The 144,179-nt window shown below is 43.8% G+C and overlaps 2 protein-coding genes across 4 annotated transcripts; one reads left to right on the plus strand and one right to left on the minus strand.

Moving 5' to 3' along the window:
- Window positions 1–9,324: 9,324 nt before the first annotated feature.
- LOC147897391 (bacterial hemolysin-like protein) lies at window positions 9,325–70,521 on the minus strand. 3 transcript variants are annotated; one of them, XR_015541671.1, is made up of 11 exons: window positions 68,928–69,939; window positions 68,762–68,856; window positions 68,541–68,637; window positions 68,286–68,377; window positions 68,074–68,176; window positions 65,378–65,534; window positions 56,378–56,506; window positions 56,162–56,248; window positions 30,440–30,484; window positions 10,455–10,683; window positions 9,325–10,262 (listed from the first exon to the last, which is right to left on the minus strand). XR_015541671.1 is itself a non-coding variant. In XM_087380321.1 (10 exons), the coding sequence occupies exons 2-10, from the start codon at window positions 68,835–68,837 to the stop codon at window positions 10,516–10,518; spliced, it is 954 nt and encodes a 317-aa protein (XP_087236447.1). In that variant the 5' UTR covers window positions 68,838–68,856; window positions 68,928–69,939; the 3' UTR covers window positions 9,325–10,515. The 3 variants fall into 3 exon arrangements, 2 of the variants coding, with proteins under 2 accessions (XP_087236447.1, XP_087236448.1); XM_087380321.1 differs by having other exon boundaries at window positions 9,325–10,683; XM_087380322.1 differs by lacking the exons at window positions 68,762–68,856; window positions 68,928–69,939 and adding an exon at window positions 70,033–70,521 and having other exon boundaries at window positions 9,325–10,683.
- A 19,526-nt stretch (window positions 70,522–90,047) lies between these two features.
- Window positions 90,048–91,109, plus strand: LOC147897392 (ribulose bisphosphate carboxylase small subunit, chloroplastic-like). Its single transcript, XM_087380376.1, has 3 exons — window positions 90,048–90,247; window positions 90,344–90,475; window positions 90,745–91,109. Exons 1-3 carry the CDS (start codon window positions 90,089–90,091, stop codon window positions 90,967–90,969), a joined length of 516 nt encoding a protein of 171 aa, XP_087236502.1. The 5' UTR covers window positions 90,048–90,088; the 3' UTR covers window positions 90,970–91,109.
- Window positions 91,110–144,179: the final 53,070 nt, after the last annotated feature.

The following is a 144,179-nucleotide window of genomic DNA, read 5'->3' on the forward strand; positions in this document are numbered from 1 at the left end:
CGCAAAGCGTCTCTGCTGGAGGCACAGCTTGTGTGGTCTCAAATCCACCCAAAAGCCAGATCTGAGTTGTAAAGTTATGAAACCTCCAATGGGCGGTTGATTCTTCCTCCTCGTTCGGGGAACTTTCTCCTGATCCTCGGCGAGGTACGCGCACTGGCGCGCGAGAACTACAGAGACAGCTGTCACATGGTTGCTTGAAAAGCTGATCGAGGAGAAATTTCGTTCAGCAAACTATTCTGCTGCCAACCGGTAACTCACGGTCGACAACTTGTCTCTTGACAGACGATCCGGTATGCGGAATTTCCCGTGGACTCAGCAAAGCGAATCAAAAGCATGAAAGGCGGCGTAAAGGTCGACTTCAGTGATTGGTTTAGGGGCACGGGGGACGCCATGGATGCTTGAATAATTGATGAGATTGGCCGTGTCTACCGGAATGCAGACAATCCAGTAGCAAAGGAGGCCAACATGCCCTCCAAGATAGCTTTCCAATAACAACAAAACAAATAACAACATGCAAGATGGCTTTCCAAAACACGGAGGCAACATGCCCTCCAAAGATGGCATTACGAACATGACAAAAAGTAAGAAGCATCAACGTACATACTTAACAAATTGCTCATAGATACATTGGTCTGGTCCTTGTCCTCACCTCATAGTCAATCTTGGAGTCTCTTCAAAAACTCAGCACAATCCGTCGTGTGTCTTTGATGATTTGTAAATTTGCATTCACAAATTACTGGCATAAACAATAGTACCTTAGCGTGTTCCTCACCTACTTTCATGTACAATCATGGGCAGTGGTGGTCTCAATCCCAAACAAAATGGATCCGAACTAACAATAGTCACCATTTCTTAAGCTCGTGTCATCCTCTAAGTTCACCTAATGTCTCTCTTTCCACAAAGCCCTTATCATAACTTTTTTGTGTTTATGTTTCCAAGTTGCTTTTGTTTTATACCATGGTCCATCACTCCCAATGTTCTCCTACTCTAAGGTGCATCATCTACATTTATGGCGCATCTATGTCCTTCTCTCACCCCTCCCAATTTACTCACTTAAGTTTTCTCTTTTATTAATGTCCCATCCCAACTCCCCCAAACCTCTCCCACGGTAAGGTGGCTAGTCTTTTAAACTATACAGCACACACCATAGCACAAAAAAGGCTTCTATGTATAAAAAGTAAAATTCAAATAGACATAGGAAAAAAGTATGGGAAAAGGATGTTCATTGCATGATGGATAAGCATGTATGTTTGGTGCATGTTCAATGTAGCATGCCACTACTTCATAATTGAGGGATGGCGAGTCACCTTTTCTGACATCCCACTCTTTCTCAAAATCATAAATGATAGCAAAAATCGAGTCCATATGCAATGCATTGTGGCATACATCACCATAACCTAGTAGAGATGGAAAGATCTCATGTTGAGGGCATATTTGCATATCCACATGATTAGAGTGGAGTTAGAGTGTGGAATTCAATCCATGTGATCATGTTTATGGCTTCACATTACATAAATAAGTCTATGCTGATGTAGATGGAGAAGCCTCATGCTAAGAGCATACTTGCACATTTGCATGATCAAGATGTGGAGGTTAATCTATATAAGCATTTAATAAATATATTCATAAAACCTCAGATCTGAAGTGGCGTTGTAACTGGTATGTACCCTTTGGAAAGTAAACAGTGTAGTAGTTTCTCTTTCTTTATCACACGAATATCATATGGAGTCATGACTCAAATATTATCACAATGTGGAATGGCTCCATGTTGAAGACTATCTGGTGCTCTATGCTAGAGGCTTACCCATCTACCTTTAAGAGTGTCTACCCCATGAGAACACTACATGATGCTTCATTGTGGAATAATACCAAACAAGGATGTGGATCTATGAGCATTCATACTCTTAATAAGTTGTGTTGAACGCTGAGGTGCCTCTATGGAGCTTATACTTTGAGCAAGCCATTGCTTTTTCTGGTTATGAGGTTCTAAATGGCCAAAAATTTCAATTCCTGAGAAATTTTGAGAAATTTAAATGGCCATACATTTTGATCCATCATGGACCTATGAGGTATTGTGTGAAAAGAAAAAAAAACACAACAAGCCATGTAGTGCTCACCTGACTCTTGAGATTTGATTTTTGGCATTCATTAAGCATTGTTATTAGATCCACTTGTTCCATTATAGCCTTTTCAAACCAGTACACAAAATGAACAAGATAAAATATTTTATTTCATTTCTTAAAGCAATGTGTAGTCTAGCTATAGACTAGCACATCCTTAGAGGAGATTGAAATCTACCAATTTCCCAAGTGATCCGCCGCTGCCTAAAACACTCAATTGGCTCCTAATGCAGTCATTTCCCTTAGATCTATCATCAATGTTCACATTTATACATTTGACATACTACCTCATTACTTTTATCGATGGGTATTTCATCACACCAATGATTCACTTGTAGTCTAAGAGTTGTCTTTCTTTTGGATTTAGAACAACTACACAAATCTTGTACTCACATGACACCAAAAAAGTCACATTTATTTACTATTTTTTCCATTAATTCTTGTACATACATTAGTCTTGTAAAGCCTCTTGTCTATTCAACAACATCTTGTTGCCAATATCTTATTTAAGAGGTTTCATTTTTGGCATCCAACTATTCTAACATGTCTTGGATCATACTTTTTCTAAGAACTTCTCTAACACCCACACAAGTTGGATTATGGCATACAAAATAGCTTGTTTTGAGACGGAATATTGCTTATTGAGCATTTTTATCCTAAGCCCCATAGGGGTAGGCTATGTTGAAGTCATGTTAAGTCTATTGTTTTCTTTTCTACCTTGTCCTAGTTCTTACATGATTACGAAATTACATTAGGATTACTTTGTGTGTCTATCATCCTATCCTTGAGTCGACTTTGGACATACCATCTTTCTTTAGATAGCTTGGAAATTAATAAAAGAAAAGATACAAATGGCCATACCTCTCTCTCTCTCTCTCTCTCTCTCTCTCTCTCTCCAAAATGTCACTGTGACTCATAAAAAATACACAACCTCTAAAATCGATATTTCAAGCTCCATAGGGTAGAATCTAAACAAACTTGAAGCAAAATGGAGAGGAATATGAGGTCTAGTGAGTTTAACAAATTATGCACATGTTTCAAGGATATGTCTTATAACTTGATAAAATAAAGGGCTTATGCCTTGACAAAGCAAGTGCTTACACTCTCTTTACAAAGGATAAAGAACAAGTCTAATACCATGTTAGAGGATAGAGGGAAGAGAGAGTGGAATGTGAAGCCTTAGCTCATTGCAGTCAATTGTTTCTTCCATGATTATGTTCCACAATTTTTATAATTTCTTTTGGCGTCAAACAATTGATATGACCATCTTTGTGAGGGAAATAAGTATGGAAAGATGAATTGTTTTGGGAAAAGTCTATATGAGATAGTTGTAGGCTTTTTGGCAGGCTACAGTTTTGATACCTTGCATTTTTCATGATTCAATCATTTGGGTGAAGAGATAGTGACCCGAAGATTTAAAAAAAGCATGCTAGCCTACTTTTTGTGCTCCAATTTATGTGCAAGATTTTTAAATGCAGATTTGAGGCCCAAAATGGTGGATTTTGCAAGAAAGTGATGATGACTGAAGTGATAAGAAATTGAAAGATAGTTCAAATTCTTAATATTGATTATTTCCACATTCTGCACCATTTGGGAGATACAAGCCTCTGAAGAGGGCTGATTTTCTAGTGATCTATTTTTGGTAGGAGGGGGGCTGATTTTGGGAAAAGCAAGTTTGTGGCTCAAAGAAGATAGATTTTCCTGAAGGCCAAGATCATCAAGAACACACTGATTTTTGCCATAGCTCTTGTTATGTAGATTTCAAGGCAGATTTTGAAGGAGAACCAGATTCTTGAGGACTAGGGATAGAGTTCGAGATCTAGGTTGAGATTGAGATTAAGATACCTACTTCCAACTGAGATTTAGATTGAGAGTAAAATTATGATTGAGATTGAGATACTGGAGGTAGAGCACGGGGGTGTTGGGGCAGCACATCTTTCTTCCTACGAGAAGAGTTTCTTTGTAAGGATTTCTCTTGAATAAAGATATTCTTCTTCTCCAATTCTAGATTGCTATTTGTGAAATCCCTACTTCTATGACTTGGCACCTCACGTGGTATCAAAGCGTGGTTTTGTTGTCTAAAAGACACACCATTCTCGAGACACATTTTGAAATCTTACAAAGGGTAAACATTCAATTTTGGATTTGTGTCAGAGATATAATTCCAAATCAATTTTTCCTTGTGTGGGAGACAGAGATTTTGAAATTCCATTTTTTGGAATTTCAATTCAATTTTCCTTGTGTGAGAGAGATTTTGAAATTCTATTTTTTGGAATTCCAAGAAGGTAGAATTGGGAAGATGGAAGATCAAGATGTTCTAAGCATGAAGTGCATGATGGATTTTCTTGATTGGAAATTATGGGCTATGAAGGCATTCCAAGAAGAGAATGTGGATGTAAATCAGAAGCATATTGATGTTGGATCTCGACTAAATAAAGTGGCGCATAGAAATCATGTGGTCATAGGGCAATTGGATCCTAATAGAGTTAATCGAGGAGATTCGAATGAATTATGGGAAGATAATCAAAGAAGAATCTGTAAGAATATGAGTATGTGGATCAAGTTCAGGTTCCTGATTTGAACTAGACTGCAGACATCGATTCGAAGCCCTTCTCAGGCTCAAAGCCCGATATGAGAGAGATATGTGGCAAGAAATACAAAGATGGAAGAATCGGGCATTTATGATAGTACCCTCACAACAGAGGTCAAAGGAGGAATGTCTAGAACATAGAAGATCCCACCGATGTAGCATTAAAATAGGTTTTCAATACAACATAACATTCAAATTTTGACGGGATCAACAAGACAGGTGAAGACATTGAAGCTTGGATAGAAGAACTGGAGGATTATTTTGTGCTATGGTAATTTGATAAAGGTGGAAAGGCTAAAGTAATACTACAACTTAATGGCCCAGATTGTAGCAAGCATAATGGAAGTGGAAAGTCTAAAGTGGCAATCCTACAGCTTAAAGGCCTTGCCAAGTTATGGTGGAAAAAGATTGCAATAAGCATAATCGAGTTGATCACATGGATCCTATTCAAAAAGATTGCAGTAGAAAGGTATTTTCCATCCAAATTCAAAATGAATAAGAAAGGTATTTTCCACCTGAATTCAAAACGAATAAGAAAATGTATTTTCTTGTACCAAAACAATGAGGGCTATTTGTTGAGCAATATCAAGATAAATTCTTGGAACTTCATCGACTGTGAGCTGTGTACGGATCCACCCAACAAAGGTCTATATGCTTGGAATGCTTAGCAATCTCTACCAAACAACAACATATCATATTTGTACAAAAGTGATTTTTATAACAAAGATTCATTAAAGATCGGATCATCAAAACTCTAGGCCTTGTTATCCTCACCAAAATCTACTTTTGAAGAATTGTAGGACCTCATTATTAATGACACATTCTTGTAAATAAACGTAACCTTCCTAAAAGTTTTTGAGATACTTTGGAAAAGAAATCTTATACAAAATTAAGGATAGCAAGGAGTCGGATAAATTTGCATTGACCTGCTTGAAAATCAACCTTCTTTCTAGTTGCTTTTTAAAAAATCTCACCCAATTGCTCCTTCCAAACTTGAGGTGTGCTATATCTTAATTCCTCTCAATACATTGATGTACAAAAAAGTCAGAGGAAGTTCCTCAAAGATTTCAAGTTCTCACTTGAATTATTTGAAATGGAGAGGGGAATACAGTTGAGAGAACAAATGGAAAATTTTTGAAGGAAATACATTCAAACTCAAAAAAGATGAGAGGGGGTCACATCATGCACATAAATTTTAAATCTTTTGAAAGAAAAAAACTAAAAAACGAGAGCTCATAAGGGAGATGGTGGAAAATGGAGACATCATGGCATGCAACCCCATCTAAGCTTAAGAGGGACAAAGAGGAAAAGCTTCACACTCAATAAGGTTTGGGAGAGGAGGGAGTCATAAGATGAAAGGGAGAAATGTGGGATATGGAATTGAGGTGGTAGTTGGATGAGATGATCTAGTTTCAAGAAAATTGATCCCATATCTACCCTAGTTTAGCAAAGACGACAAAGGGGTAGAAGATGGTCAAGATTCCCCTTGCCCCACTCCCCCTAAAAAAATATTTTATTTTGGATGAATGATTGAGCGACTTTATGGTCAAAGAGAAGTTTAAGGTCCAAAACTCTATTCAGTAATGTTTAACTCAAATCTTTCTAATTTTTGACATCCATTACTTAAGTTTACCATGGCTGGCAACACTCTCTAATACGAAATTGTTGTTCTTTATGAGCTCAAGTTTACATTCCCTAGTTTTCGTATTATATTACTAAATCACAAACTAACTTATATATCTAATTTAACTAATTTAAATGTACGATGTTATTTAATGTACCCCAACATCTTTTTATAAATACTACCCCCATAACAGATCTTTCATTGTGGATGGCCAAGAGTATGTAAATACTTTTACAAGCTCTTAGTGATTTGAACAAGCACTTTTCTTAGCCTATTGAAGCTAATTTTTTCTTGCACAATTAAGAACCCATTGGATTGACTTTCATTTTTCTCAAATTTTCTTAAAGAATGTCAATCTCACAAAGTTGTGTTTTGCATCTCAAGGTGAAGGAATTTTATAGCACTCTCCCATGTGAGCATTTGACTTTTTAACTTTTTATTCTAGTCCATGATTCTTCTTTCGTAGATTGGTATATCATATTTCCTTCTAATGTGAGCTTGTCTAGATGATACCCAATGTTGATACCAAGCCTCTAGCATTCTAATCGTTGCATCTTTTTTTCATGATCCAAAGAGTGTTTATGTGTATGGACTCTATAAGCGTGTAACATTTGACAATATTCTAGTAAGCCGATCTTTCCTTCACACATAAATTTCATAAAGCTAGTCATCCCATGAAACAATGAAGTGCAAGAGGAGAATGGATATATGAAATATGTCTTCCCACTTAGCCATAAATCCATATTTCTTTCCCCTCCATTTCAAAGACTTATTAAATCACTTTCACTTCCGAAGGAGCATTTGTCCCTATCTAGACGATTCTCTACATTAATTTAGAAGTGAATGTCCACCCTTCTCTTACTCCTCACACCCCCTCTAGTTGGAGACATGTTTTCACCTAACATACAAATAGCATTAACTTTAGCAAACATTGCTCGAAGGGCCAAGCTAGTGATATGATCAATTCATAGATTGCCAAGAAGAAAGCCTTTGCATAAAGATCGTTGTAGAGGCTAAAAATCACTATTATAGTCCTCCAATTCTCACCAAAACCCATCTTGATAAGTGCAAAGCTATGTACTAAGAACCTACCAAAAAAAGAAGAGGAGACAAAGAGTTGCTCATATGTTAAAGAAAAAGGCACATTTCTTGTAGCAAGGATTAAACTCCAATAAATCTAGGGACTCGTAGAAACATCACCATATGCAGGTGAAAGTCAATCTTATAGCAAAGAAATTGTATGAAGAGAACCAATGCCATGAGTTGTGCTAGATGTTGAAAAGGGCTCAAAAGATAGAATCTAGCCTTTTAGAATATGGTGGAGCTAGCATGTGTGAATGTCGAGGGGTGGTAATATTGGAAGGAAAGGGGATGGAGGGGAGACTGATGTGGAAGCTAGGATCAAAAGCTCTATCGTGGAGGGTAGACTCCAAATGCACTAGCATGGGTCAAGATTCGGCTGTACTTATGTGTCATTGGAGTCTATGACCTAAAATCCGTGAAGTTCAAGGGTCTAACATGGCAATTAAGTCTGAGTCTGCCAAAATGCTAGTATGTAGGTTCTGAAATTTGGAGTCAAAGATGTCTCTGAATAACAAAAGGTAAGACATCATTAGTGTATGCTGAAATTGCACACAAAAATAAGGATGATGCAAAGAGTGATGGATCATTGCCGAGAATATTTGGAACAAAACTTGAAAGGCAATGGAATGCTTCGTAATAGAGAGCAATGAAATCAATGACAAAAAGTTTCTTAGAACGTATGGCCAAGCCTTAAGAGAAACCTAGGAGCTTGGAACTTCGAGCAAGACAAGACTTCAGATTGAAAGTCAAAACCAAGATTCAATAGAGGTTGCACCTCTGAAGGTTGAAGAATATGTCTACTGTAGGCATGTTGAAGAGTTGTTGAACTATTGAACAAATGTGTCCAAGGGTGGCACATTGCCAACTACAAAAAGGAAGTGCCCTCCTCCCTTCTCCCTATCCGCAGCAAAGACCGAGGCAAAGGGGATCTTGCCCATCTACCCCTTTTTGTCATCTTTGCTAAATTAGGGTCGTTATGGCATCATTTCTCTTGAAACCAAATCATCTAGTCCAACTACCCCCTCAATTCCATCTCCCATATTTGCCACTTTGATCTCCCAAATCTTCAAGTCGCATACCACTCTCTCCCCTTCCAAACCCTATTTAGTGGGAAACTTTCCTCTTCGTCCCTCTTAAGCTTTAGATCCGTTTGCATGCCATGATAGCTCCATTCCATCTCTATTATGAGATCTTTTCAAGTCCCTCAAAAAATGTAAAAAATTTTAGTGTGATGTGATCCACTCTCATTGTTTTGAAGTTTAGCACATTTTCCTACTCTTTCCATTTATTCTGTCATCTAAGTTCCTCTCTCATTCAAATCATTCCAAGGAGAAAACTTAAAATCTTTGAGGGTCTTCCTCTAACTTACAACATTCAATGTCTAAAGGAAATCATACAACACACTCTAAGTTTGGAAGGAGCAAATGGGGAGGTTCTTTGAAAAAGATGGAAAGAACAATGAGTTTCAAGCAACAAACTTAGTGGTGTATGTAAATTTTATCCTCCTTGCATCCATCTTTCAACCCTGATAGAGAGTTGAACATTTCCACTCTTGCTATCCTTAATTTTGCATGACCCTTCTTCAAAAGACCTCAAAAATATTTTGGAGGATTCCGTCAATTCGAGTTATACTGATGAGCCATAGCCACTTGTAATGGTGAAGGCATAGTAGGAGCAAAGACTACAAGGGGCATGGGAAGCCACATCTAAGAGCACTGATGAGCACATGGGATAGGAAAGCCAAGTGAGTGAAAAGCAAAAAGGTAAGGCAAGAGACGAAAAAGCAAAACTTTGATTACTGCAAGGAACCTGCAAGAGTGACTATAGAATATTTGAGAGAGATGGTGGCTAGGAGAAAAAATTCACTTGCCAAGAGATTGAGCCACACAATATAGCACATGGTTTGAGATCAATGGGAACCAACTGAGTTATCGAAGAGATGCCGACACAGTCTGAGCTTATCTCAGATTCAACTTACAATAAACCCGAATAATTGGAGATACAGGCAACATATCAATCAGGCCTTTAAAACTAGCGGTCCAGACCAAATGGGCCAACCGTATTTGTATGAGACTTCCTAACAAGATCCATAGGAACGTTATCCAATGTATGCAGCCAGCTATCTCTGGAGACAGAAATATGATTTCTTGTAGCAACGTACCTGCTGTTACATCGATCATGTTTTAGAGGATCACAATACTCCAGAAACGTGTCTTCCAAAGTTATTTCTGAAGAAAGGCAGAAGCAGAGAAATAGGCAGGACTCTTTGCAGGTCCTCAAGTGCAACGAGTTAGAAGAAAACTAAAATTGCAGAGTGATGGTGGGCCATCTCCATGCAGAACAGTCCTTGATAATGTCCAATCTGCCTTCTTTACAATATTTGCACACACGTAGAAATGTCATTCCAAGCACGTTCCCATCCCCACTAATGTCAACATTCTGTTTCAGGGGCCACTTACAGATATGATCCCATTGTATGACCTGGACATGGATTTCTCTGTGAGCAATTCAATGAATTGGAAGTCTGTTATGATCCACGCTTCTGTGTGGCCTCTGCTGCATAATCTAAAACCCGAGTAAAAGTGGCAAGTTACTCTCTATCATCTCCAATGTTGGAAGCCTCAGTGAAGCATAAGATTGTTGAGCTACCACCACAAGTGTCTCATGAGTAGACTTTGAGATCCCTAAGAAGAAAGGGAATCGTTCCAGCAGGCAAAAATCACAAATGCCATTCTTGCATCTATACTTTGTTCCCGTTTGCAATTTTCAAAGCAATGATTGTCTTGTGTATACTGTCGAATTCACATTTGACTGCACAGCCCAACTGAGAAACTCTGCTTTTGATCTGCTGGATAGCTTATCAATAAACCTCTGTGGAAAATAATGGCATTTATGATGCATATCTAACCTAATTTATCTGCTAGCCATGGAAATAAGCAAATACTGAACAATCAGAAACTTTCGAACTAGCCAGTAATCCAGTCAACCACACGTCGATCCATGATCATTACTGCCCAAATAAATTTGAAGTCCATACCTTAAAAAAGAAATTGCTTTAAGATACTTCTGAGTCATATAACACAGGACCAACATATTGCTCAATCAGCCAACATTACTTGTCCTTCCCTATGTGAGCAATCAGAATAGTTTCTTTTGAAATATGCCAAAAATTCAATGTTTCCATCAGCACCTTTCAGTGGAGACTCTATCCATCCTTCACAGGTAAACCCATGGCCCTCAATCCCTGCAATTACTCTCTGCAGAACCTGTTTCGGCACAGCATTCAGCTTTCAGACCCACAATGTGATATAATACATTTCAGTATACAAATATAAAGGACAGCTTTAAAATATGGAATTTTCCATCTGCCAACAGAATCCACGTTACACCAGAGCCCTATGACACTGTTAGGTTTCTATCATTACCACCTAAATTTTAGTGACTTCTTCATGCTTTTCCAGCCATTGGAAATTCCATCAAGTGGATGGGAGAGAACCTCCATGACTTTATAGTTGATCTTCCACAGACATAAGGAGATGTGCTTCTATCCTTGTGGTTGACTGTCTTACCGGGATGTCTCACTTCATTTCAACTAGAGAGCCTGTGTGTGCCTCACAAGTAAAGATTTGTTTCTAAATAACGTGTTTCTAAATATCAGACAGGGATTCGAGATTGGCTCCTTAATTTTGGACTGCGGAATTTAATGCACTCAAGACGAAATTGGGAATTAGTGGGGATCATCCTGAAATATATGTTTAGATAGAGAGGGTCAACCAAACTTTGAAAGATATGCTGAGAGCATGTGTTTCCTTAAGGCAAGTTCTTGGAACATGGGGTTGCCATTACTAGAACTTGCCTATAACAATAGAAAGCATTCATCCACAGAGATGAGTCATTTCAAATTAAACTGCAGGTTTAGACCAGCTAATCCAACTATAGTGGGAGTCCCACAAAAGATAACTAGTGCCGCCGATATATAATCCAAACGCAGAGGATGTTGAAACTGGATAAGTCAAACATCCGCCCAGCTATAGATAGAGGTAAGATATATGCTGATGAGAAAATATCTTTTAGAGAATTTAAAGGACAAAAAATTTTCTCAAGATTCCTTCACACGCTAAATCCTTAGCTACAAGACAATGCGTGAGGTTATCACCCCGATATTGTGGGCCATGGTTAATTCTAAAGAGAATAGGAAAGGTTACCTATTGGTTGCAATTAGCACAAGGTTGCAAGGTGCATCCAAAGTCTCATGTGTCTTTGTTAAACGATTTTTGCAACTAACTGATTCATTGATTATAGAATTGTTATGTTACAGAAACTAGAGGAAAATGCAGCACGCAAGTAGAATTGTTATGTTACAGAAACTACAGAAGAATGCAAAACACAAACCAACCAGAATCCTAGACAGGTAGAAATGATTGTTTGAAACATGAAGATACCTACGGTGTTGATTGCTTAGCATAGTCTTCCTCTATCTTGAGGCTACCTGGAAATCTATTTACCAGATACGGAGAGCATTCCAAGATTTCATCATCGAGAACATTGATGCTTAAAGAGGAAAGGAATGTTGCGTTCCAGTTAGAATGCAGTATGACCTCAAATGAGTTGATGACAAAAAGTCCTTAGAGAGACTAGTGGTAATATATGTAAGTGTAAATAGTTTCTTGCTATGGTATTTGATGATCGGGGTCCAAGACGACTAGAAGGTTCCGAGGCCCCATGCACATTAGATGGGTTAATTCATTAGCCATGTTCCTAGGGGAAAGTGCCTAGGGGCAAAGATGAGTTAAGTGAATTGGAAAAGACCCAAAGGGGTTTCATTCATTAATGCATGGGAAGCGGTTTGGAACGTTAGTGACTGGCTAAATATGGTAAGGAGCTTTCTAGGTGATTGACGAACCAAGTTGGGCATTTTGAAATGCTTTAGGAGGTGATTGAGGCTTATGAAGCCATAGTTCATATGGCCAAGCCTTGCATGCCATAATTCTGCATTTTGCATTTCTACAATCATTGTTGCCACATGTACATTAGACAAATTGTTGTCAAGTTTGTCCAGCTGGTACAACCCTAATTCAAAGTGTTGTAGTGACTATTTGATAGTCTTTTTCTCCATCCTTGACAATGCACTGACTATTTGATAGTCTTTTTCTCCGTCCTTGACAATGCACTTACCATCTTCAAAATGGACAGCCAAGCCTCTTTTCCCAAAAGAGAACACAAAAGTAAATTCTTCTTTATCCCTGGCACATACAAGACATCTGGAAGGCATAGATCAGTCCCATCAACTGATAACAGCAAATTCCTCCCACTCTCCTTTCACAAGATATGAAGAATTGTTGGTAGAAGACACACTTTTGCCAACAAGAAAATGCTGCAAATCTGAAACTAAACTCCCCTTGGAAGCATTGTGCCTAGAAGCACCACTATCAAAGTACCATACAACATCTGAAGCATCACCCACACTAGCAACCTCATGGTTGGCACCACAGCTGACATCATAAATGCAAACCAAAAAGGCCCATCTTCTGTAACAAGGTTTGCTGAAGCACTACCTTGTTTGCATCTGATGCATTTGAGTCTGAAACTGTCATTCCAGCTTCCCTCTCTTTCCTTTCTTTCTCCAATCTTTTCCAAAGACTCCAGTAATCAACAGCGACCCGTCGACCCACCCAGCATGTCGTCTCCACCCTCTAAGATAGCCTTCCCACGCCCTGCTAGGGGGGCTGCCTCAGCCCTACTAGCAACGAAAATGCAATGCCTTGTGACATATGGACTGCTAGATCTTGCTTTTTCTCAGCAATGCAATGCTATCCTAGCAGCCCTATTGAAGCATTTCTCGCATAGTAGTCAAATGGCCAAGCTCTTTGATTGGCCATAGACATTGACCTTCTTTATGGGTGGCTGAAATGACCAGAAAAATCTTGCAAACCTCTTGTCAGACCCTCATTATTATTACCCAGGCATCGCAAAGACCTTCATGGGGACATGGTTTTTGAACTGCTAGCTTAGCATATGCCAGTGCTAGAGTCTTAGCCTTGGCAAAAGCACTGCCAAGACATGGCGAGGCTCTCTATGTAGCACACGTCCCAGTGAAACACATAGAGAAGACTCCTCTGGGATAACTAGTCTATGTCTTAATGAGGGATCGGAGAATGCTTAGAGGCAGGATGACCTGAGCCAAGAGCCTAGTTGATGCACGTGTGGATGCTGCATTGCAGACAAATAGAACACCTTCCACCCCAACATCTGAAAGGTGGAGAAGACTACTAGAGTTTTTGCATTTAGCCAACAAGGCTTGATCATCACCATGCACATTAACATGCATATTTTTGCTTGTCTGTTCTTCCTGCAACAACAGCCCCACAAGTTCCTCAAGTTAACTGGTACTTTACTACCCTCATAAACAAATTCAGATAATTTTATGGAAAATCAGATGTGTCTTTGGCAAAGAATTCAGAGTTGTAGATATAAGCTGACTATCAGGTATGACTCATCAATATTCAGCATCTTAGTCAAATGATCTTACTTTGGTCACCCTTCAGCATCTTAGTAGTATCATCAGACCCTAGCCCCATTCCTTGCATGATCCATATTCTCTATTAACACGATAAAACCCTAAAATCCTAGGGTGAGCCTAGGTGAGTTTAAACTCACTAACTACTAACTCAACCACTAACTGTGGTTAGGGGGTTAGAAGGAAAAAGAGCCCTAACCCTCCTAATTAACTATAACATTGGCCATTGCCTTATATATTATAATATTTCCAACACATTCTTCCCATTGCCTCGCAATTTGAGCCATTGTTTGTGACAACTTGCACCACATTGTGGCATGCTTCATGTGGTAAATAAACTCCCTAGTTATCTTGGTATCTGCAACTGAAGCATCTATTGCCCAAAGGAAAGTACAGCAAGATACAAGAGTAGTGTTGACATGTCTCCTCTTGATGTCATCCCAATCGTCAAATAGAATACTACAGCCATACTTCTCCCAATATGGATGGCAACTCGCTGTTTATGATATCCACCTCCTCACATAAGTCTGTAGTGTGCAAGGCCTCGGATGAAAGGCTTCTTATTCATCCCAAACGTGTGCAACCCTAATCATACGCCCCCATTGAGGAGTTTTGCAAGATGAGAATATAAATTGCATCTAATAAATGTCTGGCAAATCTCTCTATGGGCTGCCTTCTTCAAGGCTGCTTGCCATGCTCTTAAGCCCAAGAGGTCGACGTCAAATTGCATGCACAATTCCACCCTCCTCCACATCATGCACAAAGATGGAGGTGCTCTTTCAACTTCTCTTGGGAGAAACGTGAGTGGCATATGTGAAAACATCATCTAGGACAGCTTACTTCTGCACAACAGAAGAGATGCATTCGTGGATACCTCAACCCCAAGCCTCCATGAGAACCCAAATGTGCTTTGATACATAGAGCAGTGCCATCAAACTCCAAAATGCAATAATTGAATGTATTCTCTTCACACCAAAAGTGCCCTATGGTGACATGAGTCGAAGCCTCATCTGAGATACGCGGCATCTTCCCATTGCTCAATTTTGAAACCTGTTACTTATTACATGTACCAGACATGTACAAAGTAAGCCAAGTTTGTTCTGTTAATAGTATGAGGTGTATTGTTTACTGTTAACAGTCAAAAGTTTACTGTTACCAGTAAAAGCTCCAATTTAATAGTTTCAAGTCTATTGCTCCTCCGCACTGTGGTTTCTTGTGAGTAGGTTGCTTGGGATAAACATGATGAGGCAAAGGCACGAGAGTTTACAAAAATTATTATGGGCAATGCAGTTTGGCCTGATTCCATAGCTCTCACAAAAGCTTTGTGGCCCATCTTCTATGTATTGCATCTCACATATAAAGAGGGCTCTACTCTTAGTCTTCTATATGAGTTCAAGGATAGGACTGGCAAGAACTTGCAGTCGAACACCAAACTGCAAGCAGACGTATGTCATTATGTGATGCCGTAAATTCCAGCATCCTTTAATTTATAGTCATTAGAATCTAATGTACAAGGCATTTTGAAAGCAGCCACTGATACTTCTTGGGGGCTTTGTTTTCTTTGTTGTAAACAGGCGTGGCCAGATTAAGGACTCTGGCAAACATGATGGGATTGGTTTCATAAGCCAACCCATGCCATGGCTAATGTGCTGCATCCTTTGTGGGAATGCAAGGAACAATTTGTGGATGAGGAATGAACTACTGGACAGCACTCCTATCAGGAGATCGTGAGGGTTGACAACACGCAAGTCGTGCCAGAGCTAGAGGATCAGCTACTTGCCTTTCGGACTCTAGCTTGAAATTCAAGACGTCCACTACAAGGAGAAAAGAAGTATGGGACATGGAGAGGACAAGTATGGGGCAAGTTCTCTCACAAGTGTACACAGCTGCAGCTTCTGAGAGAAACTGGAGCACATGGGCAATGTTTCATACAAGTAGAGGAATACATTATCCCACAACACAATAGGAAAGGCTGATGTTTGCATCTTGAACTGTGTATGTTGAAGTAATTCAAAGATTTGAAGAGACCTTAATAGGTAATATTCAAAACTTAAAGCTTCTTTTATATACATTTTACTCATTGCATCATGAACGACACATGATTACTTGATCTTATCAATCATTTTGTTTTGATTACATTCATGCCTTTATGTAGGTCAACCCTAACAAGGAAAGAAAGAAAGAAAGAAAGTCTATTAACGTCCATTGGAGACCAAAAGGTCTATGGGACAGCAAGAAACCCTCTAGTACATCTGCTTTAGGGAGGGCACATGGCAGCTCCCAAGGAGTGCAAAAAGCAATCCCAATTATTTAGAGTACCTACATGATATTCTGGAGAGTAAACAGCCATACATCAGTTTAAGACTTAGAGTCTTTTGGTTTTGATTTAAACTCTCTGATTAGTGCTATCCCCATTTTCCATCCTTTCTGGCAGCCCTGACTTTAGCTAATTCAGTTGCCTTAATCTTGAGTTGGGTTTGTGTAAGCTTCTCGACTATCCATACTTTGGTGCCCTTCAGCTTGTAAGATTGTTGAAGAAGCTTGATCCGCATATCTTTTGACTTCTGTGTAAGGATTGCATGACCTCTATAGTGTAAAATAGAAGTTGGCCTGGAGTCGTCATCATCCTGCTCATCATCATTCACCCATTCGATGTTGGGCAAACTTGATTTGATCTTTGTCAATATTTCACTATGTGTATCCTCCTCTTTGTACCAATCTTTTGGGAGCCCCCCTATTCTAATCTCTACTTGGATATCACACTTACTTGTTTTGTTGTCCACTTCCACAAACACTTCCACAGGATAAGAGTATGTGGATAAGAGTAATGTCATTCATGATATTCCACAGGAAGAAGAGCAATCTATGCTATGCTCTATCAACCACAACACAATTGGAAAGGTTGATGTTTGCATCTTAAACTGTGTATTTTAAGTACTTCAAAGATGTGAAGAGATCTTTATAGGTAATATTCAAAACTTAAAACCTTCTTTTACATACAGTTTATCCATTGCATCATGAATGACACATGATTACTTGATCTTATCAATCATTTCGTTTTGATTACATTCATGCCTTTATGTAGGTCATCCCTGATAAGGAGTATGTGGATAAGAGTAATGTCATTCATGATATTCAATAGGAAGAATAACACATTTATGCTATGCTCTATCAACCACAACACAATTGGAAAGGTTGATGTTTGCATCTTGAACTGTGTATGTTGAAGTAATTCAAAAATTTGAAGAGACCTTTATAGGTAATTTTCAAAACTTAAAAGCTTCTTTTACATATATTTTACTCATTGCATCATGAATCGCACATGATTAGTTGATCTTATCAATCATTTTGTTTTGATTACATTCATGCATGTATGTAGGTCAACCCTGACAAGGAGTATGTGGAGAAGAGTAATGTCATTCATGATAATCCACAGGAAGAACACATCTGCACTATGCTCTATCAAGAGCAATTGCAAGCTAGGCCACATACTCATCAATTTCACTCTAGGACACAAGCCATTGTGTCAGTAGACCTGCAGGTTGAGAGGTCCAAATCCAGCTCCAGCGAGGAGGAGGAGACGCGGTGCAAGGATGTAGTCCTGACTCCTGACTCCTGACACTATTGATGCAGAGGATGAGAAATCAAAATAAGGCTTGACTCTTCCGACCCAGGCCTTGGGGCCTAGAGGATCATCATGACAAGTGAGTGCCTTGACTGTAGTTGCATTCTAGATTCTAAAGCAATTAGTTACTAGCTAGTCAAATTGCCACGCTCATCTATTCTATGATGTATTTGGATTTTACATTCTCTGGAGTCCATTAGAACAACTCCAAACTTCAAACTTGAACCATTCCATTGATGATCATTGATGGCATACTACAAATGCTGGATTTTGAATCGATTCCAAATTTGGAATGTTTTATCTTTTGACTGTCAGCCGATGGCTATGTCTATTGAGTCCTTTAAATTATGTTTGCTGGTTTTCATTATTTATCTCCATTTCTGATATCTAGATTCTATTTACATTATAACTTAACAAATGTTTAGACAGCATGATACACAATGCATATACCAGAAAAAAGAAAGGTTTTTATTTGTGACTTAGTTTTAGATCATTCCATGTATCATTTGTCAATAACATGTGCATTTTATAAGTGTTAATATCTATGGGTGTTTAGCAATACAAGAAAAGACCTTGGATGGAACACCTTATTATCATGCAATTTGCACTATCATGCAGTGTTTCTTCTAGGATGATGCACATTGCATGACTGTATCATGATCATTTAAACACTAAAATTAAAATTCAAGACATAATGATAGATACTTATTAAAATTGCACTTTATTTGTAACATTTCTTAAACAATACAACCCAGAATTATGAAACATTTCGAAAATGAAACCTTGGAGCCCATTTCTAGGTTGCTCTCTAGAAACGTTTCCGGTGACTCTGTATATGCATACTATTGACCTCTAAAAAATTCATAGTCTCGATAACTCTACATACCATTATAGGTCCCAAGAGTTGTTGTGATTAAGATTTTGACCAATTAACTAGGGTTAACTTAACACTAGGTTAAGGAGTTATGGGTGCAAGGGACACCCAGAAGGCTAACAGTGGCATAGTAATGCCTTTGTAGCCTATGGGTTTATGATTTGTAACACCTATAAGAATTTTAAAGAGGACGTTCATTTTCAACACAGGGATCTTAGATGGATGCTCACCACTTGCCAATTCAAGCAATAGGTAAATCAGACCAACCTTGGTAAACCACTGTGAAAATAATCACAATTTTTAGCAATTTCCAAGCCTAGGAGAATTATTTGTAATTAGAGGTTATGTTTTTCCAAGGAGTGCAAGAGGATTTACAAATTTTACTTGTCCTTAGATCAAGAGTTTTGATACTCACCCTTGATGTGGCATGTTGAATACGTACCAAAGAACATACACACTTCAAAGCGGCTCTCCCTTAAATTTAAAATGTCACATTTTTGTGTATTGTTTACCCTTCTTTTGTAGATATACAGCTTGTAATTTGGAATTTCAAGGCCCCTCGCCAAAATGTACATACCACAATTATATTGCTTATGTATTTTTTGAACCCCATCATGCTAGTAAATGGCATGTAAGTCTAGAAAATTTAAAATCCCCTCCCTTTCCAATGGCTTTTTATTAAATCTAGAGCCCTCTAAAACACTGCTAAAACTTCATCTCTTGCAGCCACCATCTCTTTCCTCCTCTCCTCTTCAACCCCCTCTACATGGGCAGCCTCTCACCTATTCTCAAAATCTGCTCTCACTCTCCAGGAGCTGCCTCTAGTGACTGGTGGAATTATGAGGTTATTATTAGTGGTCCCTTTACAAACCACCCATCATGTTTGCCAAATGTCCTTAATCTAGTCAAGCTTTGTACATTACAATAAAGAGTGTACGCACCCTAAGAAATATGAATGCCACTTCAAAATGCCTTACATATTAGATTCTAATGACTAAAAATTAAAGGATGCTACAATTGACAGCATCACATAATGGCATGTATGTCTGCTTGCAGTGTGGTGTTTGACTGCAAGTTCTTGCTAATCCTATCCATGAACTCATATAGGAGACCAAGAGCAGAGCCCTCTTTATCTATAAGCCGCAAAGCTTTTGTAAGAGCTATGGCATCAGGCCAAAATGTGCCACCCATAAAAATGTTGGTAGACTCTCGTACTTTTGCCTCATCATGTTTATCCCAAGCAACCCGCTCAAGCAATGCACATGCATACAAGCCTTGGATGGCTTCGAAATCTCCAAGTCATGGTTTATCCCAAACATAGCTATACTTTCAAGAGATGCATTCTAATTTGGGGAATAGTGTGCCATTTCTGCTTTTCTTTTCCTTTTCCTTTTCGGCAGGCAGGAGGGGAGAAGAAGCCGGGCGCAGCAAGGGGGGGGGGGGGGGGCGCAAAACCTTATATTCTTCATGAAACCTCTGATCCCTCACACATCCTTACCTATCGACTAGGGTTTTGTAATTATGATTTATTGCAGTGTATGCAGCCTTCGGTTGCTGCATATCCTTGTGTGTAGCTTTACGCATTCTCTAGAGTACATTCTGCCCAATGATATAAGGTGATCCATTCATTGGAATTGCATTCTAATTCTACCTATAAGTGGAGGGCACTACAGTCTATTACATCTAAGAGTTTACTGGCATCCTTAGCTGCACTTATCACTGCTCTACTTACAAGATGGATGTAAAAAATGCCTTTCAAAATGGGGATGTCCAAGAATAGTTTTTGTGTGCAGCAGCCCTAATGTTTTCTAGTGTTAGGGCAAGGGCACAAGGCATGTATGTATCATGTTTCTTGTAAGTTGAGTTTTGGCAAACATAGAATTGTATTTAATGTCACAAACAAAGGATGCTAGAGGTCTCTTCCACAAATTCAATGCAAGGCAACAAACTGGTATCTACTTGGAAAGGCAACCAAGCTTGATAAGCATGGCACTTGCTACACTCAAGTCCTGAAGCAACAGCCTATACAGGACTTACACAAAATAGTCTAAATACTTACATTTCCCTCGAGAAAGTACGACGAACCACAACAGCTTATGTATTTCCTTTGTTTCTATATTTTCTCTTTTAGAAAATCATGAACCCCCTAGTCTCCTAGAACTTGCTTGGCAGCTTGCCAAGTCGCCTGCTATAGGCACTCCCCTTTTGGTATACTCTCATGCACCCTTTCTGAGGTTACATGCATGACTAAGAAAATGGTTCCCCTAGGCACTTCCACTCTCTAGTCCTTAAATATCTATGTAGAACCCATAGGAGTCTCTAGTCTTCCTGCAACCCTCACCAGGACCTTGACAAGCCTAATCCTTGATCATTCAATTTAATCATCAAATCCGTAACCCTCTATAAATCGCACTACAAATTGAACCACCAAGTATAACATTGTTCACATTGGATTACGACAAACTACTAAATGACCTCTCTAAGGAATCCTTTCAACCATCCATCCAAGGTCATGCCACACTCAGCTGGCATGCAACATTCCTTCACTCTTCAAGAATCAGTGTCCACGATGATAAAATTTGGAAATGCTCTCCGTATCTGGTAAACGGTTTCCTAGGTGGCCTTAGATATAGGAAGTCCATGCCAAGCAATCAGCAATGTAGGTATCTCTTTGGGTTCCAAACAGTCATTTCTCCCTGATCTAGGATTCTTGCAGGCTTTCATCTTGCATTTTCCTCTAGTCCCTAAAACATAGCATTCCATCAATTAATAGTCCAAAGAAGGGGCGTCATGGAAGAGCATCTGCCTGAGGTGCGTCGAAGGAAGAGGAGAGCATAGAAGGCAGCTTTGCAAAGGGGCACAAGGGAGCTTGGGAGTAGATGGAAGGAGGTGCTCAGGTGGAAAGAAGAAGCATTTGCAGAAGCAGCAGCCTAATGAAACAAGCATTGCAGTTTTTGGGGGGCAGGATTTTTGCAAGTATTTTGGATCAAAATGTGTTTAATGGTATTCCGGAGGTTCCATACAATGCTGTGCATACACGGCATCATCAGTTTGCACCTGTGTGCAGCACTAGATTATTCAGTTATGTTTTCACAATCTACGATTAGGTGACGGCCACAGCTTCCAATATAATCCACATCCCTTTATATTTTCAAAGGTTGCTGGTTTGTTCTGAAATACGCATCTTTGTGCCTTGTTTCGAAACTCCACTCTCTCTGCACTCTTATACACCACCATGGATGCATTTAAGCAATGGATGATATCTACCTCCTCATATGGCCAATGAGATCTAAGAGCTCCTGCGAGCTTCCCCTCCCCCCCTCGCCGTTAGCCCCTACCTCCCCCCTCGCTCCCCCCCCCTCGCCGCGACCACCTCCACCCCTCCCGTCCGCCCTCGACCCCCGTCCCCTCTCCTCCCCCCCCCGCCGGCACCCCGCTACCCCTCGCCTCACCTCCGCTCCAGCCGCCCCTCGCTCCATCCCGCCCCCTCGCTCCATCCCGCCCCCTTACCTCCGCTCCATCCCGCCCCCTCGCTCCAACCCGCCCCTCGCCCCCGCTCCAACCCCCCCCTCGCCGCCGCTCCAACCGCCCCCTCCGCTCCATCCCGCCTCGCCTCGCCTCGTCCCCCCCCCCCCCCCCTCCCCCCCTTCTCTCCAGCCCGCCTCGCCCTCGCCCCGCCTCCGCTCCATTCCGCCCCTCGCTGCTCCCTCGCCATCCACCCCGCTCCAACCCGCCCCCTCGCTGCTCCTTCACCCCCTCGCTTCACCCGCCTCCGCCTCATTCCGCTCCCCCCACCCCCCCGCTTCACCCCTCCACCCCCGCCATTCCAACTTCACCCCCCCCCCCCGCCCTCCCGCCCCCTTCCGTACTCCCCGCATCCCGCAGCCTTCGCCCCGCCCTCCGCTTCGACCCCTCCGACCCTTCATTTCGCCTCGCCCGCCTCACCCCCAGGCTCCACCGCCGCTTCATCCCCTTCTTGGGTGGCAGCCTGTTTTTCTTCATCGGAAGCTTGCAGTTAGTCTTGGCGGTATGGCGGCCCCCAGCCCGGATCCGGAGGCCCAGTCGGACCCTCCCTCTCCAGATGCCTACCGCGTTATCCTGACAGAGCAACAATCATCCCGTGTTCAGGAGGTAGCCAGTGACTTTGCTCGTACCTCTGTTTACGGTAGAGTCATTGGACACTCCCCCTCCAGGTCTACCATCAGGGACTGGCTCCAGTCCACTCTCTTGCTAGAGGATGGCCATATTGAGGAGGTGGCCCTTATGGGATGGCCATATTCAGGAGGTAGCCAGTGACTTTGCTCGTACCTCTGTTTACGGTAGAGTCATTGGACACTCCCCCTCCAGGTCTACCATCAGGGACTGGCTCCAGTCCACTCTCTTGCTAGAGGATGGCCATATTGAGGAGGCGGCCCTTATGGGAAGGGGCATCTTCTGGCTCAAACTCTCCAGTGAGAAAGCTGCGAGCAATCTGATTGCCGGTTCCCCCACATCGGTGGATGGGAAGATCATCATGATAGTCCCGTGGTACCGTGGTTTCAGCGCAGCGGATTTCGATACTCGGTTCCGTATACCTCGCCACCCAGTGACACTAGTTTTTCCAGGGCTTGCTACTGAGCTGCGGCCGATTGTCAGGGACTTGGGCTCCCATTTTGGCTGGGTTATGCACGACACCTTTGCCGACGCGGTGACCACGGCAGGAGCTCCCCGAGTCCGTGTGGCTGTGGCGGATCCTGCGACTCTCCCTGCAGTGATCGAGATCGTGACAGGTGCCGGCAGTATCACCCAGAGCATGATAGTCACCGGACAGCCAGGTCAGTGCCTGCGGTGCCATGGCTTTGGGCACTTGGCGGCTGCTTGTCCACGCTTTGCCAGCTCGTCTCGACCCTCCCCGCCCCCGCCCCCTCCGCCCCCACCTCCCCCCCCGGACAGCCACGTCAGGAGGAGCCGAGGCAGTCGGAGCCTGGGCCAGAGGTAGTGGGCGGTTGGACCGAGGTTCGAAGGAAAAGAGGAAAGAATAAGAAGATTTCGGATAAAGGCAAGGAGGCAGAGGTCACCCTTCCTGCAGCAGCACTCCAGAGACCTGACAGGCAGATGCCCCAGGGACCTGGGAGAGCTTCTTCTTCGACGGCAGCCCGCCCTCCACAGCCTCAGATCCTCCTCTCTCCCACCCCCCCGCCTTCTCCCCAGTTTCCCCCCCTTCGCCCGCCCCGCAGTTTCAGCCCCCGCCTCCTTTTCCTCAGTCCCCTCCCCCTCCCCCTCCCCCTCAGCCCCAGTTCCAGATGCATCCCCATCCCCCTCCCCCCCTGCTCCCCTCGCCCCTCCTACAGAGTTAGCTGCACCGTCGCCTTCCCAGCCGAGTGCAGCCTCCGCTCCACCTCCTCCACCTTCTCCGCCAGTCGCCTCCGTGGAGCCCGAGTCGCCTATCCCGCAGCCTCCTCCCCCTCCCCCCCCCGATTGCAGGACACCCGGAGTCTGTACCACCAGTGGAGCAGGTTTCCCTTCCCGCGAGCCCCTCAGTGGCAGACTCAGCTGGGTCTCAGCTCCAGGAGAGAGAGCTCCCTCGAGACTTTTACAGATCTGGCCCCTGGGACTACCTGGATGTGGCCGACCTTGGGACCTTCCCGGCTTGTCTCGACATTAGTATCTTCATGCTCCGCAAAGGGGCGGATGGGAGGATTGGTGCCTTGGCTCCCAGGGATGGCCCTAGCTTCGCCTTCACGTTCCTCAGCGATGGCACCGAGACCTGGACAGACGACTCGGTGTGGGAGGCTCTCAGAGAGCAGACACACGCCCAGATTTGCTCCTGGATAGGCCCGTCCGGTGGGCAGCTCCTCGAGACTCAGTGGTCCGAGGGCGATGTGCGCTTGCGGTGGCGTTGCGCTGCCAAACGTTTCCGATTGATCGTGATCCTCAGACCCCCCTGGCATGGCCTCTTCCCCAGGATGTCAGAGCTTGGTCCCAACAGAAACTCCGAACCTTCTACGGGATGACCACTTCAGAGATCTCGAGCTGGCTCGAGAAAGCATTTGCTCATGGCACTAGAGGCCTCTCGCCATTGCTGAAGGTGTTGAAGAACGGGCAGGACGACCCCGTCTCCCCCTCCAAACCTTCTCACAAGCGGCAGCGCCTCCACTCCGATATGTCTGATTCTTCTTCGACTTCGACTGCGAGCAGACAGCTGTTCGCAGCCCCCCATCCCTCTCCATGAGCCTACACCTCGTATCCTGGAATGTGAACGGGTTTCACTCTTCGAGCACCCGTGGTCCCAGGAAGCTCATTTTGCGTCAGGAACTTCAGCCTGCAGTGATTGGTCGATTGGATGTACTGCTGCTCCAGGAGCACAAGCTTTCTGCGGCTCATGCCCGTAGCTGCGGGAAGGTTCTCCCCGGACGCTCCTACACTTATTGGGAGCCTTCGATCGGCGCACAGGGGAGGAGCGGGGGGGTCTGTACCTCCGTGTGCGAGCAGTTAGCTCAGTTAGTTTTCGGTCACGGCACGTTGATCCCAGGCCGAGCCCTTTGGGTAGGCCTGAATTTGGAGGGATCCAAGATAGGAATCCTCAACATTTATGCTCCCACAGACCTCCGATGCAGAGCCACCTTCTGGAGGACACTTACAGGGATTCTTCCAGACATGGATTCCTGGATTGTTGGAGGAGACTTCAACAACCTGGAGACCTTGGAGGACCAGCAGGGTAGAGATCCGGAGTTCACAGGTATGGCTCAGGCAGAGCAGTCAGCTTGGGACTCTTTCATCTTCGCGACAGGAGGGAGGGACAGTTGGAGAGACCCGTCCTTCCGGCGTTGGCATGGGAGCCTGGACTTCTCTTGGGGCTTCCGCAGGGAGGGAGGCAGACTCCTGGAGCGGCTTGATAGGTTTTATGTCAGTGATTGGGCCATCAGCAGAGGTGGCCAGGCGGGCATTGTTCCAGGGACGACACTCTCCGACCATGCGCCTGTGCTCCTTTCATTAGATTCGGCAGCCCAGACTCTCCCCCCCCGATCATGCAGGATTCCCGATTCCATCTTCTCGAGGGTGGACGTCCGTAGCAGCATTTGCAGTCTTTGGGACAGAGACTGGGGGGAGGGCGTGGATCTGGTAGACTCGGTCGCGCAGGCTCTGCAGGAGTCCAGCCAGATCTGCCAGCTCGCAGCCCTACAGGTTCGACAGGATTGGTGGGGCAGAGAGAGAGCTCTTCGGAGGGACCTCGCCTCCATTCAGCGACTTCAGCAGTCTTCCCCGGGCTCGGAGGAGCTTCGGATCCAGGCCCTTCGAGCCAGAGCCCTCTTGGAGGAGACCCTCCAGCGTCGCTCCGAGTTCTCCTATCACGCCTCTCTCTCCTTCTGGGCCCGGAAGGGTGACCGGATGTGCAGGGAGTTCTTCAGGACACACGGCCAGAGAGCTGCAGGTGATCAGCTACGGTGTCTCAGGACAGCGGATGGTCACATTGTTACGGACCCGGGGGAGGTCCTGGGGTTGGCCACTGACTTCTACAGGACCCTCTTCCAGCAGGAGCCACTTGCCCCTCGTGCTAGTCGTGACCGTGAGGAGGTGTGGAGGCACATTCCATCCCTGGTCCAGCCTAGCATGCAGGCGACGTTGTTGGCGCCGTTCACCTCGGATGAGATGTTGGAGGCCTTGATGGCTATTGATGGGCAGAAATGCCCAGGTGAGGATGGGCTATCCCGAGCTTTCTTCACCTCCTTCTGGGACCAGATCCATCAGCCCCTCCTTGCAGCTCTGCAGGGGATTTTCAGCAGCGGTCAAATGCCAGAGAGCCTTTCCTCGGGACTGATTTGCCTCATCCCGAAGGGAGGAGATAGACAGGAGATCCGCCAGTGGCATCCGATCACTCTCCTTACCACTGCCTACAAAATCCTCGCCAAGATGATCAGTGCCAGAGTTCGACCTCTACTTCCAGACCTCGTCCATGACACTCAGACAGGCTTTGTCCAGGATCGCAGTATCCTGGATAATGTCTTCACCTTTTCAGAGGCGGCGGAGTGGGCTCAGTACAGCAGATCACACCTTGCCATTTTACTTCTCGACTTCGAGAAGGCCTACGATCGCGTGGATTGGTCCTTTTTGGAGGGGACTCTGGAGCGGCTAGGTTTCCCGGCAGGCTGGATTCAGGGTATCTCAGCTTTGTACAGGACAGCGTCTAGCAGAGTCATCATTGGAGGCAGGATGGGTGAGCGATTCAGCTTGGAGAGATCAGTACGTCAGGGCTGTCCCCTGGCTCCTTATCTGTTTCTCTTCTTCGCCGAGGCCATGACTTACTACCTTCGGGCGAGGTCCACAGGGCTCAGGGGTGTTCGCCTTCCACTCCGGGAGGACACGGAGCTTCTGGACTCAGAGTACGCAGATGATACAGCCCTTTATGTCCAGGACGATGAGAGGATGCTAGAGAGGGTGCGGATGGCCCTGGAGGTTTTCTGCTCGGCCGCTGGTGCGAAAATCAACTGGAACAAATCAGTTGGTTTTCTCACAGACCCGGGGGCGTGTTCTCAGTGGGGGCGATTTCTGGGCTTCAGATGGATTCCACGTGGACAGACAGCTAGATACCTTGGCTTCCAGGTTGGCCTAGACATTACGTCAGCTCAGCAGTTTCTCCCGGTGCTAGATTCCATCCGACGGAAGCTGGCTTTCTGGAGCACTGCTAAGCTTTCCCTTGCAGGTCGTGCTTTAGTAGTTAACCAGGTCCTTCTAGCCACGGCTTGGTATGTGGCTTCCTGTTGGTGCTTCTCGAGATCCAGCGTGGCACAGCTCAGGAGGTTGGTTCATAACTTTCTTTGGTCTGGGGAGGATGGGCATAGAGATACCAGAGCCAGGGTTGCTTGGCAGACAGTCATTCTTCCGCACGCTGAGGGTGGTCTGGGGGTCATTGATCCAGAGCTTCAGAGTCAGGCCTTGTTAGGCAAGCTTATCATCCGCGGTTTGACCCCAGGGGGGCAGACGTGGAAGATGTTACTTCAGCAGGGAGTCGGCTCTTGTGTCCCGCGCCGAGGTGGAGAGTGGCTACCGTCCTTCAGGTGGATCTTCACTTCCGCCCCGCTCACTCAGCCCCGCTCCCCACTCGTTCGTAGCCTCCTCATGGTTTGGAGGCGGCTCCGTCTCAGTCTCATTCAGTCCCAGCCCAGCTGTCAGGAGGAGATCGATCGCCAGCCGCTCGTCTGGAATGGGCAGGTCAGAGACGCCGAGGGCCTTCAGTTGGGGGAGAGATCACATATCAGGTGGGACGGCTGGATGAGGGGGCCAGCCCGGTCCCTTCGAGTTTGGAGGGATACGTACAGACATCTGGAGATGGCCGATCTTGCAGACGCAGCTGGAGGTGCACGTGGAGTCCAGGCGAGACGCACGGAGATCGACGGTGCGATCCCAGCCGCTTGGTTGGCTCCACCTGAGCCTCAGGTCCTCATGCCTGGAGACACCCACTGGCTGGGACAGTTCACCCCCCGTGGCATCCCACTGGTGGTCGCAGGACGTTTGGATGACTCCTCTATCGCCTTCTTCGCGGTTTCAGGGGATGGACGACTCAGGAGAGAGGATGCGCTCATCGACCCCCTACTCCCGTGGCAGAGGGTTAGGGTCGTAGGCCTTCTGGGGAAGGTCTGGCATACCGACCCTAGTATCGAGCAGGACCAGTTGCAGCTTTGGCGTCTTTGGCTCTGGGAGGGGCGGGCCTTGTCAGAGCTTGAGTGGGACCCAGGAGAGTGGTGGTGGCCAGAGATTGTGACAGGACAGGGGCCGACTTCCTTCTTCGCTTACAGCACGACTCTGGGCAGGCGAGTTCTCGGGAGGATGCAGAGCCGCCCCCCCACCCAGCGTCCTAGCTGGTACGCACAGGGTATATCCAGGTTCTTTTTGCAGGCATTCTGGAAGGCCTTGTGGGAGAGCTGGCGGCCGCGGAAGATCTCATTTTTTCTGTGGCTTCTTACCCACAAAGGTCTTCCAGTGGGGAGTTGGTTGAGGCAGATAGGCCAGGACGGTTGCTGTCAGATTTGCCATGCGGATGAGGAGTCACCAAAACACTGCCTGTGGAGCTGCACGCGCGCCCAGGAAGTGTGGAGGTGGACTTTCGGGCTTCTTACTCGTGCAGCACCAGAGCTAGGAGTGATCACTTGGGGCGCGTTCTGTTGGTGCAGCACCGCACCTGGTCTTCATCACTTGTTCGAGGCATGCCAGCAGGACCCCACTTTCCTTATCACACAGGGGACGTGGGGGCCGCTCGAGGGTATCCCACAGCACCTAGCAGAGGCTGATACAGGAGTTCGGGAGAGGCAGCCAGTCTGGGAGATTATCAGCAGCATTACAGGATGGCACATCTGGACCTCGCGCTGCGCGCAGATCCTCGGTGGCACCTCCTTATCGACTGCCCAGATCATGGCGGAGATTTGGAGTGAGATTATTCATACCCTCAGAGGCCAGTGGGACCAGATTCAGGGAGACTCCCGGGCTGGTCAGGAGAAGCGGAGACGCTTCCTCCAGGCTTGGGACACACAGAGCCTCTTCTTCGAGCAGACTACGCAGGGCCTTCGGTGGCACTACTCACCACCCCGATGGCTGTTCATTCACACTCAGCATATCCCTCCGTGAGAGTATGATTTATTATGCTACCTTTTGGGCTGCGTCCGGTTTGTGAACGCAGCCCGTCAGCTATAAGCTGACCTCTTGTATCTTGTTCTCGAAGTAATATAATTAGCACTGTTTTTTCGGCAAAAAAAAAAAAAAATATGGCCAATGAGATAGAGAAGCCTATTTGGTTGTTAGAGGTCATCTTCTGATGTCACCGTAGAGAGAGAGGGCCTAGCTTGTGGGTGTGCCCGCCCAGTGAGTGAGGCTAGGGTAGAGAGTGAGGGCCTCTATTGTGGGTGTGCCCGCCCCCATGAGGATAGACTAGGATACGTACTGCGTGGTCCTCCTGGGCCCCATGCTGGTTCACATGCCCTTCCATGGCTGCCCTTGTGTAGGCATATCTTGCTGCACATTGGGGAGGCCTAGAGGCTGGAGGGTGGCATGTCAGTTGGCCCTTGAGGCGCAATAGTTCAACCCTTATGGAGGGCAGAGGTGGGTCGGCCCTTCCTCTTGTGCAGGTCGGCCGGAGGCAGAGGGTACAGCCCCTCTTAGAGGCTGACGCAGCACCTTGTGGAGGGCTAGGGGCAGTCGGCCCTAGCGCCCTGGCTGTCGGCTGTCAGGCCCTTGCTTTGGGGTCTTGTGCAGCCTCATATAAGGGCTGTAGGGGTCAGCCCCTAGGGCAGAGGGTCGGCCCTCATTAGCTGCTGGTCGGTGACCCCCTATGCTGGCCGACTAGGGGAGGGGCTGCCCCTCTCCACTCATTCCCTATCTTCTGGAGCAGCAGATCATCATCTCTTGGAGGGCCTGGCAGAGGAGCAGAGCCAGCCCTGTTGTACGCCCCCCAGTTGTAGCGGAGTTTTCTCCAGAGATCACTTGCAGTTCTCCTATGCCTCTCTCTCCTTCTCAGTGTGTGTGTGTGTGTGTGTGAGGCATGCTATCTCTCTCTCTCTCTTCCATTCATTTCCGCTGCACTTCTCACATCGGCATCATGACATTGCACAAGAAAAATTTCTGAATATAAGTTGATGTCCAAGATTGAAGGCGTTTTAACTCTCAACATATCATTGCCCATCACAAGAACACATTTTCCATTTTACTGATGTGATTAATTCTTTTCTAGCTATAAATAATGTAAGTCTGAGTAGTACACGTTCTAAAATTTATCAATCTCATGATGTCCTCGTCCTTGCACACCAGCAAATCAGATAAATGTCATCACTCCAGTCGCAAGACTGTTTGGGGGGAAAATTTTCTGACACAAACGTTTTCAAAAGAAAGGATCCAATGAGGATTCGCATCAGATGCTTTCAAGAAAGAAACAACCCAATGAAGACCAAATACTCACATCAACTTTTCCAAAGAGAAAAAGATAGAATCCAATACGTAAGATTAAATTCACAGGGCAGATTTAAGTTGCAAAATCTTTACCTCCTTGTGTACATCTGGATCCCTCACAATACCCCCACTCCCAACCTGTCAGCCACATGCACATACAAATAAATACTTCAAAAAGTAAACCCCAAAGAAGAGGTATAGGACAAGTTATTCTGATTATTTTGATCCAAGGAAGTAAAGCCTTGTTACAATTTAGTTCAGGAAAACCCATTTCTTTCATTTTAATCTTCACTATAGTTGCATATCAAAGTCACAACACACACACACACACTGTCATGTGCACGGATTGGTATCCGACGTGTACTGGGTACACTACACTAGCTCAGGTAGCCTGGGGAGGCTTAGAGCTAGGCAAGCTTGATTCTCGGGTTGAGTGGCAAGGGTACGAACCAATTAGAGGTCTTCGCTATTTTTGGCGCTTGGGGCCCAAGTCTATATAAGGGGCCCAAAGGTTCAGTTCTCAGAGAGCCGATGGGAGCAAGTTTTGTTCCCAGGTGCTAGGTTTGATCTTGGATTGAGTCGCGGACGCGCTCCTACATCATAGCATAGCCCAAGGCCCAGCAGCAGATCCCAAGCTTCATAGTGCCACCTGGTGGTATGGGACACCAGGCTGGTTAGGATCTGGTTGGGAGTTCGTGCCAGTAGCTCAGCTCGTGGCTCGGAGGGGACATCTCTTGATTCGGGATCACATCCCGTAGATGTCATCGTTGGGTGGTGAGCAGCCTGCTCAGTTTCCTCACGTTGGTGTGTTCTTGTATTTGCTTGCAGATCAGAGGTTTCAAGAGTGCTGGGGACGTGTCAGTTGGTATCAGAGCCAACTCCAGAGGTAGGAACTTCTGTTCCAAGAATTTTGGACGATTTTCTCCTCCAGGTATGCCCTAATTTCAAAATTCATGCTCAAACCCTGCAAGTGTTTGTTTGGTTCATTGGGTTTTGGGAAGTGGTTAAGATCTAGGGAAAGAAGGAAGGAGAGAGAGAGAGAGCAGGGGGATTTCGTTGCAAGAAGTGACAGGTTGAGAGAGAGGGAGAGAGGTGTAGATAGGAGGAAGTAGTGGGGACCAGGTAGAGGCATCAGAAGGGAGTCAGGAGAGAGCGCAAAGTTGGGGCGAACCCAAGGGGATCCCGTATGTCGGCTGGCTGCTCAGGGGTTGTGATGGCAGGTAGAAGGGGAGCGTAGGAAGGTGCGCAACAGGATAGGGATAGATCACAATTTGGGTCAGCTGCTTTTCGGGGGGGCCTGGGGGCTAAAAAAGTGCTACCCCTCCGTTTTTGGAGGGTGAGCTTTTGGAAAAGCAGGGCTTTACTAAAAGCCTGCTCTCCCGCTATAAGTTTGGCCAAATTGCCTTCTCCCATAGCCTGTAGATTGCGCAGAATTCCAGCCCCTCTACACCTTCACGCCCGAGAGCCAGAACATTCGTACGGCTTGCTACAGCACTTCGTACGGACAGCCAGGAGCGGAGTTCCAGGTTCCAGAATCTGAGCTGAATCGTCAGCTCAGCTCAGCCTGCTTACCTTCTTCATCGACTAGCTTTCCCTTCTTCCATCGCCTCCTTCTTGGCCAGCTTCCACTTCGTTTCTACCTCCTAGCTCTAAGGACACCTGCTTGTTTCTCTTCTCTAGCCTATCTTCTTTTCAGATCAGATTTCAGTCATGGCTGATTCTGTAGACCCTGAGCTTGCAATGGGAGACTAGGATTTGAACTACCATGCGGAGGATGACCAGGGACTCTACGATGATCTGATTACGAAAAAAGCCTTCAATGAATTCACCACTGCTCTTGATGGAAAGTTTGAGCACGTTAACACGAATCAAACGGGGTTGACACAGCAACTCCAAGGGATTCAGACTACACTCACACTTTTGACCAGCACTGTTCAGGCGCTCACGCGACACAGCAACTCCAAGGGATTCAGACTACACTCACACTTTTGACCAGCACTGTTCAGGCGCTCACGCATGTGGATGCCATGGCTTCAGTGTTAGGTCCAAACATCACTCCAAATCCTTTTCCCGGAGATCAAAAGTCTCGTACCAAGGAGGTTGCTGACACTTGGTTGCACAAGTGGCAAGTACACTTCCAGTTTCACCCTTACCCAGATGACAAGAAAATACAGCTTGCAGCACGGTTTATGTCAGGAAAGGCTTTATTGTGGTGGGAGGAACTCCAACCCAAGCCTGCAACATGGATAGAATTCGAAGGGGTCTTCAGGAAAGAGTTTCTGAAGAAGGAGGAAGATTACGATATAGTAGGCAAGTTAAAAGCCCTCGATATGTCCAAGCTGAATTTGACTTTTGAGATTTACCTTCAGAGGTTTCGGGATTTGCAGACTAGAGCTACAAAGATGGATCCAGTGACCTTGTTAGGTTTCTTTGTGGATGGTTTGCCTGACTCCTACAAGTTACAGATCAAGAACAACAAGTGTACCACGTTGCAAGAGGCCATGAATTACGCGTGTATTTATGATGATACCATGGCCAGTGCAAAGGGAACCACAGTTGCCGACACAGGTGGAAAGAACAAGCGGAAGTTCTTCCAGTCTACCACTGGTATCGGGGAGACGAAGTCTATAGACAACGCCTCCAAGAAACATTTGACTCAAGCGAAGAATGATCGTGCCCGTTTCCTTCGTACCTTGAAGCTAAAGAAGGAAGGACGTTGCTTCTTCTGCGAGAAGCGGGACCACACTAAGAATGATTGTCCTAAGCGCAAGAACCAGAAGCAAGCGCCGGGACCGAAGCTCCAGGCGGGTCCGGGTACCAAAGCTAAGGGAGCTAATCAAGTTTTGATGACAGGTATTTTTGTAATTACAAACTTGTGCAGAAGATGGGACTGTCCACGATACTTAGCGATCACACCTATGAGGTGCAGCTTCTAGCTGAAAAGCAGTTTTGGGATCGCAAGATTGAAGCCTTTTCTATCCAGATTCAAGACTACACAGCGGCTCTTACGTGCTATGTCATGCACTTGGAGCATGTGGACTTATTAATCGAAATAGAGTGGTTTAAAACCCACGATATTCGGATTAGATGGAAGGACCATACTCTTTCTTTTGAAAAAGGACACCCAATTTTGTATTCAGTGTGATGACATTCCCTCTTCTCAGAGACCTATTGTATCTGCGATGCAGCTTCGGAATATATTAAACACTTCTCATTATGATGTCTATCAGTGTGTTTTGATTCCGCTTTCTTCATTTGTTGTCTCCCTTAATAACAAGAATGATTTAAGTGTGTTTGAACACCGTGAATTGAGAACGTTGTTAGATGATTTCCTGGATGTATTCCCTGCTCAACTGCCGGAAGGTTTACCTCCAGAACGGGCAGTAGATGTTTTCAAGACGTAACTTCAAAGGATGAATGAGTTGTCGTATGATTAAAAAAAAAGATCGAAAGCGCTCCTGCGAGCTTCCCCTCCCCCCCTCGCCGTTAGCCCCTACCTCCCCCCTCGCTCCCCCCCCCCTCGCTGCGACCACCTCCACCCCTCCCGCTACCCCTCGCCTCACCTCCGCTCCAGCCGCCCCCTCGCTCCATCCCGCCCCCTCGCTCCATCCCGCCCCCTTGCCTCCGCTCCTTCCCGCCCCCTCGCTCCAACCCGCCCCTCGCCCCCTCGCTCCAATCCGCCCCCTCGCTCCAACCCGCCCCTCGCCCCTCCCCCCCTCGCTCCAACCCGCCCCCTCGCTCCATCCCGCCCCCTTACCTCCGCTCCATCCCGCCCCCTCGCTCCACCCCGCCCCTCGCCCCCGCTCTAACCCCCCCCTCGCTGCCGCTATAACCGCCTCCGCTCTAACCCCCCCTCGCCGCCGCTCTAACCGCGCGCTCCATCCCGCGTCGCGTCGCGTCGCGTCGCCTCGTTTTTTTTTTTTTTTTTTTTTTTCTCTCTCTCTCTCTCTCTCTCTCTCTCTCTCCCCAGCCCGCCTCGCCCTCGCCCCGCCTCCGCCATTCCGCCCCTCGCTGCTCCCTCGCCATCCACCCCGCTCCAACCCGCCCCCTCGCTGCTCCTTCACCCCTCGCTTCACCCGCCTCCGCCTCATTCCGCTCCCCTCGCCCCCCCGCTTCACCTCTCCACCCCCGCCATTCCAACTTCACCCCCCCCCCCGCCCTCTCGCCCCTTCCGTACTCCCCGCACCCCGCAGCCTTCGCCCCGCCCTCAGCTTCGACCCCTCCGACCCTTCATTTCGCCTCGCCCGCCTCACCCCCAGGCTCCACCGCCGCTTCATCCCCTTCTTGGGTGGCAGCCTGTTTTTCTTCATCGGAAGCTTGCAGTTAGTCTTGGCGGTATGGCGGCCCCCAGCCCGGATCCGGAGGCCCAGTCGGACCCTCCCTCTCCAGATGCCTACCGCGTTATCCTGACAGAGCAACAATCATCCCGTGTTCAGGCGGTAGCCAGTGACTTTGCTCGTACCTCTGTTTACGGTAGAGTCATTGGACACTCCCCCTCCAGGTCTACCATCAGGGACTGGCTCCAGTCCACTCTCTTGCTAGAGGATGGCCACATTGAGGAGGTGGCCCTTATGGGAAGGGGCATCTTCTGGCTCAAACTCTCCAGTGAGAAAGCTGCGAGCAATCTGGTTGCCGGTTCCCCCACATCGGTGGATGGGAAGATCATCATGATAGTCCCGTGGTACCGTGGTTTCAGCGCAGCGGATTTCGATACTCGGTTCCGTATACCTCGCCACCCAGTGACACTCGTTTTTCCAGGGCTTGCTACTGAGCTGCGGCCGATTGTCAGGGACTTGGGCTCCCATTTTGGCTGGGTTATGCACGACACCTTTGCCGATGCGGTGACCACGGCAGGAGCTCCCCGAGTCCGTGTGGCTGTGGCGGATCCTGCGACTCTCCCTGCAGTGATCGAGATCGTTACAGGTGCCGACAGTATCACCCAGAGCATGATAGTCACCGGACAGCCAGGTCAGTGCCTGCGGTGCCATGGCTTTGGGCACTTGGCGGCTGCTTGTCCACGCTTTGCCAGCTCGTCTCGACCCTCCCCGCCCCCGCCCCCTCCGCCCCCACCTCCCCCCCCCGGACAGCCACGTCAGGAGGAGCCGAGGCAGTCGGAGCCTGGGCCAGAGGTAGTGGGCGGTTGGACCGAGGTTCGAAGGAAAAGAGGAAAGAATAAGAAGATTTCGGATAAAGGCAAGGAGGCAGAGGTCACCATTCCTGCAGCAGCACTCCACAGGCCTGACAGGCAGATGCCCCAGGGACCTGGGAGAGCCTCTTCTTCGACGGCAGCCCGCCCTCCACAGCCTCAGATCCTCCTCTCCCCCACCCCCCCGCCTTCTCCCCGGTTTCCCCAGTTTCCCCCCCCCTTCGCCCGCCCCGCAGTTTCAGCCCCCGCCTCCTTTTCCTCAGTCCCCTCCCCCTCCCCCTCCCTCTCAGCCCCAGTTCCAGATGCATCCCCATCCCCCTCCCCCCCCTGCTCCCCTCGCCCCTCCTACAGAGTTAGCTGCACCGTCGCCTTCCCAGCCGAGTGCAGCCTCCGCTCCACCTCCTCCACCTTCTCCGCCAGTCGCCTCCGTGGAGCCCGAGTCGCCTATCCCGCAGCCTCCTCCCCTTCCTCCCCCGCTTGCAGGACACCTGGTGTCTGTACCACCAGTGGAGCAGGTTTCCCTTCCCGCTAGCCCCTCAGTGGCAAACTCAGCTGGGTCTCAGCTCCAGGAGAGAGAGCTCCCTCGAGACTTTTACAGATCTGGCCCCTGGGACTACCTGGATGTGGCCGACCTTGGGACCTTCCCGGCTTGTCTCGACATTAGTATCTTCATGCTCCGCAAAGGGGCGGATGGGAGGATTGGTGCCTTGGCTCCCAGGGATGGCCCTAGCTTCGCCTTCACGTTCCTCAGCGATGGCACCGAGACCTGGACAGACGACTCGGTGTGGGAGGCTCTCAGAGAGCAGACACACGCCCAGATTTGCTCCTGGATAGGCCCGTCCGGTGGGCAGCTCCTCGAGACTCAGTGGTCCGAGGGCGATGTGCGCTTGCGGTGGCGTTGCGCTGCCAAACGTTTCCGATTGATCGTGATCCTCAGACCCCCCCTGGCATGGCCTCTTCCCCAGGATGTCAGAGCTTGGTCCCAACAGAAACTCCGAACCTTCTACGGGATGACTGCTTCAGAGATCTCGAGCTGGCTCGAGAAAGCATTTGTTCATGGCACTAGGGGCCTCTCGCCTTTGCTGAAGGTTTTGAAGAACGGGCAGGACGACCCCGTCTCCCCCTCCAAACCTTCTCACAAGCGGCAGCGCCTCCACTCCGATCTGTCTGATTCTTCTTCGACTTCTTCTGCGAGCAGACAGCTGTTCGCAGCCCCCCATCCCTCTCCATGAGCCTACACCTCGTTTCCTGGAATGTGAACGGGTTTCACTCTTCGAGTACCCGTGGTCCCAGGAAGCTCATTTTGCGTCAGGAACTTCAGCCTGCAGTGATTGGTCGATTGGATGTACTGCTGCTCCAGGAGCACAAGCTTTCTGCGGCTCATGCCCGTAGCTGCGGGAAGGTTCTCCCTGGACGCTCCTACACTTATTGGGAGCCTTCGATCGGCGCACAGGGGAGGAGCGGGGGGGTCTGTACCTCCGTGTGCGAGCAGTTAGCTCAGTCAGTTTTCGGTCACGGCACGTTGATCCCAGGCCGAGCCCTTTGGGTAGGCCTGAATTTGGAGGGATCCAAGATAGGAATCCTCAACATTTATGCTCCCACAGACCTCAGATGCAGAGCCACCTTTTGGAGGACACTTACAGGGATTCTTCCAGACATGGATTCCTGGATTGTTGGAGGAGACTTCAACAACCTGGAGACCTTGGAGGACCAGCAGGGTAGAGATCCGGAGTTCACAGGTATGGCTCAGGCAGAGCAGTCAGCTTGGGACTCTTTCATCTTCGCGACAGGAGGGAGGGACAGTTGGAGAGACCCGTCCTTCCGGGGTTGGCACGGGAGCCTGGACTTCTCTTGGGGCTTCCGCAGGGAAGGAGGCAGACTCCTGGAGCGGCTTGATAGGTTTTATGTCAGTGATTGGGCCATCAGCAGAGGTGGCCAGGCGGGCATTGTTCCAGGGACGACACTATCCGACCATGCGCCTGTGCTCCTCTCATTAGATTCGGCAGCCCAGACTCTCCCCCCCCGATCATGCAGGATTCCCGATTCCATCTTCTCGAGGGTGGACGTCCGTAGCAGCATTTGCAGTCTTTGGGACAGAGACTGGGGGGAGGGCATGGATCTGGTAGACTCGGTCGCGCAGGCTCTGCAGGAGTCCAGCCAGATCTGCCAGCTCGCAGCCCTACAGGTTCGACAGGATTGGTGGGGCAGAGAGAGAGCTCTTCGGAGGGACCTCGCCTCCATTCAGCGACTTCAGCAGTCTTCCCCGGGCTCGGAGGAGCTTCGGATCCAGGCCCTTCGAGCCAGAGCCCTCTTGGAGGAGACCCTCCAGCGTCGCTCCGAGTTCTCCTATCACGCCTCTCTCTCCTTCTGGGCCCGGAAGGGTGACCGGATGTGCAGGGAGTTCTTCAGGACACACGGCCAGAGAGCTGCAGGTGATCAGCTACGGAGTCTCAGGACAGCGGATGGTCACATTGTTACGGACCCGGGGGAGGTCATGGGGTTGGCCACTGACTTCTACAGGACCCTCTTCCAGCAGGAGCCACTTGCCCCTCGTGCTAGTCGTGACCGTGAGGAGGTGTGGAGGCACATTCCATCCCTGGTCCAGCCCAGCATGCAGGCGTCTTTGTTGGCGCCGTTCACCGCGGATGAGATGTTGGAGGCCTTGATGGCTATTGATGGGCAGAAATGCCCAGGTGAGGATGGGCTATCCCGAGCTTTCTTCACCTCCTTCTGGGACCAGATCCATCAGCCCCTCCTTGCAGCTCTGCAGGGGATTTTCAGCAGCGGTCAGATGCCAGAGAGCCTCTCCTCGGGACTGATTTGCCTCATCCCGAAGGGAGGAGATAGACAGGAGATCCGCCAGTGGCGTCCGATCACTCTCCTTACCACTGCCTACAAAATCCTCGCCAAGATGATCAGTGCCAGAGTTCGACCTCTACTCCCAGACCTCGTCCATGACACTCAGACAGGCTTTGTCCAGGACCGCAGTATCCTGGATAATGTCTTCATCTTTTCAGAGGCGGCGGAGTGGGCTCAGTACAGCGGTTCACACCTTGCCATTTTACTTCTCGACTTCGAGAAGGCCTACGATCGCGTGGATTGGTCCTTTTTGGAGGGGACTCTGGAGCGGCTAGGTTTCCCGGCAGGCTGGATTCAGGGTATCTCAGCTTTGTACAGGACAGCGTCTAGCAGAGTCATCATTGGAGGCAGGATGGGTGAGCGTTTCAGCTTGGAGAGATCAGTACGTCAGGGTTGTCCCCTGGCTCCTTATCTGTTTCTCTTCTTCGCCGAGGCCATGACTTACTACCTTCGGGCGAGGTCCACAGGGCTCAGGGGTGTTCGCCTTCCACTCCGGGAGGACACGGAGCTTCTGGACTCAGAGTACGCAGATGATACAGCCCTTTATGTCCAGGACGATGAGAGGATGCTAGAGAGGGTGCGGATGGCCCTGGAGGTTTTCTGCTCGGCCGCTGGTGCGAAAATCAACTGGAACAAATCAGTTGGTTTTCTCACAGACCCGGGGGCGTGTTCTCAGTGGGGGCGATTCCTGGGCTTCAGATGGATTCCACGTGGTCAGACAGCTAGATACCTTGGCTTCCAGGTTGGCCTAGACATTACGCCAGCTCAGCAGTTTCTCCCGGTGCTAGATTCCATCCGACGGAAGCTGGCTTTCTGGAGCACTGCTAAGCTGTCCCTTGCAGGTCGTGCTTTAGTAGTTAACCAGGTCCTTCTAGCCACGGCTTGGTATGTGGCTTCCTGTTGGTGCTTCTCGAGATCCAGCGTGGCACAGCTCAGGAGGTTGGTTCGGAACTTTCTTTGGTCTGGGGAGGATGGGCAGAGAGATACCAGAGCCAGGGTTGCTTGGCAGACAGTCATTCTTCCGCAGGCGGAGGGGGGTCTGGGGGTCATTGATCCAGAGCTTCAGAGTCAGGCCTTTTAGGCAAGCTTATCATCCGCGGTTTGACCCCAGGGGGGCAGACGTGGAAGTTGTACTCCAGCAGGGAGTCGGCTCTTGTGTCCCGCGCCGAGGTGGAGAGTGGCTACCGTCCTTCAGGTGGATCTTCACTTCCGCCCCGCTCACTCAGCCCCGCTCCCCACTCGTTCGTAGCCTCCTCATGGTTTGGAGGCGGCTCCGTCTCAGTCTCATTCAGTCCCAGCCCAGCTGTCAGGAGGAGATCGATCGCCAGCCGCTCGTCTGGAATGGGCAGGTCAGAGACGCCGAGGGCCTTCAGTTGGGGGAGAGATCACACATCAGGTGGGACGGCTGGATGAGGGGGCCAGCCCGGTCCCTTCGAGTTTGGAGGGATACGTACAGACATCTGGAGATGGCCGATCTGGCAGACGCAGCGGGAGGTGCACGCGGAGTCCAGGCGAGACGCACGGAGATCGACGGAGCGATCCCAGCCGCTTGGTTGGCTCCACCTGAGCCTCAGGTCCTCATGCCTGGAGACACCCACTGGCTGGGACAGTTCACCCCCCGTGGCATCCCACTGGTGGTCGCAGGACGTTTGGATGACTCCTCTATCGCCTTCTTCGCGGTTTCAGGGGACGGACGACTCAGGAGAGAGGATGCGCTCATTGACCCCCTACTACCGTGGCAGAGGGTTAGGGTCGTAGGCCTTCTGGGGAAGGTCTGGCATACCGACCCTAGTATCGAGCAGGACCAGTTGCAGCTTTGGCGTCTTTGGCTCTGGGAGGGGCGGGCCTTGTCAGAGCTTGAGTGGGACCCAGGAGAGTGGTGGTGGCCAGAGATTGTGACAGGACAGGGGCAGACTTCCTTCTTCGCTTACAGCACGACTCTGGGCAGGCGAATTCTCGGGAGGATGCAGAGCCGCCCCCCCACCCAGCGTCCTAGCTGGTACGCACAGGGTATCTCCAGGTTCTTTTTGCAGGCTTTCTGGAAGGCCTTGTGGGAGAGCTGGCGGCCGCGGAAGATCTCGTACTTCCTGTGGCTTCTTACCCACAAAGGTCTTCCAGTGGGGAGCTGGTTGAGGCAGATAGGCCAGGACGGTTGCTGTCAGATTTGCCATGCGGATGAGGAGTCACCAAAACACTGCCTGTGGAGCTGCATGCGCGCCCAGGAAGTGTGGAGGTGGACTTTCGGGCTTCTTACTCGTGCAGCACCAGAGCTAGGAGTGATCACTTGGGGCGCGTTCTGTTGGTGCAGCACCGCACCTGGTCTTCATCACTTGTTCGAGGCATGCCAGCAGGACCCCACTTTCCTTATCACACAGGGGACGTGGGGGCCGCTCGAGGGTATCCCACAGCACCTAGCAGAGGCTGATACAGGAGTTCGGGAGAGGCAGCCAGTCTGGGAGATTATCAGCAGCATTACAGGATGGCACATCTGGACCTCGCGCTGCGCGCAGATCCTCGGTGGCACCTCCTTATCGACTGCCCAGATCATGGCGGAGATTTGGAGTGAGATTATTCATACCCTCAGAGGCCAGTGGGACCAGATTCAGGGAGACTCCCGGGCTGGTCAGGAGAAGCGGAGACGCTTCCTCCAGGCTTGGGATTCACAGAGCCTCTTCTTCGAGCAGACTACGCAGGGCCTTCGGTGGCACTACTCACCACCCCGATGGCTGTTCATTCACACTCAGCATATTCCTCCGTGAGAGTATGATTTATTATGCTACCTTTTGGGCTGCGTCCGGTTTGTGTACGCAGCCCGTCAGCTATAAGCTGACCTCTTGTATCTTGTTCTCGAAGTAATATAATTAGAACTGTTTTTTCGGAAAAAAAGAACGGGCAGTAGATCATCGCATAGACTTAGTACCTGGGGCTCAGCCTATTAGTGTTCCACCTTATAGGATGAGCCAGCTTGAGGAGGATGAGTTAGCTTCACAGCTACAGGATTACTTGAATATGGGCTATATTCGCCCAAGTAAATCACCTTGGGGAGCACCTGTCCTCTTAAGAAAGAAGAAAGATTCTACCTGGAGAATGTGTATAGATTATAAACGATTGAATAAAGTGACAATTAAGAATCGATACCCTCTACCTCGTTCCGATGATCTAATAGACCATTTGGCCAGAGCGAAGTATTTCACTAAGATTCATTTACGTACGGGATATCACCAAATCCGTATCTATGCTAAACACATAAATAGAACCGCATTCCAAACTAGGTATGGCTACTACGAGTTTCTTGTATTACCTTTTGGTTTGACCAATGCTCCTGCCACCTTCCAGCAAATGATGAACGATTTGTTCCGAGATTTTTTGGGCAAATTCGTTGTAGCGTTCTTAGATGACATCTTGGTATATAGCCGAACGCTAGAGGATCACATAGGACACCTCTGGATTGTCTTAGTTATTCTAAGACAGCATAAGCTCTATGCCAAGATGAGTAAATGTGACTTCTTTATGAAGGAGATCATTTACTTAGGACACAAGATTTCTTCTGAAGGTATTTGGATCGTATCCAAAAGGTTTTAGAATGGTCTATCCCTCAAACTGTGAAACAACTTCGTTCTTTCCTAGGATTTACAGTATTTCTACAGAAGTCTATGCATGATTATTCACACATCACGGCACCCCTGACAAACATATTGAAAGGTCGTGGACGTAGGTCTACCAATCCGATCTCTTAGAATGATACATTGAACAAGGCGTTCGAAACCTTGAAGTTAGCTATCAAGGAAGCACCCGTTCTTGCATTACCCGATCTTGCCCGGCCTTATGTTTTAGAGGCCGATGCGAGTGATTTTGCGATTGGGGCAGCTTTATTCCAAGAGGGCAGATTTTGAGAGTAAGAAGCTAGACCACACCCAATATCATTGGCCTACACTAGAAAAAGAACTATATGCAGTCGTGTATACACTGAAGGTTTGGAGACGCTACTTGTATGGTTCGAAGTTTCTTGTATTGACCGATCATCAGTCAATCAAGTATGTGTGTGATGGGTCTAAATTGAGGGGACGGAAGGCTAGATGGGCAGAATTAATGCAAGATTTTGATTTTGAAATACGTTATCGAAAGGGTTCGCTGAATAATGTGGCGGATGCCTTAAGTCGAGTCAAGTTTGTAAATGCTATGTCATTTACGAAAATATCCTCAGACCTATTTCAATCCTTGAGAGGGCTTTGCGCAACTGATAGTCATTTCAGTTCTTATTGGCAGAAAGTCCAGGATGGGACTTCCATGGTTGACCAAGACTCAAGGATTGTGCCACCTACGGTACAGGCAGTGGGAGGTCAGTGTGGATGATTAGGAACGGCTTGCTGTTCCGGAATGGAAAGATTTGTGTGCCACATGTTTTGGAACTTTGATCCAAGATTCTCTGGGAGTGTCATGATGCTCCTAGTGCTGGACATCCGGGTATACATCGGACTCTGTCTCTTGTGAAGCATACCTTTTATTGGCCTAAGATGCATGCATTTATTGAAAAAACTGTGGTAGGTTGTCGGGTTTGTTAGGTTACTAAGGCGGAACGCCTTAGAAGCGCGGGTTTATTACAGCCATTGCAAATTCCAGGTAATAAATGGGAAAGTATTACTGGTTTGCCTCGAACGCGCAAGGGTAATGACTCCATTTGAGTCATAGTCGACCGTCTGACAAAAATGGCTCGATTCTTACCTACTAGAACAACTATTTCAGCTGTTCAGCTGGCTAACGAGTTTGTGGACCACTTGTTTAAGCTGTATGGTTTGCCCTCTGACATAGTCAATGACACGGACTCGAAGTTTACAAGTAACTTTTGGACACTTGTTTTTGAGAAGTTAGAAACTACTCTCAGTATGAGCTCCTCAGATCATGCACAATCCGATGGCAGTACAGAGAAGGTCAACCAATTGGTTGAAGATATGCTTCGGGCATATGTTTCTAAGAGACAGTCTTCATGGGAAGATTATCTACCGATGATAGAATTTGCTTATAACAGTGCAAAGCATTCGAGTACTGGTTACAATCCTTTTACGCTTATGTACAGATTTCAACCTAAGTCACCAGTTATGGTTGGGTTAAAGGGAATCCAAAATGATGCTGCAAAGACATTCTTGCTAGACATGCAGGAAATGTTGCAGTTTGCCAAGGAATCTATTAGAAGTGCCCAAGATCGGGACAGATTTTATGCTAATAGACATCGTTCACCTAGAGAGTTCTCTGAAGGAACGATGGTATATTTGTGAATTCTCAAGGAATCCAAGAGCCTAAGTAGTGGTTTGGTTCCGAAGTTATCCCCCAGATACTGTGGTCCGTTCAAGGTCATTAAAAGAATTGGACCAGTTGCATATCGACTAGAATTGCCTCCTGATGTTAAAGTACATCCAGTCTTTCATGTCAGTAAACTGAAAGAAGTATTGGGTGCGGATGATCAACTTGTTTCTCCTCAAGAAATAATAGAAGTTGAAGATTTGACTTTTATTCCACACGAACCTGAGTGTATTCTTGAATTTCGTGGAAGACAGATTCGTAATAGAACTATCACGGAATACAAGATCAAGTGGAAGGATCGTGTTGAGGAGGATGCAACATGGGAGACATTACAAAACCTCCAGAGAACATTCCCGGGTTTTTTAGCGAACTCAGGAGTGAGTTCTTAGAGGAGAGGAAGTATGTCATGTGCACGGATTGATATCCGACGTGTACTGGGTACACTAGACTAGCTCAGGTAGCCTGGGGAGGCTTAGAGCTAGGCAAGCTTGATTCTCAGGTTGAGTGGCAAGGGTACGAACCAGTTAGAGGTCTTCGCTATTTTTGGCGCTTGGGACCCGAGTCTATATAAGGGGCCCAGAGGTTCAGTTCTCAGAGAGCCGATGGGAGCAAGTTTCGTTCCCACGTGCTAGGTCTGATCCTAGATTGAGTCGCGGACGCGCGCCTGCATCCGCGCGCCTGCATCATAGCGTAGCCCAAGGCCGAGTAGTAGATCCCAGGCTTCACAACGCCACCTGGTGGTATGGGACACCAGGCTGGTTAGGATCTGGTTGGGAGTTCGTGCCAGTAGCTCAGCTTGTGGCTCGGAGGGGACATCTCTTGATTCGGGATCACATCTCGTAGATGTCATGGCTGGGTGGTGAGCAGCCTGCTCAGTTTCCTCACGTTGGTGTGTTCTTGTGTTTGCTTGCAGATCAGAGGTTTCAAGAGTGTTGGGGACGTGTCACACTCTTTTTTTTTTTTTTTTTTTGTGAAACCATATATTTCTGTGGGGGAAACCTCAAAAAGAGGAGAAAACCCACCATGAAGTACAAATTAAAAAGATTACAAGTGAAACTCTTGGGAGAAAAACTTCCCAGAGATCACCGGAAAGTAAAAAACTATACATTAACCAGGGGGAGGATCAAGCAGTATATCCTCCATCTTAAGATTATTCACTTCCAGAAAATGATATAAGGGAGAAGTGGCCCCATCAATGAAACAAAGTTGCTTTTTGCCCTTATGGTTTTTCTTGAGATAAGCTGGTATCCTAAACTTCTGAACCAAAGGGTCAAAAACATGCCTCAACCATGGATGAAAAGAATCCAAACAAAAGGGAACCTCAGTATCCTGAATACAACCAGTCTCCAAAGTAGATGTTTGCACTGCAGCCACTGTCTGAACAGAAGTATCTGGAAAGGAGCAAGACTCCATATCATTATTTCCAACAATATCATCCTGAGCAGAAATACATTGTAACTGTTCCTCGACGATAGGAAGTGTCTGAAAGAACAGGAGGATGAACCAAAGAGGGATCCATTACATCTTCCATAACAGCAGAAGTTGGCAGCAGTGAAGAAGCATCAGACATAACAACTTCAATCTTTGAAATAGGAGCCAGATCAGGATCACAGGGAACACCAAAATCAAGCACTGTAGTTACACACACACACACACACACATAGGTTTCTATGACCTTAGGCCTTTACATAGAACTTTTGGACCTCATAAGATTTATATGCTTCTTATAGAACCAAAAAATGTGTGACTATAATCCCTGGCTATATGCTTATGAAAAAAAGATATGGCTAAAATCCTTGAGTTATCTGGAAAACAAGATTAAGAGACTCTTTTGGGGATGGGTTCCCATACGTCCAGGTCATAACCAAAAGAACCTCATTAATATGGAATCTATGGACACTTTTGACCTCACTAATATGACTTCGAATCCGAAAAGGAATAAAAACTAGTCAAGACTCTTGCCTTATTTGCAAAAGAAGATTTGTGTAATGTTGAAGCCTCTAATATGGAGGCAAATTTTTAATAAATTTCTTGTGTGTCAGTTTATCTTTGTCAACTCTTTCATGTACCCTTGACAACGATGACAAGTTCATGGCTATGTTGAAGTAAGTTTGTTCTCACTAACTTACTTCTTTCTATCTTGAATGGTGCATTGCCCTGTCAGCTAGATTTAGATGCTCGTTTGGGAGAGACTAAAATGAAATCGTTTAGACTTCACAAGCAATTGCAGCTTGAATGAAAAGATTTTGGACTACTTTTTTATTAGCCTTCTCCTTTAGTGCTAGCCTTCGTTATGGCTGAGTTTGCCCTTCACCTCCGGAGTGCCGACAGAAACTCAGTACAAAGATTTTGTATAAAAGGATGCTCCAGTATGTGTGGGTGTGTGGATTTGTATGTGTGAGAGCATATTTTTATACTACGGTCTACACCCATTGTTGGGCGCTGATGACGTCAGTGGGGATGTCATCGTAGCTAGTCCCTGCTATGCGTGATGGAGTCTATGGTTTTCAATCTTATCAATGACTATCGTGAGATTGAAACTGCACTATGTTGTGTTTTTAGAGGATGAGTTTGGGAATGTTCCTGGATTCATCTAAGTATATGCTTCTACCGTATTAGCGGACATGCAAATTTCACCTTGTGAAGTTTTCGTCCAGGTATTGTGATAATTCTTTCTTAAATGGTGTGTTGCCATATTAGCTAGATTTAGATGCTCGTTTGGGAGAGACTAAAATGAAATTGTTTAGACTTCACACACAGTGGGTAGCTTGAATGAAGAGATTTTGGACTACTTTTTTATTAGCCTTCTCCTTTAGTGCTAGCCTTCGTCATGGCTGAGTTTGCCCTTCACCTCCGGAGTGCTGACAGAAAGTCAGTACAAAGACTTTGTATAAAAGGATGCTCAAGTATGTGTGGGTGTGTGGATTTGTATGTGTGAGACCATATTTTTATACTATGGTCTACACCCACTGTTGGGCACTGATGACGTTAGTGGGGATGTCATAGTAGCTAGTCCTTGCTATGCGTGATGGAGTTTATGGTTTTCAATCTTATGAGTGACTATCGCGAGATTGAAACTGCACTATGTTGTGTTTTTAGAGGATGAGTTTGGGAATGTTCCTGGATTCATCTAGGTATATGTTCTCACTAACTTTTTCTTTTGGATGGTGGTAGGTGAAAGTTCAAATCTTGGCAAAGAGTCGACTATTTAATTAGCATGAGACTTTCTTTCTTTTAAGATAATTGATTTCAATGCTCTTATTATTAGTGGGATTCTTTTCAAACCTTAAAGACAATTTTATCTTCAAAGTCTGGTAGCTTTAAAACTACTAATATGTCTTGCACTGATGGATTATTTCATATGTCTAGCTCATGAAATATGGACCTCATTACTATGGGCTATTCGGATACTCTAGATGTTCCAATTTCAGTGGTTCAAGCTTCTCTAGCATTGATTGAGAGCAAGAACTTCACAAGCAATCAGGGATCATGATGAAAAAACCAAGGGAATAATACTCTCCTCCTTACTTTGAAAATTGAAGAGTCGACATTCCATTCCAAAAGTGTCAAGAAAGGTTTTGAAGCCCATCTACATTTACTATGGATGAGCAATAATATTCGAAATTACATGAATAACATGGTAGAGTTCTTCCTCTTATGAAGAAACCTCTTATTTCAATGAAGGAACAAAATAGTAACATTGGACATGACCTGCCATTGTTCCAAAATATTTCATATCTATGGAGAACCAAGAAAATCTCAACGACTTTTTTTATTAGCTCACTACTTCTATTGAAGGGAGGCAAATGATAACTTAACTCCTATTCAAGGCGTCATATTAATACCTCTTCTCCAAAGAAGGGAATAGAAATTCTAGGTTGTAGCATCCAGACATCAATGCAGAATGTGGACTTTAAAGAATCTCAATCTATTGGCACCTTTAAGCATTTTAAAATCCTGGACTTCTCTCTCTAGGGATGTAATTGACAAATGCAAAAAAGCTGCTCTTACGGGCAATCTTTGATCAATTACAAAGAGGGTAAATATCCCATGTGCTCCTACCCTTTCATCCTTGGAAGCAAGGAAACGCTCTAACAAAAAAGGTAATTTCATGATAAGAGGAGACTTCAATTCCGCAGCTAACACTATAAAAGCATATGATGGAGCTAGCTTAGATCCTATTTAAGATGTGTATGCAAGTCGGATAATTGTGGTGGTTCTCTTATTTGGGTAGATCGTGTGTTACGGTACATGATCGTGTGTTATGGTAGATCGTCTGTTACGGTACATGAACTGAAAGTATAATTGTGGCATGTATGGCAAGATTGTCCTAAGTGCACTAACAAGGACTAGTACTAACTGTACTAAATGGTTCTAACTAGCCTACAAGGCTCATACCATGGCATATGGCAACAAACCCTCCTCCATGGGGGGGCTGAAGTATCTTGGAATCATCACAAAAATACCTAGAAGCTCCGTGATGGATATATCAACCTATTATAGTACAAAGATAGCAAAATTACATAACAAAAGGTACCAATTGTAAAGCCTGCCTAAAAGCTTTAAACTTTGGTCGCAGTAGAAACTTCATGAAGAGATCTACTTAGTTATCCTCTGTCGAAACACAAGACAATTGTATGGCGCTCTTGAACATAATAATAGTCAACCTCTATGTGATTTTTTAGTGCATGAAAGACCGGATTGCGTGTAATAGCCAAGCACTCTAGCTATCAGTGTAAATGGTATCAAAAGATGTATGGCTAACATCAAGAGCTGCTAGGAGCTTACGAAGCCAGACACACTCCATACTAGTTGTAAAGGCTACCTTGTACTCAGCCTCACAACTATTCATGCTTAGTGCATGAAGCACCAAGCATGAACAGTTGCCCCTATGTGACACCCGCATGTTGTAACAACCAACCCAGTCATTATCTGTAAAAGCATGCGTAACCAATGAAGATTATCACCATAGAGAAGTCCCAAATGCTTACCTTAATTTCAGACTTCCTCAAGCAAGTAACCATGAAGAAAGGCGGTCTTAATGTCTAATTGATAAACCTCCCAATGCAAATGGGTTGCAATAGCGATGACACGCTGAATGGTCGTGATGTGTGAAGTGGGCCCAAAAGATTCCTCAAAGTCAATGCCGTACTACTCAGCATAATCTTTAGTGACAAGATGGGCTTTGTAGCTGTCTACGCTATCATCAGCTAACCGCTTCAGCTTGTAAACCCACTTTGTGCAAATGGCATGTTTTCTAGGAGGCAAGTCACACAACTCCCATTTGCCATTTTGGTGAATGGAATCCATTCAGCTTTCATAACATCCATCCACTCTCTGCTGTCAAAAGCATCCTTATGGCATAAAGGTTCTAGAATCCTCATTACAGGCTGTGGCAGCCAATGCAACATCCAAAAAAGGACCACACATCTGGCATTGCCCACCTCTAGTACGAGCTGCCAAAGGTTCAGCCTGCTTATTGTCCTTAGGAGTATCCAACAGCCATCTGGGGGCTGTTTTGTGCTGTCTAATGACAGCCCTTTCCTTGGTAACTGCCTCCTCAATAGCATCATCTGTCATGACGAGAAATGATTATTTAGTTAATTAATAGTCATTAGAACCTTAGGCGCAAATTTGATGGTGCGGTTAAATGTTTGTATTTATGATCGATCAAGCGGTGTAAATAGTACCGCAAAACTATGTAACATTGGCCAATGATTAGTAATAAAGATGTGCACACACCTGTCTCGGTCCTAGGAGCAATGGAGTTCCCCAAATATGATGGGGCAAGGGAGGCTGAGAAAATCCTCAATTGGATTCGCCATTTTAAGCTATACTTTGCCCATCAAGACAAGACCGAGCAAGAGAAGCTTGCTCTTGCCACATTGCATTCGCAAAAGGATGCTCTTATGTGGTGGTCTTTGTCACCAACAGGAAAAGAGCCTATTCATGAATGGGCTTAGTTTGTGGAGCAACTGAAAGCCACTTTCATGCCACCGAGGCATCAAGAGAACCTAACCTTCCATTGGGAGAGGTTTAGGCAGTTCGATAATGAGAGTAATGCAGATTTTACAGCCAGGTCTTGGAAACTCTCTCTAGAGTTACCCGAAAAGAGCAAGGAAGATAGGAGAAAGAAGTATTTAGCAGCCTTAAGCCCAAAAGTAAGATACGAGATTGAAATGTTTAACCCGACCACGCTTAAGGACCTCAATAAGCTGACTGAAATAGCCGAGAGAAAATTGAATCCTCGTAAACCCTTTAATAAGGAGGGTGGGTCAATATCTAAGCCCAACAACATATCCACTTTTAGGAAACCAAACCGGTTTAAGAATAATAAAGGGAAGGGTAAAGCTCTTGTAAGAAATATGAACAGCCAATCACTTCTTGGATGGGTGCCATTTCCTTCTATGACGGACAAAGAGATCCTCTTGCACTCCCATGTGCCATAAGATCCTCCTCAGCTACACTGCTTCACACGCAGCAAAACATGCTGCCTTGTACTCAGCCTCGGTAGAAGACAATGCCACTATTGGTTGTTTCTTACTGATCCAAGAGAAGATACCTGAACCTAAAGAGAAACAATATCCAAAAACTGATTTCCTAAAATCAACATCTCCAACCTAATCTGAGTCACAATGGCCAGCCAAAGAAGTGCCCATACCATAAGTGATGCCATAATCAAGAGTGCCCTTCACATACCTGAGCATCCGCATCCCTGCATTCCAATGACTCTCCTGGGGCTTATTGGAGAACCTACTCAAAACGCCAACAGCAAAACTGATGTCTGGTCTGGTGTTGCACAGATAGATGAGACTGCCGACCAACTTCATGTACCTCTCGATGTCTACTGGTGGTGAGGCATCCTCCATAGACAGCCTCGCATTTAGCTCCATAGGTGTAGCTATCTCCTTACACTAGGACATACCAAATGCCTTCAAGATCTCCCTTGCATATTTCCTGCTGAGAGATGAAGATCTTGCCTGGCTCTTGCCAGACTTCAATCCCCAAATAGTAGTGCATCAAGCCTAAGCCTGTCATCTCAAACTCAGTGCTCAACACCTTTCTAGTCTGCTGGATCATGTCTTCGTAGTCACCTGTAATAAGGAGATTATCCACATATAGAATAATAATAGCAGATTTTTCACCTTTCCTCTACACATACAAGTTAGCATCTCAGGCACATCTTTTGAAGTTTAATTTATAAAAGAATTTGTCTATCCGTTGTACCATGCTCTTGGGGCCTGTTTAAACCCATACAACATCTTTTTTAGCTTGCAAACCTTGTTCTCAGAATGAGGGGCCTCAAACCCTGGTGGCTGATCCACGTACACCTCCTCCTTGAGGTCACCATTCAAGAATACTGATTTAACATCCATTTGATAAACTGACCACTTTTTATGAGCAGCCACCGATATTACTGTACGAATAGTAGTCATTTTGACAGTCGGAGCGAAAGATTCCTGAAATCAAACCCTTCAACTTACAAAAATCCTTGTGCAACCAATCTGACTTTGTACTTTTTCAAAGTCCCATCAGCCTTGTACTTTACCTTCCAAACCCACTTGGTGCCAATAACCCTTCTGTTAGGTGGTCAATCTACCAGCTCCCAAGTTTCATTCTTCATGATGCTGTCATATTCTACTTGCATAGCGTTTTTCCAATCTCGGTCTGCAAGTGCTTCCTCCAAACTTGCAGGCTCCTTTACTTCTGCAATAATCTCAACCATCAAGGCCATATTGACTATGTGAGTAGAAGCCCTCCTTTGCTCCTCGATTCTCTGAGACCGCCTTAGTCCATCTGCATGCTGCTCAACAGACATAGGCATCTGGTTATCATGGTTGTAGAGATGCCTTACCCATTGCGGCAATTGCTTTTCCGGTGGTATAACAACAGGTTGGTGACTTATACCTTCATCATCTGATATTTTCTCCTCCTTTATAGCTCCTGGAACAGGTCCATAGTGAATTACCTCTTCGCTTGATGATAAAGTGGAAGAGCTCTTCTCTGCCTCCACTGCATGTGGTTGCTCCCTGAACACCACATCACGGCTCGCTATGATCTTCTTTGCCTCTCGGTCATACAATGGGCTTTCTTCTCATCACAATAGCCTAAGAAATTTGGTGCTTTTTGGTTGTAGCTTGTTTCTCTCTTTGTCTGGTACATGCGCATAGCATTCACACCCAAATATTCTAAAGTGGGAGACAGATGGCTTCTTACCACTATAAGCTCATGAGGTGTTTTACCTTTGAGTGCCTTTGTATAGCTATGATTAAGGATGTAAACCGCAGTAGTGACAGTCTCAATCCAGCACCTTTCAACATACACCTCCCCATCTCCACGGTGGTCCGAATTCGATGTTCAACAACAGAATTTTACTGAGGCATATGTGATGTCGTCGTTTGTCGCTTGATCCCTTTGCTCTTGCACAAATCTTCAAACTCTGCAGAAACAAACTCACCACCACCATCCGATCTGATTTTCTTCACTTTTCTCCCTATTTCATTTTCAACAAGCTGTAGCCATTCTTTGAATTTACCAAAAGCTTGAGCCTTTTCGCGAAGAAAGTACACCCACATCTTCCTCCTATGGTTGTCGACGATCAATAAGAAATAGGAAGATCCCCCCAAGGCCTGTGTAGGCATCTTACCACACAAGTCAACATGCACCAACTCTAGAGGAGCGTTTGCTCTATTCTTGCTTTCTTATGGGAATGCCTTTCTCTGTTGCTTGCCCATCATGCAAGCTTCACACGGTTCTTTGATTTCTGCTACTGCATAAGTGAGCAACCATACCTTGCTTCTGCATCTCCTTCAGCACTGCAAATCCAATGTGGCCGAATCTTTCGTGCCAAAGTCTGCTTGTGCCTCCAGTGACGATGCTCCAGTAACTCCTTGGGTCTGGTTCCACTTCCGCACACCATCCTAGTGCACAGCTCCATCTTTGGTAGCACCTCTTGGCACCACCACCTTCAGTCACGTTCCCGCCTTCGAACTCGAGCAATCCAGCTGCCATGATCTTCCAGTTGTTCCCCTCATAATGAGTGAACAACCTAGAGTCTTCCAAGCACCATGCTCTGAGGGTCTGTCTCAACCCGTCCTTCCTTTGGCAAGGTCTGCAACAAATGAATATCTCCAGATAACCTGGACCATGAGCTCTCACTAAGTTCTCAAGCAGGTACTCTCCTGGCTTCAATACACCTTGTCCATCACCTTCAAGCAATCTGTGTCCGAGATTTGAACCACACTTCCCCTTTTGTCTTCGAACCAATTCCTTCCAATCTTGCATTTCCTAAGACAAATAAAGAGCAAAGTCTCTCCACAGCATGCTATAAAGGCTCAAATGCAAGACATCAAGTACATACCAGACCATCGTATTGCCTGTGTGCTTGCTCTAAAAGCAAACTATGCACCTCATCGAGGCACCTACCAAACGCCCATGTAATCCTATACTATCCCCTTCTGAAGTACAGCATCCATTTGACCATGAGACCCTAGGGCCCTCCATGGAATCCACCCTCGTGTCAGTGTCAACAGCCACGCACCTGGAAGGTACCAAGCGCTCCATGCTGTCCTTCACCCTCACAAAGGCATCTGACTCCTCGTCGACCCACATCTCTATGTCAGATATCCTCACTGTGGTTTCTTAGTCAACATATCTGACCTCGGTAACACACGGTGATGTCACCAAGAACAACTCTTTGATTACCACATTTTGGCCTTTGTATCTCCCTCTTAATCTGAGACGGCGGACTCCTTCCTTTTGTTTTTCTGATCTGCATTCTTCTTTCTGCAGTCTTTTGCAAAAAGTCCTGGTGTATCACAGTAGCAGCACTTCTTATGCTTCCTCTTGGAAGTATCCTCGTCATCAGAGTCGTCTTTCTTGGACTTGCCACTGTTAGGCTTGCCCTTACCTTTGCCAACGTAGTTCTTCAATAGCAACACCTTGTCTTCTTTGTTGTTGTTGTAGAGCTTCTCCCTAGCTTCCTCCTGTAGTAGTAATGGACCCAACTCCTCAAGCGTCAGAGGTTTGGTCCTCTGTCCTGCTGTCACGGTCATAACAAAGCTCTTGAAACTCCGAGGTAGCCTCCTCAGTACCATCAAAGCCAACTGGCATGAGTCCACCTTCTGACCAACTGCCGCCAGTTGATCCCTCGCCACCTTGACCTTCGTCAAGTGACCATGTATTGTGTCTCCCTCATCCATATCAAGATTGTAGAGCTGATGCTAAAGAAGCAAGATCCGAGATGTGTTGTCTGTCTCGTACAAATCCTTCAGAATGACCCACGCCTCTACTGACATCTTGGCCATCTAATGTGAGGAAGCACAGAGTCCGCCGTAGTCCCTATGATCAATGCCAGAGCGTGGGTATCTCTGTCTTCCCAAGCTTCGAGCTCCTCTCCGTCTACTGCCATGAGTATATTCCCCTGTCCGTCCACCATGTCCTCCGGCTTCGCCTCCACTCCCGTTGTCAATTTCCACATCTTTCAAGCCACTAAATGACGCCAGATCTTCACCTTCCAGATCGGAATTTAACCCATCCAGTTTCCCAAACTCTCCAAAGTTAGGAATAGTGAAAGAAAGAAATCTGGGGGAGGAGGAAGGGAGAGCAGGGGCTTAAGAGGTCGACATCTCTGCTGCTAAACCACACAGCAAAGTCGATCAAACTCAACCTTCAATAGACTAGAACTCCTTACGCACCTGACTGAACCTGAGTCACCCTCCTTCTCGCAAGGGCATTGTCCTCCGGTCATGGAAGTCTATTCCCAAGAGCTTTTGAATCAGGGTCGTCCTTCGGCAAGATCCCTGCCTTCAGGCTCCCACACATGTGAGCCTCCTACTTGGGCTCTGATACCATGTTAGAAATAGACCAACACAGGGTACGCACAACAGAAGACTGATAGAATTGCCCGGGAGCTCACACAGTGTGGTGTGGGGTGTGGATTCACAAACTTCTTTAACTTATGTGCATAGGATAGATGTCCAGACTCGTCAATAGACAATGAACCAACCAGATAGAGAAACCACCAAAATAATATATTTCCATCCAAAGCTATGGACACAATACAAAAGAGATAGATCCAAAGTCCCACCAATGGTGTGGTCCTCTAATCTTACCACAAGGTCCTTCTCCTATGTGCCGGCTATCTCTAGACTCGAGCCCGCGTGCTCCACCTCGAGCTTTGTGTATTAGGTTGAAGAATCCTGTGTCGTTGGTCCCCTCCTTTATGGAGATTAGGCGGTGCCGATTAATCGTATCGTAGCACTTCCTTCCGGCAAGTCAAATTCAGGACATAATAGATATCAATATATCTGTGGTCCTCTAATCTTACCACAAGGTCTTTCTCCTATCTACCGGCTATCTCTAGACTCGAGCCCGCGTGCTCCACCTCGAGCGTAAGTAGACTTTCCGTCCAAAGATCTTCTCCACCTTGATGTCTGGAAACCAGCCTAGGTGGGCTGCCACTCAAGCTCAATATGCAGCTCCTTCAGGGTCACCTTCACCTCCTGTGGATAGGCCCAAGGCTAGCCTTCTTGCTGCTCCTGTCTGTTGTCATAGGGCTGCTCCAGATGATGTGAAATGAGGCCACAAGGCCTGCCTTTTATAGGCCCAAGGGCCTGCCCAAAAAACCGACCAGCAGCATCATTCTGGCCGACCAGTCTGCTGGAAAACTGCCCTTAAAGGGCTCTCATTACAAGGGCCCCTTGGCCCACAACACTAGGGCTGTGGCCCTCCTTTCAAGGGCAGATGCCCTCCTATATATTCAGGGTCCAGCCCCCCCAAACCTGCTGCAAACAGTGTGCCTCCATGTCCTAGATCCATCGGGGAGGTGACCTTTCCAACACCCCACACCTGGCTGTTAGCCTCAGTACCAGAGATCCCCTAGGCAGTGAACTGGGTTTCTCTGGAACAGGCCAGTTTTTCTTCTTTCAGCCTTTTTCCATTTTTTCCATACTCAACACCTTCGGGGCTGCTGTTTTGTATGAAGTCTTTCAAGTATTAATAGAAGGTTCCTTTCTTTGCAAAATATATATATATATAAGCAAGCCATTTCAAGAAGTTTATGTTGCTTCTTGCATGGGTGGAATATCCTTGTTTACTGAAATGACCCACTCACGTCCAAACCATATCATGTGATTGACTGATCTTTGGAATACTAGATATGAAAACCCCTAGTGATGTGTCCCCTAGGTCTAGCAGGACTAGTAGCATTGTAGAGTTTTCACAATTGTAATTGCTTCTAGACAAACAGTACAAGCTTAAAGGAAGTCAATGGTAGCTTTCAATACTAATATGTATATGGACCTTTGAGTGTGGAACATGCCACACCACTCTATTTATGAATTTTCCTTCACTGACCACGTTCAAACAAAAGTGAACTCATGCTAACATGTTCCAATAAAATGCAAAGGGTCAGATGACATAACAGATCAACCCAACTCTTTTTCTGTTATGGAAAACTGCAAATCAATCAGACGTATGACCACATAGAAAGCATTCCAGAAGTTGAAAACCTGAGATCTACGGGCCTCAAATTGTGGTTTTATTAATGCAATCAAAATCGAGCTAGCCTTCATCAAAGAACACACAGCAGGCATTACCTGCAAAAACCCAAAGGCAATCAAAAAACATTTCAGGATAATAATAATCCCACCTATAGGCTGAGACATGCAGCCTGCAGAAGATTGCATGATTATGCTCAAAACACATCATTCAACAAAATTGCTTACCAAAAGTATAGATATGAAAGACAGATCAAGGGTCACTATATCCACAAGTTGTGGAAGTGTGGAAAGATGCCGCAAATTTGTTCTCTCAAGAATATGCACTCGTTTGTCGACTCTAATCTTCTCAGCTACCTATTTGGCCACAAAATGTTAAGATTCATCACCGTTACTGCCTAGAACACTCCACAGTAAAACAGTAGATGCAAGATTCATGAACTGAAAATCAAGACAATGAAAATCATCTTAACATGGTGTTTCTAGCAAAAGAAATGCCTTCCTTCTTCAGCTATTGAATGAAATGCCATGGCATTTGATTCAACACGTGATCTTTTCCTCTCTTTTTGGTACTTATAGCTATTTAGAAAATTTTGCTTTATTTTATGGCTTCTGACCCACATGCATCCCTTTACCCATTACCGTACCTCCACAAACATATAATTACCGTAATAATCCACAAACATATTTTTCACTTTTCAGAAAAGAAGGATAAGTGTCATTACTATAAGAAGCCTGGACACCATATCAATGAAAGCAAGAAGACGTTGGAAAAAGAAAAGAAAAGAAGGAATCTGGAGTGACAGTTTCATATTCCAATGCATCAGATGCAGGTTATGTGTCATTTTGAGGATGATAAGTGCATTGTCAGGGATAGAGAAAAGGACTATCATATAGTCACTTTAAATCACGGTTTTTACCAGCTGGACAAATGTGACAGCAGCATGTCAAATACATGGGTGGCATCAATCACTTCAGCAATGAAAAACGTAGAATTATGGCATGCAAGATATGTCCATGTGAACTATGAGAGTTAACAGTTATTGCAGAGACATGGGATGGTGCAAATTTTGTGTTCTTTGGAGACTCGTCCTAGACCTGTCCGTTTGTGCATTTTGGAAAAGATGCACAGAAATACCTTTCTGAGAGAAGGATCAGTTAGAGCTGAAAGAGAATTGCAGCTCACACACAATGATGTGTGTGTCCTATAAGGACACCATCTTTGGGACAGCATCTGTATTTTGTGACCTTCATAGATGATTTTTCCATTCATGGGTATATCCCTTAAAAAATCCAATGTCTTTTAATGCTTCAAAAAGTTTGCATCTATGGCTGAGAATGAGTTAGGGTGCAAGGTGCAGACTTTGAGAACAGATAGAGGGATGGAGGACATGTCAGATGCCTTCAAAGATTTCTTAAAGGTGAGAGGCATTGAGGATCAATGTATCAGCAAAATGGTGTAACTGAGAGAAAACAAATGTCTTTGATGGAAACAACCAGATGCATGATTAAAGGGAAAAGATTGCCACACAGATTTTGGATGGAAGCTATAATGTGTGCAGTGTTGAGAATGGTGTAAATTGCAACATCTAGATAGGGTTGGTTCATGGGACAAACTCTAACCCTGACCCTAAGGGGTCCATGGATACATTCTCATGTTCTTTGGAATACAACTTAGTGTACAATTAGCTATCTCTTGTGCACTCCCGTCTCTCTCTCTCTCTCTCTCTCTCTCTCTCTACCATTTTGCATTCTACATTGGTGTGGATGCTCGTTTTAGTAGCTCCACCCTCACAGTCCGTTTGTACCAGGATTTTCACAATCTGATAGACCCATCGGTCTTCCAAAGACTTTGATGAACACTCTCTCTCTCTCTCTCTCTCTCTCTCTCTCTCTCTCTCTCTCTCTCTCCCCCCTTCTATATCACAAAAACATCGCCAGGTTCCGTACCAGATCTCATACATTTGCCATTGAGCAGGGAGCTTGGATACACCAGCCCAGACATGCTAGAGCCTGTACCCTTTGTGACATGTAGACAGTTGAGACGGAGGCACATGTAGCTCTACAGTGCCACCGATATGCACATATCAGGGAGGACTACCAGCAGATACTGGGGGACTCCGCTCAGTTGACATCAGTTCTCTTCACTGCCTCTCCAGCAGCATTGGGATCTTTTGTCACTCGTCTTTTTACCTGTCGTCAGGAACTCATAGACTCCTGACCCCTCTCCTTGAGGAGACTCTTTTTACATTGTATCGAGACGGGTCCCATGGGTCATTTTTTGGCCCCCCGAGGACGCTAATAAATTCTACTTCTACTTCTCTCTCTCTCTCTCTCTCTCTCTCTCTCTCTCTCTCTCTCTCTCTCTCTCTCTCTCATCCTCAACATGCCATTAAAGCCTATGATGCTCACACTCCTTTCATGAGTGTTAAGCCCTTGATTCTTGTCAAGGCGTCAGGAGCGAGTGGGCAGCCTTGGCGGACCGAGTGGCAAAAGAGAGAAAAGGCCTCGACCGTGTGTCCTCCGATAAGCATCTGGCTAGAGCTCCCGGCATAAAGCACAGAAACTCCTCTGACCCATATGTTTGAGAAACCCAATCTCTGCATAGTACGCTCCAGGAAGGACCACTCCACCCTATCGTAGGCCTTCTCAAAATCCAAGAGAAGGACGGCCAGCGACTGTGACTCCTCCCTGGACCAATTCACTACCTCCTAGAATGTGAAGATGTTGTCCAGGATGCTACGCTCCTAGACGAACCCCGTCTGTGTGTCGTGGATGATGTCGGTAAGATGGGGCTGTAACCGCAAGCTCAAGACCTTGGTGAGGATCTTGTATGCAGTATCAAGCAGAGTGATCGGTCTCCACTGACGGATGTCTGACCTATCTCCCCCTTTCGGGATCAAACAGATCCACCCTCTGCTCAGGGACTGAGGGAGGGAGCTTGTGTTAAAAATCCCCTGGCATGCTGGTCGGAAAGGGGTGGAGATAATCTCCTAGAAGTTCAGGAAGAAGGCCGGAGTCAAGCCATCCTCGCCAGGACACTTCTGGGTCGGGAGAGCCTTGAGGGCTTCCCAGAGCTCCTCATCCGTGAAAGGCTCCTCCAGTCTGCTGCATAAATCCTGTGAGACTACTGTCGGAACGTGATCCCAAACTACCTCTCTAGCCACAATACCAGCTGGAGTCATTCTCTCTGTCTGAAAGAGCTAGCTGTAAAAACCTATGGTCAGGTCTAATATGTCCTGCCGGTCAGTGTGCATGATGCCCTATGGATCTCAGAGACACTGTCGCTGTGTGCCTGCTGATCGAGGCCCAGTGGTCTGAAAAAACCGCTTCGTCATCCTGTCCCCATGCTGTACCCACCGGGCCCGAGAAGAGTGATAGGAGAACTCTCGAACCTGTCGCTAAGCCACTGAGAACCTAGGTCCTACTCCCTGAGCCGCTCTATGGAGGTGAGGTCTCTCCTCAAAGCCCACTCACACTCTTGAAGAGTCCTCCGCCTAAGGGCGTGAGCCTGTAACTCATCACTACTCCTCTGGATCGTGTCGGCCACCCACGAAGCTGAAGCCCAGCCCTCGCACGGTGTCATCTCTAACTACTCCCAAATCCCTGCCATGACCTACTGGATCTTCTCGTCCTGCACGAGGTCCTTTGGAATGTGGACCCCTTGCTAGAGAAGACCTCGGCGGGGCTGATCTAAGTGAAGTACTACCGGAGCCTGTAACTCATCGCTACTCCTCTGGATCGTGTCGGCCACCCACGAAGCCCAGCCCTCGCACAGTGTCATCTCTAACTACTCCCAAATCCCTGCCATGACCTACTGGATCTCCTCGTCCTGCACGAGGTCCTTTAAAATGCGGACCCCCTGCTAGGGAAGACCTCGGCGGGGCTGATCTAAGTGAAGTACTACCGGAGTTCTGACATCGTGGTACTTGCCAGAATCCCGGTAGAGCCGCCTCTGTGCAGTGCCTAGTCCCCAACGTAGAAACGGTCTAGTCTCTCAAGCAATCCATCGTGTCTCCTCTGTCCGAAAGAGAGGAGAAGGCTGCCAGGTATCCTACTGAAATTTGGCTCTTGCCATGGGTCTCTGCCACTGATCATGAAAATGAACTACCCCCAGGTGCTACGCTCTGCTGCTAGCAGCTCAGAGGAGGCGCCGCCCTGCTTGTCTTCTCCAAACTCCAGGTTATTGAAGTCCCCTCCAACAATCCAGGAGTCTACATCCGGAAGACACTCTGACAGCCTACTCCAAAAGGCCAGGCGGTGTTGTTTGCACGCTGCGGCATACATGTTTAGGATCCCAATCCTGGACTCTCCTGTCCTAACTCCCATCCAAACTGCCCATCCTGAGATGCTGACTCCTCCACTCCGTCCTACTACAGGGGACCACTCCTCCGAACCTCTCCCTCGGAGAAGGTGGTGTCACCGTCTGATGTCTGCTGCTGAGAACATATGCTCCTGAATCAAAAGGATGTCCACTGTCTACCCTACCACTGCGCTATGCAACTCCTGCCGGAGTATCAAGTACCGCGGTTGACTACAAGCATAGTAGTGGAGCCCGTGCACAATCCAACTCACTATGGTCCAACTCATGAGGATGGGGCTGCAGAGAACAAGGCTCTCCTGTGAGTGGGTGCATGTTCCAGAAAGACTGCCTTATGTGACTTTGCCAAGGGTTTGGAGGGCGAATATTCTGTATCTATGCGATGACATACCAAGGTGGATACCGGCTCAATGCCGATCTTCTGTGCCCACTTCATCATTAAGGAGACTTACTTGTCCATCATGCATGAAATCTGATCTCCCATAATAGCATCAAACACCTCTGGGGTCCACTTCTCCAACCCTGTGGAGAAAAACTCCAAATGGGGTGTGTCTGAAAGCCCACTGCGCTGATCAAACCCCCCTTCCGTGGCTGCAGGACCATAAGCATTACCTCCAACGGTAAAGGATAAGAATCCGAGATCTCCAGATAATTCCAAGATCCCAACCTCCAAAAGTCAAGCGGTAAGGGACGCCCGGGTTGGAGGTTGGGAGCTGCTGACCGGGGGGACGAGCCCCGTCCCTCTGGGTCCCGTCCCAAATGGACCTCATGCTGCGATGAGGGAGTAGAAGGGGACGTCGTCTTACCCTTGCCTGCTGGCAGGGGTGTCAAAGCAAGGGAGGGGAGGGAGGCTGAGGAACCTGCTATGGAGGTGGGGGAGGGGGACAATAGGGAACGGAGGAGGTGGGGGAGTGGAGGGAAGGGGACGAGTGATGAGAGTAATCATAGCAAGAGGGACGAGGGGGGGGAGGGGACGGGGGGAACCCAGGGGGGGTGGGGGGAGTGGAGGGGAACAGGGAGAGGGATTTGGAGGGGGAGGGGGAGGGGGGGAATAGGGGAGACCATAGGCCCCCCTGCTGATCAGGCTCGCCGAGACTCTGGATCCGCTCCTCCTCAACCGCTACCTGGCTAACGTCCGCCATCGTCTCATCACGAACTCCTAGGGCTCGTTGTTAATGCAAGGGTGGGGGTGGATGCGAATGCTAAACCTCCATCACAAAGGGTCATCTGGCTAGGCGGTGGCCCCTTCCGCTGAGGGAGGTGGATCTCCACGTAAGGGCTCCTGCTGTTGCTGCTGCTCCTCATCAGGTGCCTCGCGGACAACCCTGTCTCTCTCTCTCTCTACGTCTGGCCCTCTGCCTGCGGTGCTTATGAGCCTGTTTGCTTGGTTTCCTTTTCTTTTTAACCTAGGTCCAACCCCCTTCTGAGGGAGTCACCTAGGGGGTCTGAGACTCCTATTGCTCCTGTCTTAGGGGGTGCTGGACTCTAGTCTGCTAACTCCGCCTACTCTGTGGGGGGTGGGGGGGAGGCGCTCGGCCATGGCCACAGGGGCAATCTCCGGCTAGGTGACCCATCTGTCTGCACCGAAGACACTGGCCTGATAACCCAAAAATATCCACTCGCTGGCGAAGTGTGCCCCCTTCGAGGGTCTCTAGGAGGATCAACTCTGGGAGGGACTCTGGGCTCTCAACCACTAGTATGATCCTGGGAACCCCATCATCTGCTACAACTGAGACAGCCGACTCTGGTGGAGACTCAAGCACGGTGCCAAATGCCCGACCAATGTAGGGGACGATGGCTCGATACTCCTTTGGGAGCCTTGGGAAGCGGAGCGTAACCGAAAAACGGGGAACACGGTGTCGTGTCCATGTCCTCCACTGTAAAGCCATGATACCAAGGAAAGAGGTACACTAGATGCGGGCCAAGGAGGATGGGGCTCTGCTCCACGAGTGTCGGGGGAGCTCAGCTGGATGAGGAATACGCCTCTTACATAGATGGTGACTTCCTGGATGTGGTCACCCTCTAATGCCAAGCTCGCCTAGATCCACTCTCGCACTTGTCTCCTTGTAAGCATGAGGTCCACAATTCTGCCCACGATCGCCTCGTCCCAAAGGGACTGAACTACCTGCTGTACCTGTTGCTTGTCAGCTGGGGAAAGAAGAACCTTAACGGCTGTGGGATTTGAGGGTGCTGCCATAGAGCCCCTTTGGCCAGACCAAGGGTCACCACCAAGATATTTGCAGGCAAAGCAGTACATTGGGGCATTTGTAGTATTATGTCTTGATGGCATTGCAAATTTTGGGGCTTCTATGGATTTCAAACAAATCTGCAAATTGAGTGTAAAATTTGAGGCTTTTGCATCATAGCAATAAGAATCAGTGTTTTGGGGTTTTTGCACTCAAATTGAGGTGCAATCAGTGCGTTTTATCAATTATTTGGGGTGTTTTGTGTTTTTGTTGTAGATTTGAGGCCCATTTGCACAGGCGTCCACCTATAGGAAGGCCATGGCTTGTTTGCCACCACTCCCCTCCTCATACGTAGACAGTGGTGAGTTGGAATGTGCATGGCCCGCATGATCCGGGACAGCAGCAGCCACAGCAACTGATTCTTCATTAGGATTTGCAGAGGGCTATGGTGGTACGATCTGTAGATATCCTTTTGATTTAGGAGCCCAGGTTCCCAGCCGCAGACATCAGACGTCGATGACACCTCCTCCCGAGGAGAGGACCGGAGTTAAGGTCCCCAATAGTGGGTAGGAGCAGGGGTGTTCATTTCAATAGCCCAATATTCTTTCTGAGATGTGTTTGATCAAGGATAGCTTATTAGAGGAACGGCGGCATGGATTAGCCTACAAATGGGAGACTCGAAGATCAGAATCCTGAATGTTTATGCCCCTGCTAGTGACTTCAACAATCTTGAGTTTGACGAGGACAAGTACAGAGGAGCCTCCTTGACGATGCCTTTGGCCGAACACGGTACTTGGGAGCAGTTCATCTTCGTGATAACTAGTCGTGACCTTTGGAGAGATGCAGAGTTCTCTAGACTTTTAGGTAATCTCTGATATTCCTTTGGCCAAGCAGCGGCACAATGGTCTGCTGGAGAGGCTTGACAGATTCTACATGGAGGATTAAACAATGCATAGAAGGGGCTCCGCATTCTCGATTCTTTCTTACAGAAGGAGAAGAACGAGGTGCATCAGGCCATTGCAGACTGGCAGCAACAAGAAAGTCCAACACAAGATGACTCGGGCCAATTGGGTAGCAGATGTGATCCAAAGGAGCAGTGAGGAGATTCAATACCAGGCACTTCAGCGACGTTACTTTCTCCAAGAGCGGGAGAAAGCTCTGAGACAAGATTTGGCTTTCATATAGCATCTCAAGGAGTAAGACCCAATCTCGCAGCGCATGACTTCACCTTCAAGCCACTAAGATCTACAGGGTTGAGTTCTCCTATCACTCCTCCAAGGCGCATAGGGTCCAGCAAGGAGACAGGATGACCAAACAGTTCTCCTAGACCACCAGCTCTTGCTCAACAGGGACCCAATTGCAGCCCTTGAGATGGAAGCAGCTAGATGCACTCAGATCCTCAGGACTCAAAAGATTCTAGAGATGACCACTATTTCTATGTACGGTTGTTTCAATCTGAGGACAAATCATTGCAGCTCGGAAGTCATATTCCGTCAATGTTCTCGCCTCTTTTTTAGGTGCTGCTGGGGGTGCATACAAGCACCCCTACGCTTGGCATCGATGGAACATTCAACAATGGCACCCGATCACCCCGCTGGACACAAACCACAAGATCTTGAGTCTACTGCTGCGGCCCCATCTTGTTGACAACATCCACAACATGCAGACACGTTTAATTCAAGAACACAATATCCTAGCAATGTCTTCAGCTTTTGAGAGGAAGTGGATTGCGCCCATGAGGAGTCTCAGCCAATCAGGAAGACTTGTGGAGTGGACTTTTCTGGAGGACACCATGCAGAAGATGGGTTTCTTAGATGGATGGATTCGGCTGGCTGTCTGAGATTCGGCGGGTCTCTGCCTTGTATACAGGGAGTCCCAGCCACGTGCTCATTGGGGATCATATGGGATAGCCCTTCTCCCTTTCCGGCTCAGCACAGCAAAACTGCCCTTTTGCTCCTTTCCTCTTTCTTTTTGTGGCAAAGGATCTACATTAATTTCTGTGGTCCCAAGCGGAAGGCCTTATCAGGATGCGGCTCCCAATCTGCTAGTAGAAGCAGCCACTTAAGTCGCAGTTTGCAAACAAGGCACTTTTAGTGGAGGGCACATCAGTGAGTCTAGAGGAGTCCAGGGAGCCCTTGAGTTGTATTGTAAGGCATCCAGGGCTAGGATCAACTGGACCAAATCAGTTGGCATCCTCACAGCAACACAGGAGGTTCAGGAGATCCTAGATTGGGGGTGGCTGTACTTGGCTTCCGGGAGGGCAGACAGCAAGATACTTAGGACGTAAGGTGGCACTAGCAGATTGCCCCTGTGCTAGTGAGTGTGCAGTGCCCTGCTTGGCTGCATCGATTGCGATCTCAATTACAACTACATAGTTAAGAGAAGAACCATAAAAGATGAAGTTAAGATTGTGTGGCATTCATGACCCACTTATGCTCTCCTTCCCGCTGATACCCTAGTCAAAGACCCTTCACCACCACAAGGTGATGTCACCAAAAAGTTATCAAGGAAAGGTCCTTGAGATGTGATAAAGACTCTAAAAGACTCTCTTGCATGATCACTACCTGGAATGTAGAATAAAGACAAGAAGACAAGTTATATCCACTTATCGAGTGACTCGTCACCAAGTGCATTCAACAATTCAGACCACAGAAATCAAGGCAGTGGTTGCAGCAACATCAAAATTAAGGATTTCTAATTTACAAAAAGGATCAAACATACCTGCCCATAACCCACGTCAACACCATATACACATCCTGCTCCTGCTTGAAGCAAACAATCCGTGAACCCACCAGTAGACAATCCCGCATCAAGTGCCACCTTTCCAGAAATTTCACATCCAAAGTGTTCAATTGCCGCTTCCAACTTGTAACCTGCTCTGCATTTTAAAATATAGCCAGTCGTGGACCATCAAATGCTAAAACCAGTTCCTTTCCTAGCTACACCTACCTGGAAAAATGCCTCACTTCTAATCTCAGCTCTCTTAAAAGCTAACCAACCTGGCTAGGGACTCAATTTGACGGCCTAATTCAACACAATTTCATACCTCTGCTGACCCTAACAGCCACACAATCCATGCTAACAACACACAAAATACTTGCCGACTCCAATCTATGAGAGCCCACCCATTAAGCTTCAAAAAACACTTTGTCGTCCATAGCACAATGCATCAACTGTAGGAACTCACATGGGCACATTCATGATCCACAAACAAAAAGCATGAGAAAGAAAAAAAGAAAGAAAGTTTATTAACGTCTACGAAAGACCGAAGGGTCTATGAGATTGAAAAAAATCAGATACAATGAAAGCTAAGGGATGGGGCCACTAAAAACAGGACCCACACCCAAGGCTGGTGTCTCGGGCAAGAAAATAAATACATCGTGCTGCGAGAGAAGACCCAAATGCAAACAACAAAGAGGAGAGGCCCCTGGCCATCAGCCATCCGATCAGGTTTCCATCAGAGTGACAGGGCCTGTTATCTCCTTGCATAAATAAAAGAAAGAAAGAAGGTTTTGTTACATCTTCAAGAACAAAAAGGCCTGTGCCACAAAAGAGAGAGAGAGAGAGAGAGAGAGAGAGAGAGAGAGAGAGATGATATGATATGATACGATTGTATTTAAGTCCACGTGAGACCCTTCAGGATCTATGGGACTGGCAATCACTATCAAATAATGCTGATCCCATACATCCAGTGAGAGAAGATATTACAAACTTATCATGTATTGAGTACTTGTTGGGCTAGCTTGTGTGCTAGACCCAGTACTTTGTTGAGGACCGGTCATCCACAGTTCCTTTTCCTTGACTTTAACAAGGGGAAGCATTCCTTGGAATACACTGCCATGTTAGTGAAGGTCATGGGACCCATTCAGGTAACGCCACATGCAGATGCACGTCCCATTTAGGCACCACTTTGCAGCCCATCCAAGGGCAAACTGGCAAGGCCCAAACAAATCTACTTGGATGGTTGTGACTTCATTTGCACCACATGTTGCAGGCACATAAATCTCATGTGTTACAGGTCCAAATCCTACTCTTGTACCAACTAATGGAACAAAATGCAGAATATGAAACTCTAGCTGCATGTCCCCAAAGGAGCTACCTAACCTCCCAGCAGCAAGTTGTTAACTAACCACCAAAAAGGCCCAAGGGATGAGAAGGGCATGGGACCTTCAGCCCAAATGTCTTCTGTTTCATTTCTTTTTTATTGGAATGTTGTATATCCTGTAAGTGCATCTAGACATGGCAGTTGCATGCTGCCTAGAGAACTTATTGCCTTCATTTTTTCATATTTTTCTTTGGACCAACGGGGTCCCAACTAGGCCCATGAGGAGTGGAAGCCATTACCTCCCAAAATACCTATAATTCATAGCATTTGCATTATGGGGATTATTGGAGAAGAGGAGCCATAGGGATTATGGGAATGAGTAGACGAGGAATTTTGCTGAAGAGTGACATGCTGATTCTTGAAGGGAGTTTCCCTCAAATAGCAGGCACATGAGCTTGAACATTGGATAAGCGGACAAGGAGGATACGGCATCCAAATAGCTGGATATGTACTTTTTCAACTCCTATAAGCAGATTGGAGTTAACTGCAAAAGACAAGTCTGATCTCAAAAGACACTTGAGTGCATTCAAGAATTTTGCAAGGCTTCAAAGATGGAGGTGAACCTAGACAGGACCAAAGTAATGATCATGGGTATCAGAAAGAAGGATGAGGATCTATCTTTCGGGAAGACAGATAGACATTGTCAATTCATAGAAATATTTGGGCCTAGAAGTCACAGACAATTACAGATGGAATGCTCGTTTAGAGAGAAAAGCTGAAGGTAGTCTTTACGATGCAAATTAAATGCAGAAAGACATATATGGAATTAGAAAATACCAAAGTTCTTACACAACCAATTCTTTTGTATCGCTGCCAAGTTTGTGTCCTGCATGGAAAATATCTGAATCTGTCCAAAAGATGTTCATAGCTGAGGAACTGGGAGCCAAATCATAAACTGCCAACTTTGTGCCTTACCCTTCTAGGAAAAAATGGGCCATAAACGGTTGAAGTACACATGGACAGCACGCAATGACGCATGTAACAATCACGCTGCAAGAATAGGGCAGTTTAATTTTTATCAGAAAAGGGCGGTTCAAAACTATTCAACCTTGATATTGTAAGGCTTTAAAAAGCATTAATCTTGGTTTTGCTTGGCTTGGAAAAGCTTCAACCTTTGCTCTGCTTAGGCTATATAAGGGAAGTTTTGCAGTAGTTTAATATTGCACAACGCTGAAGGGTTGAATCAAATTCTGGTGATCCTTGAGTATTGAATCTTTGAGTGGGATACTTTGCAAAAGCAATAACACATTACAGTTCGCAAATGCAGAGATCCACAATAAAGGCATTAGAATATTGAAACGAGAAATCTTACCTGCAAACAAATTTTGGAACTTCTGCAATGATCTTAACCTCAGATTTGGACGAAACACGTGCTCCCGCCTTCCCAATAGGTTGCCCGTCTACCAGCACCTTCCCTACAGTGAGAAATCAACTCTCGATATTATTTACATCTTGCACAATGCTTTCCACTTTGTTAAGTATGAAAAGAGTGGTTCCGATTGTGCGCGGATACATGAACCTTACCCTGAAGAATCCATGACTGGATCATCGAACGGCTATAATTCGGGAACCTCTCCTGGCATAGTTCGTCCAGCCTCTGCTTCTGCTTTTTAATGCTGACAAGGCGATCGGAATAAGCAGTAAGCGACTCGAATATGCGAATAGTCCTTGAATTTGAGACCGTTTCGATAGCAGAATCAAGGACTATTTCGATCTAATATGCGAATAGTCCTTGATTTTGAGACCGTTTCGATATATAGCAGAAGCGAGAACGCGAACCTCCGATCCGTATTTGGCGGCTGTTCACTGAATGATGATAGTTTGCTAAATTTACAATGAAACTGCCTCCGCAAGCTGAACACAGCAGCTCGTGACACTACAAAAAGCACGTCGCAACAAAATCGCATCAAAAACGGTTGCCTTTACTGCGAGACCGCAATGGCTCATGTACACGAAAAGAATTAGGAACGACACCAAAATGCATGTTGATATGAGCATACGTGCAAAATCGTTCCGATAGTGTACCACTCGACAGGAAGCCATGAGTGCGTCAATATGAAGTCCTCGAATGGCCATCCGAAGGGCTATAGGTAGCCTATAAGGTGTAGGGAATCCGCCGGTTACTCGTGATCCGCCGGTTTCCCACGAGTAACCGGCGACCCGTGCCGATTTCCAGCCAGCCACTGACACAGGCAAACTAGCCTCAGGGTCTTTTACCCAAAAGGATGAGAGTGTCCATTGTTCAAGCACTTACTTGTCATGAGCAGAGCCTTAACAGATACATTGCCAACCCGAAAAATGCCGTTAACATTGGCTATGAGGAGTGTATATGGCGAGCGAAGCCTCAGTGTGTAAAGACCCTCAACTTTTTGGCCTGCCAAAGGCAAGCCCTAAGCATTTGGGTGCCGTTTTTCACTTTCTTTGGGGGATGTGTAAGCTTTTACTGAGTCTTAAACATTGTCATTATAATCACTACAGAAGTGTGGGGAAAGTTTCGAGGCTGGGAAGTGCGCATTCATTACTCTATAGTTTCCATTGCCTCTGCGGTTTTGTTCCTTGCTTTTCCAGTTTTGTGCTGTTGGTGGCACTCGCGTTGACCTGTCGATTTCATTTGCTTTGATTCTGCAAGCTCTGCTTTGGCAGGTTCTTTTTTGCCCTTGATAGTTCACGATTGCTACGAGCGAAACATATAATCAATTCACCGTGGATAAAGACGATTCTTCAGGAACAAAGAAAAACAAGAAACTGCTAGCAGCTGCTTGTATGCGTTTGTACACTATGTGACTTGCATGCCTGCTCGGACGACCGACCTGTAACTGCAACGATCAACTGTTATCATTCTGATGCTGAGGGTAAGTACTTGAGTTCATTATTTTTTGATTCTAAGCTCAGCCTGCTCTATGTCTCTTTTTCCCAAAGTTGGGAACACTCGAGAACAAAAAAAGTGCTTGGAGCCTCTGTTCCATTCGAATATTCATCTTATGCACTGATTGTTTTCTGTCGTGAAGACATTGCTCTTAACTAAGTTACTCATGTCTCAGTCTATCCATATCTGATTGAATTGTCTTGAAGTCACTTAGAGAATTACTTGCAGAATATGTTGACTCTCAAGCAAATAATTGCTTTTCAAATAGACTATGCCTTTTGGTAGCTATTTCCTTTTAATAGAGATTGGTTCTTGGTGCTACCATATTTAGCAAACATTAGTTTGTCTCCATCACATATTCAATCAATTGGCACAATCAAGAATATTGGAAGGGCTTGCGCTTACCGAAGAAAAGTCTATTCATTTATGGCTATCCAGAGGACATTCAAACCCTTGATAAAACGATAGTCTTGGAAAGAGTTTCGCTGTTGTTTCAACAAATAGGAAATTCAAAGATCTCTATTCACTGCATTGGGAATCTTGTAGGAACATTCATGCAATGAACGATATCCATAGATTTTTTAAAATATCATGCCATTACCTACCCTTCAAATGCTCCTACAAGCGAATCAAAAGGCGTTGCAATTATATATATGTTTCCAGACAGACTTCTAATTTTCCCTATTGCGAACACTGGCAAACCAAGCAGGCAGTGAGCATGTTAGCTTCTAGAAGAGGAGCGCTTGCTATGAGAGCTCGTTCAATCTGAGATTAGTGCTCCTCCTCGCATGCTGATCCCTCAATTCAAGCTGCTTTGTCCAACGGCAACGCTTCCGAACAAGTAAATCCAAGCCAAGATCTACGAATTGCATCAAAAGAGAAACAAAATGGAGGTTCCACTCATTGAGCTTGCATATAAAAGCAAACCGAGCTAAGTGAGAAATCAAAGATATGTCAATGCTATTTTGGACACACTCTTAAAGCCTTGCTATTGTTGTGGCAGCTTGATGCGTTGAGTGAGGTTGGTGCTTTGACATTCCAAACACTCCTACTAGGTTGAGGGAGATTGATCCTTCGACATATCATTTCACTACAAACACATCTACTAGGGATTCTAACTCAAGTCTAAAAAGAACTTGCAAATGATGTGCATCCTTTAAACCAAGGAGCCTTGGCATGATTATTTCGAACCTCAACTTTCAGGATGAATTCCGCCAATTGAATCGCTTTTAAAATTTAACCCAATCAAGGCACGCTTAGTTTCCATATGCATTCCATTTGTGCATATTTGTGATCTGAACTATGAGGATCAGTATGGGCTGCATGGTAGTGTAGTTAAGTGATGGCAAATGTGGAAAAAGCACGAAAAATTCTCCCAAGGTTTTTGAACAACGAAGCATGTCTTGTGGTTGGGATTAAGCGAAGACTGGCAAACAAACATTCTTGCAAGAGTGGAGTTGTGCGACTGTTATTGACAATGAAAGTGTTGTACGATCTAATTTAAACACCACTGTATCTCGAGAATAACAAGCAATTGAGCAAGATGTTGGTGATTTGCAAATAGTCCAGGACGAAGCAATTCCAAAGAAGCCCATCCACAAATGAAGATGACTTTGCTGAAGCTTCTGAACTGGACACATTGCTACATGGACTATATGCATCACAACAAGTTGTTGACCATAATGACTCCATTGTACATATTGCACCATCAGAAGACTACTCGCCACTAGGTTTATGTAAGGATACCTTTTTGAGGAACTATCTTTCCCAAACTTATTCTTTGGGCAGAAAAGAGCATACTTAGACATAGCGGAAAACAACTTTTGCAAAATGGGAGCTAATTAATGAAGATAGAAGATTTGGAACACATATAGAAAATCTATTCGTCAAAACAGTGAACATAATGATCTCTAAGATTCTATCTTCTAATTAGGTGAGGCTATGGAAGGGCAAGCTGGAAGGCCAATAGCTTCACACAAAGGATTTGAGATGATACAAATATCGAGAAGCTGCTCAGATCAAGGATTGGATATAAAGTTTTTGATGCACTACGTACATCGAAGGACTATACGGACAAGCTGAAAAAAAATGTTCATGCAATGATCCGATAACTTGGAATGCCAACATTCTTTGTGATATTCTCATGTGGTGAGAGATGATGGCCAAGTTTGCTATGATGTTTGCAAAAACTCAACCCAGATATCAAGCAATGTGACAATGAGAAACATACTTACATCATCTTTTTCGCTTTGATCTTGTTACTACGTGCATTGAATCAATGCAATCAAATGAGAACTGAAAAGAGATGACACATTGTTGGCAAGCTCTCCAACTTCTTTGCCATCATAGAGTTTCAACATAGAGGTAGCCAACATGACCATGGTCTCCTATGGATCAAAGATGCTCCTACTCTTGCAACCTTGGGCATAGCAAGCATGATCAGATTTTTTGAGAAATACATATTTATTGAGGGTGACTTATTACCCTCATCTTTATGCGATGCTCAAACACATCACCCTTTTTTAAAGGTGCAAGAAATCATGCAAGGAATGCAGATATGGCTTCCCCAAGCCGCCAAGACATGAAACATGCATCTTAGAACCAATTTATCTTGAGATTGGGGAGAGCAATTCAGAAAGTTAGCTATTGGCAAAGACAGATAGCAAACAACTCCATCATATTGGTCAAGACGCAATGATTTCGTTTGATCAGTGTGGCTGAGGGATGGGACCACATTTTGTTCCACCTATTCCACTTGTGACCTCTCTCTCTCTCTCTCTCGCTCTCTCTCTCTCTCTCTCCTTAGTTGGATGCAATAGACATGAATTCGTGATTGTTAAACCCGAGCACATGTTTCTCTTGTCTATTTGCACACGATGTAATCTCTCTCTCTCTCTCTCTCTCTCTCTCTCTCTGTGTCTCCCTCTGTCTCTGTCTCTCTCTCTCTCTCTCTCTCTCTCTCTCACACACACACACACACACACATACACACACACACACACCTTAGTTGGATGCAACAGACATGAATTCGTGATTCTTAAACCCAAGCACATGTTTCTCTTCCTGACTATTTGCACAATGTGATCTCTCTCTCTCTCTCTCTCTCTCTCTCTCTCTCTCTCTATCTATCTATCTATCTCCTCCTCCGACACATGTATGTGCTGCTTGTTGAGAATACATTTCATTATTTCACAAATGCATGCGAAGAAATCACGTGCAAGCACTGGACATAAGTTCATGCTACTTGCTTTTAAACAAAAATTTTAGTACTTCGAGTCTCAAACAATAATAAATTTACAAATATTTCAAAGTGGCAATTATAGTTTTGTTTATTCTTCCGTGGGCAACATATGGAAGGGGTTTTTGGACACAAAATCCTCAACTGTCCCAGCATGGTTTGCTAATCGGTGTAGATAGGGCAAGAGACTTGAATGGAGAACTATATCCATGCAATCCCCCATAAAAGTGGGTGGGACTATGTGCATTTTTGTGGGATTTTGATCCATCTTCTTTGCATTGTCATCCACAAACAATGTTGTCAAAGGGTCAAAGTGTTGCCAATCGATGTCGGCCAAGCGCTTCCCAAATTTGGGCTTCGCATGCCCCTATACGTTTCCTACATCTGTGGCATGTGTGGTACATCTATCCTGGCTGTACTCAAACAGAAAGAAGGGCATGCAGCTAGTGGCTTGGTGATATTCTCCCTTTAGCAAGCCCAACAATCTTTGTAGATTGTCCTGTTGTACTGAGCTCCAAATAGCCACATCAAATTGCCTCCCCACCTCTTATAGGAACTCGGCCACACTAGGTCTTAACAAGACCTAGTGGCTCCCTAGCTCTAACACCTTGGCCGACAAGGCACCCTGATTCTTTAGCCTCCTGTGCAGCAACACCCTGTTTAAATAAAAAATCACTAGCTTCCTCGAAGCTGTGAGCAACTTTTCATAGCCACAAGCTTGATGAGATTACAAAAGTGCAATATTGCATAAAGGAAAAACCAAGCTGTACATAGTTCAATTTCAACAAACATTCATGCAAATGTCAAACTCAAATCCATACTCTGCCTCTTAGAAATCGTGCTTCCCCTCCCTCTGTGGCGAGGCACAAGACTCTCCGGCCCTCTTGCACTGCGGGTTCCGCCAAATCTCCGCACCTTGCATTGAAATCGAGGAGTGTGTCTCCATGTTTTGAGAAGGCTTGTAGCAACCTCGTCCAAAACAATCGTCCGTGTTGCATGCCACCTAACATAACACCAAAAATCAATCCAAGCCCAGCATGTGTTTCAAACTTTGCCGAAGCTAATACACAATTACTAAGCAATACCTCACACGGGGATATCATTCGCATCTCGCACCCATTCCGTGGTGCTGATCCAATCCTCCACGTTCAAGTAGGTGGCCCTATCCCTTACCCTGGCACACATACACCATTACATGCATCACGTGGACCTGCATATAACACATACATGAACAAATCAGAATATGTGTAACATATGCACCATGTGATCATGTCTTGAAACACCCTTTCATGATTACAACACGTACCTCTCTCTTTCCTTGCACACATATTGTGGTTTTTGAGTGCCCCACCTACGAACAAAATAACCTTCACTGTTGGCATCCTGTTGCTTCACACAGACCACCATCCTCCCCGATCTTTATGAGAAGGGCTTGCAATCCTTTCATTGTCCCTATGAATAGGATACCATTGTCTGCAAACACTTGATCTGCAAGATCGAATGCGTTGCAAGCATTCTCTTCAAAACCGTTCCACCACTTAATGGCATTTCCCAGTCCTGAAGACTGTAGTGCATGACATCTATAGATCACCTATTGAGAGTTTGGATGGTGGTATTCCTGAAGAGGCATGGAGTGGCAAGAATCCTTCTTACTCTCATTTGCGTATATTTGGGTGTGAGACATATGCACATGTGCCAAAAGAGCTTCGGAAGAAGCTAGATCCTAAGTCTAGGAAATGCATCTTTTTGGGTTATGGTGAAAGTGGAGAGATGGGCTATCGTCTCTGAGATCCATAAGCAAAGTGGTATGGTGAAAGTGGAGAGATGGGCTATTGTCTCTGGGATCCAGAAGCAAAGAAGATCATACGAAGCCATGATGTGCTCTTCAATGAGAACAAGATGCATAAGACACCCATGAGGCATGTGGAAATGAGGAGAATCACTTTCTAGGATGTGAATCCACCCAAATATGTTGATAGATAGCAAGCTGTCCATGCACCAAGAAATGGTGCCACCAAGTACTCCCATAGGTACACAATTAAGGGTAGATGATGGATCATATATTGGTGGAAATGATGAGCCAAATGTGGCTTATATGCATGCGGGACAGCAAGCTGAAATTTCCTTGATAAGATCATCTAGTGTGTCTAGACCGCCTGAGAGATTTGTTCCAGGGACAGACTATGTGATGGTTATTGACTGTGAGGAGCCTTCTTATACAAAGAGGCTATGATGCGTGAGGATCAACACAAGTGGGAGTATGCTATGCAATCAGAGATGAATTCACTCATGAAAAATAAGACTTGGGACTTCATTTCTTTGCCACATGGAAAGAAAGCATTGCAATGTAAATGGGTCTACAAGATGAAGATCACAGGTGATGATGTGCCTAAGTACATGGCCTGTTTGGCTGCTAAAGGGTTCAAGCAAGGAGAAGGGTGTGGACTGTGATGATATCTTCTCTCCGGTTGTGAAGATGACCACACTTAGATACATACTTGGACTTGTGGCAATAGAGGATATGGAGTTTATGCAGATGGATGTCAAGACAGCTTTCTTGCATGGGGATCTGCATGAGGAAATTTACATGGTACAGCCAGAAGGCTTTGAAGAAAAGGGCAAAGAGCATTTGGTTTGCAAGTTGAAAAAGAGTCTCTATGGCCTTAAGCAAGTGCCTAGAAAATGATATCAGAAGTTCGATGCTTTCATTTGGTCCTAGGGTTTCAGAAGAAGTGATATTGGTCACTGCCTCTACACTAAAAGGTCTAAAGATAATAGCTTGATACTCCTAGCACTTCCTCTCGCCAATAACTGAAAGAAGTTGGTGATAAACTGAGGGAAGACCAGGGAACCTGATGAAAACTATGTGGATGATATACTATTGGCTAGTAAGAACATTTATGAGCTCGATGCATTGAAGGCCAAGTTGCATGAGGCCTTTGACATGAAGGATTTGGGACCTATAGGTCATATTTTTGGTATGCACATCATGCGTGACCGGAGTACGAAACTCCTTTGAGAAGGATTATGTTACAAAAGTATTGCAGCATTTCAATATCCTTTCAATATGGAGAGGGGGTATGCGACATGCGCACAAAGGGGGGGGGAAGTTAGTAAGTACTCCATTGCTTCCATATGTGAAACTGAGATGTGTATCTACTTTGGCAAAGGAGAGATGCATGCACTTGGATACATGGATTCAAACTATGCAGGGCATGTGGATGGCAAGAGATCCACTTCTAATTATGTGTTCACCTTTGTAGGTGGTGCAGTGTTGTGGATGTCTCACGCACAAAAGTGTGTTGCTTTGTCTACCACAGAGGCCGAGTATGTTGTAGCCATAGAGGGTTGCAAGGAGGCTATATGGCTTGATTAGCCAGTGGGAGATTTTGGGATTCATACAGGTGTACCGACATTGCATAGTGATTCAATGAGTGCTATTAAAGCTAGCACGAAATTTGGTCTTTCATGCAGAGACTAAACACATTGAGGTTAGGTAACATTTTATCAAAGAGGTACTTGAGAACAAGTGCATAGAGCTTGTCAAGGTTCATATAGATGATAACCCTACAGATATGCTGACGAAGAGTCTACCTAGTCAACAGGGTTTGAGTATTGTCGTGTATTGATGAGCATTGGATAGTATGTCCATTGGTTGTTCTCCCTTAAAGGAACATTTTTCTTTAAGTGGGAGGTTGTGGGGGTTAAAGGCCATTGTACCTTAACCCTGGTTATGTACGATACTCAAACACATATATATATGGATGACATAGAAGATTAAGGTGTTCTGCACCCACCAAAACATGTGTGGCTCTCTCTTCTGGCTCTCTCTCTCTCTCTCTCTCTCTCTCACCTTCTTCTGTTTCTCTTTCGTTGTTGAGATCTCTCACTTAAATATCGATGAGCGGAGAAGTAACATCATATGATAACCATACATATATATGTATGTGTGTGTATGCACGTACATGCATGCATGCATGCATACATACATACATACATACGTCAAGCTTTGTAAGGTGGTTGCCAAGACAACATGTCTTGCTCATATGTTCACATTCCAGTCTTCTTCACCCTGAAAGGTTGCCTTCGCTTTGCCTGTCAGGCGTTTTCCTATTCCTTTGTGGGGTGGCTTCGTTGTGATTGGATGTTGTACTGAAGCTTGTCTATAAATAAATAAAACAAACAAACAAACAAACCAAAAAAAAAAATTGTTTAAAATAAAAAAAAATATATATATATATACTCTGATTTGCCTCTCAGACATTTTCCTATTCCTTTGTGGGGTGGCTTCATTGTGACTGAGTGTTGTACTGAAGCTTGTCTATAAATAAACAAACAAACAAACAAACAAGCAAATATATATATATATATATATACCTTGGCTGGTTCCTATTTCTACCCACGAGCTACTGGCATAGAATCTGCTTGATTGTTGGAGAGTGATGAGAGAAAATTGCTGCGGACACACAAGAGAGTGGGAGAATTGTGGGACATAGGGAATTTTTTGGGGGAATATTTTTGCTTGAAGAGAAACCAAAGGGGCCACCAAAAGAGAGCCATGTCAAAGGAGAAACAAACAGAGGAATTTAAATCAAAAGAGAAAGGCAAGGAATTTGATATATATATCAATATACCTACAAACAAACTGAATTAAATATATATCAATGAAAATACCTCTATCTGCACAGACTCAAGGAAAGCTTTGGATGCTAGTAACTATAAACACTATAAAATATATCTCAATTATCTATGCCAAAAATTGTATATATAAACCTATAGCAATATATAAAAATATATACGAACATATAGCACTAAAATTAAACAAAAAATATACAACAACGAGCTAGAAAAGCAGCACACACCTGCAACTAAGATGAGATCTACAAAAGCAACAAACATAAAGCCTCCCTTCGACCCAAGCAGACAAACACTCATCAAATTCAATCCTATAAGATAACTTAGCGAAGCAAGAACTACAGTAAAGACTAACTAGTCAAGTCTGGAGATGGTGGCTGATGTGGAAACAAAACCAATTAGGTCGTCCCAAAACTATAGGATCTTAGCATGAGAACGCTTTAGGCATAGCCTTCCTCTCTACTAGTTAGGCTCACATGATGCTCCAGAAGACCAAATGGTGCTGCCTTAGGAAGCCACAAAGCTTCAATATGCCACCCAGTCATAATGAAGCCACCCCACAGAGTAGTAGGAAAATGGCTAAGAGATGAAACGGAGGCAACGTGCTGGGCTGAAGAGGACTGGAATGTGAACAGACATACAAGACACGTCATCCTAGCAACCACCTTTCAAAGCCTCTGGGGTGAGGAACCAAACAAGTCTAGCAGCTTTCTTTCACAAGAAGAGGTAGGAACATGGAATGTAGATGAGGCAAGAGAAAGAACCTAGAGTTCCAGTTGTAAGAAGGAAGAAAACAGGGACAACAAGTACCTAGTAATGAGATGTAAAGGCTCGAGGGCAGAGAAGCACCTTTCCAATTGCCACCAGGTAAAGGATAATCAATGGTAGTCGAGGAGCATCACCTAAATACGATAGATTCAACCAATGAGAGCTCTATAGCGAGTGAACCACCAACGAGTAAGGAACCAACACTTTAGAAAGCCAGCCGAGAAGACGAACTCTAGCCACTTTGCTCCGCCAAGTCACCTTCGGGCTCACTTACATGATCATTGAATTAAAACGCAGAAGCAAGTAGCCCCACCAAAAGAGAAAGGATCACCAAAGTCAAGCAACAACGGTTTCCCACAAGAAAACGCTCACAACTGATCTCTAAACTTTATGTAAAACTATCAAAGAAGGCCACAAGCTCACCATGACAACTTTAGACAAAACACTAGCAAAAAGGTTTTCGAACACAGAGAAGCAGAGCAATGAGCAAAAAGGTAGAATAAGGAGGGTGCTTTAGATCATACAACTAGCAAGATAGGGGCGGGCAATTTGCCAAAGAGCAAAAGAGAGTAGTAGCGAGCATAGGATGGAAATGCAGCTCCTTCGGATCCCGTAGATCAATTCATAGGAAAAGGAAGATGAGGGAGCAAAAAAGCCGATTCACTGTCATGTACTTAGAGCAGATGATATGTCGGGTAGTTGCACGAAAAACAATAAGTACATGATCAGAGACATGAATGACCATTGCAAGAGATATGAAGAATCTAAAACAACACATTTTCTCTAAGCAGGCCTACCACCAAGCCATAATTAACTAACTACTCATTACTATATAGCAAAGCCATAAAGCCATTAATAAATAATTTCTAAGCTGAGTTTAGAAAGCCCGAGTGTAGAGTCTCTGTTAATTATCTTAAAAAGCATCACACTTGGTAGTGTACATTATTCAAATACTACGAATATGCCTTAGACTAGACTAAGTGTGAAAGAACATAAAAGAAGCACGGAACAGTGATCACAAACTTCCCCACTTTATCTTTCAATCTTAACCTCTTTATTAACTCAACATTACACTGTGGCAGATACCATTAAGGTCTCCTCATTCTTTTTGAACCACCAAAAATGACCACGCTGGAGAATTCAATCCAAAGGAGCATGCTACCACAAATAGGAGTCCACCCAACTAAGAAAATGTAAATTAAGCACTACAACCTCTCTACTGACTCTCAACCTTTAGAAGGAACAATATTCAACCTAGCATACATAAGAAACCAAGCAGTAGACACGGTTCAGTAGCTAATAATCAACCAGTCCAAATTATTCCAACACATCAATCTTTCATAGGAAAATACTACTAGGCCAGGGTTTTGACCGAATAGTAATTTTTTATAAAAAAACCCAACAATCACTAGTATACATAAATTCATCATATGCAGACATCAAATATCTCCTAAAAATTCATGCTGTCAAAATGAGTCCCTCAAACATAGAGCATATACCTACTAGCAATTGAAAATCATAAACAACAAAAGGAGCAGTTAGAAAAACTTAAACTAAACCTCATGCACATCAATCATTTAATGTAGCAAGCAAAATTATTAACCTTCATACAAGTCATACTTACTCAGAGCTAGTCAAGCAACTAGATTTCACTCCTTGGAGAGTGAAATTGGGCAAGAGAGAAGCTGTAATATAAAGCAATGATGATTGTAAACCACATCATTCCAAGGAGCACATGAAGAAGAAAAAGAAGGAGAAGAAGAAGAAGAAGAAGACAAGGAGGAGGAGGAGGAGGAGGAGAGAGTTGTTGCAAGGGCATGGAAGGGGTCATTAATATAATTCTTGAATTCTAGCAAAATGGTAGCCTCTTGTGTTGTTGGCATGCAACCTCTCACCCTTTAACAACAATCCAACAAGAGTATCAACACCACCAACACTACCACTCCCCCAACCTTGTGAGAGCACAATCTCTTGTTCTGGCTAACAAAATCAAAGTAGTCATTGCAATGGGAATTGTTGAAATCAATACTTGGTTCTAGGATACCAAATGGGAGATGCATGAAATGGAATCCCTATCCTCATGCTTATGTCTATCCTCTTTCTCAATGGAGGTCTCAATGTATGGTAGGCTTCATATTTCAAACCTATGGGACCCTTCTTGGGGATTTCCACTCAAACCATTGCTATGCTTGTGTCCATTTCCATCTCCTCTCTTCAAATCATTGCTAGGTGTGTTAATAAAAGAATATGTGTATGATGATGCTAATTCATGGAGATGACAATGAAAAGAAGATGGTGACTAGTTTGGAAAAAGCATAGCCTAGATCCTCAATAAGAGAAGGACGAAGGTGCAAACAAAGAGGCCATGATTAAAAACGATGAAAAAGGGATGAAAATGAAGATAAGAATGTTTATTATCATTCTTCTTTCCAACATTTCAACCCAACCAATCACCATCTTCTTTTTCCCTTCTTTTGCATTATTGTCTTCATGAATCACCACGTAAAAGTAGGATATTGAAGAAGAACATGCATATGATAATGACAATAAAAGAGATGGAGACAAAGACCTGACAAAATATGAAGAGGGGAGAGGAGAAGAGTGGAGATGAGGAGAGAGAGCACAAAGCATTGCTAGAGAGCACACCACAAATGACTAACTGTACACTAGATTTAGTTGAAAAAATAGAATATATACAAACCCATTTAGGGTTAGGGGATCTAACCCTTTCCTTTATAGCACTCTATAAGGTTATGATGGTGCTATGCACACGTGATCACATGATGTTGAACGTGAACTCTCAACACCTTCCCTCAAGATCAACATCATGAAGTAGGCCTTCCCTCAAGATGATGATGCTGGGGAATTGAAGGACTCAGCATTACATTCCATCACACCCCTTTTATGGGAATGTCATTCCTTTGCGTCAAACCAAGAGCTAGTCGGTGTTTCTCGAATAGCTCTTTACCGAGTGGCTTGGTAAAGATGTCTGCAACATTCTCTTTGCTATCATAATGCTACAGTGTGATGTCACCAAGTAACATGCTTTCTCTGATGAAGTGCTCTCTGACATCAATGTGCTTTGTCCTGGAGTGATATACTGGATTCTTGGCCAATGCTTGAGCCGATTGATTATCACAGTATATTGTTCTTGGCTTTGACTCATCAAAGTAATCTGTTTCTGACAATAGTCTTCTGAGCCATATAGCCTCACATGCACCTGTAGTGAGTGCTCTATATTCTGCTTTAGTCGAAGACAAAGAAACAATTGGCTGTTTGTTTGACAACCATGATATAGCACCTTGACCAAGGAAAAATGCATATCCCTATGTCGATCTCCTCGTCTCATGATCTCCAGCATAGTCATTGTCACAGTATCCATGCAACCGTGGATGACTTTCTCTGTATTCTATCCCAAACTGTCTTGTACCTCTGATGTATCTCAAGACTCTTTTGGCTGCATTCCAATGAGACTGTTTTGGATTTGCCATAAACTGTGCTAGTGAGCTTATTGCATAAAAAATATCTGGCCGAGTGATAGTCAGGCAGATATATAAGAGATCTGATGAGTTGCTTGTCGTATCTATCATTGACTGCAGGCTTTTCTGAATCTTTAGTAAGTTTCAAACTCTGTTCCATGGGTTTGGCTGCAATCTTGCAATCTGCCATATGAAACTTCTTCAGGAGACTGTCAACATACTTGAGCTGACTTATGAATGTGCTATCTGAATCTCTCCAGAACTCAATTCCAAGACAATAGTGCATAAGTCCAAGATCTTTCATGTCGAACTCTGCAGATAAGTCTTGTTTTAGTTTTCTGATGAAGCTATCCTTGCTTCCTCTCACAATCAGATCATCTACATACAAAAGTGCATAGTAATGTCTTCCCCTTGAAGTTTGTAGTAGAGAGTATGATCTACATTGGACTTCATGTATTCTAGATTAGCAAAATGCTTGTCAATTCTATTGTACCAACTTCTGGGTGCTTGCTTTAGGCCGTAGAGACTTTTCTTGAGATGGCAAACGTTATTCTCCTTTCCTGGTTCAACATAACCTGGTGCTTGTTGCATGTAGACTTCCTCGTCTAGATAACCATTGAGAAATGCATTCTTGACATCAAGCTGATACACATTCCATCTGCTGAGTGTCGCTAGGAATATCAAGAACCATATGGAATCCATCTTTGCTACTGGAGCATAAGTCTCATCATAATCTTGACCATATTGCTATGCAAATCCTTTTGCAACTAATTTGGCTTTGTATCTCTAAATACTTCCATCTGGATTGTACTTCACTTTGTATACCCATTTGTTTGCTATGGCCTTCTTTCCCGGTGGAAGGTTGCATAATTCCCAAGTATTATTCTTATACAAAGCATTCATTTCTTCATTCATAGCAATTTGCCATTCTGGCTTGTCTACTACGTCTTTGAAGTACACTGGCTCTTTTGTAGCCATGATGGTAGTCATAAGAGAATAATTGGTGGTTTCCACCTGAATTGCTTTGCCTTTCTAAGCATATCTCAATTTGGCTGGAGATTTGCTTTCCCTAGTAGACCATCTGAGTTGCTGTGGCTCTGCTTGGGCTGTTGCTGGGGCAATTCTTGCTCTTCTTCATAAACCTGTTCTGTAGATGACTGTGAAGTCGATGCTTCTATCTCTTGTCTAGGTGAGGTTTTCCATTTTGATTCCTCATCAAAGATTACATCTCTGGAGATAATGACCTTGCGGTTGATGGGATCATACAATTTGTATGCTTTGCGTTCTTCACTGTAGCCAAGCATGATGTATTTGTGTGACTTCGCATCCAATTTCCTGTGATGATGATCATCATGTATGTGAGCATATGCTATGCAACCAAATATGCTGAGATGCCCAATGTGTGGCTTGTGTCCAGTGAATGCTTCATAAGGAGTCATACCTTGTATCGGCTCGGTAGGAAGCCGATTAAGCAAATAGTTTGCAGTGGCTATTACTTCTGCCCAATACTGATTCGAAAGATGCTTTTCACTAAGCATTGCTCTAGCACTATCTGCTAAAGTCCCATTCTTCCTTTCAGCTCTTGCATTCTGCTGAGGAGTGTCTACACATGTAAATTGTCTTCGTATGCCGTGACTTTTGCAAAAGTTCATGAATGCTGAAGACATGTATTCACCCTTCTCTATCTGATCTCATGACCTTGATCTTTTGGCCTGTCTGGTTTTCTACCATGGCTTTGAATTCTTGAAATCCGGAAAACACTTCAGATTTCTCTTTCAAAAAGTAGACCCAACAATATCTGCTATAGTCGTCGATGAAAGTCAAGTAGTAAAGTGAACCATTGATGCTGCGGGTCTAGGCATAACCCCATACATCTATATGTATCAGATCAAGAATACCTCGTGCACGAGAGGTACTTCTACCAAAGTTGGTTCGCTTTTGTTTGCTGAAGCAGCATGCTTCACAAACTTTTCCAAGAAATTGTAGCTTCGGAATCCCAATTGCCATATTCTGATTCCTAAGATCTAACAAGTACTTGAAATTGACATGACCATATCTCTTGTGCCATTTTGCAGATAGTGGCATCTCTTGCGGTTGAGCTGACATGGCATGCTTATCTGGTACTGTAGCTAGCATTTTGTATAAGTGTCCTTTCTTGACACCTTTTGCCACTATTTGACATCTTTTGGATTTGTCTCTGATAGTGCATTCATCACCATCGAAGATGACTCTGTAGTTGTGTTCCATCATTTGACCTACTAACAAGAGGTTCGTGTTGAGCTTCGGAACATAGAGCACATCTTTCACCAATCCTTTCCTACCAGTGAAATTGTTCATAGGGATAACACCTGTCCTTGAACCGGATTCGATGTATTGTCTGCTGTGTAGATGACATTTTTCTGACCTTCTAATGGCTTCATTTCTGTGAACCATTCCTGATGATTTGTCATGTGAGATGATGCACCGCTGTCGATGTACCAAGGATCCTATTCCACTTGGTTGAGTTGATAGCTGTAACTTTCTTTGGGATTGAAATCAGTGTCTAGATCACTGTATCAGTCTGATGCATTTCCTCACTTGCAAGAAACATATTTCCATGTTCATTTGCAAAATGACTGTGACTAGAATGTCCACCATGATGATTTCCTCTGCCTCGAAAATTCCCTCGATTACTACTGGATTGACCTTCTTGGTCGTACTGCTTCTTGTGGCAATCTCTTTCATAGTGTCCAAACTTGTGACAATAGTTGCACTGGATGTTTGACACGTTGGTGGATGCATTCCCTCGTCCTTGAAATCTTCCTCGGTTGGAATGATTTCCTCTTTGCTGATTCTGATGCTGCTGAGGATGATGCTGATGCTGATGTTGACTTTGATTTTGTTGCTGATGATGACCACTTTTCTGATATGATCTACCTCTGCCTTTGCCTGTTCTTTTGTCTGAAGCTGTGAATGCTTGGTCATTAGAATGTCAAACTTTACGTGCTTGAATTGCCTGAGTACTGAGTTCTTCACCTAGTAGGACTAACTGAAGTTCTTCCAGTGTCGGAATTTGCAGTTGGATGGCAATACTCTGGACTAGATTCTCATATCCCTCTCCTAGTCCATTCAGGATTACTTGAACCATTTCTGTAGGGTTCATAGTCTCTCATGCTACTGCTGCAAGTTGATTGTTGTAGTCTTTTATGCGGAGTACATAAGCACGACCAGTTTCACTGCTGTTGCAGAAACTCTGGTTGATTTGGTTTCTTAGTGTGAGAATCCTAGATGTGTTCTTGGACTCGTAGAGAGCTGCGAACATATCCCATGCTTCTTTCGATGTCTTGACTATGTTGAGCTGTCCTAGCATGACATCTTGCACATTCTGCTTGATCAGATGATAGGCGTACTTGTCTTTCTTATCCCATTCTGCCTGAGCTCGGGCAATGGCAGGATCTGCTACTGGTGCAAAAACTATTTGTGTAGCTGTAGATCCCATTGCTAGTGCTGTGACAACAGGTGAAGTAGAGCTACTGGTGGCTGGATCGTCCAATGGTTTAGGTGTAGACCCATCGACATACTCCCATTTATCCTGAAGTACAAGAATGGTCTCCATTTGGTATTTCCATGTACCGTAATTGGAGTTGTCTAACTTAGCAGATGCCTCCAGATTGAGGTTGCTAGTCGTAGACATGGTGCAAGAAATGTACTCAAAAGTGTCGTGAAAAATCTCTGCATGAATCAACTGCAAATACACTGACTGTGTCAAGTGAAATCTTTGAACCGTCGGTGAAGATAGAAGTGCAATATATAAAATCTAATCTGTATTACAAGGCTTGTGGCAAATGATTTCGGGAATAGCCAAGAGGCTTTACAAGGCTGAAATGATGTGCACGATGCTATGAGATTGCCGAATAGGCTTTATAATGGTGGCATGTGTGTGTGAAATCAAGTGCCATCTGCCCATTGAAACAATCTGCAATGCCTCTATATACTCTCTGAAGTCTGCTTACTTAACTGATGAACGTAAAGTTTCAGGTAATGTAATGATGTGAAACCGTATGTGAGCGTCTGGACCGAGTAGGTACTAGTCAAGAATTTCGGGCATGGCTTAGGTTGGCAACTTGGGGAAATTCAAAGCGTCCCCTCTATGGCGATCTAGTCTCCTCTGATCTAGATCTATACCAACCGTCAATCGATGAACATCAAATAATTCCTTTTCTTTTGTTCTTTTTAAGTGCTGGGTCAGATGCGTCGATGTAGAGGCAAATGTGCATGAAGGAAGTGGTTTTGTCGACGAGGCTAAAATGTGAGTGTAACTTGCACCAAAATGTGTGCGTGATGTGATGAGTGCATATAGCACAAAAAATTGAGCGACTTTCCTTTTTGGAGCACCCTCAAATTCTTCTTGGATCAAGAGATACGAGTTGATCTAGGTGGAGGGCCAAAAGGAGTGCAAATGGTGCTCAATGATGATGTGTCACTGTGGGTCACATGCAGTGATGATGTGGCACTGTGCCTAGCAAGAGGTGTGCCAATGGAGCCCTATGCTAAGGTGGCAGGAGTGGTCACATGCAATGATTGTGGAGAAGTAACTGTGCTTGCAGGGGTCAGTGCTGATTGGATAGCTGAGGTGGCACAGATGATGATGTTAGCAGATGATGACATGGTAGATGACATGGCATTGATGATGTGGTAGTGATGAGTTGGCAGTGTGACGTGGCTTGTTGACATGGCTACTGACGTGGAGCGATGATGTGGCATTGATGAGCTGGCAAGATGATGTGGCACTGATGACGTGTTAGATCAGATGAATTGATGACGTGGCAGATAAGGTCTACCACGTGGCAGACTATGGACCAAGTCTAGCAGTGGACTTATCGTGCCACATGTCTATGGATTGGTAGCCTGAATCTTTTGAGATTTTGATAGAATCTATGAAGATTTCGTCTTCGTTTCCGTGAGGCTTGGAGGCGACTGAGCGTAGGGCTCTTGGAGTTGCCATGTGAGCTGAAGGAGTGCCTCTACTGCGAGGTGATGGGCTCAATGGCTAAGCATGTGCTGTGGGCACGGTTGAGTGATGGCTGTTAGGAGCATTATTGTTGTGGCGTCGCGTTCGATTGTGGGTTATGAGCCTTGCGTTGTTGATGGTGCTGTGGGCTATGAGCCTTGCGTTGGAGGAAAACTTTGTATGTCTCGGAAGCTTGAGATAGGATGTATCCTTGCATTGAAGCATCGCTAGAGAGGCTTGATAGCTACTTGCAAGTCGTGAGCCTTGGAGATGGCGCCTAGGAGGTCATTGGAGAGGGTTGGAGTTGAGCTGTTGCTAGTCGCATGAATAGGCCGGAGAAGCAGTAGTTGAAGATGTTGAAGTGGAGGTCACTGTAGACATTGCTGTTGTATGGAGGCGCTGGAAGTAGTAGAAGCCGGTGAGAGCTTGTCTTGCAAAAGGGCTGGCAAAAGAAGTTCGTTGGCGGCGGTTGGTTGCAGGTGTGCTGTTGTAGGCTCTTGACGCACAGAAGGTTTACATGGTGTGCAATATTGCACTAGAATGGCACGCGCACACTTGAGGGAATGCTCCATAAACTTTTCTAGTATTGTGGAAACTAAAAACATTTGAAGAAATGGACTCCACAAGTATGGAGCTAGTGCATCATTGTCTTTACCCTAGAAGGATGTAATAGAAAATGTTCAACAATATGCTCATTGAATAAATCCAATATTGTTTGTCATTTTAGATTGCTTCCTTTTTCATGCACTTCCTTGCAATGGGGTCCTAAAACATGTCACAGATGTCAAAATTTCATAATCCACACCATCAAACCTGCTAGCATGCCATTATGTTGTTTGGTTCTTTTAAACATTTTGGCCATCATGGCACTTTCTTAGGGGTCTGAGAAGTCCAACTTGGTGGCATGTATGGATGGATGGAGGAGGTATATGATAACAACCAAGTTTATCGAAGACTCAAGAAAGAGCAATTTAGGGATTTTGGCACTTACTCAAGTGCCATTTTGAAAAATCCCGACAAAATCTTCTACTACTCCAGGGAAAAAATGAGAGTAAAGATATTCTTTAAGCAAAATCATAGTGGACACATTTTTTGAAATAATGTACTTGTAATTGAATATTTTTTTAGTTTGCTTCATAAGGGAACCTAAAGAATTGCTTGATGATCAAACTCATGTGTGTGACTCCAATATGTGGAGTACAATGTGCAATGTTCCTTTTCAAGCACAAACTTAAGTTTGAGCCTAAAAGTGAGGTAAATAACTTTTTGTGTCCCAAAAAGATTAAGACTTTTTTGAAATTATTTATTGATTAAAAAATACATTTACCATTTTAAATATAAGATAGTCAAAATTTGGTTTTATTTGTATTTTCTTAATGTTAGATAAATAATAGGCGTTTATTTTCACTTCTCTAGGTTACCATTGAGAAATGGAAGACTTGGATTTGGCATAATGTACGAAGATTTGTCTTTGATTGATATATCATATATCACATCAATTAATATCACCCAAATAAGATAATTGAAAATCATCTCGTGAAATATTGGGTGTTGATAAACACCATTTCTTAGAGCATGTTCATACAATAGTTATAGTTTGCAATTTTTACAATCGTGGACAAAATTGGTTGCTACTTGAAACATTCACGTGCACAAGGACTTTTTTAATAATTGCGTTGGGTGGAAAAACTAGTTTCCAATGGACCTTGGCCCGAGAAAAAACTCGACGTAATCTACATACATGTCAGATTTTTGAACGCACTCTAAATATCCACGAAAAACCTATCAGAAAAATTATATACCACAACTTTTTATTATTATTATCACTATCAAAATCCAAAACATGCTCCAAATCTAAATTTCTTCAACGTTCAAGGCAGACCAACTTTCTCCCTTTGCTTCCATCTCCCCCCTCTTTTCCTCCCCCTCACCTCGACCTACCACCCCTACCTCCAGGGCTCTCTCCCCATTTGAGATCCTCCCCCTTAGTCTACCACCCTTTGCACCATCTCTATCCCCCTCTCTCATCGCAACGGTAAGTCGTGTCATCAATCCCCGAGTTTCATGCTACCACCGCCTTCACCTTTGCACTATTGCTATCCGGATCCCCATGCCTTAGCCAAGTCGTGAACTTGCCTCCGGAGTTCGCCTCTCGCCCTCAGTCAATGTATCATGGGCCCCCCTCGTAACAGGTCCTCAGAGAGAGAACGAGAGAATTTCAGTCGCAAATGTATGTATATAATATAAAACATTTGCATGCATGACAAAAAATTTAGATGCAAAATTTATTCCAAATGATTGCTTAACATATATCTTAAAACATATGCAAATGAAAAATAACATCTTAAAACACATATAATAAAATACTAAATAATAACTACATAGTAACTAATACTAAAATAATAACTAATACCAAATTATCCTTACACCTAAAATTTGAAAAATAATTAGTCTTACAAAAGTCTAACCAAACTACTTCTTACAAAACCAAATTATTTTTGCCTAAAGATTTTAAAATTATGCCAAGATCCATCTTCATGGCCATTCACTACTTCCATAGTTCATACTCACCCTTCATAACTCCCTCATAATTCCTATATATGACTCAATTCCTCACTAAGTGGTCGTCTTTTCAACCAATGGGCAATTTCCTATGGGTAATCTTAGAGAGAAATCAAGCTTCTCTCTCCTCTTGCTCAACCAAGTTAGCTCCCTAAGTGGTACTTCATTATGATTGACAAAAGTAGAGATGAGTGGGAACGGCCTCTAAGGATGTCGGCCTGGATACTGAAGAAAAGGGAAGAAACCACCCGCCCAGATACCGAAGAAGAGGGAAGAAAAGGGTCGTGGGATGACTTGGCCCAATACAAGAGTCGGGCTTGGACGCGCTTGAGAAATATTCTTGTCCGCCCTCTTAGTGGGCGGCTTAAAAAACTATGTCATGGTTGACCATGATTAAACTCGGCCCACCTATCTAAAATTCCCTCCCCGATGTGCCGTCGGACCAATCATGCTTCTTTGCAATTAATGTGCGCGTGAGGCGATATAGCGCAAGATTCAGGTGGTGTGAACCGCCATCACCGTCGTGCTTGTCGTCCGCCTCAGGGAGACTCAGGGGGTGGGGGGAGGGGTGTGAAGGAGGCAAAAGAAGGCTCTAATAACGATCTCAAAGGGGAAGGGGTGTGGGGGAGGGTTTGAAAAACGAGATAAAATACATGGAGTGGAGAGATGGTTATCCGCAAGGGGGGGGGGGGCAGAGCCGCACATGAGCTATCCCACTATCAACTCTTCTCCCTATTTATAACCGTCTCTTCACTTGACATTCAACGCAACGCCAGCTTATGCTCAGCAATGGCTTCCTCTATCGCCTCCCCCCTCGCCATCGTCGCTCCCTCTGTTGCTTCCCCCTCCTCCACATCCTTCGTTGGCCTCAAATCTTCCTCCCTCTTCGCCCCCGAATGCATCAACCCCCTCGCCGTCTCCAATGGCTCCCGTCTCTACTGCATGAAAGTACGTCGCTTCCTCTTCTCTTGCTCCAATTCTCTCTCGCTTGTTTCGGTTTTTTTGCCCCCCGGCTTATCCTCCTTCCTTCCTCTTTCCCTGCAGGTCTGGCAGCCTTACGACAACAAGAAGTTCGAGACTCTGTCCTACCTTCCTGCCCTCTCCCCCGACCAGGTCGCTAAGCAGATCGACTACATCACCAACAAGGGTTGGGTTCCTTGCCTCGAGTTCGACAAAGTAAAAGACTTTCTCAGCCTCTTTTCGTTTCTATCAGCCGCCACTTGTCTAGTTTTTTCACTTGATCGTGATCGTGCCATTTCTTGCTCAACTTTGCAGTCTTTCGAAATGTCTGCCCTTGCTTAACCGGTTTACGTATCTGTTTCCGGCGCCTTGGATGCTTTTATGAGATCTAGCTAATTTCTCTTCGTCATTTCGAGTGCTTGCTCCACTTTGAAATGCCTTCCGTCGTTCCATCTCCTTCTAACGCACTACTTTGAACTGCCCAGATCGGAAGCGTTTACAGAGAGCATTTCCATGGAAGCGGCTACTATGATGGAAGGTACTGGACAATGTGGAAGCTGCCTATGTTTGGTTGCAATGACTCTGCTGCTGTATTGAACGAAATCACAGAGTGCAAGAAGGCTTACCCTGATACTTTCATCCGTGTGCTCGGCTTTGACCCCAAAAGGCAAGTGCAATGCAGCGGCTTCCTTGTGCAGAAGCCATCATAAGAGGCTATAGCCCACTCGCGTAAATAGGAGCGGAGCACCTTTGCCTGTAGCCATTTTGTCAATGAGCTTCTTCCCCTGTTCTGAGAGCAATCAAAGTTGTTCACTGAGATGTAATAAACTATTCCCTCAGTTCAGTTAGAACTTGTTTTCCGAGACAGATAGTTCGGCTTATCTTATTCTCTAGAGTTGATTAAATCTGTAGAGTTGATAAATGTGTATAATCCATCTTGTGTTTCCCCCCTGCTTCGCGTTTGCTGATAGATCTTGACGATGCCAGAATGATGTTGTCAATGCGATAGCAAACCGATATATATCTACAAAACATTTTCGTTCCGCGCAATTTCTGAAAAGCCGCCCCCCCCCCCCCAGTTGGTAAAAAATGAGTCTTACGAGTAAAGTGAAGGCTCATTCAAACTTTTTGAAATTTTAATAGGATTCCAATTAAGCTTCAATTAAGAAAGTAGAATTGAAAATACCTCTGAATGATTGAGGATCATTATTAAAACCTGATAGGTGTGAGAGTGATGGGAATTGACAATCAGCAATTGTAGATTCTCTCTCTAATTCTATCGCATTGTTAGTATGGATTCTTTGTAGATTCTCTCTCTAATTCTATCGCATTGTTAGTATGGATTCTTTTAATGCTTCTTGCATTGTGAAAATGGAATTTGTGGAGGCACCTACATGATATTCAAAATGATCTTGGAGTAGCCGAGCTTATTCATGACTTAAACCATTGTCCAATGATGATAAATCTGTTCCAAGTTTTGTATGCTAATGATGTGATTATTTAGAAAAGGCATTGTTTGTATTAAATGTATCTATTCTGATTGAGCTACTGCTTCTGGAAAAATGTAAGAAATGGATACTGATACTTGTTTAGTTTGAATCAATTTGCAGTAGCCAAGTTAATTCTTTGACTAATGACTTTTCACTATTGTTCAATGATGCGAAGTCTTGTCAAGTTTTTTATGCTGATGATATAAATATTGTAAAAGGGCATTTATATGTTAAATGTATGCTGATTGAGCGATTGCCTCTGGAAAGATGCAAGAAGTAAGAAATGGATATTGTTGCCTGGCAAATGCAGATAAATTTGCTTTAGCCAAGCTCATTCATTGCATAATGACTTTGTCTCTACCAACAATGCTAAGTTTCTGCCAAGTTTTATTTGCCAACGATAATAAAATTTAAAAAGGGCATTCTATATAGTTGATGTATTTGCGAAGGTTGAGCTACTGACTTGGAAAGATGTTGCTTGACAAATTTAGATAAATTTGCTTTAAGGGAAGGAAAAAATTTATTAATCTTTTTTTGAACGAGTATATCAACCCGTGGTGAGAGTTTTGTTACATTTACTACTTATCAAATCCTATAAATATATAGGGTTATTTATTGAACGAGTGTACCAACCAGTGGGGCGAGAGCATTGTTAAATTTACTACTTATCAAGCCTTACAGATATATAGGGCCATTTGTACAAGGTGCAAATGTGCCAACCCAATTTGTGTGATGTGTCCTCTATAGTTTTGGCAGTAGCATTGCAATTATGTTAGCGATTTGAGCAACTAGTGGTGTATCGGGCGTTTCGGGGAATTGTCGACTCTTTCAAGGCACCTAGGTGCTTGGAGATTGTTTGACGAAGCTATAACTTGTGTTGCTACTTGAGGTTGTTTCTGCTCTCTCTATCCACTCCTACTGTTCGCTTTTAGCTCCCTTCCCACCATAGCGTGTAGCCAAAATACCAAAGCCATTTGCTTAGCCGCGATGCCGGACTGGGCACCATTAACTTTTGAAACATGCCCATAGTAGCCCATAACTCATTGTCATCATTGTTTTTCTTCTCTCCTGGCTTCATTTACCATTTTGCAAATTGATGGATCCCGCCCAATTGGCCTCTTCATGACATTGCAAAACCCTTTCATTCCCTCTTGCTTAACAAACTATCACAACATGATGTGAGAATTTTTGGTGTGATGTCACTTGCTCAACTTAGTTTAGCTTTTGAGACTAGCACCCAAAACATGTTTGGTGGAAAAGCTCACACCATCAAAAGAATATCCACAAGATTTTTTAAATCTTAATTGTAGCGAGTAGCATGACTCGTCTACGATAGGTTAGAGGCCATTTCCAATTAGTCTCAAGGTAGGATCTTAAAATCTCTTTAATTTCAGCCTCCATCATGGACACTGCTTGGCTTTGCTCTATACTTAGTTTACTCAATGATTTAGCTAGATGAGGAGCTATGTGATGTTGATTGAGGGGCAAAGCATTCACACAAAACATTAGACCCTCCGCCCCGCCCCTTACCCCACTTTCCTCTCCCCCTCCCCCCCCCCCTTCACTATTTCTCTCTCTCCATCACACACTAACACTGCTCTCTCCCTTGAGTGTCTTCCTCACATGCATGCACACATGGACACTTCGACATAGGAGATCCTTGCTCCCCGATCCTTCTCTTTCTGATATACATGTTCCGGCACATGCATACATGCACACATCCTTGTAACAGACTCTCTCTCTCTCATATATAAACAAAATTTTCTCTTAATATGACTATTCCCTTCACAACAAACATGCATGCACACAAACATACACACAAACATACACAAAAGGACTTAAGCTTAGGCGACACTCACATGAACATTCAAAATTAAGCTTGCTCTCGCCTTTGGCTGCCTCATGACAACTCTTCCCCTAACAAAAAAATAAGAGTATATGTGTCTGTGTGTGTTTCTTCTCTTTCTGATGTATATATATCGGCACACGCATACATGCACACATCCTTGTAACAGACTCTCTTTGTCATGTATAGACAAATTTTCTCTTAATTTGACTATTCCCTTCACACACACAAACACACATGCACACAAACATACACACAAACACTCAAACTTAGTCGACACACACACATGAACATTCAAATTTAGGCTTGCTCTCGCCTTTGGCTGCCACATGACAACTCTTCCCTAATTAAAAAATAGAAGTAAATATAGATGTGTCTATGTGTGTGTACTTGGCCTTAGTTGTTCAACATACATATATATTTCCTTTTAAGATGTTCTTTTTAGACATGCATAATTAGTTTTTTAAACCAAGGTCTCATTCAAAATTTTCTAGAAAGAATTCAGATATTAAGATCCATAATAAGCCTAAAATGTTATTCCTTGAACTTAAAGGGGTCATTGTTTGCTTGGGTGGAGCCATTTTTTGTGAGGTTCAGGGACTTTTGTGTATATGGGTATCTTGCATGACCCATAACTTATGCATTGCTTAACGGAATTCGGCAAACTTTGTCTTCAAGTTGTAGTAGACATTCCAACTTGAATGTGAGAGCAAAAAATTATGGAAAAAGGATTTGAAACGAGACCGTTAAAGCATTACAAGTGCTATCTTGCATGTGAAGAATGCATCCTGAAGACTATAGGATATAGCAATTTATTCAAGAACATCAAAATTTTGTTCTATACATGCAACCAAGTAATCATTCTAAAGTACACTACATGAGCTTCTCCTCAACCCAAGATACACCTAAATGTGATCATTATGCATGGGTTAATGGGCCTCTAATGTTGTGCTAAAGTGATGCATACCCATTTGAGGGCACGCTCCATAGCTTTTTGTTGAAAACCAAAACAGATTGAAAATTTGGAATCCAAACTATTAGGACTAGTGTATGGTGGTCTTAAAACATTGATAGTTGTTGGTATTGGTATCTAGATTCACCCTAAAATGGAAGGAGTTGGAAAAGTGCAATTTGTGCATGTGAAAAGATATTTTAATAAATCCAACGCTATTTACAATTTTGAATTGTTTCTTTTTCCATGCACTTGCTTCCTATATGGCTCATAAGCATGCCAAAGGTCATTGCATTTAATAATACATAGCACCAAACCCGATAGCGTGCCCTTTGGCCTATTTGTGTTTTCAAGCATTTTAGGCCACATTGCACTTGTTTGGGATATCCAATTCTGTGACATGTAACGCCAAAGGGAGGGAAACATGCGGCTGAAATTTTGCTACTCCCGCGATTTTGAATTTTCACACCTCCCGCCCATCAAATCTTAAAAGATTAAGTACCTATAACCTACCCTCGCCCCGCCGGCCTGCAAATGCCTTGCAACCCGCACACACCTCGATGGGACCTTGTGTAGACTTTGGTTTGCCATTGTCTTCTATTCTTTGCTTGCCTCACCAGCTAGCTTCTCTCTATTTTGGTTTGGCATTGTCGTCTTTCATTGATCATCGCCATGGGAACATGCAGTTCACCATGGCTTACAAGAGAAGAAAACAAAGGCTGTGAGATAGAAAAGCTGAAAAGCTTGGTCAAGGCACAATGAACAGAAGACTCCTTGTAGAGTGGCAATAGAAAGCAGTTGTTGTAGATGCATGCATTCGATCATTGCCATTAGAGTGAAGAAAACGAGTTGTGATGTCATGATTGGTGGTAGCATTTGAGGAAGCAACATCAGGCCATTCAGGTAAATACCATTCTCGAGTCTTCACAAGCTTTAGCCTGCACTCTAAAGTTCATAGAGTGACAACCCTACCAACACCTTGTATTTTTGTGCCAAAACGTCACCACTATTGCAATGACTTCTGCACTTAGGCTGTCTCTTCTTTTCTTGCGTTCTGTTGAAGCCCATAGACTACTCGGATCGGGATGATCAGGCATTGCTTCCACTCTTCGTGCATCTCTCGAGAGTTTCTCCAAATAACAAGGACATCTGTAGAAAGCAGATGGGATACAAGATGTTTGACGAGCACATCATACACATGCTTGATACAGCGTAGGTTAGTGGTTGCCTAAAGCATCCCGGTGGTTGCTTGTGATTGAGCTTTGGGATAGTTTACTTGTTTCATTTCTTGATACAATGCAGGTTAGTGGTTGCCTAAACCAGCCTGGTGGTTGTTTGTGATTGAGCTTTGGGATAGTTTACTAGCCTGGCCTAGACTTAATGTGATTGTCCTAAACCAACTCGATGGTTGGAATATCATGCAGCCGTGTGGTTGGTTCAGCTTAAACACCAGAACCAGGCTGGCTTGGACTTAATGTGATTGTCCTAAACCAGCTCAGTGGTTAGAACATCATGCAATCGTGGTTGGGTCAGCTCAAACACCAGTTATGTGATTGTCCTAAACCAGCTCGGTGGTTGGAATATCATGCAATTGTGTGGCTAGTTCAGCTCAAACATGAGAGCCAGGCTAGCTTGGACTTAATGTGATTGTCCTAAACCAGCTCGGTGGTTGGAACATCATGCAATCATGATTGGGTTAGCTCAAACACCAATTAAGGCTAGAGGAGGTAGGCACTGAGGAGGGAGGCACTGGCAACGAAATGCATTTGTATTGGTTTAGGGTTACCTGCAACCCCCACAAATTATAACCTTTAGTAAATCGATCGCGCTTGTTTCAATAAATCCCAATCAATAAATCCCAAACAAGGGAAAATATAAATCCCAAACAGTATACTAATCCTAAACAACCACTGAGCTTGTTTTAGTGATAATGATTGTGCATGAGGGACCATCTAGTTCATAGGTTCAGATTAGCATTCAGTGGGAATTAGTCTGTAATAACAATGATTGTGCATGAGGGACCATCTAATTCATAGGCTCAGATTAGCATTGAGTCGAAATCAGACTGTAATAATGATGACTTTGCATCTAGTTCACAAGCTTAGATTAGAATTCAGTCGGTTTATCTGGTTGTAATAACAATAGTTTAGAATGAGAACTAGCATTAGGCTGAGATAGACTGTAAGAACATATCACATGATTAGAATTACCATCAAATCGCATGACATGAGTGAAGCAGTCATAAGAAAATAGAACCTTCGAATCCTACTAAATGCAACATTTTCAAATTATAAGGTCCAGCTGAGTGAAGCAATCGTATCCAAGGATGGATAAATGGCGAATTATTGCTTTAAAACTGAAGTTATATAGAAAAGCCAAATGTATAGTCAGCCCCTAAAGTTATATACCCAAGTAGTATACAACCAAGTTTTACTCTTCTACATTTTAAAAAGAGACCACCATCGTATCTAAGTATGGATAAATACAAAGACAATTTACTATTTTTTTTTTCAAAGAAGACAATTTACTACTTAACTCAAGTTCTATTGAAAAGCCGACAGTATTAGAGGGGTGGTCAACCCCTAAAAAAGTCTCGGGTAATATATATTCAAGATTCCAAGAGATAAAGTTTGAGATCTTTGAAGGACTTTATATTTACACAAGGATTCCAGGACGCAGGCTCGACACTTTGCACAGTGGGAGCCTTCAGCAACATACTTCACAAACTGTGGGTTCTTATAGTATTGAAGGCCTTCCCACAGTTCCTCATGCAATATGACCATCTTGTAAATGACACTCTTTGGAACTCTATGTTCCTCCTCCAAGCAATCAATCTCTATGACAATCTTGGGTTGTTGAGGGACCCCTTGCGAAATGGCTTCATCAAGCTCAAGACCAGCAGCAGGAAAAATGTCATTGCCTCTGTGGCTTTCCATCTCTATTCCTCCACTGTTCCTTCACTTGAGACCTGTCGGGTTTTAAAACTAGTTTGCTCTCCTAATGATCTATCCAAGATGTAATTGTTCACATATTCTAATCTGTCAAATCAAGCCGTCTTGACATGCTCAATGATGTAATCCAGTGAGATCTTTGCCATCTTTGAAGACCTGTGTATCGATAGATTCCCCACACATTACATTGATGAATATGACAGGTTAGTTGTATGATAGTTAAGGCTAGAGGAGGTAGGTATTGGCAATGAAATGCATTTTTGTCGGTTTAGGATTAACTACAACCCCCACAAAATATAATATTTAGTAAATCCCAAACAACCACCATGCTTGTTTCAGTAAATCCCAATCAATAAATCCCAAACAAGGGAAAATATAAATCCCAAACAGTATACTAATCCCAAACAACCACCGAGATTGTTTTAGTGACAATGACTGTGCATGAGGGACTGACTAATTCATAGGTTCAGATTAGCATTTAGTCAAAATCAGACTGTAATAACAATGATTGTACATGAGGGACCATCTAATTCATAGGCTCAAATTAGCATTGAGCTAGAATCAGACTGTAATAACAATGACTTTGCATTGGGGACCATCGAGTTCACAAGCTTAGATTAGCATTCAGTCGGTGTATCAGGCTGTAATAACAATAGTTTAGAATGAGAACTATTGTTATTACAGCCTGATGAACCAACTCAATGCCAATCTGATGTCCTTTTTTGATGTTTCCTTTCTTCAGTTGACTGTAATAACAATGACTTTGCATGAGGGGCCATGTAGTTCACAGGCCGCCCAGATTAGCATTGAGTCGGAATCATACTATAATAACAATGACTTTTCATGAGGGACCATCTAACTCGCATGCTTAGATTTGCGTTAAGATGGAGATAGATTGTAAGAACATATTAGACTGTTAGAATTTTTCAATGATCGAGAAATTCTCCCATGGCAACCATCTAATTGCACACCATGGCTAGACGATGATGTATATGACTGCCTACGCTAGGTTGGGCTACCGACAAAGCTAGGTGTATGTGCCACCGCTCCTCCCCACTCATCACATTGAATTATTATGATCTTGGCTCCGATGACCAAGAAATTCTCCCATGGTAACCATCTAATCGCACATCATGGCTAAACGATGATGTATATGACCGCCTACGCTAGGTTGGACTACCAGCAAAGCTGGGTGTATGTGCCACCGCTCCCCCCCCCTCATCCCATTGAATTATTATGATCTTGGCTCTGATGACCGAGAAATTCTCCCATGGCAACCATGTAATCACACATCATGGCTAGACGATGATGTATACTAGACCGCCTACGCTAGGCTGGGCTACTAGTAAAGCTGGGTGTATGTGCCACTGCTCCTCCCCCCTCATCCCATTGAATTATTATGATATTGGCTCTGATGATCGAGAAATTCTCTCATGGCAACCATCTAATCGCACATCATGGGAAGACGATGATGTATATGACCGCCTAAGCTAGGTTGGGCTACCAGCAAAGATGGGTGTATGTGCCACCGCTCCTCCCCCCTCATAACATTTAATTATTATGATCTTGGCTCCGATGACTGAGAAATTCTACCATGGCAACCATGTAATTGCACGTTATAGCTAGAAGATGATGTATATGATCGCCTATGCTAGGCCGGGTTACCAGAGCAAAGCTGGGTGTATGTGCCACCACTCCTCCCCCCTCATCCTATTGAATTATCATGATCTTGGCTTCGATGACTAAGAAATCCTAGCATGGCAACCATCTAATCGCACGTCATGGCTAGACGATGATGTAGATGACTGCCTATGCTAGACTGGGCTACCAGCAAAATCCAATTGGTGGATTGTGTGCTCTTAGCAGCGATAGGCACCCGGAGTCGCACAACTGACACAAGAAACGAAGGGGGAAAGAGTGGGAGGGCGGCAAGTCTAGCTATATAAAGGCCTTAAGGGCAGAGAAACAATTCACAACACCCAGGAGAATTTCTCTCCTACCCCCTTCCATGCTCTCTCCAAGCCCCCTTCTACCCTATGATGAATCTTTTGGTGCAACCTTGATGCGCCTTCATAATGCTGCCCAAGTCATGGGATCCATTGTTTGCCTTGGCTCTCCATCCTGCAACACTCCACCATCCATAGCCATGACCAAGGGAGTTGCAAGATGGGGAGCCAAGGGAAATGGGTTCCATGAGGCACTGGTAGAGAGCTCACCTTAGTGATGAGACTCTCGTAATTGAGCACAACATTCGACACTGGGGAAGGAGAAATCAACTTGGTGATAAGCTGTAACACACTGAGAGCATGCATTGGGGAAGGAGAAATCAACTTGTTGATAAGCTGTAACACACTGAGAGCATGCGTCAATGTGCTAGAAATCACCACCAGATTGAGTTCCCTGACCACTGTTGAATGTTCTACTCGATTGAGCTCACCGCTAAGTTGAGTTCTCTTTGCCAGTGCCTTGAAAGAAGCAATTCTTTGATAACCCCGCCAGTGCCTTGAAAGAAGTTGCTATGACAAAGGCAATTCCTTGAAAGACTTGAAAGAAAAACCTCATGACCAACCATGTTGCAGGATGGGGAGCCAAGGGAAATGGATCATCATTGTTCTGTGAGGCACTGGAAGAGAACTCAACTTGGACACTACCACTTGTGTAATTCTTGAAGTACTCTGGCACTTCTCAAAGATCAGCCTCTTATGGTGTTAAACTAGCATGACATGTGCTATGGGTACTAGGTGGCATAGTATCATCAACCAATTTGTTAGGCTCTTGGGGACTTTCATTTTTTGAATTCTCTTGATCGATCTTCATCTGCACATGTGGCTTATACTTTCGAAACTTCTTACGTTGGGAACTATGGGGTAACTTTTCCACCGGTAAGGTGTTCCCAAGTAAGGATTCATTTGCTATGCATACTTCTTCAAGTCCATCAGGGGACCATTCAAGAGGAGGTGGCTCAGATTTTGAGGGAGCTGGCTTTGTAAGATATAATTTGACAATCCTTGTTTGGACTCGTTTCGAATTCATTGAAGTGTTTGACCTTGGCTTTTCGGCGATTTCCTCCATCTTTCTTGTGGGATCTTCTGCTATTATTTAACTTTGGAGGTTCAACTTTGGGAAGCTTGATCGCCATTAGGGCATGCAGAATGGCTAAGTCATTGTCAAAGACTTGATCTTCAATTTGAGCATTCTCATAATTGCGCACAACCTTCTACACTGGGGAAGGAACTCAACTTGGTGATCAGCTCTAACACATTGAGAGCATGCGTCAGTGTGCTGGAGCTCACCACCACCATATTGAGTTCCCTGTCCGCTGTCGAATGTTGTGCTTGATTGAGCTCACCTCCAAGTTGAGTTCCCTCTTCTAGTGCCTTGAATTCTGAAGTTGCTATGAAAAAGGTTATTTCAATTACGAGGTGCTCGTATTGTCCCTTGCATATGAGGAGTTCTAGGTTAAAATTATAAGAAAGTCCTACCTACGATAGCACTACGATGTGCTCATATTGTCCCCTGCATACAAGGCACCAGGTCAAAAGTGTAAGAAAGTGCTAACAAGGGCAAAAAGTGACACCTAGTCCTGCCACAGTGGTGGTGTTAAGTGCTTAAAAAGAAGTGTCACAAAAACAAAGTGCTAGCATCTTTATATGTAATCTATTTTGTTAAATTTTCTGCTTTGGATGTAATTTATTTTGTTTCAATTTTGATGTAATACTATTATCACAAAAACTATCGGATGTAATTTCTTAATGTAATTTCTTTTGTTTCAATTTCAATGTAGTACCATTATCGCCAAAACTATTGTTGGCTATTACTTCGGTAGTGAAAGTGGCTCTAATGAAGAGCAAATGGCATATTTCTACCGTTTTTTATAGTTTAGTGCAACCATAGGGATCGTTGCACAAGAAATTGTTGAAAAAACTGTTCTTACTGTAGTGAAAAAGTTCCAATAACCAGTGCCGGTGCTTTAGAACTATGATAACTCTAATAACCAGCGCGATGGTTGCAAGGAAACTATACTAAATTGTAAATGCCTACATTTTCCTTAGCTTGGAACTAAAATAGCTCCAAGAACATGTGCGGTGGTTGAGAAATTGTTGCACAAGGAGTAATACAACTAAAATATCTCTAAAATAATACTATTCTCCTTGGTTTAGAGCTAAAATAGCTCTAACATCTAGCATGGTGATTGCAGATATGGACCTTGAGGGGTCCTATTAGAGATTGACATGCCACAGTGGTCTTCATGCCAACGTGGTGGTCTCTCCATGCCAACATCATTGCTTGAACCAACACGGTGGTCAGTGCAGCAAAAGATTGTGTTGTGTAGCGATAGATGGCAAAGCTGCATAATGATAGGTGGCAAGGCAAAAGTTTTGTGCTATTGTCAGGCCAACGTGGTTGTGGTCGAACCAACACGATGGTCAACGCATCAAAAGATTGTGTTGCACAGTGATAAATGGCGAAGTTGCGCAAGCAAACATGGCAAGGCAAAGGCTGTGTGATGTAGTTAGGCTAGAGGCAGAGCAACAGTCTCTGTGCTCATGAGTAAATGCATATAGTGCCATGTGTTGAGCTCTACGATATTGACCATGATAAGATTGCGTCTCATTATTATGCTAGTGTGCGTTCAAAAGTGTTTTTCATTATCTTTGCATTTCTCACCCACTAAAGCTATGGCCTCACACATAATATTTCCTTCCTTGTATGCTAAAAACAATTCGTCTTTATGAAAGATAATGCAAGTATAGTCTTGATATCTATCCATGATGACCTTAATGTTCACCACCACCTCTAAGCTCTCTTGTTTTGCATTGGCACAATGGTACTTAGTCAGCTCTCTTCTTTCTCTCATCTCTTCCTAGCTATCTAACCACCCCCTCCTCTCTACGTCTCTCTAGATTGCCCTCACAGATTCATAGTCCCCCTAGCCTCCTCCAGCCTTTCTCCCTTTAGGACTTCACCCCCTCCTTATAGTACAACTACTCTCTTATCCCCCTTCACCTTCTGGCCTCACCCCCTCCTTATAGCACAAATACTCTCTTAAACCCCCTCACCTTCTCTCCAACTCATCCTTATCTCTCCTTGTAGGTACTCCATCAACCCCCTCACCTCCACTTTCCTCATGGCTTCTCCCTCACCTCCCCTTGTGTTTGCTAATCCCAGAGCCCCTCACCTCTCTGGCTACTCCTCCACCACATCTCTTGTCATGGTTGATCCCTCAACCTCTCGCCACCCCTACTCGGTTAAGTGCTCTCTTAGAACCCCACCTTTCTCCACCTCTTCGTCACCTTTGCTCTCTCTCTCTCTCTGTTGCCTCCTCGTGGTAGAGCTGCTTCCTTATCCCTTCACCTCTGCTCACCACCCCTCCTCATGGGCTTCTCTCTCCACCCCCCTTACCTTCACTTTGCCTCCTCCTCTCCCTTCCTCATGGATGTTCCTTTAGCCCCTTCAACTTTGCTCACCATGGGCTTTCCTTACTGTATCTCTGAGCCTCCCTCACATTCATTCCACCTCTCCATTCACTCTCTTTATGGTTTCTCACTTAGATCCTCACCTCCTCTCATTACCCCCTCGTCCTAGGGTTTCTCTCTCAACCCCCCTCACATTTGCATTGTGTCGAATGAAGTGTTTATACAAGGTTGTGGCCTCTATAATGCTTGCAAAGTCAGTTTCTACATGGCTCTTAATATGTCTTTTGTCATCTTACCAAATGAATACGATGATTTGTGGATTGTACTCACTCGAAATGATCATATCTCTATCAATATACCATGCTGAGTTGTCTCTTTTCTAAATCTCTGGTGGATTGCATGAGAAACAACCAAACCTTCTAGGACAATGCACTTGCATTTGATCACATCTACTATTGATAATCCATACTATTGATCACATCTACTATTGATAACCCATACTACTACAAAAAAACCAATATTTTTTCCACAAAACTCCTCCCTTGTAATCTCTCAAATATTTGATTGTGTCGAGAATGCCAAAAAAGGATCAATGGTTCATTATTATTTTGCATCCGAGCTTCTTGACTTTATATATTAAAAAGCATTCTTTTGAAGTTTCACGATTAAATGACCAAGCCTTTACAATGTTGATTTCATATGTGTGCATTAGTACAACATTTGGATCCATACCTTAGTGGTCTGATACAAATGGTGACTCCAACACACTCCTTCTCTTTTTTTGTCAAATCATGTGAAAAGTGGATTAAATATGCATTGGAATTATTGGAAAGAGTTGTGTGATTGTACTACAAATTTGGGCGGTTGATCGTCGTGTGAAAACCCTTCAAGTACGTGTTTGGAAAGCGTTGGGCAACATGGTGAAGATTTTGAGAAACCCTTCCATAGACAATGAGGATTTACAACTATATAAAGTTGCTGTGAAAGAGTTCATTGAAGCCATGGTCAAAGGATGGGATGAATCACACATTACTCATTACATGGTTTGTTTTATCGTCATTTCTTCCAAAATTTATATTGCAACCAAATCTATTTTTTAGGTGTTTATCTCATGTTCCTTTCTTATGGAGAGAGAGAGAGAGAGAGAGAGAGAGAGAGAGAGAGCTGTTTGCAATGTTCACAGTGAGAGAGAAAGAGTTGTTAGTATTCATGTAAGGTTGCAGGAGTCCTCCAAGGGAGTCCCCTAAGTTGACCGTGTGGAGGAGAGGGAGGGTCCAAATCCATAGGTGTCTCTATCTACTTCTCTACCTCGACCTTTTCTTTTCTTTGCATAGTGTCTCTTTCTTGCAACTAACATGCAAAAGGGATTCAAGGATGCACAATAACCAGTTGCATGGTGTACATAGCATTTGATTACTAGTGTAGCCTCTTGTTATCGTGAGAATGATGTTCTAGAATTGGATCCAGGCGACACCTAGAGGAACCTATGAAGGAGATGCTTGCGTCGGTAGTGGTGTGGGGAAGGATGCTAGGTGGGCTCCTACTGATGCAATCTTGACTCGCCACCCTGCCTGCCCTTGGATGGCCAGCAAACCTTGGCTAAGATTCTTACAACGATGTCACTATCGTCAAAGCCTTGCAAGCTCCAACCGCTGGAGCACCACCCCTCCAAAAAGGGTCTCCAAAGAATGATGATACTTTTGCATCCCTCTGGACCTAGGGATCTAATGGCATGTCTCTATCTCATCCATAGTGAAGCTGTGGTACCAACGTATGAAGAAAACCAAATGGGGCCTCACTATACATGGCGGAACTTCGGACCAGCGTCCGACTCCCTTCTCTGGAGCAAACATTTAGATAAAGAAAACTCCACGTTCCATATATGCTCACATCCTAGATGTGATCACTTTCTAAAGCCAGGCTCACCTAAACTCAATCATGGACCTTTCACCTGTTGGGAGTAATGTCTACTTGGAAGGGAGATAGTCTATCCATGTGGAGCCCCAGTCGCTCAAACCATCTCTCTGTACGTGCATACCAGCACCTCTGATCTCCTCCTGCTGCTAATGCAGATGATGTTAAAAAGACGATGGAACCAAGCCCACAAATCTCTTCACTATTTCGCTCATATATTGGGTTTGCAATGGTGTGAATATCGCATGGAGACGAATGTAGAAATTATGCAGTATTGGCATGATCTTCTTGGATGTTTCTTTGAGGATAGAAATGAGTATGCCTCTTTTGTTAAGGAAGTATCTACTTTTTGCAATGGTGTGAATATCTCATGGAGATGAATTTAAAAATTATGCAGAATTGGCATGATCTTCTTCGATGTTTCTTTGAGGATATAACTGAGTATGCCTCTACTATTAAGGAACTATCTACTTTTTGGAATAGAGAAGGGTTGTTTGCCTATCCCAGAATCGAGGAATTAAAAAAAGATATGCTAGCATGGAGATGGTGGGAAGAGTGTGGAGTGCGCATGTTTTGGCTCTTTCCCATAGCTTTCGCAGGGTGTTCTAGGTATGCAGGGTTCCGAGGCTTTTTTATCACCTATAGATATATCGGTGTCGTCATTTGTAGTATAAGTGTAGCTTACTCGGATCATATTTTGGTGAGAGATGTAGGCTTAAGTGTGGGAAGCAAACATTGTGCATGCTTGTGTGAAAGGAACGTTCTTCTTCATTGTCGAGGTAATGAAGGCTTTCACCTCCATTGGGGTTTAAAAGGTTTAGAAAAAATTTAAGGATTAGAGGGAGGTTCAAGGTTCAGAAGGGGTTCAAGGTTTAGAAGCGGTTCCAGAGTTCAAAAGAGGTTCCAGGGTCCATAAGGGGTTTTAGGGTTAGAAGGAGGATTCAAGGTACAGAGTACATGGCAGAGAACTCGTCTCCCTCATAGATCATGGGGGTCAAGGGTTGAGGAACTAGAAAAAAAGAGTAAGGGTTTAGGGGAGCACAAGAGTGGGAGAGGAAGAAGGTGTATGAACATGGGGGTCGGGGAGAGAGAGGAGAAGGGAGGATGAGAGGGAGAGGAGGAGGTGCAAGGTTGGAGGAGAGGGAGAGGAGGAGTTGCATGGTTGGAGGAGAGGGGAGGCAAGGTTAGGACATACTTTTGAACGTGGAGTCCAAGGGAGCATGGACACTTGGAGACAATTGCATGGAACACCAAAGTAGAACTCAACACAATGCTCCAAAGAGTGTGGGCTATCAAAGAATGTAAGATCGTGCTAAACCTAGTGTAACTAGATGAGCATAAGAACTACGAAGGCTCAAAGCACAGAAAAAACTCCATGAAAGAGATGTTGAGAAACTATGAATCAATCTATTTCAAATCTATGCTTTTGCAATACAAGAGATAGGGTTCTTATAGAGAGAGCCTTTTGAATAGTCAACACTTGTGGGATCCTCTGATCCACATCTCTCCTTGTGGATGTCCTTGATCCACATCCTCACATCATGTAGTCCACATCCTAGGGTGGCTACTTTAATATATTCCTATACCATATGTTAGCCTCTAATTATGTGCACATGGCACCATATCTCAACACCTCCCCTTGGTGCCTTTAATATATTCCTATACCATACCTTAGCCTCTAATTATGTCCACATGGCACCATATCTCAACACCTCCCCTTGGTGCCATGATCCATTGGCTACTGCAAGGTGGTCAGATGTGTGTTACAAATCTATCACCTCCCCTTTGTGCATACCTTGCTACTTAAGGTGGTCAAGTGCAGTTTTTTACATGTCAATGCCTTCCCTGAGTGCTTGCATGGCTACTTGCAGGTGGTCAGGTTTGATTTCCAAACATGTGGGCTAAAGGTGGCAAGATTGTTGCTTCTCAATACTTGATGTCGATGGCGTTCTCTTCTTTGCTTGATGCATGATGCTTTGTTCTTCCATGTGCCTTAATGCTTTATGTGTGGATGCCATGCTTTGTGTTATGGTCATCTAGTGCACTTGTGCTTTTGGCATGCGCGTTGGTTTTCCATTTGTTGCAAAGCTCTTACCATGAGCTTTGTTTTGCTTCAATGGCAATGTCTAATTGCTAACAATGATTCTGACTTGACAGGCGCACAGAGCTCCAAAAGACGATCAATTTTCCTTTTTGGAGCATCTGCAAATTCTTTTTGGTTTGCAAGCTATGGCTTGTCGAAGTTTTATGAAGAAGAGGTGGCCTAATGATGTGGCACAGGGATTCACATGCAGAATTCAAACTGTGCTTAACAAGGGCCTCTGTGCTTATGTGGCACTATAGTGATGTGGCATTTAACTAAATCTATCCCTAACCATGGTTATTGTGGGTTACTTGACCATTGACCAAGATACGATTGAACTAACCTTAGTGTGACCACAGACTTAACCAACGGTACTTCTAACTAATCCTGGTTAGTTCACGTTCTCATGTTCATCATCCGATGGTCAAACTGCAACAAAACAATGGACATCTATGTTTATTTGTGGCATACCTCCTTGGCCAAGATAGTGAATAGTTCTAACATTTGAAGCATTTGGTTGGCTTGATGATGGAGGATGAGAGATGGTGATGAGGATTGGCAAAATTGTTGATACAATTGGTATGCATGTAGTCATTTTGATGATTTTGTAGTACTTGCTGGGAGTTGCTCCAATGGTAAGTATCCACTTGGGTACAGTAGGAATATTGCTGATCTAGCACTACATTTCCTTGTGGCTCATTGACTGGCTTAGTGTTGACGTGTGGTGCTGGTGCTAATGTAGCGTTAGGATCCTCTTGTTGCTATTGTTGGTTGCAATTGTGCATCGAGATGCAACATCTCTTGGGGCAATTACTCATTTCCTACCTCCATAATAGCCATTTCTTTTGAGGTGTCCGCATTTGCCAATGTGATAGTAGGAGAAGGTGGTGTTGGCTCCCACACTGGTGATGATAAGAGGATGTCCAGATCCTCGATAGGTTCTGGCGACTCATGTAGAGTCATTTCTTTTTCTCGTATCTCATTACTGATGATTATGGCCAAATGAACCGTCGAGTTTCTTTGTGAAGAATATGACCAAATGCTGGATCTAGTCTTACTATGACCAAATGCTAGATCTAGTCTTACTTTAGCTGCCTATTGAGCAAACAAATGTGTGGAGTAGGTGGGATTGATTTGCCGCACTTGACCCCCAAGATTATTGATAGGAATGTTGCTGCTTCCTTGAGTCGAGGGTTGATTATTGTGCGATGTAATATCTCATCCTTATGGAACTTAGTGCCCTTGGCAAGGAGAGGCTGAATTTCAAGTAATTTGGCATTGGCAGGCCTTGTGGGGTATTTTGCACCTTGAGTTGGGAGTGAGAAGGCCCTAAAATCACTCTATTATCAAGTATAATATTTAACTGACTTTGATTTACAGTGATGGTGCCATACTTGCTAACCTATGCATCAATGGAGTGGTAAGAATGGATAAATTCTTTGATGTATGTGGTCATAGTAGGATTGTACTCCAAGGATTGTAGGCGCTCAAACAAACTTCCAAGACCTCTTTGCTCTAAGAAAGATTTTGCTTCATTGGAAAGTGCATAAGTCGATGGAGGTGGCAACACAAGCTCCAGGGATTGTGGGCCTCATCAATAGTCGTGTATGCCGATGGTGACTGGGGTGGCATTTGTGCCTCTTCTGTCTCCATGTCATGCATAAAATCCTCATCGAAGCTATCATTCTGAATCACATATGGCTACAGTCAACTTGGTTGAGAGGAGGTAGATGGCTGTGAACTCTAGCGAGGGTCTCGTGGTGGCTGAGGCTGGGGGCTCTTTCTTTGAATCCTCTTTGGCGGCGGCATTGCTTCTGAACCTGCATCCATTTTGATAGGGTGTACCATTGATCATTAGATTAGTTGGTATGTAGGTATGATATTTGTATGCATGTAATGTGAAAGAGATGATTTTAGCACATGCTTTGAGAGTGTGGAATGAAAGTGCGTGGCACAATTATTGATACAATCTACTATGTATCTAAGCAAAAGCGCATGAGTGCACATGACCTAATAACTAGGTAGGGACTAGCTATATGCTTTTTTTTTGTTGGGATTTCTTAGGGCATCTAGGACTCAGTCATCACCTCTGAGACGTAGGTTGAAATCGGTTGATGCTACCTATATGTGCAAATACATATATATGTGAGTGAGTGTTCGTGATACAATCTAATACTAACTATGGAAGAATTGGGGCTCCCAAATCTTCATTATTGTCGAGGATGGCTTGGATGTTGATGTAGTAGTGCTTTAGTTGGCTTCTGTATATTGCTGTGTTGAATTGGATGAATTGGACTCCATTCAATGTTTCCAACAGCACAGCTCCAATGGGATTCATCTTTTTGACTCTATAAGGCCCTTGACTTAGATATTTTAGTGTATCCTTGTGGAGTTTGGTTTTGTAGAGCAGAACTAGCTTACCTTCCTTGATCTCTTTATCTTTAAGGTTTCTGTCAAACCATGCCTTCCTTCTTCATTTTTTGCTATCATGGCATGGTAGGTCACTAACCTTGTCTCTATATGCTTTTCCAATTGATAGAGTCTTTCTTTAAGGGACTCATGGTCACCCATGCGTTCTTGCATTGCTATGCGTAATCTTGGTATGACAAATTCTAGTGGGACTAATGCTTCAAGGCCATACACCAATCGAAAGGGCATACATCTTGTACTGACCTTTAATGTGGTTTGATATGCCCATAAGGTTGCATTTAGCTTTTTTGCCCAGTCAGGTCTCTTGGGCTCCACTATTTTGGTGAGGACAATGCATATTATCTTGTTTGTGGACTCTGCTTGTCCCCATTGCCTTGTTGGGGATAGCAAGGTGTGCTTTTTCTATGGATCACCATAAAGCCAGACAAAAGTTCTTGGATTACCTCATTAACAAAATGTGTTCCTCTATCTGACACAATTTCAATGGGGCATCCAAATCATGTAATGAAAATTTCGTACAAGGACTTTGCTGTGCTTCTGGTATCTGCTTTTCTTAATGCTTTAGCTTCAGCCCACTTTGTGAAGTAGTCTATGGCCACAATGATGTAGCTGTTGAGATATCGAGCTCCACTCGTGATATGCCAGGGTGACCGTTGTGCATTTATATCACTGACTTGTTAGCTGCAGATGCGGTTGGTACACTGCCCATGAATAATAGCTGGATGACAGCTATCTTTATGTACTCTAGTTAGTGGCTCAGTTAGTATGCCACCTAGGTTAGCTGAGTTTGGTTTGAGACCCACATATAGGGTTCACCTATTCCTTTTGTACTAAGGGAGAGTTCTTTTGGCTTTCACAACTAAGAAGAGGAAAATTGTTTTCAGCCTCCACCTTTGTGTGTATTCCCCCTTTGTGTATGTGAGAAAGCTGCAAGTGAGACTCCTTACTTCTCTCCCACTCTCTTGACATGGTATCAGAGCTCGGTTCGTGGTAAGGAGCTCAAGAAAGCAAACCAAGTTCACGGTGTCTTGGTAAGAGGATCAGTGTTGCTTTCCTTTTTGGAGTTTGGGAGCAAATCTCTACAGGTAGCACAGCCGAAAAGTGCAAGAGTGCACTGTCTCAGATTGGGATGCCCTTCACAGTGCGGCGAGAGGGCAGTATATGTTGCGGGTCAGGGCGATGCCCTTGGTGACATTTTTTTTTGATTTGAGGCCATTTCGGGGCCCATTTTGGTGGCGGAAGTTTTCTGCAGGCACTCAGAAAGGTGCCCTGTTTTTGCTGTGCGACCACTGTTCTGCAGGTCGGTGAAAAGTTGCCACAGAAATTGCATCGTATGCCTATGCACAGAGATATTGGAGGTGACAGAATCATTCTTATTGCCTATTGATGCAAAATCGTCACTAGGAAGTGACTGTGTGGTCAAATACCACTTTCGTCAGTTTTGCAGATTTGCCCTTGTGAGGCAGAAGTTGTGTTTTTTGCAGTGATAGAATATTTTTGCAGTGTTCTGTAATGGCATCTGATGCTCTTTCATAGATAGTCACTGAAAAGCTTGACAGGAACAACTTCCCAGCATGGAAGTTTAGAATGACAAATTTCCTTAAGGGAAAAGGCCATTGGGAGTTCATTATTGGAGCTGAACAAGAACCAATTATTCCTAATGTTCCCAATCAACAGGAGTTGCAGGCATTTAAAGGCTGGCATGAGAGAGCGAGGAAAGTTAAGTACTGGCTGTCTATCAGTATTTTAGATTCTATGATTGTGCATATTTAGGATGCAAGCACATCGAAGGAGGCATGGGATACTTTGACAAAAATGTATAGCACAAATACGCAAGCCAGGAAAATGCAGATCAAGCAAGAGTTGCATAATGTGTAGAGAGAAAATATGAGCATCAATGACTACCACATGAAGGTGAAGAAGATTGCAGATGCACTTGCTTCCATTGGGTCGCCAGTGGAAGATGATGATTTAGTCTCTGTGACCTTGAATGGTCTAGGAAAGGATTATGCACAGTTCCGGACATCCATTGCTGTCTGTGAGAATTTTCCTGATTTTGGGGAGTTGATTGCTCTTCTAATTTCTGAAGAGCAAAGAAATGGTGGTGCATCTTCTTTAGGAGGAACTTCAAAAGAAGCTATCTTCTACTCAAATGTTGGCAGAGGTAGAGGCAGAGGTAGAGCAGGCCGATCTGGAGGCCGTGGCAGAAATCAGAATATGCAGCAAATTCAAGAAAACCGATCCTATGGAGGAGGACGTGGTAACCTTAGAGGCAAGGGGAGCCAAAGAGGTCGTGGTGGATGGCAGAGAGGCCAAAATGCAAACAGCAATGTTGAATGCTACTAGTGTGGTAAAATGGGTCATATGGCTAAAGACTGCTACAAAATGCAGAATGACATCATCAATGGAAAATTACAACAAGGCAATTATGCATCCTCTAGTAGACAGGGTGATGACAGAAATGAGCATTTGTTTATGGTGAAGCACATGACCAATTCTGTGACAAGTGCAGAAGAAAGCAATGATGTGTGGTATCTTGACTCAGGTGCGTCAAACCACATGACAGGTCATGCAGAATGGATGTAGGATGCAAGGAAAATGGAAAGATGAGGATTTGTGGAGACTGGTGATGATACTGCACATCCTATTGTGCAGATTGGTAAAATTCCTTTGTCTATGCAGGATGGGAAAAAGAAATACTTGTCTGATGTATTTCATGTCTCGAATATCACCAAGAACCTGGTTTCTATTGGTCAAATGGTTGAGCAAGGCTTGCAGGTCAGATTTAATCCTCATGGATGCTTTGTTGAGGATATGAAAAATAAAGGTCACTTGATAGCAAAAGGAAAGAAGAAGGGTAGGACGTTTATGTTGGATGTGGACATGCCTGAATTGAGTGCAGCAATGTTTGCACATGGGACCGGTGTAGTTGCAGATATTGATATCTGGCATAAACGCATTGGTCATGTTAATGTACAACGACTTAAATTAATGCAGGCCCAAAATATTGTTGCAGGATTGCCTAAGTTCAAGGTTGTAGAAATGCATAAGGTATGTGAAGCCTGTTAATTTGGAAATCAGGGAAGGAAACCATTTCCTAGACATGTTCAAGAGAGTAAGAGGCCATTGGAATTAATCCACTCTGATGTGTGGACTACTAAAGCTGCATCTATTGGAGGCTGTAATTATTTTGTCACTTTAATTGATGATTATAGCATAAAAGTTTGGGTGTATTTTATGAAAAAGAAAAGTGAAGCGTTTGGGCATTTCAAAGCTTTTAAAGCTATGGTTGAAAAAGAAACAGGCTTGCAAATAAAATGCCTAAGGTCAAATGGAGGGGGAGAGTACCTCTCAAATGAGTTTGCAAGGTTCCTGCAAGAGCATGGCATAAAGCAGCAATATTCATGCAGTCATACCCCACAGTAAAATGGACTTGCAGAAAGAAAAAACAGGCATATTGGAGAGGTATCTCGTGCCATGTTGAATGAAAAAGACCTGCCAAATTATTATTGGGCTGAAGCAGTTGCTACAGCAGTCTACATAATGAACAGGACTCCCACTGCACCAATACATGGCATGATGCCAAAGGAGAGGTATACTAGTAGGAAACTAGATATTTCTCATTTGAAAGTTTTTGGTTGCATTGCCGATGTTCATGTGCTAGATGAGTTGAGATCCAAGTTGGATCCAAAAGCTGAGAAGTGCATCTTTATTGGTTATTCTCTGCAACAGAAAGGGTATAGATGCTATAACCCTTCTACTCGTAAGTTTACAGTGAGTAGAGATGTTTTTTATGAGATGAGCAACTGGTATAAACCAGTAAATGTGATTGATGATGTAGATGCACAAAATGGTAATGCTACACATAATTCACAGCAGCAATCACAAAATATTAGTGGACCTATAGTGTCTTCTAGCAGTGATTCACATACTTCGCAATCGGCAAGCAGATTGAGATCAAGAGAATCTCCTCAAAGCAATGCAGATAGTGGTATGCAAGTATCACAACAGGGAAAAGAGAAAGTAGATCAGCCCATGGTTGATGTGAATGCAGGTCACTCTTATGTGGATGGTGAATCCAATGGCTCAGAATAGAGCCTTGATGATGAGTTGGGTATTCCTTTTGTTGTTACACAAGGGATGCTTTGAGAGCACCTGGTAGTGAGCCTATTTTGCGTAGGTCTACCAGAGTTAAGTATCCTGTGGATAGGCTAAAATATGATGGATTTACAGCCATTCACTATGCTTATATGGTCAAAGTGATACATGAACCAGAACCCACTTCTTTTGAGCAAGCCATGGGAAAAGAAAAATGGGAGAAAGCCATGGATGAAGAAATGGATGCCTTGGAAGCAAATGCTACATGGGAATGGGTGCCTTTGCCTAAAGACAATAATGCAATTGGCTGCAAGTGGGTTTATAAGGTGAAGCACAATGCAGATGGTTTTGTGAGCAGATACAAGGCAAGATTAGTTGTGTCAAGGGGTATGCACAGACATATGGCATTGATTATGAAGAAGCATTCAGTCCGGTTGTAAGGATGGCAACTGTAAGAGCAGTCATTGCTATGGCTGCATCAAAGGGATGGTCTTTACATCAGATGGATGTAAAGAATGCCTTCTTGCATGGTGATTTGCAAGAAGAGGTCTATATGGGGCAGTCACCAGGTTATGTGCATGCTGTTCATCCTGAGTTTGTTTGTAGGTTTAAGAAAGCCTTGTATGGCTTGAAGCAAGCACCCAGAGCGTGGTGTGACAAGATAGGACAATATCTTGTCACTATTGGCTTTCAAATTTCCAAGGCAGATTTCTCACTTTATGTGAAAAAAACAGAGAGGCATTATGCTGCTTGTCATTTATGTTGATGATTTGATCATCACAGGTGATAGTGATGAAGATATCCTTTATGTGAAAATGCTATTGAAGCAGAAGTTTGAGATGAAGGATTTGGGAGAGCTGCATTATTTCTTGGGCATTGAGGTGATTAGATCCACAAGTGGGATATGGCTCTTGCAGAGGCAGTATGGATTGGACATGCTGTCCAAATATGGGATGACAGGCTATAAGCCTATTTCAGTTCCTTTGGAGCAGAATGTGAAGTTGAGCCAGATGCAGGTGAGCTTTTGGAAGACCCTACTATGTACAGACGCATATTAGGAAGTTTGATTTATATGACTATTATCAGGCCAAATTTGAGCTATGTTGTTGGGTTGGTAAGTCAGTTTATGCAGGCTCTAAGGAAACCGCATTTGGATGCGGCTAGATGCATACTGAGGTATGTGAAGTCCACATTGCAGTATGGACTCTTTTATGAGACTGGGATTCAGATACAGTTGCATGGATACACTGATGCTGATTGGGCTGGTAGTATTTCTGATAGACGATCTACCAGTGGATATGTGTTTTCTTTTGGGAGTGCTGTAGTCACTTGGAGCAGCAAGAAACAGCCTACAGTTGCCTTGTCAAGCACAGAGGCTGAATACATGGGTGCAGCAATGGCTGCATGTGAGGCAGCTTGGTTGCATAAGCTACTTTATGATATGCATCAGTCTATAGATGGGCCAGTTGTCATTTATTGTGACAACATGAGCAGTATACACTTGGCAAATAACCCAGTCTATCATGCTAGAACAAAGCACATTGAGGTGCATTATCACTATGTGTGGGAGAAGGTTCTAGTAGGTTTAATTGATCTAGTTTATGTCAGCACAGAGGATCAGGTAGCTGACATATTCATGAAGGCATTAAGTATAGAGAAGCTGCACAAGTTTAGAGACCTGCTTGGTGTGCAAGAATTGGGATTGAGAGCTCGAGGGGGAGTATTGAGATATCGAGCTCCACTCGTGATATGCTAGGGTGACCGTTGTGCATTTATGTCACCCACTTGTTAGCTGCAGATGCGGTTGGTACACCGCCCCCATGAATAATAGCTGGATGACAGCTATCTTTATGTACTCTAGTTAGTGGCTCAGTTAGTATGCCACCTAGGTTAGCTGAGTTTGGTTTGAGACCCACATATAGGGTTCACCTATTTCTTTTGTACTAAGAGAGAGTTCTTTTGGCTTTCACAACTAAGAAGAGAAAAACTATATTTAGCCTCCACCTTTGTGTGTATTCCCCCTTTGTGTATGTGAGAAAGCTGCAAGTGAGACTCCTTACTTCTCTCCCACTCTCTTCACAGTAGCATGCTTGTGTTCACTTTGTGGCTGGATGTATGGGTCCCACAAAGTCAATCCCCCATTTTTCAAATGGTTGCTATGGTAATTGCTATTAGGAGGTTGAAATCCTTGTGTTGGGGTTTGATTGTTCTCCGACATACATAACATCTTTTGACATATTCATAAGCATCTACCGAAAGGGTTGGCCACCAATATCTAGCTAAGATGATTTTTCTTGATGTTGTTTCCCCTGCAAAGTGTCCTCCTACAATGCCTTCATGTGCTTCGTGGATGATGAGTGGGATTTCATGTGGCATGACACATCTGTGTAGAATTTGATCTTTTCCCATTTTATGGAGTTGGTCGGCTATTCGTTGATAGGGTGCTGATTTGATTATGAGTTTTTTTTGCTTCAACAGGTCGCAATTCTGGCGAGGATCTGCTTGTCATTAAGTATTTAATGATATATGCGAACCAATCTGGAACAACATCTATCTGAAATAATGTGGCATCTGGCAAGTCATCTTCTACTCTTGGGGCTTCTTCTCCCGAATTGACACGAGACATGAGATCGGCAATGTAGTGGTGGGCACCTATGCGGGCCACTATTTTGAAATTGAATTCTTGAAGCAAGAGGAGCCATTTGGTTATTCTTCTGGTTGTACACGGACGGTTCACAAGATAAAGCAATGCTTGATGGTCGGTGTAGAAGAAAATCATTTACCTATAAATAGTGTCAAAATTTCTTAGCACAATACACCATTGGCAGGGCTTCTCTTTTATGTGGTGCTATAGTTGATTTCTGCATCATTGAGTTGTCACTGGCAAAGTAGAATAGGTAGTCTTTCTTATGTTACCCAAGTTGGCAAAGCACACTCCCAATTGCATACTTGGAGCCATCAGTATGAACATGAAAATCAATATCCCAATTGGAAGATATAAGGATGGGTGTTGTGATTAGGCACCACTTTAAAATTTCAAAGGGTGGTTGAGGTTGTTGAGTAGTCCTATGGAGCTTGAGTAGCCTATTGTGCAGAGGTTTTCCCCCAGTTGTAGCGGGGATTTTGCTAGGGATCACTTGTAGTTCTCTTGTGTCTTTCTCCCCCTCTCATTGTGGTGTGTGTGAGGCATGCTCTCGCTCTCCATTTTTGTTCATTTCCCCTGCACTTCTCACATGGTACCAGAGCCATGGTTGGCTTTGAGACCTGAGGAGTGGAGGGAATGTTGAGCCAGCACATAGAGAGGAGGTTGAGGGTGCTGTTTGGAGGTATCTTTGAGGAGGAGCGACTGCAGGGTGTGGACTGTTCAGGTTCCCAGGAAGGGGTAAATTTGAAAGGTGTTTTCGTATAAAAAAGGAGGTGTTCCCAAGGGATGGATAGTGAGGAGTGAAGGTACATTGGGCTGTCAGCCCCTTCATCCTCTTCTCTAACCCACTCCTTTCTTCCACCTTCTATCACTATCCATCCCATCCACCCTTTCTTTCAGTTCAGGTCTCTCCCCTACATGGCGACTTTGTCCAAGGTGGCAGAGAACAAGACTAGAATTCCAGTTTTGCCCATGTTCTTGGTTGACTGTCAGTTGGATGGGCTCAATTATAGTATTGACATAATACCCTTTACTAACATAAATGAGACAATGTCTCATAGAGATCTGATGACAACCTTTACTAAAACACCTATGACTAAAGCTCTAGTCCTCATATTAAAAAATATTAAACACACTGGAGCCATCTACTTAATGGTCTTATTCCAAATTGTTTGGTCTCATGTTTGATTTTGGAATGTGTACTATAACTTGAAGACAAATTTTTCCAACTTCCATTGAGCAATGTATAAGTTATGGGTCATGCAAGATACCTACATAGAGAAAATTGAAGGACAAATTGATGTAATGGGATCATACCAAGGGTCATAAGGTCTATGGTGGTGAGTGTGATCTCATGAGTGAGTGTGTGAACACAGGTGTGTGTGTAGGTGTGCCTAATTAGGTGTGATTGATGATGTGTCAGTCAGTAGGTGTGATTGAGTGAATATAGGATTGTAGGAGACATTGGTGGTCTTCCTGATTGAGATGATTGTGGATCTAGATTCCACCTACCTATATGTACTCCATTCTATGAATGAATCAGTTGCCATTGCCTTCATACTTGTGCCATTGTCTCTACCTCTTCTAACTTGTCATCATGCTTCCATGCTTGCACCAACATGTGGTATTAGAGCCATATCATCCACCCTAGCCTCCTACCCACGTCCTAGTGCCACCTCATCATCGTCTTCACCCTCTTCTTCACCTCTACCATTTTGCCCCTTTTCTACCCCATTTTTCTTCCTTATTCCACTGTTGGATTTCAAAATACTTTTTGCTATAGTTTCTACACACTAGGTTGCACATTCTCACCATTCGGATCTGCAAAATCTTGTTGCCATTGTCTGTGCTGCTCATTATTTGTTCGCCGATCTTGGTGCAATTCTGCCTATTGAAGTACAATTTTGTAAATTACTCTTAGGGCAGCTGGGTGATGCTATGAGCTTGATGCTCATGAAATTTTAGCTTTGGTTGATTCGTAGTTGAGGAGAAATTATCATTTCTCTATCCAAAATTGCAAGAGCGCTCCCAAACAACAGCACACATATTTTCACCCATCCTTTGGCATGGAAATTGCCTGGTATATGCACTTCAATTCTGTATAAAAGGCTTCCTCATTTCCTCTCTTATTGATGCTAATTTCAGCCTCCAACTTTGGTTTGCTCAATTTGGGGGTTTCTCTCAAATCTCCTTCATGGCTAAAGCATTGGTTAGATGCTCAAAAGTTTTAGTATTGTACTGTTTTTTCTTGGCATTGATGGGTGTTGGCCATACAAGTAGATGGATGAAGTATCTAATGCTCCAAAGTTGGTCGATCACTATGCAAATCATGTTTTTCAAGACATATGCTCGGATGAAAGGTTATATTGGTCACAAGGATGCATCATTCAAGATGTTTCAGACTAGTTCAGTGATGTATGCAGCCCCTTTGCATTTCTATGGAGATGATGTGATGATTATGCTTATGCTTTTGGAGAATATGTCTTGGTTAAATCTATTTGCTAACCCTTGTACAAGAGGAGACACTTCCCTTGTTGCAATGACAAGTGGTAAGACCCTCTTATCCATGATGAAGATTAAACATCCCAAGAAGATCACACACATTAAAGAAGAGGAACTTACCAAGGAAGCTCGAAGTGACATAATGGTGGCATGGAAACGACGTTGCAAAAGGAGTGCTACCATCAAGGGGAAGAATTTCCCCACATCTTCAAAGTAGTTTTTTTATGTGTGTGGTCAATAAGGTTCTTTGCCATGGGTAGTCCCCCTTAAATGATTGTGAGTCTTATGTTTGGGTATTCCCATGTATAGTCATTGTCCATTCTCCCAATTGTAAACCAAGCGCCAAATTCGGAGTGAGATCATGTTGGAGCAAGGGTGTCCAAATGAGTCTACTACCAATGCAACAGGGTTGAGTCCAGGTTGTGGATCATGTGTGTTGCCACTAGAGGTGGGCAAGCCATGAGGTTCCCATCGAATACTGCCAGGGGTGAGGCCATCATTTGTGGGGGGGTATGAAAGACAAATCGATGTAATGGGATCATACCAAGGGTCATAATGAGTGAGTGTGTAAATGCATGCGTGTGTATGTGTGTAGGTGTGATTGATGATGTGTCAGTCAGTAGGTGTGATTGAGTGAATATAGGAGCATGGTGTGTGTCAGTCAGTAGGTGTGATTGAGTGAATATAGGAGTGTGGTGTGTGATTGAGAGATTCTAGGAGACATTGGTGGTCTTCTTGATTGAGATGATTATGGATCCTACTCATGGGCAGTTGCCTATATGTACTCCATTGTATGAATGAGTTAGTTGCCATTGCCTTCATACTTGTGCCATTGTCTCTACCTCTTCTAACTTGTCATCATGCTCCCATGCTTGCACCAACAAGAATTCCCTGAACCTCACCAAAAATGGCTACACCCAAGCAAACAATGACCCCAAAAAACAAGCTCAATAAACTTTTGCCAAGATTTTATATCAATATATAAGCATAGCTTTGATAAAAACATCCATGTATTGAAAGAATGTAAGTCATAATACAAAATGCAAATTATAATCTAGATGCAATTGAAAAGACAAAATGTAAACAGAGAGATGCATGAAGAAAAAATTTGACTTACATGCCAATCACATCCCAAGGAAATCTCTTTCTCCTCACAAATCACTTTGGACCCATCTAAGCATGCCTTGCTTATGGCATCTTGGCACCAATCTAGAGTAAACTTTTCTGGAAGTATCTCTAACTCAAAAAGATATCTAACTTGCCTTCTACCCCTTATGCTTTGTTTGAGACTTTTTCTCTCTTATATCCTATGCTCCTTATCATTTGTGTAGAAGTCTATCCATTTTTGCATATTCTTTGAATTATATAGTACAAATGTGGAAATTTTCTCTCATCGTTTCATGAGATAAATTCATCTCCCTTACTTTATTGTGTAACACTTCACCTGCCACCTTCTCTTTATCCTCATCATCCCATATTCTTGGAGATTCTGGATCTACATTTTTCAAATATTCACTAACATAAAATAGAGTTTAATGAGCAATCCATCCTTGTGCCATAGACCCTTATGGTCGTGCTTTTTGACAAACAAATCCCTTAATGACTTTCATGAATTCTCAAAAAAGAACATCCATCAACTAGCGACAACACCTGCAAGACACATCTCATCCACAAGGTGCACTAGTATATGCTCCTGTATGTTGAAAATGCTGGTCAACAATTCTTTTTCCATTCAACATAAGATCTCTATACACTCCATCCTCATCCTCGAGAACTCTGCTAGATTTAATTCTCTTGAAAACCGTCCACCTGTACAATGCACATGTTTGCCAATTAGTCAATTTATGAGATGGTGTAAAATAGATAAACCAGTTTGTAGAGGTAATTTACTCATGCATTCTTCCCTCGCAACTATCCTAGCCAAGATAAATGAATTCACACAAACATTTGGTCAACCAATCTTGAATGGATAATAGTAAAATATTCTACCATATATATGAAATTAGTAAGAAATAGTTGAGATATAGTCATGTATGAGGATTAATCAAGAATATTCTATTGAGAGTTGTGGTGCCATGAGCACATGTAGAGCAAAGGTATGAGTAAAGGACAAGATGCCACATGGCATGGAGGAGATATACCACATGTGAGCATGCATATGGATGTAAGTACCCACTCCTATAAAAGGGAGGTTCATTTGAAGTAATATCAATTAAGCACTTTACACTATCTCAAGATTCTCTTTACGAGTCCAAGCTAATTTGTCTTGGAACCTAATTGACTTGAGTTATAGATCATGATCACTCTTAGGATTCATCCACCTTAGATTAGTGTTGTCATTAGAGTAGATTAGGGTCCATAGGAGAGCTCGGTCCATGTGCTTTAACATGGTATCAAAGCTTAGGTCCTAGCTCTCCTACATTAGATCTAGATTTTCTTTAATTGAGAGTTCTTCTTCTCTTCCAAAGAGAGAGATAGAGAGAGAGCTTGTTTCGAGAGAGAAAGAGAGACTATTCTCTATTCTTCCTGAGAGATCCAAAGTATGGCACTAAGGGCCTTAGCACATGGATGGGGCTAGCATGGGTTTAGGATGGGAATATTTTTGTCATCATTACTCCCATCCTACACCAAGTGGTCTAGGATGGATTTAGAATGGGAGTAGCCACTTTTTCTCCCATCCTAGACCATGACCTCTAGACCTTGGCAGCCAAAATGGGTTCCCCTTTTTTAGGGATTCAAAAACAAGGAAGGATGACATGTGTCCTTGTCCCCACAAGGTCCCCACCTCTTAAACACATGAAATGATGCCATGTGTCCTCTTCCTCCTAAACCCATCCCTAGTTCTTTTTTTGTTAGCACATGGTGGGATGGGAATAGGATAGAAATATGCATGGGACCACCTTTTCCCATTCCCATCCTATTTCTTCCCATGTGCTAAGCCCCTAAGAACATAGCTTAACCAACAAGGAAATCCCTCCATCTTCAAGCTCAATGAGCCCTCCAACTATGCTGCAAATTGTGCCACTCCTGGACTCGGCCTGACCTTCCAGCAGCGACAAGCCATCCAAGGCAAGGTAGCTCAATGGGCTCCATCGACTTGAAGACAAGGAGCAACCAACACAGCAGACTAGCGTTGGCCACCACAACTACCTCTACTCAACACTCCTACACGACCCACTCCATCTACACAATTGGCCTGCTACCTGCTCAAACGATCTTACAGCTCAGCCCACCTGCAACCTGCATCACAGATTGCAGCAACTACCTTCTCCATGGCTGACCCCATCAAGCAAATGCGCAGCAACGATGCACAATGGCACATCACAACAGTGCCCACGCATGGGCCTCAATAACGAGCAACGGGCAGCTTCTCCAACAGCAACATAGCTCCTAAGAAGTTGCACACAACGTACAAGCCAACGTCTTGGCCAGCTATGACTCTACCCATTGCCCACGAATGCCCATGCCTCTACGAAGGACCTCTGCGATTCGAGCGGGCTGCATGCAACTCCAACGAACCAAGCATAAACCTCTCCATAGTGCTCATTATACTCTCTTGCTCGACCGCAAGCTACAGTCGCGACGCCGCCACGCCATCGCCATTTCTCTGCATCACAATGCTCTTCTAAGGTCTAACCTTAGGACAAGTGAGATAGGGTTGGTTGAGTTATGTAAGTGTGGTTAGGTTCAGCTGCCTGGTTAGTTGGATCATAGTTAAATTTATTTAATCTCAGGTTAACTACAATTGGTTAAAAGATTGCCATGTGGCATAGTGCCACCTAAGCACATAGCCCCCGCTAAGCACAGTGTATCTGCAACATGTGAATGCCCCCTGTGCCACATCATCATGCCTCTTCTTTCTTCATAAAAACTTTGAAAAGCCATAACTCTCAATCCATAAAGAATTTGCATGCGCTCCAAAAAGGAAAAATAATCAATTTTTGAAGCTCTGCATGCTGTCAACTCAAATTTTATGTATGCAATTAGATACTGCCATATTTGAAAGTATCTTCAACTGGTAAGACCTTTGCAATGGCAATACACAGCCAAACTGTTGAGTGGTTCGCTGGGAAAGGATTTCACACTTGGTCTATACAAATGAGGTATCTCTTGATGCATCAAAAGCTTTGGAAGACTGTAATAGAAGACATACCCACTGCACAAAATGATGCCTGGAAGGAAAAAGATGTAGCAGCACTATCACTCATTGGTTTGCACTTGGGTCCAAACATAATTCATCATATAGACTCCAAGGATCATGCCAAGAATCCATGGGATGAGTTGAACACAGTGTTTGGTGCAAAAGCCAAAAACCAATAAATTCATCTTAAGATTGAATTCTATGGTTTGCACATGAGCTTCAATGAATCCATGCCACAATTTGTCAACAAAATCAAAAGCATTATGACCTAACTAGAAGGCATAAATGCAAAAGTAGGGGAAAAAGATGCACTTGCAATTCTCCTTAAAAGCATGCCTGCCGAGTACAGCTCACTAACAACCACTTTGAAGAATTTGTGAGATCCAAAGTTTGAGGAATGTGTATCCTCTCTTCTTGAAAAAGAAAGAGAGTTGAAGGAATCAACATTGACATCAACATCTACATCAACACGCAATAGCTATAATGAAGAACAAGCATTGTTCAGTAAAACATCAACGAAGTGTTTACCATTGTGGAAGGATGGGTCACTATCAAAGTGACTGCAAACTGAAGAACAAACCAAAGTGTCACCATTGCAAGAAGCTGGGACACAAGGAAGAAGATTGCATATTGAAGAACCAGCAGGTCAACTGCGTAGAGTCATCATCAAGCCATGAGCAGAATGACAAGAACAACATGTACTGAGAAGCAAAAGCCTTTCCACCTTTAGTCTATATTCTTGTAATCAAAGCTGACCACCTGAGGGTAGCCATATAAGCACCCAGGGAAGGATTTGATCTTGTAACTCACATCTGACCACCTTGCAATAGCCAAGGGGAGGTGTTGAGAGTTGTGGTGCCATGAGCACATGTAGAGCAAAGGTATGAGTAAAGCGCAAGCTGCCACATGGCATGGAGGAGATATCCCACATGGATGTAAGTACCCACTCCTATAAAAGGGAGGTTGATTTGAAGTAATATCAATCAAGCACTTTGCACTATCTCAAGATTCTCTTTATAAGTCCAAGCTAATCTATCTTGGAACCTAATTGACTTGAGTTAAAGATCATGATCACTCTTAGGATTCATCCACCTTAGATTAGTGTTGTCATTAGAGTAGATTAGGGTCCATAGGAGAGCTCGATCCATGTGCTTTGACATATTCACATGTTTCATATATTTCAAGAATAACCTATAATAGATAATGCCACTCATGGCTCTTTAAGCCAAATAATTGATCATCATTAGTAAACATGTTCTTAAAATATGCTCCATATCTAGTAGATGTCCTTATGGCTACCATTCTTTCCTTGACTAGCTTATAATCATCCTTAGATAAGATCCATGGAGTTGTCTCATATATGACTTGTTCAATGCTATCCTCTTTTTATCATAAGAAAGGTTTTGTATTAGCTAATTTAAGATCTCTTCTAGATGCTATTGTATTTGTTTCACCAATCAAAAGTCTCCACAAAGCTTCCCCAATGTTATTGAACACCTGCATGGGATTTATAAGATGATAAATCTTTAAATATCTCCTATGGCAAGGTATAGAAAATGGACACATTAGGTTTCATCCCTTTTGGCTTTTGTTGTGGATTTTCTTCTCTCTATTATTCAAATTTAGCCCGATTCTCACACTAATATGCAAGATCTATCCTCGGGTGGGCATTGCCTTTGCCTTGTTTCTTGCTTGCCATCAAAATGACACCCTATCCCTCGAGCAAAAGGGATGGTTCATAGGCAAGAACTTCCTATAATTTAGATAAACCAATTCCCTTGGGTGCTTACTGCATCTGTTATCCAAGTCGTCGCATGTTGGAAATGCATAGTGACCCTTTGTTGAGAGACCTACAAAAGTAGTTTTTCAAACAATTAGAAGGTATGCTTATCAATGGATCAATATATATTTGCAAAGAGCCATGCTAATAATATAATATATACCTGAGCATAAGCCTAATCTCATAATGTTGCCTTGTGTATAAGGCTTGCCATTTACATATATACACAGTCCACATAATTTTCTCAATCCTCCTCTCCAAGGGATGCAAGATTCATGCATATTCCATTTGTTGACAAACTAAGCATATATCTAGATAGTAGATGCCAATCACCCCAAGAATACTCAAGACTAAAAAATGGAATCAATGTGACAGCATGATCACTCAGTACATGAACATCCTACAAAATATATAATCCTCGACTTACACTACTGACAGTACATGGAGGTATCATGTACCGATGACCCCAATAAGAGAACTCATCTCAATCACAAGGAAGGTCATGCTATAGCAAAGCACCATATGCTTTGTGATCATAACTCCTTACAAGCTTTGCCAACCTAGAAGGAAGTGATTCTTCGCCAGAGGTCATTGTTGTAGCACCAGTACTCATAGTTGATGATGGATAGTCATCTGTTGTACTAATATCTCACTGCAAGTGTACAATTGCATGCCTATAGTGAGTCAAATGTCCATTAAAATTTCTATGATCAGGCGATGAATGTTATTGCTCCTCTTCAAGTGTGGTTTGAGGTGGTTTGTCTTTATGTCCTAAAATATCATTCATATTTATACTTTCTTAGGTTAGAAAATCATGGAGCAAGACAAAAAAGTGAATCTTAAAAGAATTTATTAAAGATATATTTTATGTGGGTATTGGTGCAACATGGCTATCTCCTGGCACACCTGGCCATCTACTCTCATGATCACCACATATCTTGGAGAAGGCCATTGCAGTCTACACACCAACATGTTCTCTTCTCCTTAAATCTATATTTGGTATCTTGCAATGGATAATCCTCCTCTATTGATGATGACGATGGCATTTGCTAGGGGACATGGGTGCTAGAGAGCCCTTGTATAGGTGGTGGTTATGGTGTACTTGATGACTCATTTCTAGAATCTATATCCTATATGGAAAACAAACATGCCATAACATTTTTTCCAACAACTAGTACCTTATCTTTTCCAACCATTACAAAAGCTATGAGAAATACGTTAATGAAAATAAAATTCAAATGAGATTCTATTTGAGTATGCTAGTTTTACAAACCATATCTATGCCAACAAAAAAAAAAATACTTTAATGAATATATAATGTAAATGTGAATCTATTTGAGTATACTAGTTTTAGTACCAACCATTGCACAAGCTAGGAAAAACTCTTTAATGAATATAAAGTGCAAATAGAATTTGCTTGAGATCCTATGTGTGCAAACCAGTATGAAAAATAAGTTTCTTTGATAATGTTATACTTGTATTCTGTAATTTATAGCATCTTTCTTTTCCTAATTGTACTAGTTCATGTGGATGTCTTACATGTAAGACATTCTTCTCTTGCATTCAGTATGCTAACAATTTTCAAGTTTCTGTTATGATCAAATGTAGGAGAAAAGCACGTGTGGAAATAGACCACAAGACCTTTGAGTGTATCAAAGGCCTCATGGAGTTTCTTTTGTAAAGAAAAAAGAAACAAAAAGGTAACTTGTAACTCGTCAATATTAAATTTCATATATCACTTATGCACCTTGAAATTCATTGTATCTACACATGTCACAAGCGCCATTATTTTCAACACTTGATTTTAACTTTACATCACACAAAAGTGTAGATATGGACACACCAAAATGATGCAGCAAGAAAAAGAACAGAAAAGGGGATAGAGCAACGCTTGGGAAAAGGAGGAAAACAGACCTTTCTTGCTCAATTTATGAGTATATTATATTTTAAAAATATTATTTAACTCAATAATCAATATTTATTTCAAAACAATAATCTTGAATTTAATGCAAGTGAAGGATTATGGATGGGACCTACCCTACTTGGATATCCTGCTCTTTATAGGAGGCTACGTGAGATGGGTGTCTTGCCTTTGCTCGTGGTATGTTATGTCTAAATCAATCATCATATTATTTCTTGATTCTATATATATCTCTTACACATTATGTTTACTTCAAAAACTCACAGGCTTTTTGCATGCATGTTTTTGTTTTAATTGTTTAATCTGGCAGGGATCTCATGGAAACTTGTAGGCTCATTATGAGATATAAATTGATCTAGTATGTGGTAGATTAGATGTAGGAGGTAGAGGGAGAGGAATTTGAAGGGCAAGAAGATCACGAAGATGGCAATGGAGATGAAAGTCACAATGACCATGGATTAGATAGCGATGCTAGTAGAGATGGTCATGGTGCGAGAAGTGGTGATGGTCTAGGTGGTGCAGGATGGGAGTAGGGTTGGGATATTGGAGATGAGGGTTAGAGGGCTGACATCACTACTAGATGAGAGAATGGGATTGAGATCCCATTGTGAGTACTAGCTAGAGACGTATGACTATAGGCATAATTGGCCTTGTATGAACCTTTTTATGTTTGGAATGTTCTCGGATCATTAATATGTTTACTTACTTTCATTGTATGATTGTATCTATAACTAACATTCAAATTTATGGTCTTTGAATAAATCAAATATAAGTTATGAAATAAAATAGTCTAGCAAGTTAGACTACATGGAGAAATCACCACCATATTTTCCATGCTTTGTATATAATATGTGGTTCTTAAGCATCCTAAAAGTGTGCGGAAAAAAGTCAGATCATTGAAATTTGTACTCTCTCCATTCATAAAATAAAGGAAGTACAAACAGTACGCATTCATAAAATAGTATGCAAATGTCTCCATTCATACAATAATATGTAGAACTTTATAATTAGAGAGAAATAGAGCTAAGGTATGTAAAACCTACTTGTGCTTGGAATGACATGCTTCAAAAATAGACTCCTATAGCCAAGGTATTAGAAATAGAAATAAGAAGACCAAGTAAAAAATGAAGATATAAGAAGACCAAGTAGAAAATGGAGATATAAGAAGACCAAGTAGAAAATGGAGATGTTAAACTATAACACTAGAGCTGGACCTAGAAATGGCAGGGGGGAAATGATGAGGAGTCAGGAGCTTGTTTATGTATCTAGAATGTCGACTTTTTTTTCCCAAGCCTGTTTGAGTTGTTTAACGACCCAAACCAGTTAAAAAAATGAGTCGTCAAATGACTCAAATAATATTTGAGTTGTTTTAACAACTCATTAAAAAAAACCTTATTTTGACTCTCTAAATGGCTCAAATTGAGTCTTTAATTGACTAAAATTTTTCATGAGCTTAAGATATTAAAATGACTCAATTTGAATCGTTATTGGTGTCATTTAACGACCGGATGAGTATGACTCTGGTAACGACTCTACATTCAAAAAAAATTTGCATTGTGTTGTCGTTATGGGTGGGTTTTGTAATTGTGAGCAATAGAATCACTTCTTTCGGGAGCAATCTTGTGTCTCACTCCTCTCTTCCTCTCCTTCCAAACCTAATGATTATCATAAACTAAACTATTTCTTTAAATGAGCATGCTTGTAATTTAGATCCATGCTATTTTTATTGTGGGCGAATGCACATATCACTAGAAATTTTATCAAACAAGGATTCAAGTTCTACCAAAGGGGGGTGCTTGGGGGTGGGCCTAGTTATCCCACATACCAAGTGGTGCAAACCCTGCCAACCTCCCCCCATTCTTTCGAGTCTTCCATCGTCTTACACCCTCCCTCATCATGGCATACCATTCCATGGCCTCCTGTTGGTTGTACTTTGTTGTTGCTTTTGAGTTGAGGTTTTTTTTAAATAAAACTCATATTACTAGGGGGTGGTCAGGACTCCAAAAAGTACAATAGACACAAATGGCTAACTATAAGGGCAGACTACACGTACATAGCCTACGCTCTCCCGTAAAAACAAACAAACCTTACAAAAACTTAGTGAGAGACAATAGAATCAATCCCAGAAGGGAGTCCTGCTGCAATAGCAACATGCTAGTATCAACCAGAATCTTATGGAGTTCCCACCTAATAGTATCTACCCTGGCCCAAATGGAATAAAGACAGCCTCTTCTTCAACAATTCTCTATATACCCTCCTCGCTGAAATCTTGCTAATATTAGTGCCTCCAACCTTTCAACAGTTGATTCTCCAATGTGCTGAAGGAATTGAGTTGGACGGCCATGACTGCGTCACTAAATCCACCACCTTGGATAAAAGGTGGGCATCCAAATAAGACAAACCAAACTCTGCAACAACCTATCCCAATGGTTTCCAAAAAGCGTGTTTTACATCCCAAATCTGTACCCAGTAACGAACTCCTTTTTAATGAAATGACCTAGCTCGATTAATATCCAACCGAGCTAAAGGCTCTCAATGAACAGAAACTGTGCACCCCCACCTTATATGCTCAAAAAGCCTTCCATCACCATGTAACCCAAACCTTCCCTTCCAATTCGAAATGCCCATAACACTGCTTCTAAGTTGAAACTAGCCCAACAATCATATTGGATCTAGATATTTTAAGACGAAACAGTGAAATGATCTTATCATAGGCTGACAAAGCAATCCAATGCCCTACACCTTTACCTACTGTTATGGATAAAATTGTCTAAGGAAAAAGGCATTAATATGTGTGTGTGTTTGTATATGTGGCAATAATAAAATATGGTGTGCATAGGGCCCAGGGTTGAGGTGGCAGGGCATGACCATGTGCCACCCTTCCACGTAAGAGGACCCATAAGGTGTGTTGTACATAATCCATGGTAGTAATATTATAAAATGTAAGGTGGCATGGCTCCTCCATGTGCCACCCCTCCACCTAGGCTACATTTAGTGAGATATGGCTCAAAGTCCATGGGAGAAGTAATATAAAATAGGTGGAGATGGATATTATATTGGGTTATTCCCTCCATATAGGATAGGCCCATGTGGGGGAGGTATAGAAGGTCCAAGAGAGCAAGTTAAATAATGGGAAAAGTAGGATGAGGTGGCAAGATTCCTTGTGCCAACCCTCCACTTGTCCTCCTAGAGGTTTGAACATATTATAAAATTGGGAAGAGACCAAGGGAGTATCATAGACTTGAGATATGGGGCTTGATTTATGTAAAAAATTGAGGCAAAGGGTTGTCGCACACAATTGAGAGTACGTAACCGCCTAGCCCACATGGGAGACCTTTCCACACACACCATGCATGTGGGAGGATGCATTAATTGGGAAAGACCCCCTCTTTTGGCTATAAAAAGAGGGGGCTATTCCTTGATGAGACACACTCATTCTTGTAAAGCCACCTAGCTAGTACTTTGATATTCCCTCTCATCCTTTCTTTCAAATAAAGTATGGTCCTCTTCCCTTGATGTCTCCATCTTTACATTCCTCCTCCTATCATGTACATGCTTCTCTTCCCCCTCTCCCTTTCCCCTTGTGTCATAGTCTCCCTCTTCATTCCCTCCCCTTCTAATTCCTTTTCCCCTCCCATGATAACGTTTCGCCCTCACGATCTCCTTTCCTCTATGGCCCTCGAGCGTCGCCATGCTTAGCCTCTAGCCTCTGGTCCTGATTTCTTTTCCAGCTAATAGAAATGGTGTGGCTACTGGGATCGAAATCTCCACGGCTAGTGGTGAATCTTCTGCTCGTACCAGTCGCATCTGCAAAACTGTACCATCTGTGCTCCTTCTAAGCTACTGCGCGCGCATTCGATTCGCGCGTCTACTGTGTTCACCTGTGCGACGATTTTCTGGGCTCCTGCGTCTTCTGGTCGCGTACAGTTTTCTCGCTTCGCGCGTCTACTATGTTCACTCGCGCGACTGTTTTCTGGGCTGCTGCGTCTCTGGTCACAGACAATTCTTCTGAGTTTCTATAAAACTGTAATAGCAGATCTCGCACCCCCCTCTCTCTTCTCTTCTTCTTCTCCTTCTCTCTCTTTCTCTTCTCCTTCTCCTCTCCTCTCCTCTCTTTTTATTAAAGAGTAGGATTTGAACCCAAGACCTCCCCCTTCACAAAAGGGAGACTTATCATTGGGCCAACAAGTTTGAAGTGATGAAAATGTAATGATTTTTGTTTATATATTGAAATCTCGGGAACTGTAACTCTCTAACCATGGGGAGTTTACTCTTGCTGTAAAAAGCAAAAGTACTTCATTTCATGTGCTCTATTCACATCTCCTGCTAGATCGCCAATTCGAAACTTCTCCAAGTCCACTTCACGGACGCACGCGCCACACGAGGAGGGTGGATATTTATGTCACTTCTCGACGCGTTTAAGGATTTGGTGCCTGGTCCTCTGTGCCTTACGGCTACCAATGCACGAGATCTCTTTCTTGATCTTCATGTCGACCTTCAACAGCTAATTGTCAAGTGCATTGTTCAAGGAGATGACGGGTGGAATGATACACCGTGGATGATTCATGGTGAAGAACTACTGATACGCTGGGAGAACTTTGATTTTACTTCTACTCATTGTGCGGTGATCGAACTACTTGCTGCTTCAAAGGTAATTAAAACGGTGTCCTTCATCGAAGGGTGGGATGCTCCCCATGCTTGGGAGGAGATTTGGTGCATCTGCTTGTTAATTCCTGTGGATAAGCTCGTCCTGAATGGGTTATTCTCAATCTGCTTGTTAATTCCTGTGGATAAGCTCGTCCTGAATGGGTTATTCTCAATCTCACTACAAAGGTTTCTAGGCCTCGGCTATGGTTGGTAATGTTTCGACCAAGGAATCCATTTGTACCTAATCAACCTTTTGTGCCTCATTTCGAGCTTCAAGTTGTAATTCTTTTTTGTCTAAAGATAAACTATCAACAAAGGATTGCAAGTTTATTTGGTGCTGAACGTTTGGCTCAAGTGTTAAATTCTCCCCACCCTCTCCTTCTACCTATCCTGGACTACCGAGAAACTTGGGATGTTCGAATTTTAGTCTTGGTGTGATGACATCTTGGATCCTTCAATTTGATGGAGCTTACAAACCTTCGACCAAGGCTGCTGGCGTGGGTGTGAAGCTCACTTCACCAGGTAGTGAGGAGTATTGTTACAACAAGTCTGTACCTGCAAGTACTTGCAATCAAGCTGAGTACTCGGCGCTCATTTTTGGGCTACAAAAGGCACAAGAACATCATGCCAAGCAACTTGAAGTGCAAGGAGATTCTCAACTAGTGTGTGAACAAGTTAGTGGAAGGTGAAAGGTGCGGAGCAAAGACTTGGTTCCACGACATCAACAAGCATTGGAACTTTGCAACCAATTTGAAGAGGTAAAAATTCAGCATATCCCTCGAGCTCAAAATCTAATTGCTGATTTCTTGGCACATGAAGCTTGTACTTCAATCACGCATGACGCGAGTGGAAGCACCACCCCAACAAAGCCGCAAGCCACGAAGGAGGGTGATCATTTGTAAGGAATGCAAAGGTTGTGGTCATCATGAAACTAAGTGTTGGGCGTATTTGATATGAGTTTACCGACTTCGGAAGATCATCAGAAAGGTCCTCAAGGACATTGCTCAAAAGAAGGATGCCAAACCGCACACCCCTTGAAGAAATAGCATGGCGACTACAAGAACTGGAAGAAGATGAAGGTGATGTGCAAGCTCTCCAACTGTTGACATTTGTCATGGCATTCTTGTTTGCCTTGATGAACAACCTCATGCAGCGCCGCGTCTCTAACCCTCGCTTATAAAGATGGATGTGATATCATGAGGGTTGGTCCTTTTAAGATTGTCTATGTGCTATTCTATGCTGAAGATTCTTCCCGTGTAGTATTTCACAATACAACAGTCACACTCTACCCTGCCTATGTGTGCTTTGTGGATGTATCTTCACTCGATTTTCAGTTCAAGCTTCCTCTTTCTATTATTTGTCCATAGATAAGCCTCGTTTTACCACTCTCTTTTCCATCTTCCAAGCATGGCTGACATTCGCGTGTTTTGTGGACGAGTGGAAGAAAATCCAAATGAGTATCTTATGGCCTTCAAGCGCTGTTGTGTTTCTCTCAACTTTCTTACTGAAGACAGATGCCTGTTGGTTCTTCCCACATTTCTAGAGGGTTTGGCTCAAGTGTGGTTGGGTTATTCCCTCCATATAGGATAGGCCCATGTGGGGGAGGTATAGAAGGCAAGTTAAATAATAGGGAAAGTAGGATGAGGTGGCAAGATTCCTTGTGTTAACCCTCCACTTGTCCTCCTAGAGGTTTGAACATATTATAAAATTGGGAAGAGACCAAGGGAGTATCATAGACTTGAGATATGGGGCTTGATTTATGTGAAAAATTGAGGCAAAGGATTGTCGCACACAATTGAGAGTGCGTAACCGCCTAGCCCACATGGGAGACTTTTCCACACACACCATGCATGTGGGAGGATGCATTAATTGAGAGAGACTCCCTCTTTTGGCTATAAAAGGAGGGGACTATTCCTTGATGAGAAGCTAGTACTTTGATATTTTCCTCTCATCCTTTCTTTCAAATAAAGTATGGTCCCCTTCCCTTGATGTCTCCATCTTTACATTCCTCCTCCTATCATGTACATGCTTCTCTTCCCCCTCTCCCTTTCCCCTTGTGTCATAGTCTCCCTCTTCATTCCCTCCCCTTCTAATTTCTTTTCCCCTCCCATGATAAAGTTTCGCCCTCACGATCTCCTTTCCTCTATGGCCCTCGAGCGTCGCCATGCTCAGCCTCTAGCCTCTGGTCCTGATTTCTTTTTCGGTTAATACTACACCTTGGTCCACATAAAAGCGGACCACCTTAGCCCATGGCATCGAGGCCCGAAATAATTTTGGCATCCATTTAGCTAAAAGCGATGTATTCCTCAACCCCACATCAGGGAGGGACAACACCCATCAGCTTAGGCAGCTTGAGCTGCTCCATGGAACATAGTGAAATCTTTTGACGTGGCCTTCTTCTGCCCCAATAAAAGCTCTAAGCAACCTATCCACCTCCTTTCAATGACTTTCTTTAAATGCCCACACCGACACAATATACGTGGTTGAGGAAACTAGCATGCCAACTTGCCAATTTTTTGGAGATCCAATCTTTAAACCATAAGAACCTTTGATGCAACAAACTAAGACCCAGGCCTAATGGGACTGCTAAGTAACCGGTTGTCTCGCCACAGAGTGCCCATCTGATTGGAAGAGAAATAGCCCAATCTGGTAGAGGGTCCATATTTAGCATGATAGCAAAGTCTTTGATAAACTACAAACTGAGCCCGGGATGACACAAAAATTTTGAATAATTTGAAATAAGGCATCCACAGTTTCTTTAGATTCCTAAGAAAACACAACAAGGTCATCTACGAACATTTGCAAGGAGAATTGAGACCCTAAAGGAAGAACGATTCCCTTATAAGCATCCTACAATAATCCCTCCTTAATCAAACTAATCAATGGCATAGTACCCAGAGCAAACAATAGGGGAGCCAGCGGGCATCCTTGCATCACTACCCTGTGAAGACTAAAATTCCCCACTACAACCCCATTGAGACACAATATAGCAGAGGCCTATCCAAACAAGGCACGGACCATCTTGACAAAACTTGAGCCAAACTCGAAATGATCCAACAGCATGGCAATATACTCCCATGAGATATGGTCATGTAGGCTTTATCAAAATCGAATTCGAACAAGATACTTTTCTGCCCTGATGTACATGCAAAATCCAAAGTAGTGGATACATTCATAATATTCTCCAGTATGTCCCTACCTTTAACTCCCTGTCTACCAGCTGCATGCAAATCCCTTGGATCCTCAAGGCAACTGACTTAACAATAAATTTATAAGATGTATTCAGCATGGTGATTGGTCGCCAATCACCCACGTTTAATCTTGCGTGCCTTTTGGAAAATCAAATTTAATTAACATCTGCCTTTTTAATATTGCCTACCTTTTGGAAAAGCTTTAAAAGGCCAGCATTAACATCTGCAGATAAAGAACCCACTTCCATAGCCCTGCTCGCCATTAAAATCAAATTTAATCTTGCCTACCTTTTGGAAAAGCTTTAACAAGACCAGCATTAACATCTGCAGATTTCCATGTGAAAATCTTCACCAGTGAGAAGTGTGAAGTGGATTTCTCATTGTGCAATGGCCCTGACCGCATCATGCAAAAATAAAATCGGTGTTCTTTTCCAGCGTGCACATTCCTAGCTGCATCTTTGATTCTCTTATGCATTACATGTGCCACCATATCTCTGCTTCTCTTAGACTTAGAAACCTTGTTCTGATTTTGATCCTCCGATAATTTCTTCCCTCCGGTAGCTTTGGGCATCTCAATATCTAGTTCCTTCTTAGCAACACAACCTTCCAATGGCAAGTCAGCCCAAGGTAGCCCGTCCACGACTTTATCGGTTTTGGAATTAGACACCAGACCCTTTTCAACATTCTCGCTTGGTCTCTCAGGGAGTGGACAGACGGACTGATCCTCCAACTCTTTCTGAGAATCCAAACCATAAACCACAACAAAACTTGCATCTTCCAGAGGAGTATCTTGACAACCTTTATCCGCCTTGCTAAGATTTTTGGCACCGTCCACAACATGCGCCACAGGATTCTCAAAAGAAGGCTGTCCGTCGTAAATATCAAGCACTTTGCCTCTCCTTGCGACAAATTTTTAGGGATTAATAAATTTAGAACGTTCGGGCTGTGACCAGAGGCATCAGAACCCACACCGGGCTGCACCACTCTCACCTTCTGCTTCTAGGCTTCCGTAGATAGGTTAGACGCAGGCATCTCCTCTGGCATCTTCGAGGCCTTCGCCTGGCCCTTGCTGGTAAGAAGCTTCTGAGAAGACTCCGACTGACGTCCCTGTTGAGCAATCTGCAAATCATCCTTTGCGACAGCATCACGTACATGTCCATTGATGGGGCCTCTAGCAAGCCTAGTGTTTTTTTGTCAGGAAGGGCGATCCCTTGCATAGTGTCATGTCTTCCTGCAAACGTAGCACGCATCAGAGAATGCCCCGAAACGAACCCTCTGATGAAGAAAACCTCCATCCGAAAACGCGATCCTCATGAGATCAGGAACCTCCAATCTACGGTATCACATGATCCATGCTTTCCCGAGGCCGAAGTCTTTTCTAGGGGGGAGGAACCACCAACACCCTGCCCAACAAAGAGGCAATCCTACAAAGCTAGCCGAATACTAAGAAGAATGTAAATCATACTCCGAGATGAGAAAGGCTCTATCGGCGATGGGATCCTCCGAGTTAAAAACAAGTAAGCGTCCCCTCTGGCTAGCCGCTCAAATTCGAGTTTAACCATCTCCAAGGGAACTTCACACATAACTGAATGTTCCTTACTGCTGTCGAAGAGGTCTTTCATTTCTGCCTCTCTCGCACGCTATCCCAACTCCTGACGAAGAATTCGCTTGAGCTCTTGCCCAGATAACGGAGAGAAATCAGTGCTAGAGAAACTTGCCACTGTTTTCGGTTACTGATACTCTTCAACTAGTTGATTAATGAATCACTTCTACCACTGCAGCTATAGTTTCTGGAGCAATCTTAATAGGAACAAGCTCTTGCAAACCAAGGTAATTCCTTACCTTCAAAAAAGAGCATGAAAGAGAAAGATCACATCCCTAAAAAATATTGAAAAAGCATAAAGGAAACGTTTCCTCATCATACCACCTTATTCTCTGTGTACACATAGCATGACCTTCTACTACGATGCACCCATGCAGATCACAAAATCTTATCCACTGATAAGAATTATAGGCAAATTGTAGCCATCGACCTTGTCCATCTCACCACTGATGAGAATTATAAGCGAATTGCAGCGAGCAACCTTGTCCATCCACTCAGCGACGGTAACCATGAGCTTTGCATTGGAGTCCTTAGTTTGTTTGGTGATCTCTTGCATGTTGATGGGATTTGAGGTGGTGGCAATGGCAAAGGGCGGCTAGGAACTACAATACTAAATTGGGGGAGACAATGTTGTGCTAGGGAAAAACAAAGTTGCAGAGCATGGCGTTGTCTTGGTCGTGGAGTATTATGTTGCCAAATTTCAGGTATGTGTGTGCATAATGGGAGGGCAAGCAACATCAGGCAGCAACTCCAATGCATCGGCAACCTAAAAAGCAGTTGCCATGAGCTTCTTCCATGTCTATAGTGGAGACTGATGTGCGCTATGTATTTGAACACTAGGATGCCCTCGCTACACACATTAGAAGAGTATATAAGACCAAGAAGCTTTCACGGATATCGAGATTTTAATGGTAAAAAGTAGCCAATTCAATCACCGTGATTTCAATCTTAGTTGACATGAGAGCCCAACAAGTAAAGATACTGACTATAAGGTGAATGATAGACCAAACATTGCCTAAATGCTACCAAAGAGCATGTCAAACATATGTTGATATCTCAAGACAATAAGATCCTACCACAACTTTAAATGAACAAGAACCTATCTATCTAAAAGATCACAAAATAAAAGAGAGGTTGACTTAGCCCCTACATGAATGATGCATGAAGAGGAGCCACACCCGCTAAAAAGATAGATTACACCTAATACCACCGCACATGATAGGCTCCAAGCCTGACCAAAATTGTTGCTACTCCAAGCAAAGAACAACGGTCACTCTGAAAAGCCTTGGGACTACCATGGAGCGCCGAAGGAAATCCACTACCCATGACCAATACATTCTACATGGATGAGAAATTACAATCCTAAGCTTTTAAAGTCATCCGCTATCAATGTTGTCCGCTTCTTTCAAGAACATCAACCCAAAAAGATTCTAACTCCCTTGAGAATGTTAAGCCAACACCAAGTGAAGAGAGACAATGGCACACAACTCTCACCCTTGCATGAAGATACAAGGCCAAAAATGGCACCTAAGAAGAACGTGCAAGATCAATGATCAAAAGCGCCAGTCCTTGGTCTTCAACAGACGTTGCCAAACGAAACATGGAAGAAAGAGAATTTTTCATGAGGGGTAAGCTATTACGGCATAAGAAAATAGCATGTTAAGGAGACAAGGGAGCCTTCGTGGCATGCGTTTGGCTCCTAAAGGATACCTGATACCATATAGAAAAGAGATATCAAGTTGTACACATAGAGAGAGATAAGACTAATAGATTGTATTGATGGGGTGAATGAATGTTATACATTATTCCATTATGATTCGGCGTGTCTTTTAGGAACGCCTCTTTATAGTTCATTTTTATTTTATGTTTTAATTAGTTATGATTGCATTATTTGTTATGTCAATACTACTGACTACAAGGTGAATGATAGACCAAACATTGCCTAAATGCTACCAAAGAGCACGTCAAACATAGGTCGACATCTCGAGACAATAAGAGCCTACCACAACTAAATGAACAAGAACCTGTCTACCTAAGAGCTCACAAAATAAAAGAGACACGGAATTAGCCACTACATGAATGATGCATGAAGAGGAGCTAGACATGCTAAAAAGATTGATTACGCCTAATACCACTACGTATGATAGGCTCCAAACTTGACCAAAATTGTTGCTACTCCAAGCAAAGAAAAATGGTCACTACAAAAAACCTTGGGACTACCACGGAGCAGCAAAGGAAATTCACTACCCATGACCAATACATTCTATATGGATGAGAAATTACAAACCCAAGCTTTTAAAGTCATCCGCTATCAACGTTGCCCACTTCGTTTGAGAACATCAACCCAAAAAAGTTTTGAGATTTGATTGGCCACAAAAGACCTTACACTACCGGTTTGTTGACCACAGAGAAGTTACTTCATAGCAATTCAATGAACGATTTACATTCAATACACTTTTGATACGCTCTTTGGGTTTTGTAATGAGAAGTTATAAAAGGAACTTGTTTTGCTGCACAAACAATGAAATCCCTTCCCATTTCATTGAAAATTAAAATTTTCAACAAAATTTCTATGTACACAAATTTGTTCAAGCTTATCGTGAAATGTTGCAAAATTACATTCATATTATGTCTTTTATCAGACAAAATTGTTCATAATATTGGCAATCTTAGGCAATTGCTAGCAAGAATGAGAGAGAGACATAGATAGGGATCATGAGACGAGGCGGTTATGGTCTGCTTCTATAATTGTGGTGCTATAGACGGGTTTCTTATTGCACGGATGAATAACCCCTCAACATTGCAAAAGGAGGCATTCGCACTTCAACTCAAGGAGAGGCTGCAAAGTGAAGGGTGTCACACGTTTGGAGAGAGTCACATCAATTTTCTTAAGGACATAAGAGTACGTCTCCGAGTGTCCACACTAGTTTATACAGATCAGGGAAATGTTCATAGAAAAGACCAACCTCTTTACTACATGGCTTCCCATGGGCTTCCCACTAATGTAGTGTTATCGATGACTCTTTTTTTCCATTTTTCTATTGTAAAGAATCAAAGTCTCTGGGTGATGCTAAAAACGTTTTCCTTTATGCTCCTCTTCTGTGCTCATGGTTGAGGTATTGATTATAATGACAAAGCATTAGCTCAAAACAAATAGCATCCATATATAATTTCAACCCTAGAAGAAACAAGTACCAATTATTTATAAAATTTTTACTCCAGTAGAGTCAACAATTATTTATCCTAGACCAACCACATGCCTAAGAGACCATCAGTGAGATAAGGGGTATTAGACCAATGACACACAAGGATCTAGGTGAGTATCCCATTCCCATCACTAAGAAGCAAAGGATAATAGATGCCAAGGCCTTGGTCCAAGATTATAAGGCCAACCATCTGAAAGCTTGAAAATATCATGTGTGTGTATGTACATGCATATACACACACACACATATATATATATATCTGTATGTATGTACATATGTATATGTATGTACGTACATATATATATATATATATATATATATGTATGTATGTATGTATGTATGTATGTATGTATGTATGTACATACATACATATATATTCAAAGATTCTCTCTTTTGCACAAAGTATCTAGTGTAATATCGATCGGTCAGCTACCGACGGATCTGCCCAACAAGGGGACTACATCCTTGTGAAGCATTTGGTGTCCCATCAGGGAACATTTTCTTGGATGTCGCCAATCAAGAAACTATTATTGGGGCCATTTTGGGGCCGCAACGCGACCCGTTATTGGGTGAGATTTTGAATTTTGTATGGACCCGTGCTCTCGCCGAAAGTTTTTTCGGCATCATGATTGTTGCATTGGCATAATATTGAGACACAATATTATCATTGTCAGTAGCACAAAGCTTGACACATGGCACTACATGCATTTACTCACTCACGAGCACAGAGACTGTTTCTCTGCTCTCCTTCGCATAGTGTAGTCTCTGGCCTAACTACATCACATAGCTTTTGCCTTGCCACTTGTCATTGTGCAACTTCACCATCTATCATTGCGCAAAACAATATTTTGTTGCGATGACCACCATGATGGTTTGAGCAATGATGTTGGCATGGATTGACGACCACATTGGCCTAACTACATCACACAACTTTTGCCTTGCCACCTGTCATTGCATAGTTCACCATCTATCGCTACACAACACAATCTTTTGCACTGACCACCATTCTAGTTCAAGCAATGGTGTTGGCATGGCATGAAGACCACCGTGGCATGTCAATCCCTAAATATGACTCCTCAAGGTCCATATCCGTAACCACCGTGCTGGTTGTTGGAGCCATTTCAAACTTCAGTTCTCAACCAAGTAAAATATAGTCTTATTTTGGAGCTATTTTAGTCCTATTAGTCCTTGTGCAACAATTTCTCAATCACTGCATTGGTTCTTAGAGCTATTTTAGTTCCAAGATAAGGAAAATGTAGACATTTGCAATTTATGATAGTTTCCTTGCAACCATCGTGCTGGTTCTTGGGGTTATTATAGTTTTAAACCTAGGAAAATATACTCCTATTTTGAAGCTATTCTAGTCTTACTAGTCCTTGTGCAACAATTTCTTCTAGTTCTTGGAGATATTTTAGTGCTATTTTAATCCCAAGATAAGGAAAATATAGTCCTATTTTAGAGCTATTTTAGTCCTTCTACAACAATTGCTTGTGCGAAAATCGTACTGGTTGCACTGGTTGCAATAAATCCTAAATGAGGGAAAATTTGTGAACCATTTTCACTAGAGTAACAACACTGTCAACAATTTCTTGTGCAATGATCCCTATGGTTGGTGTAAAATTTAAACAAGGGCAAAAATATGCCATTTGTGTTTCTTTAGAGCCAGTTTCACTATCAAAGTAACAACAACAATATTTTTGCAATAATGGTACTACATTGAAATTGAAACAAAAGAAATTGCATCCGATAGTTTTTGTGATAATAGTATTACATCAAAATTGAAAGAAAAGAAATTACATCTAAAGCAAATATTTAAGAAAAGATATTACATCCAAAGATGGTAGCACTTTGTCTTTGTGACACTTCTATATACACTTTTAGCACTTGTCAACACCACCACTGTGGCGGGACCTAGTGTCACTTTTTGCCCTTGTTAGCACTTTCTTACACTTTTGACCTAGTGCCTTGTATATGTAGGGGACAATACGAGTACCTCGTAGTTAGCACTTTCTTACGCTTTTTCCTTGGAACTCCTTGTATGTAGGATAACCTTCTTCATAGTAACTTCTTTCAAGGCACTGGGAGAGAGAACTCAACCTAGTGGTGAGCTCCCTATAATCGAGCAAAACCTTTGACAATGGGTAGGAGAACTCAATCTAGGAGTGAGCTCCAGCACACTGATGCTCTTAGTGTGTTGGAGCTCACCACCAAGTTGAGTTCTCCTCCCCTAGTGCTGAAGTTTGTGCTCAATTATGAGTGGCTCTCCACCAAGTTGAGTTCTCTTCTAGTGTGCCTGACAGAACAATGAGGATATGCTACCAGGTTGAGTTCTCCTCTCCCCTTCCCATGGATAGGCTGGGTCTCCACCTCTTCATGACAGTCTCCAAACATAGCACCAATACTAACTTGTTTGCCATCGAACTTACTAACCAGAAGAAGGGCACAATGTTGAAAAAACCTTGGCTACCTTAAGAGGTCGTGAACCTTAAACATGAACCTTAAACAAGAGCCTGGAAGGGTCTCCAACATGATGACATTCATAGCTGAGAACGGGATCAAATGCAAGAGTTTGAGACCTAAAATCCATTCTACAATCCCCACCTTAAGACTCATTTCCCTAGGTTCCCCATCTTGCAACTCCCTTGGTCATGATTATGGCTGGTGGAGTGTTGCAAGATGGAGAGCGAAGGCAAAATATGTATCCTGGGACTTGGGAAACATTATGAAGGGGCATCGAGGTTGCAACAGAAGATTCATCATAGGGGTGGAAGGGAGCTTAGAGAGAGTGGAAGGGGGTAGGAGAGTGATTTTCTGGTGAATTGTTTTTCTTGCCCTTCTTTCATAGTTGCACAAGTTGCATTTGGAACTTAATAGCTCTTACTAGATGAGAGTACACATATGTTTGTGGACTCTTATGTACTAGTTCATAAATGAGGCCTCTCTTGGATGTTTTTTTGTACCAAAAAGTTTCGACTACTACATACCACTTCTCATAGGTTGTTCCCCATCCTTGAATGCTTCCTCAACCTTGTGCTTAGGTTTTGTGCACTGCAACAGAAAGTATGGGTCATCTTCGTCTTTCTCCCCACAGGCAGCCAACAACTGCAACCTCTTCTAGACAATCACTCACTGAGGTTATTGAAACTCTCCCCAAACTGTGGCGAGTCATTTGTCTCTCCATTATTTCACTCCATCTCAACATAAGGGAAAACTTGAACTTGCTCCCATATCTTCACAGTTGCAATGTTATCACAATTGTCATGATCCCCTATTATGCGCGCACTGCAAAAATAGAAACTTTTCTTATTATAATCAATTGGTTGTTTGCAAAGCCCTATATGCTATGCAGACCATGGACTCCCTTAATTTCCCTGCAATTGTGCTGGCTTCTCCTTTGCATTTAATCCACTTTCACTTCATGGAACATTCTATGTACTACACTTTTCTTAAGGCTTTGTTTACTGTATGTTGAATGTGTGCCTATGGAGAGGGTTGCTGCAATCCATGTTACAACATCATGGGCATCATTGAGTTTTTGTTGAGGGCATGGTGATTGGCGTTTAAATAGAGCTTGCTTAATAACAACAATGTATCCATCATGTTCACCCTTGCCACGGCTAGACCCAAAGAAATTACACATCATGTCTAGACCGGTTAGGGATTTGAACCTTGAGACAAAGTAGAATCCATGGGCTCACCATCTGACCACACCCAATGTTGCTATATATTTTTTTGCATGTGGATTTTCCTTTTTCAGCCATTCGCAATACAGTAGAAAAGCATGTTGCACAAATAAGGTGTCATGTTCCCTATAACCTAAAATGTAGAAATGGTATGTACATTGCACTGACCTGGACTCCTATGAGTCAGCAAGTAGATTGGCATAAGGGGTAGAAGAATCAAACAAATGACTGTACATGATATGAAAAAGAATTGTTGTTTGCTTGTTGTACCAGTGAGCACTTTGTATCTCATCTCGTTCTTGCAATGAAAAATTTTCATCAAAATCTATGACAGAGACAATAGGGTCATGGGGAAAGTTGGCAAGGCATGTCTTGAACTACTTATCCTGCCAGCTGGCCATGAAATTGTGAAGCACATATTTTGGGATGGATTGAACCACATGACCGATGGGCTCCCTTGGTGACTGAGTGCTCTTACATGATAGTAACCATCTCTTTTTATCGGATCCTTCAACATTGACATTTTCAAATCTCCTCCTTTTTAGAGAAACATGGTTGTTTTCCCTCATTTCATTTGGACAGACATGAAATGTCTTCTTCTTCAGCTTTAGATTGCAATGCTTGCATGTGCCATGAGTGCATTCAATGCGGTGCCACTCACTGTCTCCCTTTGGACAAACGACTGGCTCCAACAAAAACCTTAGGCTAAAAACCCTGCTCTCTCTTGCAACACATGATGAGGATCTAGGTGGCCTATAGACTGCGCATTCATTGGGGAGGCATGGGCATCGATACTCATGGAGCAATGCTCCAACACAACCAGATCTCAAATCATCCATAGCTTGCTGGGCCAAGTCAAAGTCTATGTGTGTTTTGCAACAACAAACATTCCTTTCTTTGAGTTTCCTGACATACGAGGGCTTACAAGGCTCAAAGCTCCTCTGCCCAATCGAAATGTCTAGATTTTGATCCATAAACTTGAGATACAACTCCGTCTGCTGATCCAACATGTGGGAACAATAGAAGAGTGGGCCCTCTTTTAAATGGAACAATAGAACTTTTTGCACTACTAAAACGACAAAACACAGTCTAATTAAAGTACATAATGAAGCAAAACAAATTTCAACCACCACGTTGGTTTACGACAATCACATAACTAGTGATTGAGTTGAAGCAGCCATGATTGCATGATGTTCCAACCACCATGCTGGTTTAGTAAACAAACAATATATTGCTATTCTACTGCAAAATATATTCTTGTTAATTTTTGCTCAACCATGCCACCAAGATGGACAACAACTAATGTCTCTTCAACCACACTGGTTCAAGACATTCGCATAACTAGCGATTGAGATGAACTAGCCTACGATTGCATGATATTCCAACCACCAAGCTGGTTTAGGACAATCACATTTAGTCCA

Source organism: Dipteris shenzhenensis, chromosome 10 (genome assembly GCF_047967505.1).
Source record: "Dipteris shenzhenensis isolate YYH24624 ecotype China chromosome 10, Dip_SZ_1.0, whole genome shotgun sequence".
Classification (NCBI taxonomy): Eukaryota; Viridiplantae; Streptophyta; class Polypodiopsida; order Gleicheniales; family Dipteridaceae; genus Dipteris; species Dipteris shenzhenensis.

Excerpts from the sequence above, each read along its gene's own strand:
- LOC147897391 (XM_087380321.1), bottom strand. The coding sequence starts at position 68,837 with ATGGCCATTCGAGGACTTCATATTGACGCACTCATGGCTTCCTGTCGA. Across the intron at positions 56,507-65,377 it reads TTGACGTGGGTTATGGGCAG|GTAGCTGAGAAGATTAGAGT; the intron begins GTATGTTTGATC and ends GTGGCCAAATAG. Across the intron at positions 30,485-56,161 it reads TTGAGGCCCGTAGATCTCAG|GTTGGGAGTGGGGGTATTGT; the intron begins GTTTTCAACTTC and ends TGTGGCTGACAG.
- LOC147897392 (XM_087380376.1), top strand. The coding sequence starts at position 90,089 with ATGGCTTCCTCTATCGCCTCCCCCCTCGCCATCGTCGCTCCCTCTGTT. Across the intron at positions 90,248-90,343 it reads CCCGTCTCTACTGCATGAAA|GTCTGGCAGCCTTACGACAA; the intron begins GTACGTCGCTTC and ends CTTTCCCTGCAG. Across the intron at positions 90,476-90,744 it reads CTTGCCTCGAGTTCGACAAA|ATCGGAAGCGTTTACAGAGA; the intron begins GTAAAAGACTTT and ends TGAACTGCCCAG.